This window comes from Silurus meridionalis, chromosome 1 (assembly GCF_014805685.1).
Source record: "Silurus meridionalis isolate SWU-2019-XX chromosome 1, ASM1480568v1, whole genome shotgun sequence".
NCBI classification, from domain to species: Eukaryota; Metazoa; Chordata; class Actinopteri; order Siluriformes; family Siluridae; genus Silurus; species Silurus meridionalis.
In genome coordinates, this window is record NC_060884.1 from 17153702 (window position 1) to 17274127 (window position 120426).

General features: G+C 37.2%; 2 protein-coding genes across 9 annotated transcripts; both read right to left on the reverse strand.

Moving 5' to 3' along the window:
• Window positions 1–1746: 1746 nt before the first annotated feature.
• On the reverse strand, window positions 1747–65021 carry rap1gapb (RAP1 GTPase activating protein b). Of its 8 annotated transcripts, none has more exons than XM_046845198.1 (24): window positions 64708–65021; window positions 32543–32578; window positions 20285–20381; window positions 15546–15593; window positions 14765–14803; window positions 14484–14672; window positions 14135–14238; window positions 13237–13315; window positions 13101–13154; window positions 12890–12973; window positions 12707–12807; window positions 12415–12544; window positions 11078–11233; window positions 10013–10084; window positions 9779–9865; window positions 9415–9558; window positions 9106–9237; window positions 5094–5203; window positions 4898–5017; window positions 3934–4075; window positions 3605–3710; window positions 3177–3235; window positions 3037–3076; window positions 1747–1848 (listed from the first exon to the last, which is right to left on the reverse strand). In XM_046845198.1, the coding sequence occupies exons 4-23, from the start codon at window positions 15582–15584 to the stop codon at window positions 3068–3070; spliced, it is 1956 nt and encodes a 651-aa protein (XP_046701154.1). In that variant the 5' UTR covers window positions 15585–15593; window positions 20285–20381; window positions 32543–32578; window positions 64708–65021; the 3' UTR covers window positions 1747–1848; window positions 3037–3067. The 8 variants fall into 8 exon arrangements, with proteins under 8 accessions (XP_046701154.1, XP_046701121.1, XP_046701113.1 ...); XM_046845165.1 differs by lacking the exon at window positions 64708–65021 and adding an exon at window positions 37938–38139 and having other exon boundaries at window positions 4898–5014; XM_046845157.1 differs by lacking the exon at window positions 64708–65021 and adding an exon at window positions 37938–38138.
• A 17613-nt stretch (window positions 65022–82634) lies between these two features.
• Window positions 82635–96936, reverse strand: slc2a1b (solute carrier family 2 member 1b). Its single transcript, XM_046844625.1, has 10 exons — window positions 96605–96936; window positions 89158–89256; window positions 86680–86840; window positions 86324–86564; window positions 85915–86077; window positions 85315–85502; window positions 84867–84971; window positions 84631–84732; window positions 83977–84180; window positions 82635–83770 (listed from the first exon to the last, which is right to left on the reverse strand). Exons 1-10 carry the CDS (start codon window positions 96617–96619, stop codon window positions 83573–83575), a joined length of 1476 nt encoding a protein of 491 aa, XP_046700581.1. The 5' UTR covers window positions 96620–96936; the 3' UTR covers window positions 82635–83572.
• Window positions 96937–120426: the final 23490 nt, after the last annotated feature.

Consider the following 120426-nt stretch of genomic DNA (forward strand, 5'->3'; position numbering starts at 1 on the left):
GTTCACTTTAAAAGATTCAACAAAATGCAGAGAAAATTGCGGCACTCGCGCGAGCGAATTCATTTCAAAACACATTAGTGCTGTTCAGTAATGCACAAAAATCTAAAACAATGATGGTACTTACATTTAATTAAAATGTTTTTATACTGTACAAACCATAAATTACATTATTTGACAGAGAAAAGATAAATACAGATAAATAAAAAAAACATGATTTTTATAAATAAAAAAACAAAACAAAAACAAATATCACAGCAGCAATCATTAAAATTGAATTATACCTCAGTTACAGAAGTAATAGCTGAGAATGTATTTTCATAAAGGAATATTTATGCACTATTCAACCTCATCCTTATTTACTGCATATGAAATGTGCAATAATCACATACAATGATATCAATTTCCCTGATTAAGGAAAAACACAATCAAACCATAAAAAACGTATAATGGACATCTAAAGGAAGTTTAGAAGAGACAGTCAGTAAATGTTGCTTTTGTCTATGGGTTCATCATAGTTTTCAATGATATAGTTTTATTGTATTTAAATTGTTATTGACTGCCCAATTATACTTTATTTCAGGTAAAATGTTTTGATTTTCCTCGGTACAGGGACGTGTTTAAGGCAATGAATCCATGTGTTATAGAGATTAGGTTAAAGCATGAAAGAGGACTTTGTTAACTATGATTGTATGTAATCTTTTTTCCTTTCCTTATGATCCAACATCATATAATTACTCAATCACACCAGTATCTACATTCCAAAGCTTACTCTGGCCTTCTTTACGACGTGTCAGGATTTCAAACAGAGCAGATAAAGCTATAGAAGGCAACTTGAGAACGTCTCACAGTAGACAGCACAGTGAATAATTTCAACCTCAAGTGCTCTGAAGAAATAAGAAGAAGAGTCACATGTGTGTAACAGCACACTACATCCATTACAATCTAAAAGTCTGAACTTGTTCCCAATGCAAATACAAATACTGCAAAAAATCAAAGTTGTGAAGTCTCGTGCATAAAAAAACACCTATACCTTAAAAATAAATTAAACGAATACCAATGTTATATAATTATTATAAACAATTGCTCACCTGACAAGAGAGAAAATGGTTCGTATATTCCAGCACACTGCAGTTCACTTAACAATAAACAACGTTTATAGATATTCACAGAATCACTTAACTGACCAAAATAATACAAAATATACTGCTAAAAAAACGAAAAGCCTACACATAATCTGTTGCACTGCTGTACTGTAGGTGTTCATTCATGGATGTTTTGCAGCACAAAGAAAGTATGTTTAACGCTGCACTGCACTTTTCTTTAGGTTGTAGTTTTCCCAGACAGATGTGTCCCGGTGAGTGACAAGCTCATGAATTCTGCCTGCATTTATAATCACGAATAAATAAATAAATAAATACAACTATACACACACACACACATACACAAATAAGTAGACATAATAAGGGCCACCAGGAACATGTGCTGTGCGTGATGCCACACAGAGGTTACAGAATGAGTGGGAAAAAAACAAGAAGTGACAGACAGAAAAGGTGTGAAATTTCTGGTTAAAGCCATAACACCCTTTGCTGGTATTGCAGGCAGCAATTTAGCTAGATGAAATGCACTCCTTAACAAGCCTCAAACTGTTTCTATTGACCCCTGTGTAACAGATAGCCTTCATGACCTGCTGATGTCCAAAGGCATGCTGAGACGCCTTTGTTCAGTTTTATGTTTAAAAAAAAAAATAAAATGGTACAAGGGACAGTATTCTTAGTTACAGGCTGTTTGATTGACAGCTGTCCTGCACTGGGTCTCCAGAGGGGCCACTTTACTCTGCTTATGGGAGTTCTGTAAATGAAACCCAACACACAAAAAAAAAAAAAAGCTGTTATATCTCAAAATATTTTTCAAGACATCCAAGTGCAAAATATAATTGCAGTTTGTTTCTATAGCAGTAAGAACAGGAATTATGCATCTAAGACAGACAGAAGTGAAAGTTTACAACATCCTAAAATAATCCAATAAAAATGAGATATTTATGGTACTTTGTCCATTACTTATTGAAATTTTTTATAATATTTTAATTGGCAAAAGCTTATGGTCCTTTGCCTTCAGTAACTCTATTAGCCCCTTGTGCTTTAATAACTACAACTACATGTTTCTAGTAACTGTTGATCTGTTTTGCACACTGGCATTGAGGAGTTATAACCCATTCCTCAGTTCAGAACAGCTCCAACTGTGCAATGCAAATGAACTACTTGCTTCAGGTCATTCCTCAACATTTATTTAGATTAAGTTCAGGACTTCGAATTAGATACACAGAAACATTCATTTGAACCATTCTTTTGACCCACTTTCTCTTGAGATTATATTCACAGACAGATGCCTGGACATTTTCCTTGAAATTCACTGATATCATTCAGAATTCTTTGTTTCATCAATTATGGCAAGCCATTCTGGCCCACATGCAGCAACATAAGCCCAAACGATGACACCACCACCATGTTTCACAGATAAGGAATACGGTTCCATTTCAGGAATTCGAGCTGCGTCGCAACGCTTTGGGAACGCTTTCGCGTACCACTCTGAATCACTATCAGTCTATTTTGGTGTGATCAAGCCACAAAACATTGTAATCATTGTTGCATGAGATCTTAAGCAAACTGCTGATGGGCAGCAATGGCTTTCTCCTTGAAATCCTGTAATGCACATTGATGCATTGTTGTGCATGAAATGAATTGACGTAAAGGGGCAGTGAATATAAATGTGTATAGTGGGTGTTGGCAGTTCAACTATTCAAGTTCAACTATTGTCCAGTGAGGTAATCCTAAGACTGGCTCAGTGCAAAGTGATGTCCCAACACAGTAATGAGATAGGCCGCAGTGGTGGGAGCACGGGGCTCATTTTCCAGAGTAAAGTATATACATTTTTTTTGTGAAAATCTGAATTTTCTTTTTTTTTTATGGGTTCAAGCGCCACTGTTAATACCAGCATTTTCAGGAGCTTTCTTTAAACAGTAAGAGATAAAATTCAAACCTGCTGATGGGCATTCATCTGTGGAGAAAGTCTAGCAGTTCTGCACACACAGACACACAGGCAAATACCACTATCACAATCTGTGGTTTATGCTGCAAAAAGAATCAATCAATGAGGAAATGATTGTTAAAATGTCTCACTGAAGCAGAGTGTCTCTCTGTTCTGGGCCGAATGGGGTCAGACAGCTGTCGAGAGACGACTGTGAAGTCAAACACAAAAGCTTCTTAGGAAAAAAGCTGCAGGACTGGTAGGACTTCAACATATTTCAGGACATCAGTTTTACATAGAGCATTTTCTAATAATTGCTGTTTAGTAATTGAACTATTTGAACTATTCACCATCTGCTGACATTAAAGTCAATACAATCCCAAACAACCCTTTAGTGAAAGATTTGTATGAATTGTATTGATTTTTATGACAAGAAAACCCATTCCCAATGCAAGTGTTAACCCTTGGAGAGAAGCAGATGGTATATAAGAATAAAAAGGCTGAACTGAAAGCAAAATAATGTAAAAATCCCCTAAAAGCTTCTATCAAAAACCTCCTACATTTATAATAGATTACTGACCTGGTTGGCTGCGTTGGCTAGTACTGCTAATACTTTCATCAAACCAGCTACTGCTGTATGTAAATGAGTCCCGTTTGTGTGGTGTACCAGCAGAAGACAGACTTTCCTGAAGCACACGCATAAAAAAGAAAACATAAAGGTTGAAATTAGCTGGTCATTTATTTTCAAAGCTTTCACACTGCACATTCACTTGAGAATAAATGACCTTGATTTCTATTACAGTTCATTGTTCCTGTAAGTAATAAAACTTAGCTCATAAGGATTATATGGGTAATTGAGCATGCTGTCTGCATCATGCTGGAATGTGGTAGACAGAAAAATTGAGCTACCAGCCCTGTGTCATAGTCTTCTGTAGCTTCATTTTCCTGGTCATTCTCTTCCACCACACTTGTGAAGCTGCTGGCATTGGATGAGGACCGAGATAGATCGTGAGACTCTGGAATGGAGGGGGCTCTACAGCACAGGGCCAAACTAGGAAGAAAACACATTCACATAGTTACTAACTACAGTCGTACACTTGATTTTATCTACATGTATTATACTGCTGGCACACTGGATATCAGGAAAGAATAGTACTTATTATACATGTGCAATATTTAAATCAACTGTAGCTGCAGAAATATATGGGTATGTTATCTTTTCGCACAGTCTGTTACATTTGCCACTGTATTTAACTGTGTAATGGTTGCCACTGCAGCCTCTTTTATTGTTCCTTTTTTATTAATCATCCTATATCTTTATTAATTTATAATGATAAATATTTATTTATACTTTTTAAAACTCCATTTAATCTAATCTTATCTTATCGTACAGTTTTTTACTGTGTTGTACTTTATGTGGTCCTGTGTAGGGCCGTGCAGTCTCCAAGCCACTTGACTCGGAGAAAGTATACCGAGCTGTTACAGAAAGTCAGCAGCAAACACTGAAAACACTGTATTGGCAACCACACCAATAGCAGGAAATTTTGAAACCACAATTACCCACATTGCATGACATCTCCTTGCTACTTCACAAAAATAAAGATGCTTGCAAGAATAGCTGGTGTGAAATCAGAAACATTTCAAGGGACTACATGAAATGTTTTGATGATGGCCTGCCCCCTAGTGGTCAAAGCTAGTAATCTTCCAGAATCAAAAAGACACACAAATACAATTCACAGTGAATATACATGTACGTGTGGTCAGCCACACAGCAAAGTACAATGCTTCTGGGAAAACAAACCACCATTTATTATAAGATGTTCTAGTATTATAGACATACAATTTCATTCATCATTCTCACACACTTACTCACCTGGTCCTGGTGGTAGGCATCTCAGGTGAACTGTGATTGGAAGAGTTGTCAGTATTAGGCTCATGCAAGGCATGGCCACTATCGGGTATCTTTTGCGTGCAGGGAGACACCTCCCTACTGCTGCAATATAAATGAACATTTCTGCACTGTCACATACAACAAAAAAACAAACGTGGCTTTTCTCTACTGTTTTTACCTTTTCTCCTGGACTTCTTGAATATTCTCAATACCGATCGCACTGCTCCGCCTGGAACTAAATGGACCTGATTTCTTTCGGGTCGGGCTTTTCCCAGGGATGATCAGAGACTATGGAGAAAAAAAACCCAGGAGCGTGTCAGATACAGCGCATCTGGAAATTATTCACAGCACTTCACTGATTCCACATTGTTTTATATGCATTTAATTCATTCTTTTCCTTTAAATTCTAGCAGCAATACCACAGTATGACAACATGAAAGAAGTTTGTTTATAATCTTTACAAATTTATTTTAATTTAAAGATTGAGACATCCTGCAAAGACGAATGGGAGAAACTTCCACAGAAATAGGTGTGCCAAGCTTGTAGCATCATACTTAAAAAGATTGAGTTTGTAATTGGTGCCAAAGGTGCTTCAATAAAGTATTGAGCAAAAGCTGTGAATACACGTGAATTAAAATTTTCTTGTCGAAATCTAAGATTTCGAACAAACGTATTTTTCATTGCCATTATGGGGTATTGTTTGTAGAATTTTAAGGAAAATTATGAATTGAATCCAATTTTGGAATAAGGCTGTAACATAGCAAAATGTGAAAAAAAAGTGCAGCGCTGTGAATACATTCCGGATGCACTGTAAAACTGTTTTTGCAAACTTTTTTTTATAGGTTTTTCATATTGATTTGTGTTATATAACCACATTTTTGTGGCAAATATGACTATAGTTTAGCTCAGGGGTCACCAACCTTTTTGACACCAAGAGCTACTTCTTGGGTACCGACTAATGTGAAGGGCTACCAGTTTGATACACACTTCTAAAATAACAAATTTGCTCAATTTACCTTTAATTATATGTTATTATTAATAATTAATGATATTCATCTACACCAGGGGAGTCAAACTCAACTGCACAGGGGGACAAAACAAAACACACTTTAGTTCGTGGGCCGAACATGATAAACATTTATTGAACACACTAAAACAATGTTTTTTTAACATAAATATGAATAAAAACAGACAAGAATATTATTACAGAATAAATAAACTTAAACTTTAAATAACTTAAAATATTTTCTTCTCCTGTCAAACACCAGACGTCTCACAGCTTCATCATGCAGCTCTTTAGAAACTCAGTAAATAACCGGCTGATGGGACTCTGATTTCTCCTCTGTTTTCACACCAGCTTCACTTTGTGATTTTGCTCTGGTGAAAAACGTCTGCTGAAATGTCAGATTCTTCTTTAACTCTTCTACTTTCTGTATCTTCTGCTGTGCATTCAGGTTTTTCAGCTTCTCCTGATGTTTTGTCTCGTAGTTCCGTCTTAGATTCAATTCCTTAATTACAACCACATTCGCTCCACAAATAAGACACACGTGTTTACCAGCAGTGTCAGTAAACATAGACTCAGAATCCCATCGGTTTTGAAAGGCTCTGTTTTTAGAATCCACTTTTCTTTTCGCCACTGTGAGGCGCTGTTTCACAATAACTGTTCAATAGGGTTAAATACATCAACAGAAGCTCGACTTGATTGACGCTGGAATGTTCCCAGGTAGTCTAGCGTTCGGTAAGGCAGCTGAAACACTGCATTATGGGATCTGTGGTTTGTGTTATCAGCGTTTTATATAACCGGGCCATTAATAACAATAATAATAGATCTATAAAAAATCATCTCGCGGGCCGGATTTGACACTGAGTTTGACACCCCTGATCTATGTGAAGACACTGATCATGTTAATGATTTGTCACAATAATTATTAACACTGATTTAACAAGGTAGGAAACAGATATTTTTAGAAAAGGCTCGCGGGCGACTCATGTGGTCCTTGCGGGCGACGTTGGTGACCCCTGGTTTAGCTGATATTCTATTAAAAGTATCTAAACCAGGGGTGGGCATATATATATACAGTGGAACCCGGTTATCTCGCCCTCGGTTACCTCGGCAACCCTATTAAGTCGACGTTTTTGAAGTGGAACCGCCAAATTCTCGCTTTTTCTAAGCATTTTTTACCGGTTATGTCGACTTTTTTATGTCGCCGAACCCTAATATCTCGAGCACAAGAGGGGAAAAATTTGCCATTTAACGTCGGTTATCTCGGTGCAGCCGCAGAAGAACTCACGAAAGTGGCGGAAAAATCAAGGCTTACAGCTGCTACAGGTGTTGTATTGTATACTGGTGAATCTCTGCTGTTAGTTAGTGCACATATGCCTTTTGTTGTTATGTTATGCGATGAACGGGAGGCGAAAGTAGAAGCGCGGCGCTAAACAGCACACGGGAGAACGTGGGATGAGCAGCAAAAGCATAGAATGAACACCGGCAGGATCGGGGGGGAATCCGCGATGCGCTTTGGGAAGAAAAGCGCAGCCGCTGAGAGAGTGCCGGTGGGAAGACACGTACCGGGATACGCATGCGCGATAAGAACGACCGCCGTGAACCAACATATACCAACAATAACGGACAGTGAGAGTGTGGAAGTTTAAATAGGAGCTGGTGATGATGCTAAACGAGCACCATATGTGCGCGATTGAAGCCGGGAGCTTCAGAGAAAGCGGCCGAGAAAGCACCTGCCACGCCGAAGGGGGCGTGGCAGGTGGATTCCTGACAGATAAACATGTACTGTATGTATTTTTTATAACATGCCTTCATCAAACAAATAGCGGTAACGCTGTTGTGTAAAAAAACCCTCCAAAACACGTGCATGCACATTCTCATTTATTAACGCACATCATGTACATAAAGAAATTTCAAGCACGTTAATATATTGCCGCCATTTTGATTTTCGTTTATCTCGATCATCAGTTATCTCGATGCTTTTTGGCGACCCCCTAGGACATCGACATAACCAGGTTCCACTGTATATATATATATATATATATATATATATATATATATATATACACACACACACACACACACACACATATATATGTGTGTGTCTGTGTGTGTGTGTGTGTGTGTGTGTGTGTTACATTAGAGATTTGGCAAATTCAGATTCATCAAGTGGCAAAAGATCAATTTGTTCAATTTGTTCAATTTGCCAGTGCATCAATAAACACAGCAGAAAACCTTAAGTTCAGTTTCAGTAGGAACAGTGTTGTTGAACTCCTTATTTTGCCAGTTCATCAAAGTCTGGGGTAAGTTTTGTTGTGGCAATTCTTAGGTAGATCCGAGGTGTTTGTTAGAAACTGTCGCAGTTTTTAAAGAATATCAGATTACCGGTAAGCTCTCTTAAGAGAAGAAGAGAGTATTGCACACGAAAAACGTCAATGGAGCTGAAGTGCGACATCTTTTGGGGAAACATGGGCATTACAGGGGAAAGGTAAATTGAGCAAGGTTTACCTGTACCTATTTTCATAGAATTTGGTCACGTTCGGCGGGCCTGGATTAATAAACCCAACGGGCCGTGTGTGGCCCGCGGGCCGTTGTTTGCCCATGTCTGATCTAAACTCTAGCTGGATTTTCCCGATACAGCTTTTCTGTCAGCTTGCCAAATAAGTTATCTGTTGTTGCCAAGGTATTTACTGCAACATATTAATGTGCTGAGCTCCATCTGCTACACTGTTCAACACACTGCCTGGATCAGTTTCGTTCCGTTGAGACTGCTGTTGAGTTTTGACATTTCTTTGCATTTAATATTTCACCAATTAGATGTGGGACTCTACATGGTACTCCTTATTAAATTTTTGCATGGTGCCAGAATTCTTCGGATTCTTTATAAATCTCAAGGCATTTTTTAAAACCCCACCGTTTAAAACTATAAAGATTTTGTTGCTGATTGAGTAGAACATTTTATGCATAATTATACTGTAAATCAGAATACATTATTTTCCTATCAATGATTGAAACTGCTCAATTAAGAGTCAAGGTCAACATCCAAAACTGCAAGTCACAGAAGGCAGAGAGACTGGCACTGGCACTCTGCTAACTGGTACTTTTCTAGAGCATCGCTGCCTTTTCAGGAAAAAAAAAGTCTTGTTTTAATATCTCAATGCATGTCAGTTTTCTAAATAATACTCACAATTCCAGGTGTTTTGGGGATATCTGGGGTATTATGAGTAAAGCTGCCACTGTGGCTGGTAGAGACAGTGTGGGACTTCTTGTTGCTCAGACCCATAGCATCCATAGATTGACTCCGATTGCGAATTACTTTCTACACACAAAAATACACACTGTGAGAATGAGTGATAAAGTGAGACAGAATGTGCTGGGTGTTGAGGGGTATAAGGTGGCTACATAGGTATTGGTAAGTAGCAGGTTGAAAGCAAGTGAACAAAACCTCCTGGGTTTCCTCTTCTGACACTTTCAAAACACACTTAGATAGACATACCTTAAAGGACTCAAAGAAACCTCCACCTCCACCACCTCCTCCATTCTCCAGTTTCTCATCTTCTCCTCCCATTCCCATCATGCATTGGCTGTTCACGTTTAACTCCTCATACAATGTCTCCAGCAGTGCAGAGCGTGTTCTCTCCTGCACACAAACACAGTACAGGCTACAGGCTACTCACACAAAGTAACTCACATCGAGAGCTGGGTTAAAGGAATATGTTTAAAATGTTTTCAACTTACATAAAAACAAATGCTGCAAATACCACTTTACTGTTTCATCGGAAGGAACATGCATGTGTGAAAGCGAGGTTAGAAAGCGTGAATTCTAGTGCAGTAGAGTGAGTTTTCACACACTTGCTCACCTCTAACTTAGCAAATTTCTCGGCTTTATAGCAGGAATACTCAGCATTGATGAGTTTTGTCAGAAGGAACTCGTGGAACTCTGGACTCTAGTCAGGAAACAGTATGTAAAGTTTCATATACAGATCAGCATATGCTGGTTGCAAGAATGACTAAAATATATAAATAACCACATAACCTCTTACTAAAACAATAAATAAACCAGGGGGAATTGATGGGTTTGAAATGTGTCTCACTTTTTTGAAAATGGCTGGGTCTGGGAGAGAAGGCCCAAAGAAGGGCACATCATCTCTCGAAGTCACTGATACCTGCAATAAAAGACAGTAATATTGTACTATGCAGTATTATGCAGTGTGTGTGTGTATGTGTGTGTGTGTGTGTGTGTGTTTGTGTGTGTGTGTGTGTGTGTGTGTGTGTGTATATATATATATATATATATATATATATATATATATATATATATATATATATATATATATATATATATATATATATATATATATATATATATATATATATATATATATATATATATATATATATATATATATATATATATATACTGTAATCTATACTCAACATAAAGCATAAAGACAAATTCTTGTCAGGACACCAAACGGAACCTTTGCTATTTTTCCATATGGACGGTTTTAATTGCAGGATACACACACATAAGTATGCATAAGTACAGTAGTATATTAGGGCTTTATAAGGACAGAAGCATTGGGACACTATTTCAGCCATATGTGGTTCTTCCACAAACTGTTACCACACACACCTGTATAGGACTTCAATAGGAGACCCAAACCTGTTTCAGAATGACAATGCCACTGTTCACCAACTAAGCTTATGTGAAAGAATGAGCTAAAATAGATTAGCACATACAAATAATCTTATATTCAGGTGTAATACAGGTAGTCCCCGATTTACAATGGAGATGCAGTCCAATGACCAACCCAATCGTAACTTGAAAATATCTTAAGTCAAGACATACTGTAAATTACAGTACATGATTTAGCAAAACAGAGCAATATATGTATAATGTATACATTTTACAGTATATATGTTTGTGCCAGCGAGTGCGTGTATTAGCGGCAGTTCATGAGCGGATGGCGATGCCGTATGCGCTCTCCATTAGTGTCCAGTGACACCACCAAAAACACAAAAAAAAGCTTTCTAACAACGAGACAAGTGAACTCGAGAGTAAGCCATCTCACATGAAAAAATTTACATTATACAGAATATTAACATTATATAGATTCTTCTTTCAGGTCCACAAAACAACCAGACAGATTTGTCACCTTGTAAATGACGTTGTCTGTGCAGGCATTCTCCACTTGCACCACCACATAAGCATGCAGGAAATTGGATGCAATCATATCTGGCACAAATGGTGTGTTTTCCTCTTGAAACACAATAGCCACAATGTCATTTCCTATATGCCTCTTCCTCTGCAGCTGAAAGCAAAAAAACATTGCATCTTTTAGATTTTTTCTTATCATATTCTTAAATTGATAAAGTAAACCAGTGGACCACACCATGAACAATGAAATGAATTATTAAAATCTTTTACAGTCTAAATACTAATATGAGATGGCTGAAGTTAGTTGACTGTATATATGAAAAAAGGCAAAGCAGGAAATAAGCTCCTATGTATGTGAGCAAGTAACACTGAAAATATTAATTCAGTTAAACAATTACATAAAGACATTCACTAAAATAACATTTTAGCACCTACTACGCATTTGACAGGTTGTTTTAGCCAAAGCGTAAATATTTTTCAACACTTTAGTCTGCATGCTAGAGTTACACTTATATCAATACACCAGCAGACATTTCTTGGCATAACCATGTGATAGCAAGGCCATGGTTGAACACTGCTTTGTGAATGGAAGGCAAATCTGGAGGAAAAGACTGGTAAGGATCACACACCTGTGCATAGTTTTACCAGCAAGTGATCTCTGTTGCAGTGAGCAGCAGAGAGGATAAAAAGCAGAGAAACACACACTGAGCTGTGTGTGTGTGTGTGTGTGTGTGTGTGTGTGTGTGTGTGTGTGTGTGTGTGTGTGTGTGTGGATGGGTGTGTGTGTGTGTGTTTGTGCATTAAAACCGAATGCTGAAAAGCAAAAGTAAATTACTGTGTGCTACAGTAGGTGTTTCCTGCAGATGCTGTACAGCTAATCCACTGTATGTTTGCTTCTAGAGCTGTTCTGGAAGTGTGTTTGCTATGTGGCTGTAGAAGCTTAATATTACCTGTGTCAAAACACTAGGGGGTGTTTACTCTCTGATTACTCAGAGAGAAGGTGCAAAAACAGATGGCTTGCAATGGCCTGTTGTTCTGCACTGTGTGATGTGGTGTCCTAATTAACCAAACATATGGGTATATGTGGTGACAGAACAACGCCCAGCTCTATAGACAGGTCAAAATAAGCCTGAAATCGTCACGAAGGAGCCACAGGAAGTAGTTTGTTCTTAATGTTTTTAGTGGATACACAAGATTTTAAGTCTTGTTTTACATATGGCCTTAAGGCTAAATATTTTATTGACAGGAGCAAGACAAAGTATAGTGTTTAAAAACATAGTGTGAACAAAGCAACGCAGTACAGTTTCACAGATGGCCCAATAAGACTTTCCTTACCTGCTGTGAGTCTCCTTCAGTGAAGGGTAGTTTGGTGGACACATGGAACATAATCTCCTTGTTGTGGAAATTGTGATACACTGACTCAGTTCCAGTCTGACCATGTGTAACATCAAGACCACCACGAAACCTGGCATATGGACATATTCAGAATGGCGAAAATGCATATTTTCACAGTAAATTGTCACACTGCATTCAAACCGATTTCTTAAAAACAGGGTCAGAAATTGCCATTAAATAAGATATAATTACATGACAGTAGACACACAACATTTAAATTGAAAACAATTACCCTTTAAAGTCATGTAGCTCAATCTTCTCCCCCAAAAACTCCAGGAACTCAATAAAGGCTGGACTCTCCTCGTTGTTCCCAAAGAGCTCCTCTTCTGAGGTCTGTAGGGGACACAAACTTTTTAGAAACAAAGCTTTTCTGTATTCTCTTAAAACCAGGAAAGAAATAGCTGTTGCTTATAACCTGGCCAAACTTCTGATAGATGACTCCAAATTTGAAGTTGTTGCTTATAACATGCTCATCAAAGGTTACGATTAGTCTGGAAGCCTGTGTGAACACACACACACACACACACACACACACACACACACACACACACACACACATACACATATTGTCTGTGTGTGTGTCACAAGACGTGATGTGAAAGAGAAGATTTGTAGCAGAGACTGACCTTTGGGTAAAGGACTGGATAAAATCTGTCCACGTTCACTTCTTCACAAACAAGCTAAAAGAAATGAAAACTGTCAGTGCAAATGATCAAACACGATTTCTTATACTTCACAAAGTGACAGATGTGTTTCTCTTACCTTTGCCATTTGAATCACATTGGGGAACTCAGTCAGACAGGAAATGGGTATCACATCATGGTAGGTTTTAAACTTTGACCTAAAAGATATCAAACACTTGTTTAATTTCCTTATTACTCTTTCGATTCACAAAATTAGGAAGGATTTTAATACTTAAAATCCACATGGTTGGGGAAATTACAGCATTATTTGAGGCAGCATGACTCATATAGTAATCATTGGCCCTGCCAAATTACTTTTATGGAGGTAAAAATTATCAGAAAATGTAATGATTATTTAAGTAAGAGAAGGTAAAAGATAAAAAGCTGTAGAAATACCAAGAGAAAAAAAGAGAGGTGGTTATAAATTGGCAGTTTGGTGGCTAAGCAGCATGTGCTGTTGCCAGTGTATCCACTGTGCTGCTGCATTCACTGTGACTGAATGGAGATACATTTCATTTGAATTTCATTTCGAAATATTCTAAGATATCCTCTATGTTTCTCTTTCCTTTATGATCTCCTGTCAGTAGATATTTGTCACTGGCCAATTTTCTGTGAAGTGTGATATACTGTGGTTGATAATGTTATTTTCTATAATTTAAATTATACCAAACACATTTAGAATAACGGCAAAAGCAGGCTTGTTAAACAGAGGAATTAGAGAAACTGTTAATCTTTTTGATATAAAAGTACAGTACAAAGGAGAGCACCTGAAAGGAAAGAAGAGGTGGATGAGTCACAGAGTGACAACAAGCTTTGTGTAGCACAGACAATGCAAGAATTGAAGGAGTAGAAGGAAACCCGAGAACAGAGAGAGAATAAAGAATGAGAATGGCAAGAGATGAGATTGTGTGTGTGTGTGTGTGTGTGTGTGTGTGTGTGTGTGTGTGTGTGTGTGTGTGCACGCAAGTGAGTGTTACCTAAGCAGTAAGCGAAGGTGCTCTTGGTCCCCAATCACGTCATACTTCACTGAGAAGACAAGGTGGCCCAGCACTGAGTCCACAGAGTAATAATTAAAATGTTCCTGTAGGGAATTGAAGGTGCACATGTTCACTCACACATACTGTATAAAGTCTATATTTTTGCTGTCTCTTGCTGTTTCCACTGCGTTATACAAAGTAGCAGGTAAATTAAAAAATTTTTTTATGTATATTTGTTTAGCTGATTATTTGGACCTCTGAAATGAAACATGCTAAAATAAATTGAAAACTTTTGTTTTCTTTTTTAACTGGACAAAAAACCGACATAATTTCTTTTCTTAACACTCACCTTGCTCAAAAAATGTTTCCTGTAGATTTTGGCTATGCTATTGCTCTCCAGTTTCATCTGGGAGGCTGGACATGGAGGTGGCTCCACTTGCGCTGGGATGGTACTGAGATCGTGATTGGTCCCCTCAATCCAGTAACCACCAAACTGTGGCAACAGAATCAGAGGAAACGGGGCTTTACGTCCCAGCACCTGTGAATCATTATGAAATAAATGTGTATTGATGAGCTCCACGAAAAATAATATTATGACGTCTATGTATCACATTATTTTATTTTATTTACCTCATGAACACTTGGATAAGGAATATAATCCTCTTCTGTCTGTAAAATAAACACAAAAGAGATAACATAGTTCCATAATTCCATAATTCCTAATCCATGGGCATTAATGTTGAATTCTTCACTCTTCTAGCACAGCTTTTTACTGAATTTTAAAATCTAGTTGTGGCGATTTGGCATTGAATCAAAAGAGCACAAGCAGTCAGGCACTGGTGTCAGATAACCAGGCCTGGGGCAAAGTCGTCATTCCAATTTATCCCAAAGGTATTCAGTGGAGTTGGGAATAGGGCTCTTTGCAAGCTCCACAAGTTCTTCCACTCCAAACTTCTCTGTATGGAGTTCACTTTGTGCTCAGGGGGAATGTCATGCTGGAGCATGTTTCGGTCTCTTAGTTCCAATAAAGGGAAATTGTAATGCTATAGCACTCAAAGACAATTTATATGATTTTATGCTTACAACTTTGTGTAAACAGTTTCAGGGAAACCCATATATGGGTGTTAAAACCAGTTGGCAAGTTTGTGGACAACTGACTAACACATCCATATGTGGGCCTTCCTTAAACCATTGTCACAAAAGTCTCCAGTCCTCTCCAGTCCTCTACGCCCAACACCGTTCCCTGATCGAACCAATGTTTTTTTTTTTTTGTGGTAAAATCCCAGTTGAAATTCTTCTAGAAGATTGAAGGTTATATATACAATTATAACAACAAAGCGGTTGTAAATGTGTGTAAAGTTTAGGCGTCCACAAACATTTGGCCACATACTGGCTTCATAACCAATCTTACCTTAAGAGGAGGTGGAAGTGTGCATCGCTGCTCATCCATTCTGCTGTTCTGTAAAGCAGAAAATAAGCTGCAATTATACAGAGCCTTTTTTTATTTTAACCCACTCTCAACAAAACTGAGCTGTCAGCTTATTCGCAAAGCAGCCAGAAAATACATACATTTCATCTCATCTTTTTAGAATTTATATTACACAGGCAAGAAGCAGGAGCAAAAGCTGTATAATGTACAGAGACTGTACAGTGAGCAGACTAAAAAAATACATAGAAAGATTGAGAAAGTTACAAGAGAAAAGAAACAGAGTGTCTTAAGAAGAGTGTCACCAGCAAGGCAACAGCCACAAGGTAAGGTGTAAGAAGTGACAAAAGAGCATGTTCAGTCTATTTCTCGAGAGACTGGATGCAAACTCTGTTTACCTGCAACTGCTCAATCATTGCAAATAAATCAGAATTCTAGAAACCAATCAAGAAGAGAGAGAGAGAGAGAGAGAGAGAGAGAGAGAGAGAGAGAGAGATGTGATAAGATAAATGTTTTCCTTTTCAGAAACAATTTAATTTCTCCTGTAGGCAATCGCTCCTTACACTGACACTGGGTGAGCAGTATGAAATAAAAGCATGCACATAGATACAGATCTTCAACTGCTAGTGCATATTTATTTTTTCATTAATAAAAAAACAGGGACTATCAGTGATATTTTCTGTGTATCTTTCCAAACATAATGGATTCCTAAATTATAGCCTGTATGTTTTCATAAAAGCAATCATAACACTAGCTTCTAAAACAGCTAATAATCCAATAATCAGAGAAAGGACAATACCTAATAGAATTGTGATGGGCTTTAATAAGTACAGTAATTGAATTGTAAGGGCAGCTTTTAATTTCACTATTCGTACTCGTAATAATTAATGGGATGACGGAGCAGATCACCTCACCTAATTCACAGCTTATTGCCACAGCGTGATTACCTTTTAAAGCCTTAATACCTGATAATAATTCACAACCGTTTTCATTGTCTTGTGCCAGTATGCTTTTGCAATCTACACAAGATGTACGGCATGCTAGATCTGGGATTGTAACAGACTTGCAGTATTTATGGTTTCGCATGACAGCTAAAAAGTAAAAGTTTGGGGTAAAACCTGCTTTCAAATATGGGCTTCCCATTATAAGCATAGAAAGTTATTGAGGTAGATAGTAGTTTATAGGATTATAAATTAATTGGTTAAAAAATGGGGTGTTACTATAAATATAACAAAAAAACCCACACTTCAATTGAATCTTTAATGATGGTGGTAATGATTTTGCCAGGCATGTATAAAAATGTATACTGGTATATATGGTCAGTGTGTAAATGCAGAAGTGAACATACATTTAGTTTATCCCGATAAGAAAAAGTACCTAATTGCTATTGTCTGCAGTGACAAATTGTGAAACTGTAAATCCAACATGCTTCTCCTTGTGGTCTGCTGATTCAGCTAAAAGCACTAATTCATAAAGTTTCCAAAAATGTTTTTAAAAATAAGTTATAAGGTTGCATAACATGAACAAGAAGAGAATTACATAACCCCAGGATATGTCCATAATCTTATTACACAATGTACTCATGCAAGTGATTCACTAGTAGTTCTAAATGTCATTTTTCCACAAGCATAAAAAAACCTAATTGAAACTGAATCATCAAAGGTTGCTTTTTTTTCCCACCAATTTTTTAAAAGTTATACAAGCACCTGATAAATTGCACCCCAAGCTTTATGTGAGTTAGATGTTTATACAGTATTGTCATTATACAGTTTATACAGTATCGTCATTTCATATGCATCCTTTGAATAAAAAGAAGCGTACACGAGAGAAATGTACTCACATCACTGTGTCGCCTACGCTGACCTCCTGCCCTAACAGCTGGCTTCATGTAAATGAAAGATCTTCTGGCCATGATGAATTCAGGCCGAAGGAACCCTAAAGAATGAATCTACTGCCTGGTGCCCCTGTGTTGTGTTATGAGAATCAACAGCTACTGAGTGGACTGACAGCAATCACTTCCTCAAACTACAGATACTTCCCTAAACCTAGATTTGTTACAAAACATACAATGGTCACTCATACTAACAAAATGTAAGATTCATGGTATTTAAAGAATATGCACCAGAGCAATTCAGTTGTATAACACTGCAGAAATAAGCTTTTAATTATTATTATTTTTTTTTTACTTATTGGCCTTGAATTCTCCTGGGGTCAGCTTCTATAAGATAATGGAGGTGCTGTGCTGGAAGGCTGTATCATGCCACTGTTACCCGCTTAGAAAATATAAAATGCTTGTTAACTGTTGAATTCTTATCAATGCTGAATTGATTTTCAGACTATGTTGTAGAATGTGGCCCTAAAAGGCCTAGTTATTGTTTCCTAATTAAGCACCTAATTCATAGGTGTGAACAGGTTTAATACACATAGTTTTTTCTAATCTTACAGACAACTGATTTGAAAGCGCAACATTTATTTCTAAGTGTATGTAAAATACTGCAATTTACCCATACGAATACATTCTCTCCTTCTCATTAACAGAGAAGAAAGATTTTTGCTCACAAGGCTTAGGGTGACCTGAGGTTACAGCAAAGCACGAGAATATAAAAAGCATAGCAATAAATATGGGAAAAAATTTTGCAGACATGCCAAACATGAGATTTTCACAAAGCAATTAATGTTGTGATGCATTTCATTCCAGCTGTTAGAAAGTTGCATACTTTAAATTCGCTGTGACAGCTTCTGCTTCAATTTGATTTAGAAATGAGAATTGATTTTGATAAAATTTCACACCAAGCAAATGCTCAACTGTATTCATTAAAATGGTCCATGCAGATTGTGTCTATAATTTAGTAATAATTTGCATAGAAATTGCCCAAGCCTTATATAATGTGACATTTTTCATACAATTCCACAATTTGGAGAGCCTACATGCCAACTTCAATTCCACTCCTGTCATCATCTTGAACACCACTTTGCAGTAGAGTACTATAAGTGAAGCTTTTTGCTTCAGTTCACTGAAAAAAAAAACTGATTCACAAAAAAGCATCTCAGAACTGAGAACTCTCAATTTTTTTATAATACTTTTCTGACAGCTGTAAATGTGTCCTCGCACGTCCTCAGAGTACCCAGCAGGGGACTTTGAGCTGTTGTTAATGGATCTATAGGGTGGGAAGGCACTGATGGAGGGATAAAGGAGTTATAGGAAGTTAATGGCAGTGGTGGATGAAGTACACAAAACATGTACTTCAGTAAAAGTAGAGATACAGCAGGTAAAAAATTGCTCCAGTAAAAGTGGTCCCTTGAAACTATCAATTGAGAAAAGTTCAAAAAGTATGTGCCTCTAAATGAACTTCAGAAATAAAGTATGATGAGTTATTATGCCTATAATGTCTTATTATCATTTTTATCACAAGACTTTTGCCTAATCAACTCAGTTTATGTAAAAAGACCCTGTTACTCTCAGCACTCCGATGTATTAATAGAATGACATTATTGAGTTAAACACTGATTGATATCTAATATTATCATGAGACCAAAACCTTTTTTTCAACACACAAATAAGGCCACGGTGCTGTAACAAGTTAGAGTCGGGAGTTTCTTTTATCATTTATTCTTCTTAAAATGTTCTGCTTGATGTTGAGCCGACACTATGCTCTATGTTGGTGTTAAGTAGATACCACCAAGCGGAAATGGTGGTTTTAGCTTGAATGAAGCCCTGGGTGAACCAGGCCATGACCCAACGTCTTCCCCAATTATTAGTTTCAGCTTTGAAAAGCTCCTCTTTGCTTCAGCTACTGTCACTGGATGAGTAAGATATTCTCAGCGCAGTTCAGAAATTTGGAGACATTTCTGAGAGCTCCATTTTATGTAGAAAAATTCACCCTAAATACATTTATTGCACAAGTAAATACATATGTAATTGTGTTTAATTTATTAAACTCTTAGAACCAAAAACCATAAAACTCATAACGAGAGGAGTGATAGAGCTGCATACACCCCCCTACTTCTTTCCTCTTTTTTCTGAATGGGCCTCCTGAGGGTTTAGACCTTTTTTTTGTCATCCATAATTTTAATTCGGGTTCAGCTCTCCTTACTGATTCCCCACCCCTCCTTTCTGAGTGTATGAGTGAGTGAACTTCTCCGGGTGGAGGGTGCCGACCAGGTTCATTGACCGTGACATGATATAATAATTAACGCGACCATGCAAATGGGCGCTAATAACAAAACAAAACAATTATTGAATGAGTTTTCTTTTCTGTGGATGCCCCGTGCCACCTCTGAGAAGATGCCCATGTCGCCTTTGCCTAAATCCACCACTGACAAAACACATCGAAGAAGACTAAATCTTAAAGCTGCAAACTCAAAATCTTACTTCACAGGAAAATGCAATCTTTCTGTCACTTTTGTTCTTTCATATTCATATGAACTAATTTGATAGACACAACTGTACAAAGTATTCAGAGTACAACGTTTTTTTGCATTTAATTTAATGATAAATCACGCCCCAGTCTAGCTGTCCTTAGGTCTACCACAAAACTAAACCTAAATGTGAAATCTTGCTAAGACTAGTCCATGCCTCTAAGGTAACTCTCCTTTTAGCAAAGAAACAAGGATAAAGTGAAGAAATGTTGAAAATGAAAAAAATGTTGAACAGAATTAAAGAAAGAAGGAGGAGGCTCAGCTAATGACTGAAAACAAAAAAAAGAAAAGAAAATGTGTCTTACCTTCAGAAGTGCAGAAAGAGGGGAGAGGTGTAACGAGTGGGTCAAGTGAGAAGACTCTAATGTGTGAGATTTTTGAGAGATTCTGCCATCATTTTTCCTGTGAAAGTGAAAACACACAACTCTTAAACAAAAAAGCCATCATTTCTAGTCTATATATAACATTACACAGCATAATCTTTAATATGATACACATGAGTATATTTGATATTATTTACAGAAAGCTATAATAAGCAGATGAATAGAGGAATAAGCCCTTCATTTATCCTCATTGTCAACTGTATAGTTCATAGTGTCAAAAAGCTCTATTATTAGCTGAAATTTGAATCCAGTGGCTTAACCCAAATGCAATATTTCATACAGCACTATAACCTAGTAACTAGCAACTGTCACTTGTTGTACACAGTGCACTAGACTGGCCTAGAAGGTACCAATTAATCACTTCATAAGATAATCGCTTTAGTCACCTGCATGGCCACAAAATGAAAAATGATTCATTGTGACTAGCAAACGTGATTCAATTTTACAAGCACACAAATACACACACACACAAATTGTAAATACACACAACCAAATAACTGGGAATAAACATGAAAGGCAGTGAGGCATAAATATTTGGTGCGTCATACGTATTTGCATTTGACAAATGATTTTGCACGACTCAGTAGGACCCCATTAAACACATTCTGGCTGCAAATAAATCACTGTCAGTGTTAGGATTACATCAGAACAGAAGAGACAGAAGTGCACTAATGATCTGATGAATACTGATAGTATTTAGTGATGTTGCTACCTGATTATTTGTAGACTAAAAACCGAACCGTCTGCCTGTGTGTGCAATTTAATACTGAAAACAATTTGCAACATTCACTGTATACCAATGGAATATTGTTGTAACACTACATAGATTAAGTGTCTCAACACTCAGGCAATGAATTCAAGCCAGCAGCACAAAAACATTTTCAATCCAGTAGCACATATTAAACTTGCAAGTCTAATTTTTGATCCAGTGTGGTTGAGTCTGTGCTCAGTGTAGCCTCAGATTCCTATTCTTGGCTGGCAGGAGTGAAATCTAATATGGTATTTCTCTGCTGTAGCTTATCGACCTCAAGGTTTGATACGTTGTGCATTCTAAGTTGCTTTTCTTCTCACCACTGTTTAAAGTGCTTATTTGAGTTAGTACATACTTCCTGTAAACTCAAACCAATCTGGTCATTCAATATGTTTTAGCCAGGAGAGCAGTCACTCACAGAAAGACCTGTTCTTTTTCTATATGTGCATGATTTTATGAACTGTGCTGGTGCCACATGATTGGCCGAGTGAAAAGCTGCATAGCTGAGCAAGTGTGCAGGTGATCCTAAGTGACTACTGAGTGTATGTTACTTGGATGACATGGTTGTCCTGTGTTTCTATATCTGGAATAAAAAAAATTAAGTAGTCAAGGCTCAGAATAACAAGAAAAATAAGGTCTATTTGGATTTTGCCCAAATAGTGTGAAAAAAAGATCAAACTTGGAATCTGAAAGACTCTGAATGGTCTGCCCAGAATATCCTGAGCCTAAATCCCACACATAAAAATGTTTTCATCTTTTAAACTTTAAAGTTGCAATCGCTATGACAGCTGAGGTTCTAGTGCAGCATGTCTGAATACAAGTGGAACAGGAGGATGAAAAGATGCAGAAGCGGAGGCGTTTATGGGTGTCTATAAGTATGTGGCATTAGAATTTGAATTTTTTTGTTCAGCCAAAATTTCATCATGTATTTTTGTGCTTTTCGTTCCAAATCAGTTCAGAAGCATATTTAATAAATATGCTACAATCAACACAGGACTGTCTCTGTATTTTCTCAGCCTAGATACAATTTTATTGCCGATACTGTCAACACATAATGCTGACAAATCATTTGCAAATACACAAAGCAATTTAACCCTTCACAAAATACAGTCTATGCAAAGTAGTGCTACTCTGAGGACTTCAGTCAGCAGCACCTGCGCATATAAATGATTGTAATCGTGTTTGAAAGAATTAGCAATGAGATTTGTGTGATGTAAGTGTGTGTACCTGAGCTGCACATCATAAAATGTGTCATGATAAAACAGAAATAAGATCATTCTTATGTGCATATTGCAACATACTGCAGATACACGCAGATCTGTATTAACCCTTTAAACTCTCAAAATAGATTCACACTTCTCACTCTCATAAACACATACTGTACATTTCCTCATGAATTTAACTGCACATCAGTCACTACACAACTGCACAATAACTAAGGCTTAATACGAAGCCAAAGGTGTTGCAGAGTAACACAAAAAATATAGAAAAATATAAAAAAGTATCCCCCTTTCTCTAATATACAGTATCTCACAAAAGTGAGTACACACCTCACATTTCAGAAACGATTTTAGTATTTCTTCGCAAGGGACAAAACTATAGAAATGAAACTTGGATATATTTAAGAGTAGTCAGTGTGCAGCTTGTAAAGCAGTTCAGAATTACTTTCCTCTGAAAATAACTCAACATACAACCTTTAGTGTCAAAATATCAATATGTACAATAAGTAAAAAGACAAAACAAAAGTGAGTACACCATAAGTGAACATGTCAAAACTGTGTCCAAAGTGTCAGTATTTTGTGTGAGCACAATTGTTATCTAACACTGCTTCAATCCTCCTGAGCATGGAATTCAAGAGCTGCACAGGTTGTTGCTGGGATCCTCTTCCACTTAATGACAGCATGGAGCTGCTGGATGTTAGATACATGGTGCTTTTCCACCTTCCACTTGAGGATGACCCACAGGTCAATAGGGTTCAGCTCTGAAGACATACTTGGCCATTTCATCACCTTTAGCTTCCTCAGCAAGGCAGTTGTCATCTTAGCTGTGTGTTTGGGGTCGTTATTATGTTGGAAAACTGCCTTTCTGCGCAGTTCCTGAAGAGAAGGCATAATGATCTGCTTCAGAATGTCACAGTACATGTTGGAATCTATGTTTTCCCTCAATGAACCGCAGCTCCACAGTACCAGCAGCACTCATGTAGCCCGAGACCATGATGGTACCACCACCATGCTTGACTGTAAGCAAGACACAGTTTTGTTGATACTTCTCACCAGGTCGTCACCACACATGCTGGACACCATTTGTGCCAAACAAGTTTATCTTAGTCTAATCAGACCACAGGACATGGTTCCAGTAATTCATGCTCTTAGACAGGTTGTCTTCAGCAAACTGTTGCAGGCTTTCTTGTGAGCCAGCTTTCTTTCCTTCTGGGATGATGGCCATGCAAACCAACTTGTTGCAGTGTTTAGCATATGTTCTGAGTACTGACAAGCAGACAATGCTGGCAGCAATCATGATGCGTCTGTTTTTTTTAATCCAGCTCCTGCACCTGATGCATAGCACGAGGTCTTAACGTATTTGATCGACCCTTGCGAGGCCTGTTCCTAGTGGAAACCATCTTGGAAAACCTCTGTATGACCTTGGCTACTGTACTGCAACTCAGTTTCAGGGTGTGACCAATCTTCCTATAGCTTAGGCCCATCTTTGTAAAGAGCAACAGTTCTAATGCTTAAATCCCCAGAGAGTTCTTTGCCATGTTGAACATCCAATGGTCAGTATGAGAGAATATGTATGTTATTATTTTCAAAGGACAGTAAATCTGTACTGCTATACAAACTGACTACACATTGACTACTCTGTACAATCTGAATTGTTTTCCTTTATTTTTTAAAAGATATTTTTCATTTCCTGTATCACCATTAGCCCTGACTGAGAGCCCACTGCTCAGAACATCACTCTGTGTGTGTGTGTGTGTGTGTGTGTGTGTGTGTGTGTGTGTGTGTGTGTGTGTGTGTGTGTGTGTGTGTGTGTGTGTGTGTGTGTGTGTGTGTGTGTGTAATTCAAGCCACAGACCTTTTAAAATGGGACTACAATTTGACTACTTCACACTCTTCTAATGTATCCTCTATTCACTAATCTACTTTAACATTGCTGTAGAATGTAAAAATCCGAAAGACTCTGAACCACCTTAGGAAGGGCTTCCCGGAACAAATATCCCACAACCTACAAACTGTCTGGGCTTTAAGTCCCGAACTTAGAAACAAAACAAATTTAAACTTAAATATAAAATCAAGAGAAAAAAAAACCTACTTGAAATTAGAGACAGTACAATACAAGTTTATTATTATTCAGTATACATCTGTATTTTTTAAACTAAGTTTTATAATGATATTATGAATGAATAAATAAATAAATAAATAAATAAATAAATAAATAAATAAATAAATAAAACAATGACTCATCTAAAACTGTAGCTTTTTTCTTTCAGTCAAACTATTACACTTACATGCAAAAAATATAGTACATTTAATTAAGTACAAAGTATAAATGTATTAAAATCAGCACAACGCTGCAATCATGTCTCTTTGTATGTAGATGTTTTCAGCTTAACATTTTTTTTCAAATCTGTTTCAATTCCAAACAATCCCATTTGACACAAGATTTTTTTTTTCACTCAAAATAATTTTTCTTGTTTCTACCGATGCCAATTCTGAGCAATACACTGGATTTAATATAAGAATGCAAACTTAATTACGTTAAATACACCAGAATGCCCCAAGGCACTTTAACTGTCCAAAGTTACTGCACTCCACTGCATCTCCATGAAAAAAGTCGATACACTATGCTGACACATTGCCAGACCTGCTTGCCTGATTTCCTTCTCCGTTCTCTGGTCTTACCACAGGTTGATTTTGAGCAGGACAACTTGTGGCAGGTTGAACCTCTTGGTTGTAATCGCGTTCCTTCTTCTGGACCCCAACATTATCCAAACTTGATACAGGCAGAGACAAACAACTGAATTAACTATTTTATATAAATTTTTGAAACAGACTTCAGTTTCTGCTTCTTAAGTGAGACTCTCCAAAGACTGGTACCTGATTTATTGTTTGTTCGCTTATTATGGTAGATGAGAGTGACAGAGAGGCCAAACCTGTTTCTAGTATTGTCGCTTATTGGTCATAAGTTCACTCCAGAAAGGTGGGTCTAGAGCCGGTGTCAGGTGGACGAACACTACCCTACCCTGAGGGCTAAAGGAATAGACAAAAGAGAGAGTGGACAGAAAAAAGAGGGACTGAGCTGCCAACATTTCTAACAGGCAAAAAGAAAAAACAACTACCACAAAATCCCTCGGGACTATCTAGTCAGGACAGCTCCCTGATAACTGCATAAATGAGAAAAACATATTGAAGAAACTTTTGAATTTTAAACAAACAGCGTTAATGTATAGGTGGAATGTATAAACTCACTGCAGTCCAGTCAGTGTCAGAAATTATGCTGCATGTATTTTTACTATACAGTAAATATATTTATTGGTAATCAACTGGCACTTTTTCTGGCACTATTGCTTGTTGATTTAAACATCAGTCTTTGCACCAATATTAGTGATATGACATGAAAATGACCAAATCAGATAGAATAGAACAAATATAAATTGGCTAATAAAATAATGAATATGATACATACTGAAAAAAAATACATACTGAAAAAAAAAGAAAAAAAAAGAAAAAAAAATTACAATTTTAGAAATGAACCAAGAACAAAACAAAAACAACAATGCAAAACTCCTTTATAACCACTACTTTATAATAATTCGTTTTCTGGCATCTCACAAAACCAACAAAAACTTGAGTCAAAGTTCCTCTAGAAGAAGTCAGTATGCCATGAACTGAAAGTAATCACTACCAGAAACAAATCCTTGTCTTTCAAATCCTATGTTCTGTCCCCTTCTGTGAACTAGCTTTTCTGGTTAGGTGAATTTGTATTTGTATTTTAGTTGAGAAAGCAGGAGTTTCTGGTGTTTCATTTACAGCTCTAGCTAACCTAAACCCAATAAATGCTATGGCTGAATCTTAAATGTTGGCATCACTGGTAAGATCATTAACAAGTTTAAAATGAAAGAAATAATGTATTATTCATTTTTTAGACCTTACACCCCACTGCGTTAAGCAAAAATCGATATCTGTACATTCTGCAATGTTACAGCACAGTTAATGTCTTCTTTTTTAGACAGGCATAGCACACTTGGTTATGTGAATCATTTAACATTATGTAATCTGGTCGAATTATATAACCCAGGCCTCATTTCCCACAGTCAGGTTATTTATGAAACACATTTTAACATTAGATCTAATAAGCCACAAACAGAGTCCATGCCGGTAATAAGTCTGAAGACTTCTCATTAACCTTAGCTCTTATGTAAAAGCCCAAAATGGCTTTGGTTCTAAAAACAAATATTACTCAGTAAAATTTTACAGAAAAAACCTGATGTTCTATTCGATGGTAATGGCCTTATACAGTTCACTGCAGCAAAAGTAAATGAGCAAATAGTGGCACACGAGGTCTCAGGAGTATTTAATTCTGCACATTTTCTGAGCAATGGTTTGTTTTTAAGGCCATTACAAGCTTAATATTTTGTGATTTTGTGCCTGGACGTGTTTTTGCACAGTGACTAGTTCATATAAGGAGACAAGCTGAGCAGATATAATGCTTAAACTTATAATTAAAGGTGCAACTAATGAACGGTAGTTTTTTTTTCATAATAACTCCAATAGTTAGGCCTAGCTGCAATATCTTATCTGTTCATTTTACACACACACACACACACACACACACACACACACACACACACACACACAAATTATATAAACTGCACCTCCAGTGTTTGCCTCTTTCCACTATTTCAGCAGCAATTGAACAAGTTAATGATGGTTAAGAACAGTAAGGGAAGGGCAATACTAAATGCTTCATTACTTGTAAAATTGCTGCTATTTATCCTCCTGTGTTTAACTTGTTATTTTGTTTGTCTTTCTAAAAGTATACAGTATCTACATTATGTTATTTAAGTTGGTAAAAAACAGTGGTGGTGTTGCAGTCACATACTGATCTACGCTTCATTTTGAATGGAGTCCCTTCATTATTTATTACCACGAATACAAGAATACAAGTGAATACTTTTTGTTACAGGTACAATTTTAGTTGTGTTTCTTTTAAACTTTACTGTGTACATTTAAGATGTGACAATCTGTTTGTCACTTAAAGCAAAGTTCTGGACAGCCAAAAAAAAAAAGAAGTTATGATGAGATTGAAGTTCGAGACAGAGTCTGAAGGGACAACAAACCCTCAGCCAATCAGGCCAACCGAGTGGCACCAACAGCTAAACAGGCAGGCAACATCCATGATGGAGAAAAATTAGGAAGTAACACCTGTGGTTAGGCCAAGATGTGCCCTGGTGGGTGCCCAGGTGGGTAGAGGAACATTCTCAGCAGGATACAGAGCCTGAGTCCCTCAGTGGGGCACAGAGAAAGAGCGACACCCTTTAGTATTAATGTGAGGCAATTACATAATATAAACTTGTTGGATGGTGGCACACACAGGAAGTAATTTTAGTATTAGCCTTTTAACTAATCATGTGTGGTATGAATAATGTGTTGCATATTTTTGCTGATTTACAACACCAGAGTACTGGATTGGAGCCAATTTTTTTGTTTTTATTGTGGTTGTCAAAATAACATAGTACTGAAACAGTCAACCACTCTATCCCCTCTAACCACCAAACAACCCCCCCACCCTCACATACCTGCATTCAAAGCTAATGAGGTTGTACACTAAAAAAATCCACTTTATTAAGTATACAGATATAGCAACATTTAAACTGTGCTCTATTTCCTGTAGAGATCTCTAAATAAACAAATAAAATGTTTCAGTTGCCACTTGCATACACATACACACACACACACACACACACACACACACACACACACACACACACACACACACAGGTGACAGTTTTAAAGGATGCTGCGACATGAATAATTGTTATTACATGATAATTATGAAAAACCACAGCGGTTCTTTTAAGGTCTGTCGTAATCAACACGAATGCAGTAATCGCTTAACTACACCATGAATATACAATTCCAGTGGCCAAACTCAAACCATAATCAAACTTCGAGGTCATTCTAATAAATCTAAAAAAGAGGAACATTTGTTCATTTTTCAAACGCACTGAACCACTGAATCGTCTTGCAGTTGCACACATTATTATGCATAATCTTTACAAGGCTCATTAACAAGAGCAGTTCAGGTACATCAGTAATCGTGGCGATGTGTATAGTGATCCATATAGACAAAGAGCACTTGAAGAAAAAAAAAACCTGATAGCCATTGCCTTAAATTGAAGCAGTACTAACATCAATTATCCTGAGCCTTGTCATATAGAGCTATGAACAAAAAGTGTGGGAATGTGCAAGAACACATATTTTAGATTTAGATTTAGTTTTTAGATTAGATTTTTTTTTGAGTGATTACATCTGTAGACTGTTTGTGCATGTTTTGTATGTAAGGCACATCATACAGTCACAGATGTGAGATAGCTGAAGGTGTAAAAAAAAAACTTTATTTGCTCATTCAAGTGGTAGTTCAGACTTGCAGTTTGCTTGGGCTGAGATTCATCTGTAGGCTTACACTATGAAACACTGCTGTTCGTCTGTGCTCTGTTACAGAACAAACATACAAGAGCAGAAACACTGTTGGTATTTTTTACTGTGATTTAAGGCTTATCGATGACTAAACTCACAATGGCATAAATTTAATCACATCATGAGGAACATCGTATCACCCCATCACTATCTCCACCCACAAATTCTCATTGATCTGGCATTCAAAAAAATGCTGTATCATAGACACTCTCCTACTCTTCTTCTGGGGACTTGAGGGTTGTAACCAAACTCGAAAAACACCACAACAGGAGATATTATTTACATTTACATTTACACTTATGGTATTTGGGAGAACAGAAATTAGAAAGCACATTTTTAAATTCAATTTAAAAACCTCTGGAAAAGACACGTCTTTAGATGTCATTTGAAGACTGCTAGTGACTCAGCTGTTCGGACATTAAGTGGAAGTTTATTCCACCAGCTTGGTGCCAGAACAGAAAAGAGTCTGAAGTCTCTATGTACCCTGAGAGGTGGGTAAAGGTGGCTAAGGATCGGAGGGAGCATGGAGCAGTGCAGGGTGAGATAAGTGCTGAGTGGTAGGGGTGTGCTTGTCCGTCTTTTGGATTTGTAGGCCAGCATCATGTTTTTAAATCTAAAGCAGGCAGCTACAGGAAGCCAGGAGGGAGCATAGAAGTGGGGTTATGTGGGGGAACCTAGGGAGGTTGAAAACAAGTGCAGCTGCATTCTGGATCAGAAATACCATGATAATAAATGCACAAGTGAAAAATGAATGAATTAAATGAATATAATAAAAACAACTTGATTTAGTAAATCATTCATTATTTCACTTGATTATTCACTTTAGCACAATCGTTCCTACTCTATAAACAAGTGTCTCACTGACAGGGTTTCTGCTCCCACTACTTATACAGATAGACAAGTATTTTTGTGCATTTTTGTGCATTTTTAGTGCTCATGTGCAACAAACAAAGAAAAGTAATAGACCTAATTTTAACAAAGCAGAGCTTTGTCCTAGACCAACTAAAGACATCTAATCAGCGAGCCCACGGCTGAGGTAATCAAGCTCAGGTCTGTGATTCAGAGGCAAGAAGAGGGAAATTAAAGTTTCAACAGAATGGCAGGCTGATGAGTAAGACTGATCTGAATAGGGATTAATCATAAGAACATTGTGTTCTATAAGCTATACAGTTGTGATACTAGAAGGAGGTTTTTAAAGTGTTACAATCACGTTTCATTTATTTGTGTCATATGTTTCCTGGGGTGTTGGAGTCATACACAGAGAGTGAGATAATGTCACAGTTCTGTTTTCTGCTACACAGGCTCAGCTTTTCACTGTGATACATTTCATAACATTAGGAATAGAAAGTGCTTTCTTAACAAAGTTTACTTAAGTCAAAACAAAAAAAAAACAACAACCATATAAACACACTATCTTACAGTCTATGTAAAGACCTTCCACAGACATAATGATAAAGTACAATTTAATACTATTCCTGCACCTAAATATAACACTAACCATAATCCCAGTTACAAGAAGGTGTAGTTTGTGTACTTTAACAGGAAAAGAAAAAACATCCTGTGAGTTAGGTTGTGCATTTGGAAACTCCTTGTTGATCAAAGAGATCAGAGTAGAAACGCCAGACTGCTTTGACAGGTCTACAATAACAGAAAACCAATTCAGAATGCACACTTTAAACCTTGAAGTGGATGAACTGCAACAACAGAACACTATATCAGATGTTACTCATGTCAGCCAACGACAGAAATCTGAGGTTACAGTGGTAAACAGACTAAAGCTGGACAGCTTAAAGTTAAAACATTTTCTGGTCATCTGACACCAGCAAGACACAAAGTTCCCGAGATAACAATTTCCACCACATTTTTTATGTGAACTTCAACTGTTAACTTTATGGAGGGAGCTGCTGCCACATAAATGCCTATATGGATTATTGCATGAATGTTCCTATAAAAAAGTGGTCTGTTATTATATTTAGCATAGTGTATGAGCATAGGGTATAAAAGTATAGCATACTTTACAAACTGCACATTTCCCTCCCTAAATAATATTGTAATGAGTAAAACTTTTAATTAGTCTGGGATATTCTGTCACCCAAAGGAAAACACAGGCTTCAAAAGAGAAAGATTGTCATTATGCTTCAAATTGATGCTAATCTCAGCACATAGATAAACAGCTCTTTGTCTCTTAATGTGTGCGTGTGTGTGTGTGTGTGTGTGTGTGTGTGTGTGTGTGTATATGAGTGTTACAGCCTGTTAGAAATAAAGAAAGAGGGGAAAATGAGTTGTCTCTTAGGTATTTGCTGACATTTGCATGTGCTACCAGGCTTATCTGTAGAGATACACACTACAACAATTCCATTTATCCAGATAGTTTTAATTCATTTACCACAGTTTTACAATTAATCCAGAGGATCACTTACAGTTACATAAATATTTTTTAGCATCCTTAAAAATAATTAAATAATTCTGCGTTCATGCTCCATGTGCAGGCTGGCACACCAGATCCTTGTTTGGGCCCAGGGGAACTCCTCTCATTGAGAGCACGAGGAGGTTGTATGCCGCAAGGTGGCGTCTGTTTTGCTCATGGTGTGAGCACCACTAGCTGGATCCAGTCCACTATTTCTGATTCCGTGCTGGATTTCCTCCAGGGACAGATTGCCAAGGGGTTGGCTCTGTCCACCCTGAAAGTACAACCTAGAGTGCCTTCTAATCTCTAGCCGAGGCATCTTGAAGGCACTTTTCCATCAAGACCGCATTCTTGTTGGCCATCTGCTCTATCAAGAGAGTAGGGGAATTGCAGGCCCTTTCTGTGGCCCCCTCTTTCCTGGAGGTTACCCCAGGTATGGCTAGTGCCTTTCTGTATCCCCATGCAGGTTACATCCCCAAGGTTCCCTCTGTCATCCCACCACCCGTAAGATTACAGGCATTCTATCCTCCTCCGTTCCAGGCCCCAGACCAGGAAAAAATGAACCGGCTCTGTCCGTAGCGCACACACGACACCTTCATCAAGAGGATGAGTCCTTGGATTGTTGATGCCATCACATCATCACATATGGAGACCTCTGGTCTCCCCGCTCGTTTCAGGGTCAGAGCTCACTCCACCCATAGTGTGACTGCCTCAAAAGCTTGGTCCTCTAGAGTTCCGATCCAAGACGTATGTAATGCTGTGGGTTGGTCCACCCTAAATATGCATATTATACTTGGTGGTGACATCACCCCGCCGCTCGGCCAGCGTCTAATTTGTGACTGATTACACACATTATTTCAAAGTGTGAACACTCGGGCGCGTTTCCAAAGCGGTTCGATGCAGCGTCTCGTTTCCTCAGGGAACTAAGGTTATATACGTAACTTAGAGATGTTCTCAAATTAAAGAGTGAAACAACTCATAATCGATACCAATATACCAAAAGGTAACACTTAATATGATCAAACTGTACAGACAGCACAACTACTCCACATAATTTTACTGTTTCTACACAAATAAGTGTAAAAAATAAAGGTTGTTCAATGCAGTATTGAATTCATAGAGATTGTTTAGTTTTTAGTTTAAGGAAACAAAAAAAATAAATAAATAAAAAAACACATTATCCATACTTAATCAGCATTGTTTCCAAAAATCATATTTCATTTCCCAAATCTTATTATGACCAACTGATAATAAATTACATCATACTGTATACAATCGTAGAAAAATTATGGTTTTTGAAACATTGAATAATTGTTTCTTACCATAAACCTCTAGACCTGGAAAAAGTTTTGTCCACTCTGCAAAGACAATAAATACAATGATTTACTAACAATAATAATAGTGCGTTACAAAGAACAAATAATTTGCCCCCATCTTTTTCTACTTCTTCTTTTGGCTGGTACCATTAGGGGTCCCCACTACCGACCATTCGTCTTCATACCACTCTGTCCTCTACATCTTGCAGTTCAACCTCCACCTTCAAACCAGTCTGTCATTCCTACTGCACAATTCACTAATGTCACACTGTCCTTATACATGTCCTGCACCACCCTCACATACTTATCTGACACAAATATTGCATCTGTGGTCCTCTTACTCAGCACTGCTGCTCACAGATGGTCACCTCTTCTCTCAGCCTGGCTTCCGCTACTCTTTCCCATAACTTCATGGTGTGACTGATCAACTTAATGTCTGTACTTCTCCTGCACTGGAAGCTCCTGACGCCAAGTCAAATTCTTTGTGTGTGTTAGCATACTTGGTAATAAAGCTATTTCTAAATCTGATTCTGATTAATTCCCTCTCTTAAAGGTTGGTACCAGCACACTCCTTCTCCATTCCTCAGGCATCCTCTCACCTTCCAGAATCTTGCTGATCAATCTGGTTAAAAACTCCAATGGGATATTATCTGGACCAATAGACTTTCCACTCTTCATCCTCTTAATCACTCCTATCCACTTCCTGCTTCACCATCTCCACACCATCCACCCTTCTCTTTCTCTCATTTTCCTTGTTCATCAGCTGCTCAAAATACTCCCTCCATCTTCTGAACACACTCTCCTCACTAGTCAATGCATTTCCATGCAGCACATCCTTCCCAGCTCGGTCCTATGCCTCGCCAATCGGTACAAATCCTTCTTTAGTGTCCAACTTCTCATAAGCGCCTCATATGCCTTTTCCTTAGCTGTTGCCACATCCCTCTTTACCTCTGCTAAATCTCTCCAGACTTTTTCCTTTTCCTTCATCTCACCACCCAATTGTGAAGCATAAGCACTGATGACATTTATCATCATCCCTTTAACTTCCAGCTTCACGTTCATCACCCTATCAGAAACTCTCTTCACCTCCACTACACTGTTACTCTTACTGTACTCTTCCCTCAGAATCACCCCTACACCATTTCTCTTTCCATCCATTAAACCCACCTCCAGTGTTCCTGGCCTTACTCCCTTTCCACTTGGTCTCCTTAACACACAACATATCTAGCTTTCTCCTCTCCATCATATCAGCTACCTCTCTCCCTTTAACCGTCATAGTACCAACATTTAAAGTACTAACCCTAACCTCCACTCCCCTACACTTCTCCTTTCCCTGTCGTATCTGTAGATGTCTTTCTCCTCTCCTACTCCTCCTTCGGCCAACAGTGGCCCAATTTCCACCGGTACCCTGTTGGCTAACAATACCTATGGCGGTCGTTGGTAACCCGGGCCTGGACCAATCCGAATTTCTGATTCGTGATCCGCATATTTGATTTGGCACATGTTTTACGCTGGATGCCCTTCCTAATGCAAACCTCCCCATTTATCCAGGCTTGGGACCGTCGCTAAGAGTGCACTGGCTTGTTCAGCCCTAATGGCTGGGTTGATTTGCCGCCTTCTGCTAACGGTTAAACAACACAGTGCCAACAAACTCATTACCTCCAGGCATATAATAGCTAAACCTAAAATGTAGGCAAGTTTTTAAAGCTAGCTTGGTGTGTTATGATGAGAGAGCACTGAAGGTCATCCTTATTGTGTATATTTAACTGAAAAACTTTGATATTACATTTATATTTATTACAATGTGCAAAGTCATGCCTGAGAAGTTTAATATTTAATCCAGTTAGTGTTTACTCACTAAAGTACATTCTCTACTTAAATCAGCCATGAAATATTTATTCAGGCCAAGAATAATGGGAATAAACGAATCATGAAAAAAAGTGCTTCAGCTGTTCCAAGGATTTTATAAGTGGACAATTAGACCGTAAAGCTCTGTTGTAATATTCATTTTACCCAAAATCTTCTTTAAATAATCTTAGAATAATGTTTGAAAGCTTTTGATTACACCTTATACATCCAATATTTACTTAATAACACCTATGGGCAATTAAGAGTAACTAATCTACCCACTGATATGCTTTTAGGAGTTGGGAGAAAACACCATCTAAAAATACTGGGAAAAAATGCAAAAATACTTCCTAGCAGTTACTTCAGCTTCTGATTTCACTGGGAATGGTTGTGCTGTGAGGCAGTAATACGGTAGGCAATAGCCACACTGTGTGTCCTTAATACAAAACAGTGGAAACAAAATGTCCTTGTATGTCCTTGAGGTCATGTGTTGAGGGGGAGCCTTGTATGTAGAGCATTAAGATTTCCCTTCTATGGTTTTAAGAGTTTTAAACCTGGACATGACAATTAGTATTATTAAAGTAGTAAATAGTATTATTAATAAGGTTTACTAAACAGGTTATATACAGTAAATCTGTAAACCTGCACTTGAGGTGTAGCTCTCCATCACTAAGGTCTGCGATACTTTTTAATTGTTAGATCCATAAATGATCATTTGAATCTCGTGCTAGGCACAGAAATCATTAGTGCTGAGAAATCTTTTTTCTTTTTATCATTGCATTATATTTCAGCCCAGCTCAGTGACCATTATGCTAATCCTGACTTCTGTAGCCTAAAGGTCTGAGCCCCTCAGAAACAGAAATGTATTAATCAAAACATTGTGTTCACATAGATCTTGCTGAGATGGGATAAAAATAGCCACTGTTGAGTCAACAGCACAGATAAAAGTCCAACAATAGACGAAAACAAAAATGTTTAATGGGTTAATACGTTATTAGCAAAACTATCTAGCCAAACCTAGCATTGTTATTCAGCTCTCATGTAATGGTCTTTGGAAAGAAGTTAACTTTGTTTGTTGTGACAAAAAATTTAAATATATAACACTGTATTTCTAGGTATGAAAACATCAGCTGCTTGTGGCTGTATGAAAAGGTCAAACCTTCATATATAGAAAGTCACTGCAAATGTGATACGTTTATAAAAATCTAAACGGGTCGATCATCACTGTGTATCTACTATACGGTGAGAGTTCGCAGAAAAAAACTAATATTTTATGATGATAACTCTCTCTCTCTCTCACATATTCTAGGCCACTAACAGTATGTGTTTAGCATGACTAATGCAAAGGTAAAAGCGATCCTGTATGGAAAAAATAGCTTTCTGTGTGAAACTGAATAAAAAGCCAAAAACAGCTATTAATGCAAAACCACTTATGGATTTTAATTAGAGTATAATGCATGGTGCAGTATTAAAAATAAATAAATAATAATTAAAAAAACCCATTAAAAAAGCTGTTAGCTGTTAATGGCAATTTCCTCCGTTTCATGAAGAGGAAGCTAATTTGTCTCTGCCAGGCTTTCAAGCCTAAATCATTAACTTCATTAGAAAGAAACAAATGAACAAGCAGGAGTTAAACATTTTTAAAATCCTGCAAAATTTTACAGTATCTCACAAAAGTGAGTACACCCCTTACATTTCAGCAACAATTTATTATATGTTCTCAAGAGAAAAAACTATAGAAATGAAAATTGGATATATTTTAGAGTAGTCAATGTGCAGCTTGTATAGCAGTACAGATTAACTGTCCTCTGAAAATAACTCAACATACAGCATTTATTGTCTAAAGAACTAGCAACAAAAGTGAGTACACCCTAAGTGAACATGTCAAAACTGTGTCTAAAGTGTCAGTATTTTGTGTGAGCACAATTGGTATCTAACACTGCCTTAATCCTTCTGAGCATGGAATTCAAGAGTTGCACAGGTTGTTGCTGGGATCCTCGTCCACTCCTCCAAAATAACATCACGTTGCTGGATGTTAGATGTTAGTGCTTCTCCACATTCCGCTTGAGGATGCCCCACAGGTCAAAAGGGTTCAGGTCTGAAGACATATTTAGCCACTCCATCACCTTCACCTTCTGCTTCCTCAGTAAGGTAGTTGTCATATTGGTGTTTTTTTGTGTGGAAATCATTATTCATTTAACCGCTGTTCCGCCCAGTTACTGAAGGGGTGACATCATGTTCTGCTTCAGAATGTTATTTTTTAGAGGACAGTAATTCTGTACTGCTCTACAAGCTGCACAGTGACTACTCTAAAATATATCCAAGTTTCATTTCTATAGTACTGTCCCTTGAGGACGAATACTACATTGGTTGCTGAAATGTGAAGGGTGTACTCACTTTAGTGGTATACTGTATATATTTAAGGCCAATTATGAATTTGTGTGATGTCGCTGAAGTTAAAATCCAAATACAGATATTTGGAACACTGAACATCAGATTTACAGCATTTGGCAGACACCCATATCCAGAGTGACTTACAATTTTAATCATACACCTGAGCAGCTACAGTGTTAAGGGTTTTGTTTAGGGTCCCACTAGTGACAGCTAGGTGTGGCTGGAATTTGAACTCATGACATTCAGATCTGAAGTCCAATGCCATAACCACTTAGCTACCACCTTACCAGATAGACACAGAGGCACTACATTAAACACATATAGATCACACACACACACACACACACACACACACACACACACACACACACACACACACGGATCCTAGAGGCATGGCATCTATTCCCAAACAATTTTGTTTCTATTGCTAATAGATTTGATTAGAATATGATTGAATTACCTGTTATACACAGTGTTTAATTATAAGAAAATTTAGAGTTTAAAACACCTATAATGCCTGAGAAGGTAAACAAGTAGTGGCTGCTACAGTGCAAGTTTCTCATGTGGTTAAGTTTGTGACTAATGGCCCCTATTTACTCAAAGTGCTGCTGACTGGTTGTGTTTGTAACCTGATGATGAAGCACATGACAAAATCGTGACTGGAGGTCTGCAGTTTAAGTATATGGGCAAGTCAATGAACAATATATAACTCCATAAAATAAAAATAAGGCAGCAGAAGATAGCAGTGATAAGTGAAAGCCAGCTGAAGAAACTTTCCTCTGGGATGATTATCAGATTTTTATAAAAGACAGCCCTGGATACAGTGTTCCGTTCACTGTGCAAAGCCCATTTTTCTTTTCTCTTCCCCAAGTGATAGGACCTTTTTGAGAATATATTAGTGCTTGGTTGAGGAGAGCAGACACTCATTAATGGCATGCCTGCAGACATTAAGCGGACGTGCTGTCTTTTTTGACCTCGGTAACAGACTGTGCCAGCAGTAATTTAGTTTGAACTCATAAGAAAAAGGTTTAATTACACTGAAAAACATGCACAGCTTCAGAGCAGTCCAACAATATATGGAAATCTTATTTAAAATGTGCTATTACAAAATGCTTAAACACACACACAGACACACACATACTCAGGAATTCACTCTTACCCTCCATAAGCCCCAAAAGTGAAGCTCCTCTTCCTAAAAGACATAGTCTGCAATAAACAAGGATACAAACCAGCAAAGCTGCAATCACTACACTTATTCTCCTTCTCTCTCACTTTTTCTTTCTCTCTGCGTGACTGTCTGAAACAGTATGTTTATGTCCTGCACCTGCGTCTCTGTGTTCGTCCTTCACTGCCCTCCCTCTCTTCCTCTAGGTCTTTACCTCTCCAATGTTGTGTGGGAGTGGTATGTGCTCAGTCACACTGGTGTCTGTGGTTATGAGCAGGTGTTTATAGAACAACTCACTATCTTCTAGATCAGTGAATCCAAATATAAAAATTCAAACTTCTTGTACCTCACAGGAAGAGAGAATACTGAATGTAAAAACAAGCACAGACTCACAATGGAAGAACATCACCAGGGGTTTGAAAAAGCAAAAAGTTTCAACTGGACAACAATAGCCTGATCGAACCACTTTAACCACAGGTTTTTCTTTCTCTAATGATAAACTAATGGTCAGTCAGTCTCGTGAACTTACCAGCTAATGGTCATATGATGAATGATGGATCACACATAAGGCACTGGAGCTTTATCAGAGTGCACATAAATATTTACATGGACAACAATTCTATCAAAGTATATAATTTTTCATTTCTAGTTGGTGTGACCTCGCTGTGCCCTCGTAACAACAACATGTCCATCTTCCCTTATTGACATAGATGTTAATTTCATCAGAGCTGAATCTTGCTCAGATCAGGTCATCCCAAATCAGATCACTGTGCCCTTTCCACCCTGAAGGTGACTGCACGCTTGCTCTGTATTTTTTTTCTTCTAAGTTTTAAACCACCCGCATTGCCTGCATCCCTCATGTATAAATAGCCCATGTTAATATATATCAACATATCCCCATAAACAAAGTAACTCTGTAGAAGTAGCGTATAAAGGTGAATAATATACACAAACACAGGGTTAGGAAGAAACAGAAGACGAGGAAAAAAACACAAACTCTTTTCTGTTATAAGTTTCACTCCTTGGCCATTGCATTCATGTTAGAATTGCAAATGCTCGTCTTTACAATTAAATAAATATACTACATTTATTTACTTTAATTAACCATATATTAGTATTAGAGCTGGTTTGAAACTATTTTTTAACATTTCTTCTAGAGAAAACTAGAGATGAATAGTGCTGTTTTATCAACAGAACTGTTTCACTAATCTGATTGGATGAGCAATGTTCTAAGAGTGTTTATATTTATAACTGCACTGGGACTGAATCACTTCACTCGTCTAATTTTTATGTTAAATTTTGGTGTCACCAACAGTGACACCAATAATAAAGTTCAGTTAGTGGCATCATCAATGGAAGTTTTTTGTTAATGTAACTTTGGAGTTAAAATATAAAAGCTTGATTAAGTCAAAAAAGAAAAAACTGAGGCTGATTTCACCAGAAGCACCTTAAACACTAAGGTGCCATTTAATGTGCACCCAATGAGTATCAGGCAAGCCATTGGTACCATCATTAAGGATGACTTCTTTATGCTCTATTACTCATAACAGTAATGTAAAGTAGTAATGAGTATTTTAATCATTATTTTATTATTATTTATTAAAAATGATTCAATTACTACTACTACAATATAGATAAAAATTTTATAGTACCGTATTTTTCGGACTATAAGCCGCTACTTTTTTCTCACGCTTTAAACCCCACGGCTTAAACAATGAAGCAGCTAATTTATGGATTTTTCCTGGGTTTTTCCAGGTTTTACAAGCTTCAAGCCAAAAAACTGAGCCCCATAACATAAGACCAATGAAATTGCCGAACGGGTTCAGGAGAACCAATAAAACTCTTTATATTAAATCAGATGCGCTCCCACTGAATTGGGCCGCACCACATAATAAATATAGATGAGGTTCCTCTGATGTTTGACCTGCCGCTCACTCGGACTGTCTACAGGAAATGCGAATCATTCGTCACGCTGAAAACAACCGGGTATGAAAAAACACACTTCACCTGTGTTCTGAGCTGCACGGCATCGGGAGAAAAGCTTCACAGATGGTGATTTTTAAATGCACGACGATGCCAAAAGATTAACTCCCGAGAGAAATTGTTGTGAAAGAAAGGAGGAAGACAGTGACCAATGACTTTCTTGGTAGGCTACTGTTTAGATACAAGTGGTGTAACAGTCACTGTCTTTCGTTAAAGCCTGTGTAAAGTTCATTAGTTTCAATTTAGGCACATTTATGTTCAAAATAAAAATCTTTGAAAAATTCAATGGGTGCGGCTTATATTTGGGTGCGCATAATAGTCCGGAAATTACGGTGATATTGCAGTCAACTATTGGATTGTAACCACAGGGGATTATTGCTCTCATAATACAGAAAGTGTAGATCAGTGGTTAAGGCATTGGACTTTGGATCAAAAGGTCACAGGTTCAAATCTGACCACCACCATGCTGCCACTACTGGGTCGTTGAGCAAAGCCCTTAATCCTTCCCTGTTATAAGTCACTATGGATAAGGGTGTCTGCTAAAAATGTAAATAATTAATAGTTATTTTATTCAAGTATTTTTTACACTGACTGTACTTTACCTCTTAAACATTCCTTACTCTCCTAGTAGTCTCGTTCAGATTATTAAAATACTTTATAGTCATTACTGAAAACTAGTATTCTCATGCCAGGCAGATTATAAAATGAAAATACACTTCAGGCACACCTTTCAAAATCTTGCTACTGAACCTTGGCAGGAAAAAGAGTGCAAATGAATGGTCTTCCCTAGAAAACACTCTCCAATTTCCCCAGTCTATGCATATTTAACATCTGTTTATTGTTTTTAAGTGGATGTTTAGCTGAATTTTTTTTGCCTTTGATTGATAATGTTTGGTTTTACTGCATTTGTTTTGTCTGTTATTCACAAATGCTATATGCATATACATACATAAGGTTTCTTATTTGGCACCTTACCATCCATCCCAGATAAACTCCATTGTGTCACTTGCCATCCCTAATTTAGACTCTGCTTTCATGAGGCGTTAAGGCCAAGCAATTCAAAACTATGTTTGTTTCTCATTTTGCGTTCACCTTGCCACCAGGTCAGACTGTCTGGTCTCGGCTACAGCTGACCACTGTTGTGTTATTTAATAATGCATGAACAGTTGTGATCGTTGGTTTGCAAACATGCATTACTATTGCCTAATGGCATGATAGTCCAATAGTCTAGGACTGTGGAACACTAAAGCAAATCCTAAAGCCACTTACTTATCATGCACCCAAATGCTCAGAGTTAAATTATAACCACTGTCCTAGAGCAGTGACTCTCTAGGACACACAAAGTCAATTTCATAACACATGAATTAGTAAAGTGCAGGTTCAGTCTGTGATATTCAACCTTTCTCTGCTGGGATAGACACTGTCTAGACGGTGAAGTTCTATAATCTCATTTAAATGCCACAGCAATATTGGGTACATTTCATCATACTACATCAAAGCTACACTGCCTCCACAATGTTGATTGCAATCTATCTTTGGCCCACTGTCCATTATTTTATATTCATATTCTAGGTTTTTTGCATACATAATGGTTTTATGTTGAACAGTTTAAGTCACTGCAAGAACAGATCTTTCTTTACTTGGGTGATTAAGTTTTGTTTTGTGCTGTGTGTCTTTCATTATGATTTGCTCTAAAGCGTGTTTTAGGGCACGTCCCTTTTCCACTCTTCTGGTCAACATAGTCATTTCTTTCCTTCTCTGTACATGTAGGAAATTAAAAAAACACATTAGATAATTTGTTTATTTCTATTACTCTCATTTAAATAAAACAAATACAAACCATTTTTAATTCACATGACCCCACATGCAATTCTTCACCTTATTCTTCATGATAAAGGTGTGCAGGACTAAGATCCCTAGTAAACAAACATCATGTTTACAACAGGAAATACCATAATACCATCAAAATAACCAAATGTTCACATTTTGAATTTTGTTCTTTTCAAGAAAAAACATTGATGGAGGTTTATTGAAGTTTAATGAAAATGGGCTGATTTCACTTTTTTGACTGCCAGCTTTTGCCAACAATAAAGTAAAAACCTCCTACTACTGATGAACCCCATTCACTGCAAACACATATACTTTACATCTTTTTCAATCCTTACACATACTAATCATCTAATTTGGGGGTTTGCTGGTACTGTAGTAGCAAGTGAAAAGCTGTGATTGAATTGTCCTTAGGGATTTATAATGCAACAAAAAAAGATCTTAAAAAGGATTATAAAACTGATAATTGTACAGTATAAGATCCTGTTAATTTAAGTATGGTCTAATTATTAAAAAAAACAACTCTCAGTTGCTTAAAGTGTAACCAGATGAAAAAAATAAAAGATGGAACCAGATGAGAAAACCATGTGCTTGAGATGAGAAATTAGATGAGAAAATATAAAAAGCAAAGAGAAAGAGCAATAATTCTGAAACATTTATATTGGGCAGGTGTTTTACACAGTGACATATTCCACACAGTAGCCGGACACTGCACACTGCTCTCTACTGGAGACACACACACACTGCATTGTGTGAGTGGTGTGTAATTGACCTTCAGCACCCTGGACAGTGAAAGACGAGACGATGTCACATCCACACCTCCCCACTGTGTCTCTAATGCACTTGTGTCAAACACAAGGTCTGCGAGCCAAATCCGGCCTGCAGATTCATTTCATGTGGCTCACACACACTAATATTTAAATAGCTCACAGTATACAGTACATTTTTACACATTTGACTAAGCAGAAAATTACACCTATTATAGAGCCTCTCACCTCAAGTTCTATGCATTTATAGTATAACTCTCTGGCTAGTAGCCAAACAGAAAAGAATGCTTAATCAAAAACTTAGTTTTCCTGTAGAAATATTCTATTCTAATTTCTGACCTTGCAGATTAATCAGTAAAAAATGAATAAGTATATTAGTATATTGTATGTAATAACTGTATTACATACACTATATGTAAATACTTTTGCATAAAAGCCTCTTGACTTGACTATATTGCATTTGTGAGGTTAGACACTGATGTTGGACGAGAAGGCCTGGATCGCTGTACCCACTCTAATTCAGCCCAAAGGTGTTCTATCAGGTTGAGGCCTGGACTCTGTGTAGGCCAGTCAAGTTCTTCCACACAAAACTCACTCATCCATGTCTTTATGGACCCTGCTTTGTGCACTTTTGCGCTGTCATGTTGAAACATCCCCAAACTGTTCCCACAAAGTTGGCAGCATCAAATTGTCTGAAATATCTTGGTATTCTGAAACATTAAGAGTTCCTTTCACTGGAACTAAGGGGCCGAACCCAATTCCTGAAAAGCAACCCCACATCATAATCCACCCTCCACCAAACTTTACACTTGGCACAATGCAGTCAGACAAGTACCGTTCTTCTGGCAACCACCAAACCCAGACTCGTCTATTGGATTGCCGGACAGTGAACAAGTCTCTTCGCTGCTATAGAGTCCAGTGGCGTCACACCACTGCATCCGCCTTGCATTGCACTTGGTGAAGTATAGGCTTAGACGCAGCTTCTCGGCCATGGAAACTCATTCCTTGACGCTCTCTATGTACTGTTCTTGAGCTAATCTGAAGGCCACATGAAGTTTGGAGGTCTGTAGCTATTGACTCTGCAGAAAGTTGGCGACCTCTGTGCACTTTGTGTCTCAGCATTCGACCCACTCTGTGATTTTACTTGGTCTACCACTTCATGGCAGTGTTGTTGTCGTTCCCAATTGCTTCCACTTTGTTATAATACCACTAACAGTTGACTGTGTATTATTTGGTAGCAAGGAAATTTCATGACTGGGAGCTCCTAAGAGCGACCAAATCTTTCACAGATATTCGTCGAAGCAGTTTGCATGCCTAGGTGATTGTTTTTTTTTACCCTGTAACCATGGAAGTTATTGGAACACCTGAATGCAATGATTTGGATGGGTGAGTAAATACTTTGGCAAAATTGTGTGTGTGTGTTTGTGTGTGTGTGTATAGTGTGTCTAATTTTATCCCCACGTAATAGACAAGTATGCTACTAGTCACAGATGTCTCCTGATTGAAAATGTAAAGGATGTTAGAGGTGATGAATTGGTGTCAGTTGTGTAAGAGCTAGGTGGTATCTCTGCTGTCCATACGTTCAGCTCCATTACTCCTCTACAGTAGCTGTTCATGCCTGTAGTACTGTTTCATGGTCGACCGTTCAAGCTGACCAGTTTCTTTGTTTTGTGTGAGTGTGCGCCTACGCATGTGTGTGTCACACAGCCTGACCAATCTCTACTCCTACTGCGTTTGACCTCGAAATGAGAGAGAGCACAGTTGGCAATCCACAGCTACAAGACATCAGAGAAGTGTGTGTGTATGAGTGAGAGAGAGAGAGAGAGAGAGAGAGAGAGAGAGAGAGAGAGAGAGAGAGAGAGAGAGAGAGAGAGAGAGAAGACATAGAGGTAAGGAAGTAAAAAAGTGTTATCTTCATTTCTGTATGATCTGATTTTATGTGGGAAAACTGCAAGATAGAAGTGACTACCGAAAGACAAGATAATGCAATGGTGGTTGTAAACAAAAGGTCTAGGTAAAATTATGGTAAAATAGTTATTTATTTTTTCTTGAATAAAAAAAAAAAAAATTTAATAAAAAAACATTTGTCCAAACAGATGCTTTCATCTTGTATTTGAAGTGATTTAACAATTTTGCCCAGTCATGAAAACAGAGCGCATATGAAAGACAGAACTTGGATGCTGGCAGACAAATAAAACAAGTTCTTTTTCTCCTGCTGTTAAAACAGCATGAAAGTGAAAAAATCGGAACGTTTAATTTTCTAACCCATTAAAACATTTGGTTTTTGTTTCTTTTTAGCATAATGTTTTTCTTCACTTTCCAAATAAAAAAATCTAAATACAGACTGAATTCACTTTATCAGTAATGTATTTATCTGTACACCTACAAATCCATGTAATTATCCAATTAGCCCATCATGTGTCTGCAGATTTGAGACAGCAGCCTCAGGTACTGTGCACAAAAAAATGATCAGAATGAGGGGAAAAATGTGGTCTCACTGATTGTTGAACTAGACGACATCATTTAAATGAGAATAATAAATCATTCACAGCTCAGCTTGATATGATCAGCAACTAGAACGACCTCGAGGGTTTTGAATTTTGAAATGTGATGCAGATGGCTGGACATCTGTCTATGTCTGGCGGTACAGCATTCGTGCATGCAAGCAGATTTATTTAACTTTTTTTACCTTTCACCACAAGGTGAAAACGTCTTTACTAGTTGCACTGCATATGTTATGTCCATCATAATGTGAAACAGTGGATTACTTTGATAATGCCATTATCAATGATTCAGGTTTTGTAGAACTATTAGTCCACGGAGAAATTCAACCACAAGCCCTAATTTTATACAAAACAGAGCAACTATACCATCATCCCTTTGTAGGGATGTGTGGAGTGTGGAGTGGAGTGTGACTTCAGTATTAACTACTGTATATGAATGCAAAAAGCGTTTGTGCTCCACTTTGTTTCTCTGTTAAAAGTTTATTGCATCACTCATGTTAAAAGATGATCAAGAACATTATGAAAATGACTGGTTGTCATAGGAACAAAGCAGTATTTAAATTGAAGTTAGAGTTAAAATATCGGAGCGGAAGTGAATGACAAATGCATGGAGAACTAACTAATAATTATAGCTGTCTGAGGGTATAGCAGCACTTAAAAAGACATCTGGTAGACTTTGTGTGTGTGTAATATGGCATCATGTATTGTATCACCCTATTCAGCTACAATAACCAGTGAAGAACCATCAAGATAAGCAAGATGTTGTGTGTAAAACATTCTTAATCTAAACACATATCCCTTGAATTTCCCCAAAGTCTCTTCTGTCAAAAAAAATGCACTCTTTTAGTATTAAACACAGGGACGTGAAGAAGGCATTTTACATTGCAGGTGCAGCAAGTCTGTGCTGTGAGAAACATCACAGCAGAATGGCAGTCATGCTGTTTTTCTTTTCATAGCAAACAGGTGCTCATAACAATAATTATAGTACATTGTAGGTATACAAATAGGAGTAAAAATTATATTATATTATAATAATATACCATAACTATTATAATATAGATTTTGTCATGTTTATTTCTATTACCGTATTTTTTTTTACTATAAGCCGCTACTTTTTTCCTACGTTTTGAACCCCGCAGCTTAAACAACAAAGCGGCTAATTTATGAATTTTCCTGGGTTTTTCCCGGTTTCACAAACTTCAAGCCAAAAAAACTGAACCCCATAACATTAGACCAATGAAATTTCCGAACGGAAACGAATAAACGCACCTCAACTTGTGTTCTGAGCTGCACGGCATCGGGAGAAAAAACCTTTTTTAACGCTCAACGATGCCAAAGGAAAAACTCCCGAGAGAAATAGTTGTGAAAGGAAGGAGGAAGACAGTGAACAATGACTTTCTTGGTCGGCTACTGTTTAGATACAAGCCGTTGTAACGTGTTGATTCTGGGTGAAGGGAGAGCTCACTAACTCCAGTTGCAACAGAAATCATATAAGCACAGACAGGTTTCCAAAACTTGTGCTTTTTTATTTTTCTTGGCAACAGCGTTAAGGGTTAGTCAAAGAAACTTAGAAATGAGCATCAGAAAATAATAATCCTCGTCTTAAACACACGCAGTAATACTGGAAAAATGCAGTGGCAGACTATTCCCAAAATACCGCTATGCTCCTAAAGGAAGTGCAACATATTTCACCGGTTACACCATGTGTAATGTGTCTTTCGTTAAAGCCTGTGTAAAGTACATTAGTGTAGACACTAATGCAGCTTATAGGTGCGGCTTATTTGTGTTAAAAATAAAAATATTTGTAAAATTCAGTGGGTGCGGCTTATATATGGGTGCGCTTTATAGTCCGGAAATTACAGTATATTGATATCATATATTTGTATTATTTAATTCTAGATGATGCCACAGCTGTCCAGGAGCCCTTTTAATTGAAAAGGTGTCTAATATCCACCCAATCATCTGACTCTCAGCAAAATGTGGTATAACAGCTATTTCCAAAAACTTAACAGGACAAAATAGTTTTTTTCTTTAGGTTACTCAGGTAAAGGTTCACATTTTCTGTTCCTATTGACATGCAGTATAGTTAGTTATCTACTAAACTCAAGAATAAATCAATAGAGTTTTAGGTTAACAAAACTGGACCACAGGCAACAGTGATAAGTGTTTGTATGGTTTTTCACCCTGCACATAATCACTGAATGTATAAATAAAGGCAAACAGAACTCCTGATTTCTGTCCCTGGAATGGAAATTGTTTGATTAACTGAAATCAGTCATCTGAGCCTGATCAGATTCAAATGGATGCAAATGGAATCTGTAAGACTAAATGCGACACTGACATTGTTTCAGTAAAAGTCTCTGTGCACACATACCGAATACTAATGCACCGAAACCGACAGCCCTTAAATTGGCAAAAAACAATTCAGGCTTGTGATGCAAGAGTGTCATAGCAGAAGATCATCATAAGATGGTAAATTACAATCTTATGGGAAATTGTACCACTGTTATAATTTTTTTGTGATACGTATGATGACATAAGCATGAACATTACAACTTATAATTAACAAATGAAGCAAATCAAATTATTACATTAACAATTTTATTTATTAACTTACTAAAAGTCATACATATATATTTAAATATGCAATTAACCACATTATGTGCTTGTCTACTCACATGCACTCACATGCAACATTATGCAAAAGAAAAGCAGTCTTATTATAACGTATGGAGAAAGCTGCATCATCTTAGTTATCTATGCTAGTGGTGTTTCATGACTAAAATAGAGGGGAGTATTTTTTTTACTTTTAATGTAGTGGGAGCAAGTGGTCTGGTATAATGCTTGGGGGATAAAAGAGGTATGGTAGCATTTAATACAACTTCATTAAATGTATTGCCATACAGAGGCCAGAAACAAGTTACTTTAGGGTCGCACATTATATAGGTTATATAGTAGAACTGATGTTGTACACACTCCAGGATAAAACCATTTTCATTTTCCACCTTTGCTGTTTTAGCTCACCTTGACATCTCGATATCTGAGATGGCAAATCTCTTTCCTGAGCATCAGATTAGTATAAATATGCACTGCCACTGTAATCACATAGATATTAAACATTTACATTACTTCCTCTCTGCCCATTAAAGTCAAATTAGCATGTACAATTAATTGCAGAATACTGCACTGTAGCTTGTTAACTGCATTAGTCGATTGCTTTAAGACTGAAAAGCAACATTAGATCATACTGCCATATTGCGAGAGTAAGTAAGATGGGAAAATGCAATTATTGTGCAATATATAATTACTTTAACACATAAGAAATGTGTCCATATGCTATACAGTACACCGCCAGATGAACATCTAGAACTCTAAAACATTATGCTCTCTAATGCACACAAAGACAGAGTTTTATGAACAGAAGACAATGTTAAAGTTTTTGATATGCTCAAAACAGAAAAACAATAACGTAAATATACTGTATTAGCAAACCTTTTACCATTAGCAAACATTATACTATTTGATTATCCATCATCATGTTTAATTTTGAATTTTACACTGAATTTTATCTTTTGGCATCGTCGTACGTTTAAAAATCACCCGATGGAAGTTTTTTCTCCTGATGCCGTGCAGCTCAGAACAGAGATAAGGTGCGTTTTTTCGTTTCCGTTCGGAAATTTAATTGGTTAATGTTATGGGGTTCAGTTTTTTGGCTTGAAGTTTGTGAAACCGGGAAAAACCCAGGAAAAATTCATAAATTAGCCGCTTCGTTGTTTAAGCTGCGAGGTTCAAAATGTGGGAAAAAAGTATATATAGTTATAGTCCGAAAAATACGGTACTACATAATCTTCTAAGCTTTAATTACCGAACCACACTAGAATTAAAACATTTAAAAACAAGACACCTTAAGTTTGGATAGTAAATAAATAAAGAACATTTACCTCCTATGATAAAGTTTTCTTCTTACAGGGCACTTTATTAGGAACATCATTAGGAACATACAACTGCTTATTTGTGCTGTTATCTAATCAGCTATTCATGTGGCAGCAGTGCAATGCATAAAACCCTGCAGGTATGAGCCAGCACCTTCAGGTAATGTTGCAGGTGACAAGTTTGGTCTGTGTATTATTTTACTGCTGGCCTCCTGGGATTTTACACAGAATGGTGCAATAACGAAAATGACCAAGTGAGATGACCATGACCATGTGTTTCTTTTGACAGGAGAGACAAACTACTTTCTCTACAAGATTTTATTTCACATTAATGAACTCGACATTTTCTCAATTTACCTTGACAGAGGAGCTTTAAAACACCTACAATGCTGTTAATCATTCCAGATTTTGTCTGTTGCCATTTTTATTGGATAAAAGATGGCATTAAGTGTATTTTTGAGTAACAAATCATACTCCTATGCTAAAATTAACAAATCCTATATAAATGCATAAGGTTGCTAGGTCCAGAGTATTCACTTCTTAATCTAAAAAAAATAAATAAACAATGTAAAGTAACCTATCTGGTGAAATTGTATATGTATGAATTATTCAAACTACATATCAATCTCTTTCTGTCTATACAGCCATTCAGTCACACACACACACACACACACACACACACACACACACACACACACACACACACACACACACAAATATGTACAGTACATGAGATCGTAAAGGCCAGTCTTTGTCTGATCCAATGGGATTAATTAAAATCATGCCAGGGCTTGAGTGAGGCGCTGAGCAGCTCTCTAGTCTGGGAAAGAGGGAATAATATCTCCTGGTAATGTATTTGGGGGCTGTACAAACAGGCCTAATGAATGTTAAATTATGCATTCAGTAAAATGTTGTTCTACTAAAAATAAGGAACAGGAGGATAATAATAGTGTGATCATTCTGGACAACACTGCACTCAGCCAGTTTTAAGATTAGCTGAAATATTATGTCTATACATTGGATTGGAATATACAAAACCAGTTAAAAGTTTGGAAATACCTTCCTTTAGTCTGTATGGATCATTGCGCAGCTAATCCTCCTAAGATAAAAACAACAACTTTGTTTTGGAAATAAATATATACAGTACAGACCAAAAGTTTGGACACACCTTCTCATTCAAAGAGTTCACTTTATTTTCATGACTATGAAAATTGTAGAGTCACACTGAAGGCATCAAGGGCTATTTGACCAAGAAGGAGAGTGATGGGGTGCTGCGCCAGATGACCTGGCCTCCACAGTCACCGGACCTGAACCCAATCGAGATGGTTTAGGGGTGAGCTGGACCGCAGAGTGAAGGCAAAAGGGCCAACAAGTGCCAAGCATCTCTCGGGGAACACCTTCAAGACTGTTGGAAGACCATTTCAGGTGACTACCTCTTGAAGCTCATCAAGAGAATGCCAAGAGTGTGCAAAGCAGTAATCAAAGCAAAAGGTGGCTACTTTGAAGAACCTAGAATATGACATTTTTCAGTTGTTTCACACTTTTTTGTTATGTATATAATTCCTTATATAATTCCACGTGTTAATTCATAGTTTTGATGCCTTCAGTGTGAATCTACAATTTTCATAGTCATAAAAATAAAGAAAACTCTTTGAATGAGAAGGTGTGTCCAAACTTTTGGTCTGTACTGTATATAACCCTTACATTTAACTTAGCAACAAGAGAATTTTATATTTAATCTTTTTTAGTTTTACTTTTGTGTGGTAGTGTATATGAACTACATAAAACCTAAAGATGCAACTCGGCTTCATATGGCTCTATAATAAATATCCTACTCATATAAATATTCAAAGTAACTCCACAGGCCACTGGCTAAACTTTACAATGAAAATACTTGCATAAACATGCTTATACTGTATTATACAAAACAGCTCATGTTACAAATCAAATTATCTATGTGATTAATTGAACATTTTAAGGGTTTGTATTCACATGTCAAAAATATACTTATTGCTAAAGGTCATGTAAATTGTATTATATAAGAAACCTTTATTCGTCCCACAGTGGGGAAATTTCTTAATATTCTTAATACATTCTTAATATTTATATTATAAGCAGAAATTGTGTGTGTGTGTGTGTGTGTGTGTGTGTGTGTGTGTGTGTGTGTGTGTGTGTGTGTGTGTAGAGTGTCAGTACCCATGATCCTTATGTATGAATCCTTTAGGCTGCTCATTCATCCATTCACTCTGTACCAGACATGTGGCATTTGCAGTGACCAATGCAGTTTACAGCTATGCCAATAAAATATGTGAATAAAAGGCTTCTGTGGAAACAACACTGGCTGCACCGCACTGATACAGTGTGCTTTCTTTTCATACTGTATTCAAAAATGAATAAATAAATCAGGATTTAAAAATAAGGTGTAATTTTCCCTATTATTAACATGATGTTTTAATGTTTTTGCCATATAAATGTATTGAATGACAGCATTATTAATATTAAAAGATTGTTTGATGGTAGATTATTCTTTACATTCAGTATATTTGCTCATCACCCTATTTCTGGTTATGCAACTGCCAGCAAACACACAGCCTTTGTTCGAATCATTTTTAGACACGACTGTAAAAGAGCACTGCACAAGAATTGATTTTAGCCTTGTTTTAGTTTTACACACAACCAGAGTGCACATACAGTATGTACAGCAGTTTGCTCTGAAGACAGTACCTTTATATTGCTACACTATGTACATACCGTAAATCCTGGATAGTTTGAATATACTAAACAATAGTCTATGTTTTGACATTCTTTTTTTAAGTTCACATGAGCCTAATAATCTACTGGCTCCAAACAATGGTTCTTTCTGCTTATATTAACTTATGCAATATTTATTAAGCAAGCTTTTTTATGGCAGTTAGTTTCCCACTCCAAAACATTAAGAGGTTGTCAGGTAACTTATAAGGATAAATAGCATAATACATGAAATGAAACGCAATTTCACCTCATCAGTATTTTGTATCACAAAATCCAAGGCAATGATATTCTGCCTCAAGACTAAACGGTATTCAGAGCCAAAGGTGAGATTTTTACATCATGATAAAAAAAATTGACATAAGATGAAAGAGGAAAAATAGAGGGAGGGAGGATGGATGAAGAGATATGGGATATATTATTTAGATATTTACACTGTACCAGTCGACAGTAAAATGCCAAAAAGCTGTAGGAGTCCAGTGAAACAATTTTATTTATCTTCTTGACATTTCACTTTATCTGCAGGGGAAATACTCTGTCTAGACTTTGTATTTGTGTGTGCGGAGAGATTGGAATTGATTGCTGAATTTAAATACTCAGTACACTGGTAAATGTATTCAGCAATATATTCAAATTAATAAATAAAAGTAGCATCAAATTAAACTAACTAAAAAGAAAAATTATTCAGTACATACTCAAAATCTACTCCAAATTCATTATTCCATGCAAATAGACCAAATTTAAGTCAACATACATTTATATAAAAAAATGCAAACATGATGTGTTGTCAGGGATCCACCAGCCACACCTCCACCTATCACTCCAAGCAGCTCTCCCACTTACTAATCAGCTACACCTGGCCCTCATCAGTTGGCACGCTACTAAACCTTGTTCCTCCACCAGCTCATTGTCCGTTCTACAGCTTAGGCTAAGGAACACTGTCGGACTATCCAATCACTCTGTTTAGTTTATCTTTGTTTACAGGGCTCTGTGTATTTTGTGTAGCCATAGTTTTCACCAGGGTTAGTTAACCTGGAGTTTCGTTGCGGTTTTGCCGTTTTCTGCCTTGCTCTTTATTTTCTAAATAGAAAACCTTTGTGGATTTCACTTCAGTTTTCCGGCACGTTCTTTCGCCTGACATGTGTACATGATCATATACTCATTAGTTTTCATTTGTAATAATGCACTTAACTAGTGAAGTAGCTCAACATTCAAACATTCTGTTAGCATCCACTTTTCAGCATAGCCAGCTCGGTTTCCTGGCAACAAAAACATGAATCTGTGCAGCACACCAAAGCTTTTATTTGTCCAGTAAGCTAGCTAATGAATTTAGTATTTATCGACCCTTGGTGTATGTCTGTACATCTCTATGTATGCAGTAAGGTAAAGTTTTTGCGTTAACAGCACTGAAAGTCTTTGTGCAGTCAGATGTAATAGTTTACATCACAGAGACATCCAAAGACACTCAGCACAATTTCTTTACACGCGTGCATGTCTGCTTCTTGTCAATCATTCTGAAAGAAAGAAAAAAAGAAAGAAAGAAAGCCGCACGCACATGAAAAGGACTGAGGCCTGAGAAGGAATAAAAACTGAAATTAGTCCTTTTCAGTACCCTTGTCCTTTCTAATTATTATTATCTTATTAAATGACATATAGTCTTTTAAATTTTCAGGTAAAATATAATCTAATTAAAAATATATAGAGAAAATAACAATAAGGAACTTTTGTATAAGAAACAGCAGATGTAGTATTAGGGATGATGGTAGTAATAAAAAAAAAAAAAACCATTCTGGACATTTTAAAGCGAAAGGGCAAAGTCTTCCACAAACATGAATCATGGCCCATAAGACATGTGTGTAAGGTTGTTTGGTCTGTGTTTGTGTAAGTGCACTGCAATTTGCCTTGGTACATACACACTCACATAAAGGCAAGGCGAGAGGAAGAGAGAAAGAGAGATTAAAAAATAGACAGATTTGTCTGATTTATGTAACAGTCATATTTAGCTCGCCGTCATACTTTAAGAGACACAAACTTAGAATATTCGCCATGTAGCCTTTCTTACTCAATAGATAAAAACTACAAAAGATTAATGTTATTAGCGCTGACAAATTACAAATTACAAATTACACAAAAATTACAAAAATATTTGCTTTCAGCAGGTCAATGTTAATTATAAGTACTGTGGTCTACACAATGACCTGATTACATTAATACATGCTATACAATCTGCCCATTGACTACTCTGAGTTATATTTAAGTTTCATTTCTATAGAATTGTCCCTTGAGAATATATAATAAATAGCTGCTGAAATGTGAGGGGTGTACATTCTTTTGTGAGATTCCGTACATTTGACTATTTTTTAAGCAGGTATGAATTGCAGCAATAACATTTGAGTGCAGACTAAAAACACCACTCTGGGACCATATGACAAATATCGAATTAGATTATAAAAAAGAGGATCATCCGTAATCGTGAACTGCATGTTCGATTTGGCACGTTTTTACGCTGGATGCCCTTCCTAACACAACCCTCCCCATTTATCCGGGCTACAAATAAAAATGATCTTGAAAACTCACCCCACTATCATGCCTGCAACATTTTGTATAACATTTGTATAGCTTGCAGAGAGCATTTTCAGTTACTAAGATGTCACCACTAGACCTGTATTGACCAACAACAAATGTTTTGATGACAAAAAGTAAGATCAATAACTAACTAATCAGAACCACTGGGGTGTAAAAAATCAGCAGCCCAGGCACCCTGATCACATGTGGATAGTTGCATGTATGCAGGTTACTTGCTGTAGGTTACTTGCTTTTTAACCATGGACAAATCCATTAAGGGACACTCTAGTCATCAGTAGGCAATACTATCACTAGGCGCTGAAATTAGCATGCATAACTCTCTTCTCATAGTGTGCTGAAAAAATTAATACTTTTATAATAATAATAATAATAATTTTATGTGAGATTCAGTACCATGATGCCAAAGACTTCAAAGCACAATGTTATCCCAAATAAACCAGCATAGAATAAGAACTGTTTGTACAGAGACCAATGGAAACTTGAAATTGTAAGGATAAAGAATTTTTATTTGCTTATTACACTTTAGGGTTAAATTACATTAGCCTACTTAATTAGGCTTCTGGGAAAATGCAAAATGTGGAGCAAACTGGAACTTTTATTTGCTCATTGGGTTGCCAAACATATTTGTTATGTCTTAATCCTTAGACCACAATTACTGCATTGTGTTTTGTAGGAGATTTTAGGTTATTTAGCGCTTTGAGAATGAAATGTACTAATTACAGTAATTTTATCATCCTATCAACAGTTCATTAATTTACTTGTTAGCTATATTAACTGTTGAATTATTACATATACATACAGTGTGTAAGTGTAACTATTTATTATTCACTACAAAGCCAAAAGTATGTGCAGACCCCTTCTAATGATTGAGTACAGGTGTTTCAGCAAGACCTATTGCTAGCAGGTGCATGAAAATAGAGTTTGACCGATACAGGTTTTTTTCTGGCCGATGCTAATGCTGATATTTGGAAACCAAGGCAGCCGATGGCTTTTATATGATGCCGATTTTCTTTTTTTCTCCCGTTCATCTCATAAAATCTAACAGTTAATTAATAACATGTGATAAAGAAATTGCTTACATTAAACATTTATTGATCAACAAAAGGTTGATCTGACAAGAATGTCAGTTTTATTTTTTTCGCATTGTTGGCAACTTCTGTATGTCGAATCAGAGGTGGAGAAAGAGAACTCCGATTGGCTGTTTAAGCGAATGAGCACACGTGAAAAACGTTTGTTGTCATTCTTGCTTTTGTATTTGTAACTTAGCAGACATTATTGAAAAAAAGCTGCACGAATCCTTTAGTAACGATCGCAGCAGGTGTAAACACTGCTTGCTTTATATATTCAAAGTTTTAGTTCTTCCGGTTTTCCTGTTTGAAAGCCGAATACACTCTACTGCCACCTGCTGGTATTGGAGATTTATGCTCCCTTACGCAATCGCAGAGTGTCGGATGCTCCTGCCTAATAATTGCCTAATTTGCAACGTCATTCACATAGCCATAAATAATCATTAGCGGTGGAATGGTTCATTCTGAAGTGCTAAGTGACTTTAGCATTATCCTAGGATGCCACAAGTCAATTCATGAAATTTCTGCCCTGGTCAACCGTTAGCGCTATTATTGTTAAAGTCTAAAGATCACCACGCACACTCAGCGCTGGGGCCATCAAATGTGAATGTAGGTTTGACAGATTCTAGGAGAACAATACTTAACAAAATATAACAATACGTAATACCAGCAGTAAAGTTTGGTGGGATAACAGTCTGAGACTTTTAAGGTGCATCATACATTTTTACTTTTGTTTTTAAAGCTTATTGCAACCAAAAGAGGCATTTTTGTAAATTTTGTAATAAATAAATATTAAAATAGGTTTAGGGGAAAAAATCATCTCATATGCTACAGACAGCTCATCCTGCATTATTTGCTTAAATTTGTTTTGGATTTGGTCCAATTGAGAGTGCAACAGCCACACACTTTCTCTTTCTGTCTTTTATGCACACCCACACACACTGACCATAACTGCAAATAAGGTTTTATTACAGGAAATAGGGATGAGAGTGGTTCAGACTTGACCTCATGCCCAGCCAGAATGCACTAAAGTGCTTTTATTTATCATAGTAATTTTGTTCAACCTCATCTTTCCCTCTTTTATCTGCCCTTCATTTATATGTGCATTTCTATGAAGCGAAAATGATTCCCTATGGACATGTTCATAGGAGAAGTGAAAGGGATTATCATATTATCAAAAGCTCTCCAACATGCATCACTTCCGCACCATAAGTACACATTGTACATAAGACTAGCGGCTTAAGGTAAGCATGAATGCCCAGTTCCTGCGATAATGTTAAACACATGAGCTTTTATCTGATGCATCTGGTGACAGAGCATTTCCACCGAACACAAGCTGTGAGAAAGGTGAGGGGAATTAAATCAGTATTACACTGTGAAGATTAGAGGTCGACCGATACGGGTTTCTCTCTGTCCGCTGCCATATTTAGAAATCAGGGCAGCCGATGGCTGATATATGATGCCAATTTTCTCCACCCCCCCTTCATCGCATAAAATCTAATAGTTTATAAGCAAAACACGATACAGAAAATTTAATTAAAAAATGCTTAAATTAAACATTTATTAACAACACAAATTTCCCCAATCAGTTCACTTGTTACCAGGTTTTGGTCCATCTGTAGCCTAAACTACAGCAGGTTAAAGCCTCACTAACAATACGGTTCCAAAAGGTTACTCTTCTCGCGCCAAATGTTATTCTCATTCTCTCTCCAAAAGTCTTATTTAACCAATGATTTATATATCAGATTGAAAACGAATGACAAACACTTAAAGCTCGGGACACACCAAGCTGATGGTCGGCCATCTGGGAATGTCGTGGGGTTTTTGAGTGTCAGTCAGCTTTAGTTTTTTTTGCACTGTTGGCTCGAGTTGGATGGCCTCAGATGTTTTTTGACCGATTCTGCATGTTGAGCAATGGCAGAGTTCATTGGCCAGAAAAAGAACTCTGATTAGCTATTTAGCTTAGCAAATGAGCACAAGAGAAAAAAATTTAACACACTCTTTGTCATTCTTGCACCTGTCTTTGCAACTTAACAGACATGATTGCAAAAAGCTACAGGAATCCGTTAGTAATGTTCGCAGCAGGTGTAAACACTGTTTGCTTTATATATTTACAGTTTTAGCTTTTCCCTGTTTGTATGAGAAATACAGACTACTGCTAGCTGCTGACATGGGAAAGTTATGTTTCTCACACAAGTGCAGAACGTACATGCACGGTTCAGTCGACCTCTAGTGAAGATGGGATATTTCTCTTAGTAACCACTTTTTTTAAGGCAATGTTCTGGGAAATGTAGTAGTATCTGTGTGAGAACAAGGAGATACCGAAATGAAAAAGAAATGAAATGCAAGTTAAGATGCAGATAAGGCAGAGGCAAGTGAAAAGAAAGAGCATTTTAATTTCAAGTAGAATATCTGTCTGTGACTGCTACAGTCAAGCCTGGAGGGGAAAAGAGAGAGACAAAGAAACAAATATAAAGATCAGAGAAAATGACAAACGTTAAAGCTGCAAAAGAGATTGTGTATAAAAGAGATGAATAGGCACACAGAGGAGGTCATGACTCTCCCCGTGTGACTGCTCGAATTCCTTCTGCCATCACTGCAGCTTTAAACCACTACACAATTCACTACAGTGTTAGAGCACTCATCCCACACATCTCCAGTGAGAACTACAGAGATTTAAGATTGAACCCCTTACTTACCACCACCTGCACACAAATTTGATGTCACATTACTTTTTATAGCAACAAAAAAATAATAACATTGGCAAGTACATATGCAAAAAAAAAACAAATACAGATACTTTTATATTTGAAGGGACTACAACAGCAGATAGTTATGTTGAGTGTCAATATTATCACTAAAGAACAAAAAGACAATGGTCACCAGTGAGCAGAAGCATCAAATCTGGTTTGTTATTGTGTGGAAAGACTTTGCCAGACAAAATCTAGTTTTAATCTGCATCATGCTGCAAGGATCAGAATTTTGCACAAGCAACATGGAGCCATCTAATGTTTTAGGAAATCTGCAGGCTGATGGTGGCAGTGTCTCAATATGGGGAATATTTTCCTTGCACAGATGTGATATCATAATGAACAGATGGCAAAACATATCTTACCATTACTAGCCTAGTTTATTTATTTATTGCTACAGCTAATTTATACTTGGATGAATACAACAGGCAAGACCACACCACAAGACTATGGGCTTTGTAAGAAAAAGCTCTAAACCTCTAGGGGTGCGCCAGTAATAATGGTCAGCAGGGAAACACAATGCTCTGTGTGTAGTTAAATGGACTAAACAAAGCATTATAATTTCCCTTGATTATTTTTTGTATTTGAATTATAAAGGAATCGTTTCAGCCCTAATTCATAGTGATAATTTCTTCACTGTCATTTTAAAGTGTCAGTGCATATTGACAAAAGTATTACATTAGTAAATCAAAGATTTTGTGATATGAATGATAACTAACAAAAAAAGAAATATGAATATAAAATGATAACAAAGGCACATATTTGCACTAGAGTATTTGCCAGGGTTCAGTAGTCAATGAACGGTTTCTTATGGCTCCAGAGAGCATGCAGTCTGCAAAGTGCACTTAGATTTAATTTCAGTCTCACAGTAAAACTAGAAAAGCCCTGCTGTAAAGTAAACATATTCAGATTAAACCTGATATTGATACTGTTACTACCACCTCGAATTCGAGGTCTTAACCAGCTGAAAATCCACAGCTGAAAGCGGAACAACCTTAACCATCAGTAGTTTTACAGCATTCAATATATAGATAATCATACATGAAAATAACTAATACTCTCTAATACTTATGTTTTGTGAATTCATTTCTGTACTTTTATATTCTTATGGAATGGGATTTATCAGCATGCTAAGTCATTTCTCCTGCACAGTCCCTGACTCTCGGCTCAATCGAGCATCTTGAGAATGTCATTAAAAGTGCTTGTCACAACAAAAATGGAGCTATGACATTTTACAGTTTAGTCATTTCCAGATTGTACAACATTGTGTAGCATTGTGAAGAATCCACATAGATGTAAATTCATTTTAAAGGTCAAATTGATTGGAGGGAATCCTATGAATGCATTCTGAAATGTCAATAGCTTTAGCATTTTTTTTTTGTTATTGGAATGTACATAACATACATATAATGCAAACACACGTACAAAGAACTTCAAGAAACATTTGAATTTAAGCTTTTACAAAAAAAAGGCATAAAGAATATGTATAAATGTGTAGAAAGGTTCAAATTAATCACCCGAACGCATACATTTATCAATCTTTTAATTATGTTTTGTCTAAATAGCTTTTTTTACAACACAAAACTGAAAATATTTCTGCCAGACTGTTTCGGATAAATAGCTTGCTAAATAAAGTCCAGTGGCATTATGCCACTCTCTAAAATACATGTCTTTATGAAAACAGGCTTACTACATCTGCATCAATATAAATTTGTGTGTGTGTGTGTGTGTGTGTGTGTGTGTGTGTGTGTGTGTGTGTGTGTGTGTGTGTGTGTTTAATTAAACACTATTCAGAGCATTCATTACAACTAAAAGATTTCTTTTCAACTTTGGAAGGCTTGGCTTTGAATCCCCTTCTGGTCTATTAAATTTTCACTAGGGTGGAAAAGGGTGGTATGGAGACAAATGGTCCGGTGTGGTGCCCCCTAACAGGAGCAGCTGCCAGAAGACAAAGAAGAAGAAGAGGAAGAAGAAGAAGAAGAAGAAGAAGAAGAAGAAGAAGAAGAGGAGGAGGAAGAGGAAGAAACCCATTCCTAAACAATGTGGTAAAAAAAAAACCTAATAATATATAAATAATATTTTTTTTAAATAATAATAATAAAAAGACAGCTAATATAACTAATACAACTAATCTAAAACTATTCAAAAGTGTAAGTCTAATGACAATTATACATAATATTTGCAGATCCTAATTCGAACAGTAGCTCATCAAAATCTGAAGCATGTATATTTTTCTTGTCTATTTCAGAAAATCAACTTCAAAGACACATATTTCCTCTCCTTTTCTTAGCATGAAAAGTCCTTCAGTCAGAGAGAATGTGCTGATTGTGTTTAGCATCATATCTGCAGAGGACAGAAGACCTCTAAATTGCCCTGTCTTAAGTAATTCTATTGCATTGATATTGAAACAGGCAATTGCACCACAAAAGCGGAAAAGGGGAGATTGATTTTCACTAGAATGCCCCAGGATTTATTAAAGCTCATTCAGGGGTGATATCAGGTTGACACAAAGATGTATTCTTTCTGATGTTGCTTGAAGAGGATTTTTGTGTTACAAAGCCGGAGAAGACCCTTTTGTTCTCTTCCCCCCTCCCCCCACAGATGGTGTAATTCTGCAATTTTTTGGCCTTGATTGCCTTTGCTGGAAAAAAACACATAGTGTGAAGCAAACAAAGATGTTAAAGTGAGCCCTTGTGTACAAATATTACAGCATCTTTTTGCTGTTAAATTTTAAAACCTCATTTGTAAATTTACATTAGAGAGAACTGGCAAAACAGAGCAACTTGATGCATTGTGAATATAAACACATGGAAGAAATTTGTATGTCTGAAAATAGACAAGGGTAGCATTTAATTTGAAATTAAGTGATTACTGTTCATTGTGTACAATAAATTAACATTAACACTATACCCTAGTGAAACTTACATAGTTGATACACACAATAATTTTATGGCACAATAAGTATGTTCTAACATCACAGGTGCTCATTGGGGTCATTGGGGGTACTGTATATTGATGCTTAATAGAAGAGAAACAATTCTCAGAATTGTTCCCATATCACACTTAGACAGATTCAATTGTTTGTATTCAGTTGTCTGGTGTTGTAAGGGTGTGCACACTACACGATCACTTGCATGCAAGGTGCACACATTACTAAATCTTTTACCTAAAAGATTCCTGCCAAAGCATGTCTCATCCCCAAATCCCTAAATCCTGCTATCTCATGAAAGTTAGTGCAAGAGCTGTCTTTCCTCTGACTGTCACTACTTTTTATGAAAACAAGAAAAAAGAGAAAGCCAAGGAATGATTGGGGAGATGCAGACAGTGCACAGTGAAAAGGAACCCAGCTATTTTTATACTGTGCCTGCCAGGAATCACGTCATGTTTATTTTTGTTATTTCTTACAACCGATGGATTATGACATGACAAATAGAAGCAATGTCAATGCACTTACATTTTGTCCTCACACACAAAAAATTATAAACTGGATTCAATGAATCTGCTGAGCTTGAGAGCAGATTAATCTGATTTCATTTCAGGCTCTCTGTGGCTGTTTCATAGTGGCCATATTGGGGTTCATAGTCTATCGTAAGTCAAAAATCAAACATGCCTGAGGTTCATCGCTTTCTCGCAGACAAAATGAACAGTACACAACTGGCCACAGCAGGAGCATGCAATGAGTAGGTGGTGAAATGGGGGAGCATTCGCTGGGAGCCAAAATAAACCAGTTGAATGTAACTGAGTTAAAATGTGTAGTGTGCACCAGGCTTAAAAGTTACAGGTTTCTCTTCAGGTCATAAATATAAAAGCTCACCAGCTTAAATGATATGCTAAAAAAATATGTTATAAAAATTATTCAGGGTGGATTTTTCCTTTAAATAGCTTTTACATTTAATAATATTATTGTTTTGCTTCAACAAAAAAAATTTAGCTTTAGAATCTAATGGTCCATCCTTTCTAATGGTCTTCACTCTTTAGTCCATTAACTCATCCATGCTCTATTATTCTATGGCTTTACATGCACAGCTCAGCAATTACACTTAACCCACAGCCTTGTCTAGAAGCTAAACTGAGCGGTCGACAGTGTTTCCTCTGCAGCTGGAAAAAAACCCACTCAACTGCCAATTACACTGGCGAGGTCACAGAGAGAGCAAACAATCAGCACTACCTCTAATATCCCAAGCCCTCAGTGACACCTCAACATTTACCCATCTCTTTTCATAGAGCAACTATAGATTAAAGCCAGCCACAGAATCAGAAATAGTCAGAAATAGACTGACATCTGAGAATGCAAGGCAGTGTGTAGCAAAAGCAGTTAAATTCAGGAAGAAAAATAATAAGTAAATGTAGCAAGCTATTTTCTTATCTTGCTCAATGTATCACCCTTCCTGGTTTCCTTCTTTAATGAAGCAGTCCTGCATAAACACAATCTGGGCTGCTCTCTCCATGTGCAGCAAAAAATTCAGTCACCTCTGGCTATAGACACAGTACACGTGCAATTAAGCAGACATTCGAACCCTGTTAGTGCAGTTTCTGTCAAGATGTACACAGAGAATAAGAAAGATTCACCTGGCAAGTCTCCAACAGATGCAGTGCAGGTACTGAGAATGGGCGAAAGGAAGTAAACAACAGCTGTGTTTGTGTGCGTTAGTGGAAGATTTGGCAGGAAAAAATATAGTCAACTTGTATGATAGCAGGTGGAACCATTTTACTATCATCTTAATGCTTTCTGTCTGCCTGTTTAAAAGCATAAACATTAGACATATGCAAAAGTGTTACGAGCAACTTCTTAACGAACTTTGAAATTAACGTAATCTTTCGTGGCATCTATGATCTTTTATTTTTGTTTCTGTTTAATAATTTCCTGCAATACCCACAATGCCATTCTACTACCTGCTAATAGTTGAGCCAGTAGTAATTGTGCTGCATTTGCACAGCCGAATTTCATAATTAGTGTTACGTTTTTAACACTAACTTTAAAGTTTGTTGTCTTGAGAAGGAAAATTCACAACAGTCATCACAACCTGAACAAGCTGGGATATGCGAAGAAAAGAATTTCACTGTGCTATAATGTGTTTATATATTCTAGTCTTACCCAAATAACTGTATTGTTATGAATGCAAAGATGCAGCGTCAAGTTCCCACACACTTTCTTCATCTCTAAACGACAGATACAGTGGCACTGTAGCCATTTAGTCTGTCCAGCTTTCATCTAGTTAACTGCACATCCTGCTCAAACAGATCAGCTTTCAAAGCTTCAACCTTCATGGTGATACCTCCTTCAGTTGTCAAGGTAACAGTAAAATATAAGATTTATGCCTTAGGTCTTATGTTTGATAGTATAACATTTTTTGTATTTGCAAAAGCAATATACACCGACCAGTCATAACTTTATAGCCACTGATCAGGCATAACATAATGTACTAAAGGGGGACCAGCCTTTGGCTGCCAAAACAGTCCTGACCCATCAAGCATAAACAGCATCCACTTCTTCAGCAATTTGAGCTACAGAAGCTCACAGCTTTCAATCCCCACGTGCCATCACAATTTGGCCGCGTCAAACTCGCTTAAATCCTTACTCTTGCCCATTTTTCTTCCTTCTAAAACATCAACATGAAGACAAAATGTTCACTTGCTGCCTAATATATCCCACCCACTAGCAGGTGTCATGATGAAGAGATACTCACTGTAATTCACATCACCAGTCATCATGGTATAATGTCATAATGTTATGCCTGATCGGTGTAGTGTGTGTATCAGCGTGACTGATCAAAAAATAATAAAATACAGCAAAAGCCAACAAAACAGCACAAGAATCACTACATGCATAATGTACATTTCGCTATAAACACATTTAATGCCTTTTACTGTACACTTTCCCTCAAACAAGCCGCCCAAAGTACAACACTAACAGTATTGAAAAATGATATGAGAATCCAAATTAAACACGAAGCACTTGTAAGTGTCTTTTCATGAAACTATTTAGAATAAACCCGATATCCAGAGCAGATCACAGACTTAATAGCTGCTCAAAAGCTTACATTGCTGAATGATGGCATTGCATACTAAGCTAGTTTGTTCATTACTAAAACATGAAAGTAAGAAAGCTCATGAGCTGTCTCGAAGCATTCTCAAGCATAATAAATAAAACAAGGCTCATGGCTTGAGTGAAAAGAAAGAAATACTTATACAAGCCAAGCACACTTCCAGACAAACCTGTCAGCAATCTCCACATAACTCCACTGATCCTGTCCTGACTGTTACTGAGAGCCTTCCTCATTGTCCTTTCAACACTGACCACAGGACTATACTCTTACACAAAAGGCTGTACTGTTTGTGTCTTTTTTAAACCAAGGAATGTAAATATAGTATACATTTCAAAGCTTTAAACCAGCTGGATCCAATTGGGTTAAGATGTAGCTTAAATCTTAAAGCATTTTCTGAAGGTACATTAGAAGATATTCACATTTCCAAGTGAAAGGCATATAAAAGATAAACGGCACCACCACACCAGACAATAAAAGGTACACTTTGGTGCTTTTTTCCCTAAATGTATCTACTATACTGTACGAAAAGGTGGAAGAAAAAAGTATTTCTTACCTCAGTGTGTGAAAACGCTTAGCGGGGATTGTGTGGAAGAGATAGAGACAGTAAAACAGAGAACCGGACAGGTGCTCTTCTCTTCCAGACCTTTTTCCTATCGGTTTTCCATAAACGTTTTCGAGATAATTATGTCCAAAACAAAGTGTTATATAAGCGAAAGACGACTGGGATAAAAGCGAATAATGTTGCCTCGCCGTGCAGAAGACTGTGAGTGTGCTGAGCACCGGGATGTGCTTATTGTACTCGGAGCGTGGCTCAGCCTCCTCTCCCCGCTCCAATAGGCGCAGTCCAGTCACGCGCTTCCCGCGCACAGGGCCAGTTACGCTCACGCGCCGCGCCAAAAGCTGCTGGTGATTATACTGTCAGAGCAGATCACAGCCTGAAGCAGCACACACTCCAGTCTTCTACAGTATATCACAGCCTGAAGCAGCACACACTCCAGTCTTCTACAGTACATCACAGCCTGAAGCAGCACACACTTCAGTCTTCTACAGAATATCACAACCTGAAGCAGCACACACTCCAGTCTTCTACAGTACATCACAGCCTGAAGCAGCACACACTCCAGTCTTCTACAGTATATCAGAATCTGAAGCAGGAAACACTCCACTCTTCTACAGTACATTGGAATCTAAAGCAGCACACACTCCAGGCTTCTACAGTACATCAGACTGTGAAGCAGCACACACTCCAGTCTTCTACAGTACATTGAAATCTGAAGCAGCACACACTCCAGGCTTCTACAGTACATCAGAACCTGAAGCAGCACACACTCCAAGCTTCTATGTACATCACATCACAGTTTCATTCATTCACATGATTCATTCATTCACTCATTTAACCAATATTAATTCGTTCATACATATATTGATTCTTTCAACTAGTTTTTCGCCTATCTATCTAATCATTTGCCTATGTATTTATTCATTTATTCATTTTTTAGTTCATTCATTTATTTCTCTGTTTGTTCCTTTATTCATTTACCCAACCAATCAAACAACCAATTAATTTAAACAAATTTATTACCAATTATACTTAATAAATGCAAATGGCTTAAAAACATGCTATTCATTTGGAATGTTCCAAAATGCCTCTACTTAAAACCATACATAACTTTGGTTTGAAGGCCTTTAAAACATCAGGAATAATATAAGCTGAATTTAACTATTAGGGTGTTATATTTTCTAAAGTGGTTCATACTGTAAATTATCTTGTGTATATGTCAATTGCAATGCATTAGTTATATCCAGTGATGACAAATTGCAGTTTAAATGGTATTATTCAAATAATGGAATTAACACATATCACTCGTGATATCTGAAAATGGTAATGTTTATAAGTATCCATTTTTAGCGCTATAACTACTTATTAGATCCTATACACATTTTTTATGGCTTTCTGGTTGCTGCTGTTGTTGTTTCATTAATATTTGATCCTGCCTTCGAGAGAGGCCTGTATTGAGCAGCATAATCAATCTCTGTGGTTGTGTGAGAATATCTGTTTTCTCTCTGGAACGCTGTCACTTCCTGGGCTACCCACAGTCTAAGAGCAGTCTGTTTGTGTCACCTATCACTGGATGATCAGTATTATGTGCAAAATAATTTTTGTCTGTAGCTAATTAGCTGAAAAATACACTCACATTGGTTGATAGTGGCTTCCCATTTTGAAACCATGGAGCCATCTCTTCTGTTTTGTGCATGATTACTTAATGTGTTTATGTTTGTTCCAACTAGTTCTTTCTTTTACGTCTTCCCACACACCAGATCCCACCATCTTATTAACTGATAATAACAATTTAATAAACTGACATGACTAGTGAAAAAGTATATTTTTGCTGTGATACTGCACCTTGCAGAGTACACATTTGATACTGCCATGTGACAGAATGCATAATGTTCTGCTGATTAAATGGCCAAGGCTGTGATTAATCTGAGCAAAGATAACTAGAAGGACATGCAAATGTCTAGGATTTTGTGTTGTGTCAGATTTCAGATTTAAAATCTTTGATTGATTCTAAAGATTCTTTGTCACAGGTTCCAGAAAGTGTTCAAACCAAATGTCAAAATATAGAGAGAGAGAGAGAGAGAGAGAGAGAGAGAGAGAGAGAGAGAGAGAGAGAGAGAGAGAGAGAGAGACAGAAATATTTTTAATACTGGGCTTTGCATGTAATAGGTAATAGAATGATCTTTCAACATTTGTGCCTGTACTAATGTAACCTTAGAAGTGAAGATGTGACCTTGGTTAGAATAACCTGTTCAATTTGGTGAAATCCTGCTTTCTCAAACATGAAAAGTTGAAATACTGGTCATAAACCACACCTGGTTATGCTTTATATGTGTGATATGTAGTATGTCTCTACTGTACATACAGAACAGTTGTTCAAAAGAGGTTATTGGTATTTCAGAAGAATTTTAAGAAGATGGAGTTGTGAATGATAATTGAATGTCTGATATATTTGTTGGGGCCCAACCTGTCCCAATGGATGAGCCACCACTGGACATTTTACACACACACCAGGACAACAAAGCATTACCGAGAAATAATACTCAGACATATAGTTTATTAATAATTCCTTTAATTAGTCTTTTTATGTGTAGTATGGTTATGTTTTACATAAAGATTTTAAGTGGGACTTAGGAATTAATAGTAGGACAACAGTGGGTGGCTTTTGTAATTTCAGTATTCAACAATCTGCTGTTATTTGTAAGTGGTCCTCATATAGCAGATCAAGTGCTGTGCTGGGTAGGATGTTGAAACACTGCATATTAACTGACCCAAATAAATTAAAAGATGATGTGATTGAGTTACTTGAGTAAAGGTTTACACTGAATTATACACACACACCTGGTGACATGAATTAATAAATTAAAAGTTAATTATTGTGCCTTATTGGTTGTCATAGATTGCTTGTTGACAGAGTGCTGGGTTCACCAATTTTGTTCGCTGACATACACATAGAATTTGTAACGCACAAGTAACTGAAAGTTAGCCTGCATCCTGCCACACCTTAAATGTGTCATGGACCAGAATGCATTGCAAGAGCATACTGTAAAAGCCACTCAGGTTTTAAATTGAGCTAATCAAGCCAGTGAAAAGGCTCTGGTGGAATTAATGGCCCCAAAACTTTAGCTCAGGTACAAGAGAGTGGTGCTTAAAAACTCATCATGGTCTGATTTTCCAAAAGCCCTTATTGCAGGAAGACAGAGAAAGAATAAGTGTGAAGGAGAGAGACAGATAAAGAGGGAAAGAGAAAAGAAGTGCACACCAACAGAATGATGATGCCAAAATGAGTCACATATTTTCTGAGCTGAAGCCACTCATAGAACATTGTGTCCTACAAACAAGAATATGTATTTATAGAACCTACAGTCTAATGACACATTGGAAATTATGCAGAAATTGGTTGTTCAGATCTACAGTAGGTAATTTGACAGAAGTCCACTTGAAGTCCACTTTGCCTGGGAAAAGTTCATGTCAGTTCAAGCTACGTAATGCAAAGAACTATATGTACACTTCCAAAGTCAAATTTTGTTGCCCTATGCACATATATTTTTTAATTTGTAAATCTTCCCATGAGCATAGTGAGCTTCACTAGGAATTATCCTTCTTCTGACTATCTGACCGACCACAGTAAATAGACTAAAAGTGCCTTGGCCATGGAGGTGGCTTTCTCTAAAGGAAAATTACCACATCTGAAAAATACTCCATCAATCAGACCTTTATGGCAGAGGGACACACAGAAAGGCCGATGGTAATTAAAGATCTCTGAGTGTATGAAGAGAGCCAGCTAATGCTTATTAACTAGCTACAATGATAGGGTGGTCGCTTCTCCATGGCAGAGATTGGTAGAGTGGTCACAGTTGTGAGAAGGATGAATGCAGCCATATACAGAGTGGTATAATTTAGAAAACATTTTCTAGAGTACACACATTTCCAGACTGAGGCAAAGTTTCACCTTTCAGCATGTCAATAATCAAAAACAGGGAAATGCTGACTTTGAACATCATAGAATCCCTATGCAGACACCGGAAGTTCCCTTTCGGGAACTAAAGCTGCGTCAAAAAAGATATGGGAACTCTTTTGCATTACCACACTCTGATGTCCCGACCTGAAAGCTATAAGGACACATGCGGTGAGACGGTGCTAGCTTCTGTTTGTTCAGGAAGCGCTGTGTGTGTCTGTTCTTAGGAAAAAGGTTAGGTGCGGTATAAAATAAAATTTTTTATAAGAATGGACAGCAAGCAATCTTTCCAGCTGTGCATCCGGCCTCCTTGCCACAGTTTGTGTGTCGCTTGCTTGGGAGCAGAGCATGCTCAGTCAGCTCTCAAGGGAGCCGGCTGCTCTCATTGCTGCTGCATACCCATGCGGACGCTTCGCTTCCATATGGCACTGTTCGAGGAGGGCCCCCTTGCTCTTCGAGACTGATGTCATCGGGCTAGTTCCAGCGCTCTCTCCAAAGGTTCGGAAGCACGCCTTTTGGAGGTTCCTTCCCCCTGTGCAAAGAGTGCTGCACTCCACCTCTCTTCCTCCAAGGAAGAGACATCAGCAATCCCGTGCAGGATATGTCCCCACAGCCAGTCCATTTTAAGGAACTGTTGGAGGTAGTGACTTGTGCTGTAGCCAAGCTGGACAGTCGATATGCAGAAACAACGTCCCCTAAGTAAGCTGGATGAGCATTTCACTACCTCCATGTCAGGGTTTGCCTTTTTTTCCAGACCTGCAAACTGAGGTGACCAGGTCTTGGAATAATCCTTAAGGTCCCGGTCCTGTCCACCAAGCCTCTGAGGACTACCTCGGCTTTGGTGAGCAAGGCTTATATGGCGGCAGGTCAGGTCACCGCCTGCCTGCACACCATGGCTGTGTTACATGCTTATCAGGCTGATCTGCTGCGAGAGCTCGATGAGGGAATGCCTACAGGCAGTGACAGGGTTACAACAGACCTGGCTTTCAGGGCCACAAAAAAGAGACTGCTAGAGCCATTGGCCGGTCTATGTCTGCCCTGGTCTCTACACAGATACATCTTTGGCACACACTTTCAGATTTGTCTGACAGGGATAAAGCTTTTCTGCTGGACGTCCCTGTGCTGCCGACTCTCCTGTTGTGATGTTGTGAATACGGTCGTTGAGCAATTCCAGGAGGCCTAGAAACAGGCAGTGGTATTCCAGCAGTTCCTCCCTCAACACTCTCATGGGGCTGCTCGGTGTGTGGGACCCTGGGAGGCACTCCAGGCTGAGGCCCGAGGGACTCACAGATCTGAGGACCGTTATCCTTAATATGAGGGCTTCGGCCAAGAGATCCTGAGTTTGGCTTGTTAACCCTGCCACACGTAATGCTTCAGGGCACAGCCACCTCCAGCCTATCAGGTAGTTCCTAAAGCTGAGCCAGGGCATCCTGGATCTAGGCACACCATAGGTCAGTCTTGAGAGATTGATTTCCTTAAAAGATTATCTGGCAGCCTGGAACGCCTGCCAGGCGTGTCTCAGTGGGTCATATAGATCTGCTGGATGCCCCTGTGCTGCCGATTGGCCTGTTCGGCGATGTCGTGAATACGGTCATCTAGGAATTCCAGGAGGCCTAGAAACAGTAGCAGTGAGCACTGTAGAGAAAGGCTAAATGATTAATTTCGGGTCTCGTCCATCCCAGTTCAAAAGGGTGTGTCCCACTCTGGTGGGGCCCAAGCAGTCTCTGGTTATGGAACAAGAAGTAGAAACTCATGAGTGGTCATGAGTGGCCAAGGTCTATGAAAGGGGCTCATCTTTTGTGGCACGTCAACTGCCTGGAGATATTGGCCATGCTTCTAGCATTTAAAGCATTTCCTCTCAGACCAAAGGGACCATAATGTGCTGGGGACAAAACATTGGTGGTCTCCTACATCAACCACTAGGGGGGTCTGCCCTCTCGTCTCCTTTACAAGCTGCTACAATCATCGTGTGGGCCCAAGGGAAGCTGATGTCACTGAGAGCACTATACATCATACATCCCGAGGCAGTTGAATCAAGGAGCAGACACCCTTTCCGAGGCCCAGGGAATGGAGGGTCCATCTGAAAGTGGTGAAGCTAATATGGATAAGATTTTACAGAGCACAAGTGGACCGTCTGGTTCTTCCTTACTCACCCAGCCCCTCCCATGGTACGGCCAAAGCTCCGCATGTATGCTTTTCCCCATGTACCACTGCTCCGGGGAGTTCTGGAGAAAATTTGCCGGGATGGAATCCGTCTCCTACTGGTAGCCCTATGCTGGCCAGGCCGGCCATGGTTCGCTGACCTGGTAAACCTTCTCGAACACCCTTTCTGGGAGATTCCTCCCATGAGGGACCTTTTCTCGCAGGCAGGGGGTGCTTTGTTTTACCCCTGTGGAGGCTATGGTCCCTGAAGGGGCACAACACTTAGCCACTGGTCTCTCGGCTGAGGTTGTAAAGACTATTCTCTAATCCAAAGCTACCTCCACGAGGGGATTGTATGCTGCAAAGTGGTGCCTGTGCACTACATGGTGCATATGTCACCACTTAGACCCAGATAACTGCCTGGTTGGCCCAGTGCTGGGGCTTATCATGCTCCGCTTGTTGAGCAGTCGCTTTGGAAAAAAACATTTCCTTTGCACCCCTAAGGTGTGACCCATAGTGCCTGTATGAAACCTGGCCATTGTTCTAGAGGCCTTGATTAAGCCTCTATTCAAGCCCCAGTCTGAAGTGCCCTTGAGATTTTTGAGAGTCAAGACTGCTTTTCTACTGGCCATCTTCTGCAGGGTTGGGGACCTTCACGCCCTTTTCGTGAGCCCCTCCTTACTAGAGTTTACCCCAGGCATGGCTAGTGCCTTCCTCTACCCCAGGTTGGGGTATGTTTCCAAGATGCCCTTGATCATTCCGCAACCAGTTGTGCTCCAGGGATTCTATCCTCCTCTTTGAAGACCCCCGACCAGGAGAAGCTTAATGGGTGTGCCACTGGGCACTGGAGCACTGGACACATATTTCCACAAACGTGTTTAAAGCCAATGGACACCAGACAGGTATAACTTTTTAGCCACCAATCAGGCATAACATTATGACCACCTGCCTAATATTGTGTTGGTCCCCCTTTTGCTGTCAAAACAGTTCTGACCCATCGCGCATTAACAGCATTAACTTCTTTAGTAATGTGAGATACAGTAATTTGTCAGTTGGATCGGACCATATTGGCTAGCCTATGCTCCCCACGTGCATCAATAAATCTTGGCTACACATGACCCTGTCGTTGGTTCACCACTGTTCCCTCCTTGAACCACTTTTGATAAATACTTAGCACTGCAGACCAGGAAACACACCACAACAGCTGCAGTTTTAGAGATAATCAATGCTATTTACTTCACCGGTCATAATGTTATAATGCTTTTTTGCTTTTTGTTAAAATTAGTGAAATTACATTATACTGTATATATAAAATGTAATTTCGCTAATTTTTTCACTACTTACTTACTATGTAAGTGACAACAAACCACAGATAAATATAAATAAATAAACATAAAAAAAAAAAAATCAGCTTTGCATTTGGTTGTATCTCACCACCTCACTGCTGGTTTATTTTATGCAATTTTTTTTACTACAATATATTTACTTTTCAGCAAATAGAGCATATACTGTAAATGTATACACTACTGAAATGTTATTATGTATATGTATACTAGTTATGAGAAACAACAGTGAATTTAAGGCTCTACACACACACACACACACACACACACACACACACACAAACACACACACTGGAATAATACTGGCATGCTGAAACTTGACACATTCATACACATGCATGAATGCACATACATGCTGAATGCAATTGCGTGTGCATGTACACACATGAAACTAATCTTTAAGGCCTCCATTTCACTGGAGAGTAGAGTTTCAGGCTTTTACTAGTGGACTCTCACAATCAATTGAGTTTTGTTTAATTGACTCAAGAGCAGCACTCACTCTTTACAGGCTGTAGAGAAAATTTAATTCTGTGTTTTATTCTGATTACTTACACATCTCATTCTATAATTAGTGTATAATCAAAAAGATTTGTAAATCTGGGCTTATTGTTGTAGTAGATAAGTACCAAAATTTTCTTTCTTTGTGAAAGTACAATCTTTATAGCTTGGTGTTTCATTTAAAATTCAATGTACAGATGTAATACTGTTCAGTACGGCCCCCCATATGTGTGTGTACATGTGTGTGTGTTTTTGTGCACGCTTTAACAGATGGACAGTTGAATCAGAGAATCAGACACATACGTTGTGATCGCACCTAAGTTACCATGGCAATGCTTGGACCCTGATATATCACAGTCAGGGCTATTACATTACTGCTCAAGTTTCAGAACATGAAGACTTTTCATTTATCTCCAGTTACCTCTTTATTCTGGTCAGGCCACAGTAACTCTTACATCGGAACACTGACCATGAAGCAAAAACACATTATTGGAGTGCACCATGCACACACACACACACACACATACACACACACACACACACACACACACACACACACACACACACACACACACAAACAAACACACATTTATGCCTAGAGGCAGTTTAGCTTATCCATGTTTTTTGGTGACAGAAGGAAATGGGAGAACCGAGAGGAAATCCACTTGGGCACAGGGAGAACATGTGAACACACTTCACCATTGTGCCACCATAACATGATGTGTTACACAAAAATGGCTTTTTCGCAAACATGATGATATAAATATGATATAGATAAAGCTGGAGGAAATAAAACACCGTAATTCCTGAACTAAATTCTACCTCAGAGAGAGACCAAGAATGGATCGCTCCCTCTCTTGTTCTCACTATTTCAGTCACAATTTTACCCTTCTTGTTTCCTTTCTCCAAATCTTTTTCTTTTAACCCTTGAACCATTATTGTATGTGCTGGTGCTGCTATAAACCTGGACCTATTGTTAATTCCTTGGCTTTCTCCCTCTTATCCTATGATGCGTGTAAGTTCTCTACATTACGTTTATTTGTTTGCTGAGCATTTGGCATGTGGTGTCTTCGAGGAAATCATCTGGATAATTAGTACAGCAGGAATCTTAAAATCCATTTTTGTTTCACCCAGAACCAGTGGTACGTTTGACAAAGGATTGCTGAAGCACAATGAAGCAAACTTAGGTGAAGAAAAACTCAAGACTTTGGCTTTTCAGGATGCCGATCTGTTCACTTCTTTGGATTTATAAAGACAACTGATATATATATATATATATATATATATATATATATATATATATATATATATATATATATATATATATATATATATATATTGATGATTATAAATCAAACCTAATCTGGAAATTTATTTCTGAAATGGCAGATAAGTCATCACAGATACTTGGCCAAAAGAATTAGTTCAAATACAATTGATGAGCAAGACCATTTTGACATTAGAAGAAAGCATGTTTTTTAATCTCAGATATACTATTAAAATAATAACATATGTTTTTATATTTATATAAAATTCTCCTTTGGAAGATGTGTGATCTTGATTATGTCCTGCATCTCAAGGTTCTGCTTTGTGGGTGTCACCCACAGATTCATTATAATACAGAAAATACAATATATCACTCTGCTACAGTATATCACTCTGCTACCCTATACATAGCTCAAAACTCTCTATGAAGGCAGATCATCATCTGAGACACCTGCCTCCCCCCAGGCTTACACCTACCCCCACACATACATACATACAAACTAATACATCAGGCTTTCCAGTAAATACACACATTTTAAGTGACAGTCACATATTGTGGAAGAAAAGCTGATTTCCTCTGCATGTATTATAGACTCTTTGTCATTTCCGCTTCACTAAAGCATGAATAAGCAGCCTGGTGGTACAGCTACAGCTACAATGCTGCAGGTTCAATTCCGATCTGGCATTACTTGGGAAATTGACTATCTGTAGTTTCATACATGGCATTAGGTGCTAAGTCCACCCTAAGTGTGTGTGTGTGTGTGTGTGTGTGTGTGTGTGTGTGTGTGTGTGTGTGTGTGTGTGTGTGCATGGTTCCTTATTATGGCCTGTTGTCCCATTCTGACTGCCAGAGATTCTTCTTCGGATTCTTCAGATCCACCCTGACAAAAATGAAGTGAAGGAAAATATTTACATAAAATTATATACTAATGTTTTCCAAATTAAAATCATTTAAAACATGAAGACAATGAATGCAATACATTGTTGAGAACATGTTTTTATTTAAGGATACTTATTTTTCTCCTTCTATAAATGATGAAAATCACTCACAAATGAAAAATGCAGAACAATCCTGATTCTCATTATCCTGAATAAATAATTAGAGCATCCATTTCTTTTGCCCACTAAATTGGAATATTTCAACTCAAAAATAGATCACATTCGGATCTATTCTTCGGTGCATTTCTAAGCTGCCCTCCATTATTTCCGGAAAGAGATCGGGAGGCTTTAAATATCTCTTCCAGACAGCATCAGAGCTGGTGGGGCATTTTATTTCTCATTCTGTCTCTCTAACAAAGTAGGGACAAGGTGTTTTTGATAGTGAACCTTTTTTAGTAATTGCTGAACACAAATTAATACGAACAATTACCAACTGTCCACCTCCTGCAAACACCTGTTATGCAAGAAACAAAATATAAGAGAGTACACAACTTATACTAGATGTTATTTTTTGCTGTTGTGTAATTATCTTTATGTGTGGTCTTCTTAATCTTTTTCTATTCACAATGTTTTGCTACATTACAAACTCCCCTTTAAAGGAGGAACATCACATGGGTATTGATTAGAATTTTTTATTGCTAAAAAATTAATGGGTTAATACTGTATTCCAGACACGGGTAATCTGGGAGATGTACATGGTGCTAGTGAGGGTAATGAGCTGCTGCATTCCCTAACGCTTGACTGAGCTAATTTTTAGTTACCTCGGATAAAGATCAATATTCAGATTACCACCTCGGACTGACAGATGCTCGAGGTTGTGGTTTACTTTCCATACACACACACACACACACACACACACACACACACACACACACACACACACATACACACACACATAAATGTATATATATATATATATGCATCATTGAGTAGTCACTCTTCTCGACCTGATGGGCTTACCACCTCCCTATCCACGTCTTAAGTTAAGGTCTACCTGTATGTATATAGTCTACAAATGTATAAGTCTAAAAATGCATAAAATGAAAAAGACAAATTAAGCTCTATGCAATAACATGTTGGCTGGTTTCAGAATGGTATGGCAGCTTATAAACAAGGTCATGGACTGGTGAAAACACAGTGGTGCAGTACCATAGTTGATAATAATGGCGAGTTCCAACATGCTAATTAACCGAGTCATTAATTTCGCAATCGAAAGGTCATTTAGTGCAGATGACAAGAGTGTATAGTGCAGCAAGTGCGAAAGTGTATGAAATATGTCTGATGCAAACTTTTCAGAGCTGGATCAGAGAAAGATATATCCAGCAGAGTGATAAATGGTTGTGTTATGCCTGTTGGATGGCAGGAGTGCAAACACAGGATGGGAGGGGTAAGTTGGGTCTTACCAGATGTTAGCGGCTCTATTCAAACGCGAGCATGAGTAGTAAATCTTTTCCAGGGATGGAGGCTGGAGCCCAGTGATTTCCTCAGAGCTGTTCACAAGATTTGAAATAAAATTAAGAATACCTGCAGCCAATCTTCAGAGGACAGCTGTGCTGACTTGACTGAATCAGTTAATGGTTTTGGAATTATGTATCTCTGCTTGACTAGACTGTGGCTCATACTAATGAAACAAACATAACATTTCACTCCCTCGTATTACAAGCTACACTTTTTGGCAGGTTATTAAGTACAACACCCCTACACCTAGAGATGTATGACATGTGAAGTGTTGGTCTTAAATCTGGTCTTGAGTGTTTTCTTTAGCACTGAAATGAACTTGTAAATTAAGTTATTGCCATGTATTCTTGAATTTGGTCATTGCTTCCACAAAATAGAAATTTGGTGTCTGTTAGAAATAATGTTTGTGTTTTTTTAATGCACAAACTTGGGCAAGAAGTAGTAATCCCCCGCTTTATCACGATTCATATCCCGGGGCCTTGGATTATTGCAGAATTGCATTTGCCACATAACTAATTTGTTTAGCTAATTTTGCCGGTCTCTCACGGATAGCATAATAGACTTTTAGGGAATTGTTTTAAGTTTTATGTTTAAATAATAACATTTATAAAAAAAATAATTATCAATTGTAAAATTAAGTAAAATGTTAATACAGTACAGTACTGTATATTCAAAATAGCATTTTTGGGGTGGCGTCTGTTTATCGTTTTTCGTTTATCACAGGGGGTTTTGGAACGTACTTCCTTCTTCAAAAAATAACACAGCAAAAAAAAAAACAGCCTAATCATTGCAATATCATAAAAATGCATGAATGAAGGATAGTTGAAGTAAAGGTATGGAATGAAATGGGTTTTACTTTGGCACTTTTATTTAGACTTGATATTGATTTGGCCTCAAACTCAACCTTGAAAGACTCAGTTTCGCCTCAGTTTTGGAACTCAAATCTATGGTTTTGAATACAACCTTACCTCAAACTTTATGAAATGTCCATACTTCTCTTCAGCTTTTTTTGCTATCTCCCTTATACACTGTAAAGACAAAAGTTTGTGGATTTGTAGATTTTGGAGTAGGTTGTGGAAATCAGTGCTCAGTCATCCATAAGGGCATTAGTAAAGTTAAGTATTGATGTAGAGTGAGAAGGCTTGAGATGCAATCAGCATTTCAATTCATCTAAAAGATGTTTAGTAGGGTTGAGGTCACAGCTCTATAGCAGATGAAATATTTTAGTTCAACTCATGTAAAGCATATCTTCATGGAACTAGCTTTGTGCACAGATCCATTGTCATGTCGGAACAACTTTGTCTGCCGCCAACAGTTTGCTGAAGAACCATAGACCAATCAGGCATAACATTATGACCATTTGCTTAACTTCTTTAGTAATGTGAGCCACTGGAGCTCGTCTGTTGGATCGAACCACACGTACCAGCCTTGCATCAATGAGCCTTAGCCAACCATGACCCTGTTGCTGGTTCACCACTATTCTTACCTTAAACCACTTTTGACAGATAATAACCAGTGCAGACCGGGTAACACCCCACAAGAGCTGCAGTTTTGTAGATAAAAAACTTTCTTTTGGCTTCTCCCATTAGGGGTCGCCACAGCAGACCATCCTCTTGTTTGATTTGGCACATGTTTTTACGCTCGATGTCCTTCCTAACGCAACCCTCCCCATTTATCCGGGCTTGGGACCGGCACTAAGGCTTGTGCAACCCTAATGGCTGGGGTTGGTTCCCTGACCTGGGTTTGAACCCGGGCCCGGTATACCACCATTTGTAGATGCCCTTGTCAAACTCGCTCAAATCCTTACACTTGCCCCTTTTTAGTGCCTCTTACACATTAACTTTGAGTGCTTTGAATGATGCTGGAGAAGTATAGAGAAGGTCAGAAGGAGTTGCATTGTGTGTTTGTGGATTTAGAGAAAGCATTGAAAGAGGAATTGTGGTATTGTATGAGAAAGTAAGGTGTGTCAGAGAAGTATGTGAGGGTGGTGCAGGACATGTATGAGGACAGAGTGACAGCAGTGAAGTGTGCAGTAGGAACAACAGACTGGTTCAAGGTGGAGATTGGGATGAGCCTTTTCTTGTTTGCAGTGGTGATGGACAGGTTGACGGATGAGGTCAGACAGGAGTCTCAGTGGACTATGATGTTTGTGGATGATATTGTGATTTGTGGTGGGAGTAGGGAGCAGGTTGAGAAGAGCCTGGAGAGGTGGAGGTACGTGCTGGAGAGAAGGGAAATGAAAGTCAGTAGGAGTAAGACAGAGTACATGTGTGTGAATGAGAGGGAGGGCAGTGGAGTGGTGCGGTTGCAGGGAGAAGAGGTGGAGAAGGTGGAGGAGTTCAGGTACCTGGGGTCAACAGTATGAAATGATGAAGATTATGTTAGAGAAGTGAAGAAAAGAGTGCAGGCAGGGTGAAGTGGGTGGAGAAGAGTGGCAGGAGTGATTTGTGATAGAAGGGTATCTGTAAGAGTGAAAGGAAAGTTTATAGGACTGTGGTGAGACCTGTGATGTTGTATGGTTTAGAGACAGTGGCATTGAGTAAAAGACAGAAGGTGGAGCTGGAGGTAGCAGAGCTGAAGATGTTGAGGTTTTCGTTAGGAGTGATGAGGATGGACAGGATTAGAAATTATTTTATTAGAGGGACAGCGCATGTAGGACGTTTTATGGACAAAGTGAGAGAGGCGCGATTGAGATGGTTTGGACATGTGCAGAAAAGGGACATGTGGTATATCGGTAGGAGAATGCGGAGGATGGAGCCACCAGGAAGGAGGAAAAGAGGAAGACCAAGAAGAAGGTTTATGGATGTGGTTATGGATGTGGTTACAGAGTAGTATGGAGACAGATGATCTGCTGTGGCTCCCCCAATGGGAGCAGACGAAATAATAAGAAGAAGACACGTCAACTTTGAGGACACAATGTTCAATTGCTGCCTTATATATCTTACCTACTGACAGGTGCCATGATAAAGAGATAATCAGTGTTATTTACTTCACCGGTCATAATTTTATAATGTGATAATGTTATGCCTGGCTGGTGTATTTGGCTGGAAAAGTCAAGTGTTCCAATACCTTTGCCCATATAGTGAATGTATCTCAATTTAAAGGTAGCCTGTAGCCTCTCTGTGGCTCTGTTCAAAATTTTCAGGCCGCTTCTGCACTTTCTACCAATAAAAAGGGACTATTCGTTAACAGGTGCATCACAGTGACATTTACATGTCAGTGTGTGCTGCTAGTTTGAATCACTGTTGATTTACCAGAAAAATAAACTGTGGTGTTGTAGCTTTTTATTACTTATAAATGTAAAAAAATATATATGTTCAGTATTGTCAACCCACGTACCAATAACATGTACCTACCTGATTAGTTTGTCACACAACCTAAACTCTACATGCTCCTGTGCTGGGAAAAATCTACCCCGTATATAACACCAGGCCAGTGGAGGTCCTTTACAGTTAAATGTGGTGACACTGGCAAAGTTGTACCTTACAAAATGTTCAATGAGTTGTTGTATAATGGATTGGTCTACTGTATACCTACATGAACGTTAAGCCCAGTATACACTACATTATCACCTTCGAAAAGCCCAAAAGAGCATATGTTTGAAAGCTCTGAAGAGATAATCGAAGTAAAACTGCCCCCAAGTGGATGGAGTGAAAAACTGCAGGCAGAAGAACTGCAGGCGTGCTCAGTGTGTTCAAGTTTGAAGTTTGAAGTTTTATTTGCCATATGTACAGATGTCAATGACAGTTTGTACAATGATAGCGAGGCTTTAGGCAAACTACAGCAATATTAAATATTACATCAAACAGAATGAAGTTAAAAATAAAGTTATAATTATTTGCAAGTGTGTGCAGAGATGTCTGTATATATAATGCATGGGCGTAAATTTCATTTAACAGTAGGGGTGGACAATAAATATTAAATTTCTCATGAGCAATTTTTGAAGGGGACACAAATAATACAGTCAAATTGTACTTATAAAGATATGGTTTAGGTGCACTGAAAAATGATCTTATGTTATCTAGTCTATGACACTGCAAGGCAAGTTTATTTATACTGTAGCACATTTGAATTACAATGGTAAATACATAAAGAAAGTAAAACTATCTTAAAAAAATAATAACAACAATAAAAACAAGGAATTAAAAAAAGGTTTACAATTTTATTTAAAATTAATTAAGACACCTAAGAACAGAATAGAAATTGATTATAGAAAAAAATACAGTGTGGTCAGTTCGGAAGCAGCACAGTGATCATTTAGTAAATGCACAGATAAACAATATGCTAATTGTGTGTTAATGTTAAATTAACATTATACCAAGTCGTCCCAAATAAAACACTGCATGTGAAACGGCTTTGGTGTGTTAGTGTCAGTGCACTATGCTACAAGCTATTGTACACAAGCTAACGTTCACTAGATAAGTCATATTTTAATCACTAATATAGCAGATTCATGGAAAATTACATCGGTAATCAGCATTTTTGCCGCAACTCATTTATGATTGAGTCTCCATCAACTACATTAAAGAGAATCTCTTTATTTATAGTGAATAAAATCCCCTAGTTAATGGAGTTGAACATTTATTAAGCCGAAGACACACACCGGACTCGTGTGTGTAGAGCAGGTGAGATGACCTAGGAACACAGGCAGTGGGTCAAACCACTGTGAGGAAGGGGAGGGGGGGAACTGTTTCTAAATGCATTTTTTGCGTTTGTTACACAATTACTTACGTATACATACATATATTTTTTACAATAGAGAGTGCGATATTTTTAAAAAAAAATTTTGGGGGGGACAATCCTCGGATGGGGGGGACATGTCCCCTCCGTCCCCCCGGGATTCACGCCCATGATTAAATGAATTATGTTTGGCTATAGAACAGGGGTCCCAAAACTAGAGCGCTATATTATATTTATTTATAATTTATATAATAGTATATATCAATAATTATATTCATATTTATTTCCTTTTGCTTATTTTCATGGTTCCTTTCTAAGTTCAGTAGTATTTTACATGGAGTGTTATGTTTGTTTTTCATCCAGCATCTATTATAAAAAGTACGATCAGACCTAGCTATTCGTATCGGTAAAATCCACTATCAGTCGATATCTAGTTATTAGCATAGCCTACTTATTTGTTATATTTGTCACCCACCAACCATATGCATAAGTAAATGTTTTGATTTCAGTAGCAATCAATATGAAAAAATTGCCTTATGATAGTAATAATGCTATTTTAATAAGAGATAGGCTATATATCTCTTAAAAGGTCATTTGTCTGTACAGTACATAGCAAAATAAATGTATTGAAGCATCAAACACAGTTTATAAAGAAAGTGAGAGATTAACTGCAGGACTGCAAGATTTTTTTTTAACATTTTATTGATATTGAACAAAATGCTCACATCAGAAAACTAAATAAATAAGTCAAACTAATAAATACACTATTTACCAGGAAAAACTATACATTTACAGTTTTTACAGTACTACAGCATTAAAATGAGTGAAAAACAAAAGCTGTAAAAAAAAAAAAAAAAAAAGACAAACTACAGGTTTTAAAATACAGAAAGTTTTTTTTCTATGTACATCAGTTTTTATGAATATTGGCCACTTATTGCGTTAAGGCTCACCCTGTGTTCAATTTGATACTGAATTCAATGGTTCTTTCAGATACAAAGATGTTGCAAAACATCATAATAGACAAAGTACATGTTTGGGGCAAACCGGATCTTCTGCTGTAATACAGTGCTTTACATGTGCAACAGGACACACCTATACATACACACCCACACATACACTTTCTGGAATGCTGGTATTGATTAGCCCTCAAAGTTAACCCTACACCCTGACCAACCCATGTGTTGTTCAAACTGGCTGTGCAAGGTTTGATATTCCGAATGCCTAGAATCATGACAAAATAGTGTGCAAAACGTCAGTATTTCAGTCTGCCTTCATCAAAGCACTTTTCACTTTCTAACAAACACAATTATTGGTGTGAATAAGATCAAACGAGACGTGAGGGATGAAGAGAGCTTCGGGAAAACCTTCAACTCATCTACAATCAAGAGTAAAATTTACACCATGTACCATGCATTATAAACCTGTCTGCATGCTTATTTTCGTTTCAGACATCATGGTGATTTACTGGCAAGTATAGGTGTTGTATGTGTCTATTTGCCTGTACTGCTCTAATATTCAAAATGACGATATAACCTTATACTTTCTAAATGTTTCTCAGTCATTCACACTGCATGTTGTGATGTAGCTACCAGTGACACTGCCCCCACTATTACAATTCACCTGCGCAGTCTCCTGTATGAATGATATACAGTCATGTGGAATTTTAATTAATTAAAAAAAAAAGACATGTAATCTGTGATTAGGATCATTTTTAGTCATTTAGAAATATTTTCAATGTCAGTGCAACTTTTGTTTCTGAAGTTAGCAAATCAAAGAACACATACAAATGTAAATACATTCATAGTTTTAAAACACATCAGACTTTTGTATATAACCGTTTCTCTAATTAAGGAGATGTGGTGCATCCGAAGCCAAAAACAGACATGCACACACACAGACACACCCACACAGATAAATATAAGGGCCAGGTGATTTTAGGGGTAGGAGGAAACTCGACAATAGAGACAGTAAACAGAGCTCAGGATAATTCTCCTGGACCTTCTTAAAATCATGCTTACAGACAATATGTAAAATCATTTGTAAAATAAATAGGATCTCTGTTTGATATTACACAAATGACTGGGAAAGGAAGTCTATAAAAGGAGAAACCATGAGGACCTCAGTACACAACAACTGATTCAAAGTATCCCTCTATATGTTCCTGCCCCTAGCTAATACAACATTCACTCAACAGCTTCACATCGCTTTGGTTAAAAAAGGCCCGATCCTAAAGCTAGTTCTGTGGAATTCGGTATGTCGATCAAAGCCGCATTTTTTTAGGCCATAAAGGTATGCTGGTGGACAACAGGAATGATTGATATAAAAATAATTTTGTCTGAGACAAGGTAACAGATACAAAGGTTAAAAAAGTTAAATGTTTTCTCATGTACATATATAAAACAATTTTGAAAATCTCTAAATACAGCATTCCCACCTCTCGCCACATATGTACATATGCTCAAAAAAAAGGAAGAACAGTCTGGTTTTCGCAGAGAGAGAAATGGATTTTCCAGCCAGCATGTTCCTCTCTCAGTAGTTGTGTGAAGGAGTGTGAGGAAATAAAATGAGGTGGGGTTTAAAGCTCGGAATCTGCACCCAGGCTGTTCATCTCCTCAGGTGATGCTTTCTCTATGCCTGGAGCAGTATGTTGGAAACCAGCGGAGATCTCATCAAATGTTCGGCCTTTTGTCTCCGGGACTTTGAAGTAGGTGAAGACGAAGAATATGAGCAACAGGACAGTAAAGATGATAAAAACGTATGCACCACAAAGGTTCTGTGAGAAAGAAAGAAAGAAAGAAAGAGAGAGAGAGAGAGAGAGAGAGAGAGAGAGAGAGAGAGAGAGAGAGAGAGAGAGAGAGAGATTAGGCAAAATAACCACAAACTCTAGATCAATCAAAAATATAGTCTAAATATTGTTTATAATTAAAATATATATATCGAAAAAACCATTAAATAATAAACAGAACGCTGATGTCTTACCGCCACATACTGAAAGCACATTCCCACTATGAAGTTGGCTGTCCAGTTGCAGAAACCAGCTACGGCAAAAGCAGAAGGTCGGGGGCCTTGACTGAACAGCTCAGCTACGATGAACCAAGGGATAGGGCCTGGTCCAATTTCAAAGAATGCCACAAAGGCAAAAATAGCAATGATGCTCATGTATGACATCCACGGGACCTGGACCTGTGAGATCGACATATACACATGAGAACAGCATAAATATACAACTGCCTGTAAACACTGCCTGCCTGTTCAGGATTTACTATAAGTGAATAGAAATAAAAATGGCATTAAAGAGCAAAGAGCAGTCTGGGAAACCCATCAGATGTCATAATATGTCAAAAAAAAACTGCATTTGATATATTCTTTAAAAAAAGATTCTTTATCAAGTTGCTGGATAAGCTACATGCCATAGTGAAACAGACATAAGACTAATCAATTCTGTTTGTAGTCAGAGGCAAGCTCTCAAAGTGTCTGTTATGTTTGAACAGAATGTAATTTTCTGCTTTTACACTTTTGGGGGTAAACCAGATTAAAAAATGCTAGACGTTTATTTCAGGTTTTGATACATTCAACAGAGAAGCATAATTCGGTTCTTGTAGTTTTGTTCAATACAGACGAAAATGTGTGTACCTGCAATGCCTGGGCAATAGTCATCAGAACTGCAGACACAGCCATACCCATCAGCCCTGTTAGGTGCAGCGACCTGCGGCCAGCTCTCTCCACTAGAAACAGCTGCAGGGCAGAAACGACAGCATAAAGACCTCATTAATCCACGACCTACGGCACCACACTGAACAACAGTGTTTGGATGTAAATTTTTATTTGTTTGCCATAACACATGGCCGTTGTGTTCACACATGACTCACCGACACCACAGTGAAAGCCGTGTTGACGACTCCCGCTCCGATAGTGGCGTACACAGGCTGCTTCACACCAGCTGTCTCAAAGATGCTCGTGGAAAAGTAGAAGACCTGCACAAATAAACACTATATATCAGCATGTGCATCATTTACAAAAAACACTACTAAACAAAGTTCAATGTTTGCTGCTGTTTGTATTTAACTGTTTTCTGGTACAATTAGAGATACCGTGCAACCCTGGGGCAGTAATCACTATTGTTTTGTGTTTACTTTCACCCACTATATTGTACTCCACAGAGCAGCACTTTGTACACATTATGCAATATGTTGGCTTTGGTAGGCTACATATCAGCTAAGCAGTGTTTATAAACTAATATAGCATATATGAAGGGTATTATATCAGATCGGTGTGTATTGTGTTTGTGTGTGTGTGTGTGTGTGTGTGTGCGCTTACAGCGTTGATGCCAGACAGTTGCTGTGACAGCTGCAGTACGACGGCGATGACCAAAGGTTGGCGGTAAAGTGGCGAAGTCAGCAGCTCTAGGATGTTCACCTTCTTCTCCCTCATCATTTGCCTGCTCTCCTCCTTCATCTCCTGCATGTCTGCGCTCACATCCGTCGTTCCACGCAGCTTTTTCAACGCTACATGTAAAACACAAATATATGAATGACATGTCAAAATAAAATGGAGTTGATTTTTGCATCAAAAGCTTTAAAAACTAAAACAATGTCTTGCCTGATTTTAAAACCTTAAGCATATAATCTTTTCCTTTTAAATCTTAAATGCCCTTGCTGTATTTGTTTTCCTCTCTTGAGTGAGTAACCATTGATTAAAGGATCAAATTCTGCTTTTAAAAAACATTTTATGGTATACGTAGGTTTGTGTACAAAAAAAAACTGTGTATATTTGATAGTAACATTCTGATTAGATTAAATATGTATTAAAAACATTGTTGAAAAGTTAGTATTGATATTTGGTGACAACTGAGTGTGTGTGTGTGTGTGTGTGTGTGTGTGTGTGTGTGTGTGTGTGTGTGTGTGTGTGTGTGCTGACCTGATTTGGCTTTGTTCTCTTCATTGCGGATGATGAGGAGATAGCGAGGACTCTCGGGGCAGAAGGGTAACATGACACACTGCAGCAATGCTGGGATGAAGGTAAAGCTCAGCAGGAAGGGCCACAGTTCAGCGTTGCCCAAAATCATATCCAGGCCAAACACCTGCAACAGCAAAAACAAAACAGTTCTTGTTTAGTCATATGCTTTAAACAATTAGAGTTAAGTCATACATTATCTTTTTTTTTATTCTGCTTACTGTATTTTCCAAGTAGGAAAGAAAAGAATTCTAACATGGTTTAAGGTGGATTTGGACTGATGAACATTGTGATGTTCATGTAATATGTCCAGGGTCATGATCATGGATAGGTATAATAGACCTTCTGGGATTATTGTTCGGTGAAAGCGTACCTGCGCTATAAGGATGCCTATAACAATGCCCAGCTGATGCAGAGTTCCCATGGCTCCTCGGAGGGACGTGGGCGACACTTCACCCACATACATGGGTACAAACCCAGTGGAAAGGCCAGAGTAAAGCCCGACCACAAAGCGGCCAATGATCAGCATCTCCCACGAGGCTGCCATTTTCGAGAAGCCCATCAGTGCTGCTGAGACGAAGGCTAGCACGTTGACAAAGAGCATTGAGTTTCTCCTGTAGAAATGCAGAAAACAAAAGGAAAAAGAAGATGGAAATGAAAGTTCTGTTCATGACTTCTATAAAAAAATAATGTTATTAGGTCATGGTATATAAAGCTGGATTTATTTACCTTCCAAAGCGGTTGACAAAAAGACCAACAGAGAACGAGCCAAAGATCCCACCCACAGAGAAGATGGCCACTGAGATAGACCACAGGGATGTTAGGGCGGATTCAGGTATGGGCTCACTATATCGGTCAAACCATGTCTCATTGTAGAAGCTCTGGATAATCTACAAAACAAGAAGAAAACATTCAAATAAACCTAAAAAAAAACATCTCTGGGATTTATCAAGACCATTGGAATTACTCTTCATTTGACTGTGTCAAGTTTCAACAAATATGCAATTCTAGAACTATAAAGTGTTTTATCCTGTTTCATCCTGCAGAGGGCGTTGAGCAATCTACCCAGTGTTTAGGTGTCAGAGGCTGTTTGTTGATGTTTGTTGCCGTGTGACTGGTTCGGGAAACTGTCAGACGAGAACCCAGGTTTCTGTCTTTTCAATGGAACACTTATGCAGGCAGACAACAAGGCCAATACAGAGGACAAGAAGATTTACATAAAAAATGCAAGCTTATTCCAGTGCTTTCTCTCTTTATTTAGCTAGTTTTGCTTTCCTTTGAAATTGGTAAAGAATTTACAAAAAGGGGAGTGGAGCACTGAGTATTTGCGTGCCTTGTATAAGGAAACCAAAAGGAGGTGTTACAGAAACTGTTCTATGCCGTAGTGTTGAGAGCTTGGCAGGGCAATTATTTAAGGAGATCGGGTTTCTCCGGTGAGACTCGGTGAGCAGAAGATGATCCCGTTTATGTCATCGGCAAAATATACTGTATACCTAACATCATGTGCTATGAACACCCCCCATATAAACAGTAACATATTACAGTATGATTATACAATATGAGTGAAGTGTTTGAGTGTGCAATGTACCATGAGGCAGTTAATAGTTTGTACAGGTATATACAGTAATTATTTTTTCCATTTCACAAACTCAGTAGTGGTGTGTTTTTCCCCTTAAATGCTTGTAATTTCTATTAAATATTTACTGAAACTAAAACACAATAAAAATATTTTGGCTGTCGAATTTCCTTGAGTATGGTATGTACTCATTCTAGCAGCTGGAAAGGTGTTGAATGTTATCGTTTGCACAACTGTAAATGCATGTTTGCCTTATTGCATGAGTGTATCTGTTGAAATAAGAGCTCTTTAGACAAAGAGCCATTAAAATTTTATCAGTCTTATCGGAATCAGTGTGTACTCAGGAGCTGTACAGGCTTTTTATGACTAGCTTACACTTACTGCTGTTCTCATACCTGGTGAAGGAGAAGCCACAAGCATACCTGAATGTAGTACGAGTATTGTTTAAAAAATGAGAACCCCGCAAAACGTCTTCCTGTGTGCTAAATATCTCTGTCCATTTTCTCTAAACTATTTAACACGAATCAGTGCTTCCCTTTTAGATGCTTTAAGTCTAAATCCTTGTGTGTGTGTGTGTGTGTGTGTGTGTGTCTGTGTGAGAGAGAGTTTGTGTGTTTGGTGCTTTACACTAGTTCCAGTATATTACTGCCAGCATGGCCTTATATGCACTTTAATGAGCTTCTTGTATCCTTGGTTAGACTGCCCACATCTCTCTCTGCTTTTCCCAAAATGCCTAACACCCTCCATAGGCTACAATAATACCACAGTTAGCAGCTGGAGTTACACTGTGTTGTAGACCTCAAAATAGGTAACAGTGTAATGGACGTTTATTCCACACAAACTGTGATCTTTTTGGTAAATGGCAAAATCTTTCAGTAAAGACTCACACACATCTGGAACTCATCAATCATGTCCCAGGAAAAAAAAACTGGCTCATACTGTTATAAGGAACTACTCTGGGCCCCTAGCTCTATTGTCAACCATTTAGTCCATGGTCCATGTTCTCCCCACAGCACTCCGGATTGTTGTATTAATACAAATCTAAAGTAAAATCAATGAGGAACCAAAGCAAACAGAAATTCTATAATCCTCTCTTCAAACTAAACATTTACTGCCATTATATTCATATAGATATACAATTTTATATATATACAAAAATGTATTCTTTATTATAAAATAAAGGAACAAAGCGATAGCTGAATTTAACAGTGGCAAAATACAGAACATTTTTATTGGTAAGACCACTGTCATTAAAAAGGTAAAAAGTGCATTAAAAAAAAATAGGGTTCTTGTAAATACATAGACTAGGATTTCCATACTGAACCATATTTGCTCATAAAGACACGCCCTAGTGACTCAAGCATTACCTTAATCGTATTGATTTGCAGAATCAATAAAACTATGTTTGCTGGATTTGCAGAAGGTTGACAGGCACATAATAAACCTTCTGTGACATCTGGAACATACAGTCCTGACAGCCTGGAGCCAACACACATATCAGCTCCGAGAAGCTAGCTACCCTACATAAACGTCCTAGTAGAGAGTGTAAAGCTAAATGCTAAAATTAGCTGGCTCTGTCGGGGGGCTGCATAATCAAATCAAATCTGCGCATGTGTGTGTGCAAAACTCACCTTCTGAGGTGCGTTGATGACTCCTGTGTTATAACCAAACTGAAGAGAGCCAATCACAGCTGTTAAAACAGACAGCAATAGCTGGAAGGTCATTTTTTTCTGCAGGAGAAAAAAAAGACAAATTAATGAGTGGCAAAAGCAAACAAACAAAAATGACTTACAGATAACACCTTGAATCATTTGTTGCAAAAACAGACCTTTTCGGGCATGCATCAGAATATTTGGAATCTGACACCGGCCTTATCTCTAATATCTCTCTCTCTCTCTCTCTCTCTATCGCTCTCTCTCACAAAAGGGCCTCTATAATCCTTATGTAAGAGGTAAACTTGTCTAGAAGGAATGTCTTCTGCATAACAAGGACAATTTAAAGTGCCAATGCACAACATTTACACTTGTATACTTACTAAGAAACAAATTATTCCACCCAATAATACATCCCTCCATTAAATCCCTAAAATAATAAATCCCTTAAAAAGTTTTTAACTCTTTTCTCAAAAATACCATGTTAAGCTTTTATAATGAAAATACTGGAAAATACTGGTGTACTTTGATCATTATCTAACTCTACTAATACTAAAAATATGCTCAGCTGCCTTTCCTCATTCTGCAGCTATAACAAATACCATATCAGGCCAGTATGCTCTTGTCTGGAACAGCCAGTGCTTGAATAAAAGGTCTGTGATGGAAATACTGTTCAACATCTTATTTCAAAAGTCTCTCTCTCTCTCTCTCTCTCTCTCTCTCTCTCTCTCTCTCTCTCTCTCTAGGTGTTTGCCAGGTGACAGTGGTTGTTCTTTAATCTATTTGTTAGGCACTTTGTGTGTGTGTGTGTGTGTGTGTGTGTGTGTGTGTGTGTGTGTGTATATATATATACCAATCAGTGCAGGTGCTTGTAGAGTTGTCATTAACTTAAGTGCTGCTGATTTTATATCTTTGTCTGAACTAAATGAATGTATGTCTCGATATCCTGAACAATGCTCTGTTCCACGTGAGTAATACTACACTGTAACCTTGTTAGGGTGGCAAGGCAGACATTCATTCACTAGATGATCTATAAACAAAAAGTTATTATGTGATAGACATGAAGAGGTCAGTTTACTGGAAATGTTGAGTCAATCAAATAAAAAGGAAAGTAATAATGACAGCATTTAAGGGAACTGGAAGATTTTCCAAACTGAACAAAAACTGAAGAAATAAGTCAAGAATTACAATAGGATCTTGGCAACATTTAAACAATGCATTTACATACGCTCAAGTAATCTGATAGTGGAACAATTCTGGGTCTATGTGGGTCAATCAAGAATCAGATTTCTTCGTAAACACGGTACATACAGTAGACACCTTTACAGCTGATTTGCAACTTGCCAGTAAACCAGCCAAACAAGAAGGACGTGACATTGGTGACAAATAACAATGAACATCATATTGTCCTTCATTGAGCTATTTTGGTTTGAACCCAAACAGTATGACAAGCTTTTTTTTTCCAGCTAGTCTGAGACACAGAAGACATTTTCTTCCAACCAAATTTCACAGATTAAACGTATTCCAAATACTGGGCTGAGATTGGTCAGTTAGATTTTCCAGAGTTCCTGAAATCTGATACTGACTTTAAAATCTACTGTAAGATATTGTACTACATTGTGAAAATCATGCACCCAGCAGCCTGGGCCTATGACTGTGCTGTCACTGTGTGAATAAGTTTTACATTCGGCAGTACATCCATGACAGCTAGTAATAAACAGCTGTTAAATCCTTAAATGGGTCTTAGACGCCAATGTGATCTCTTAAAGTAGCAACTTCACCCACACTCACTTAGGAAAAAAGTTAGTCAGGAGGAAAAGTATTGGAGGAGGTGCTTCGAATGGTATTTGCCTTCGGCATGGCAAATGTTGTGTGCTGTGGGTGTTATCAGGGATAATGTACACAGAGCACTGCTCGGGACATATTCCTCACTATTTAAGTTTTAGGGGAAAAAGGTAAGCATTGGTTTATAGCAGTCATGCATCTTACTTTACACACTTTGCACCCACCCACTAAAACAAACTCCAGAACACAGAACAGAAAATGACGCAGAACCCTCTCTGCTGGCTTGCTCCCAAAAACATGGAAAAGCTGTAGGAGGTCAGGGAGGCCATATTAATGCTGTTTAACCATCTCAAGCACAGGATGTTACTTTGCAAACACACACACACACACACACACAGTCCATATATTGTTGTGTGGAAGAAGTCTTAAAGGAACCTTGTTTCTTTTAAAAAAAAATTTCATCATACTTATAATTACATCCCCAACTTTAATGTTTAAATCTCAAAATGTTCATATAATGATAATAATTGTATAATATCTACTTGAGTAAAAGTAAATCAAGTTAATGTAGTTAACTATTGAAGTAGCTGTTACTGGTTAAACAGGAAGTGTATGAAGGTAATTGAATATTGAAGCATCTAAATTAAATGGATGAATTAAGTTGCATTTGTTCAGACGAATGTAAATCTTCTAAGTGAAAGCCTCTCGTCCTTATTTATGAGTGCCGATACATGAGTGCTAACAGATGCCTAGTGAGTGTTAGAACGAATCTGCCACTGCGAGTTATCACGAGCATGTGATTCGGTGACACGTTCGTCCACAGCTCTGGTTATAATACATTCATTTTTATTTCACTGTTCATAACCAAAGGCTGGCTATACTGTGTAGTGTTCAAAGCATAAAAGTCATAAACGTGGTAGCTGTGCCAACTTTCATACTTCAACTGTATCCTTCCTGTTCTTACAACAATGCTACTAGCAGAAGACAATTCACTGGGTGTGTCTCTTTAAGAGAGATTGGGCTTTGGAGAATTCTAAATATGGAGTTTAGCGCCTGGGTTGCGAAAGACATGAGTGTTTATGTATAAAATTCTTCAGGTCACACTGGATTGTTAATTCTATGCTACTAGAGGAGGAACTTGGAACAACTACTAGGAAATGAAAAACCCCAAAAAACACACAGACGTACAAGGACGCAATCAGGAAAGACATGTACGCATGAGGGCTTGGTTCATTGAGAAGTCATTTAAGGCTTGTTTGGTTTGCAGTTTCTTTGTATATAATGTACCTAGATGACTAAATAAGTTGCCATAAACTATATTAGTTTGTCTTTTTTTAAATAGACCAACAACCACCTGGAAATACGAGGGCAAGTCAACAACTCGCAAATAAAACCAAGTAGTGTGTGAAAGGAATCTAATTTCCTTTCTCCTGATATAATCTCTGGATGTAATCTGCTAGCATGTGCATCGTCTCAGACCTAAATGGTTCCTGTCAACAACCGAGGCAAATTGAGCACGCAGCAAAGTAAACACGGGAAGTAAATAGTGGACAGGCAGCAGCGGTTCGCCAACGTAACGAATGCCTGCTGAGAGGGACAGAAGCACGAATCTTTATTTTAAATTGTGCATGTTCATGCTTACATCAGTTCTCAAATCTTCTCCTCTCCCAAAATGTCATAAATGGTTTTCAGTTTATCCGATTAACAGTATACATGCAATGATTAATCTGATAATCGCGTTAAAGTACAGGTGTTTTGTCCGATATGTTAAACCCTGACGATCCGTAAATCCAATGGTACAATATTTGTTTCGGCCAAAGTAATCCGATTATCAGGGAGAACGTAAACACGCCCAATGGTGAATCAGACTATGTAAGGATTGTTCCTCATACCATGTCCTTTCCAGTGAAGTGTTGTTCCTGCAAACTCATGGCCAGCAGCTGAACCACTAATTATATTTTGTGAACTGGAATGATGTTTCAAAGTGGACTGTTTACATTCCTGAAAAACTTACCAGGAAGCCTACATTTCTGATGTAAAATCATCAGGTGATAAGCATTTTCCACAGGAACACAGCTGTCTTGTGAAAAGTTGTCACAGAGAGAATGACAGATATACACATATAAGGAATAACTACACTATATCCTTGTTGTTGTTTTACTGAAAGAGTTTTGTTGTGGCAGTAAATTAAAACCAGCATGCAAATACGTTCACTGCCTTGGTTATGGCCATGTGTGCTTTGCTTTGAGTCTAAGTGATGTCACGCTTTGTTTTCAAAAACGAATATGTAGTTTTTAATGTAAAATGATCTCTGACCGTTCGTATAATCCTGTCTTTTTAATCGGAGTGAAGTGTGTGTTAAGTTGCGTCAGGCACTCAAGCTTCCTATCCTGATAACAAGCCACCGTTCAAACACTTAACCTTTCTTCCCTCATAACAACCCGACTCGACATGTCAGCCGCTCTGCCACATCAGCAGTAATAAAGGTCTTCAGGTTTAACAGGCCGTGCACATTGGTGAATAAACATGGGTTGCATTATCATAAGCCTGTCTGTCATTCTTATTACACTTTTGCTCTATTTGTTGTGTTTACTTCCAGCGTGTCATGTGATGTAGGTGGCCCGAAAAGCTTTGACGTGAGCTCACAGAAGTATGTAGTATTAAAAAGATTAGAGATGGTGGAATGTAAAGCAGGTCTTTACAAGGTGGGTTGGAATTCAAAAGAATTCTAAAAAAAGCATACAAAAGAAACACGTCAAAGTGTGTAATTATTAGTGCTATTTAAGATTGCATTGTGCATACATACAAGGACTAAAGGTAGTTATTAAGATGTATGTATGCTCACTAATATTCATAATAATGAGTAAAAACAATAATACAAACATAATAAAGAAAGTGCTGTTTGAATGATTGCGTGTAAAAAAGCACCCTTTTCCAACTATGACTCAGTTGGATTGTAAGTCATATAGAAAGTGGACACCTACATCATTCTAAACCTACAGTCTGAGCAAGCTACAGTCTGTGATAGTACTAAAGTTAAGCCCTAAAAAGCAGATTCTGTTGATAAAAATAGACTCTTAGTGATTTACGCTTTTCATTAGAAATGTAGATAATAATCTAAAACATTGTGACTGTTTGCATCACAATCCAAATATTAATGAATAAATAAATGGATATGCATACAGGACACTGCTGTGTGAGCCATGCGGATGGTAAAATGGCCTGGTGCTGAGTATCATGTTTGCCCTTTTCTTACTCTGTGGCTCTGTGTCAGAGTGACACCACAGTCGGCACGTCCGCCATCTCACCACACCTCCCTACCAACATAGGAAACACCGGCATCCATTTTCCACCAACACAGTGCCAGTGCTAGTTAAAGAAGTCTTTCTCCAGACTGAGAGAATTAAATAACTTTGCAACAGTCACCAGTTCTTTCTGGTTCACAATACCTACATCATGACTACACAAACATACTTTCAGTGTTTCCACTGAAATGTATTGATACGATGCCAAACTATTTTGATTATATCATAAGCTTTCTGTAAAAAGCATATCTGAATGATAGGAATGATGATGTGAAAAAGAAAATAAACCGAGATTTAAGCGACTGAAAGTGCATAAGTAATAACATCCTTGCATGAAATTACATAAGACAGAAAAGCACCTATTTAAGTTTTATGCATTTAGAACATAATTTTTGTTGCTTGTCAAAGAGCATATGTAAATGTTGGTTTGACAGAAACAGAGGGGTTCCACAAATGTAGCCTTTGACACACACTGTGAGGATTAAAAGCTTGATAACAGGCAACAATGTGTTCTATTCAGGTTAATAAAGAGATTTAGGATCAGAAAGTAGACAGAAACAGTGTATGTGTTCTCTGCAGTCAACAGTAAATCATGTGCAGTCATGTAATATTGCGCAACATTATTAGTCTCTACACACAGGCCCCTTCCCCCTTCTTTACATGAGCTCCTATGGGATCAGAGCGCAGCTCAATATAAACAGCCAAAACACGAGGATCTTACTAGTATGTGTGGAAATGGGGGATCTCAAGAGGATCTCAGCCAAACACTTATGATAAGAGACCGGCTCTGTGAACCTAGTTTTGTGGTCGAGGTTTACTCTCGTCTGAAACTGGACAGCTGTGTTTCTCTTCTCCCTAAGGGAGACCTCAGCCGTTTCCCAGCACGTCCACAAACAAGGCCTTTTGTCAAAATCTAAATTCAATATATCTTCAACGACAACTGAGGGGAAGGACAGCCTCATTGTCCAAATGTCCTTGACTAAGCATCAATGACCTGGCTTTACGTAAATTCAAAAATTGACTTTTTTTTTTTATTTTACTAAAAGCATTTCTTAGAATATTATATCTTAGCAATAAACAATAATTGTAAGGAAGTAGTAAACGTGATTACTGGAAAGGAAGTGAGCAAGAGCTTGGTGGCTAGCGCTTTCAGCTGAGCAGCGCCACATCAAACCATCAGCTAGTCACGTACGAGCTTCACAATATATGGTAATCAAGGCTCGCTCTTCACTATTCACTCTTTGGGAGGTCAGGGCAGTCCTGTTTATTCAGCCTGGTTATTATTTGGAAATACAAAAGGTTTAAGCAGCTGAGTCGAGGGAAAAGAAACGTGAAGATCGAGTTTCCTAGAATTTCAGATTACTTAGACTGTGACATTACAACATCGTCTGTTCCGAGTATGGATCTGTGGTTAGTTATAACCCATCATTAAACAGCACAATTAAGTGGTTTCCTAATGGAGACAATATGGTATGTATTGAGTCTTTCAGAAGAATTTAAATCACACAAGACGAGCTTCTCATGTCAAAAGACTTTAGACTGTGTATAGATTTCTAGGGGTTCTCTTTGTACAGTTCTAGAAATTTCTGGAAATCAAATCAACACTGATCGACAGATCCTGTGATCTGGTTGATGTGATCTTGTGCCGGCGAGTCGCTCCAGAACACAACCCAAAGTGTAACAAAGTCTTGAAGTTGATCTGTTGCTGAGACAAAAGTTTAATTCGTAAAACTCATTTTAATGACAAGCTATAAAAAGACGGCGTGGGGGATGCCTGAGCGGTGACGTCACTGACGGGTGAACCTATAATACGTGAGTAGAGAGTGTGTGATGAATCGAGGAGACTGTGTGAGTACGTGCTGAAGCACACACACCTCCAAACCACAGCAAACCTCGCCACTGGTTACCGTGACAACGCGCTGCGGCAAGCGCACGCGCTACACCACGTTCGAGACCGGCGCGTCTACCGCAGAGGGTAGAACAGATCAGCGACACTACTTTTAATGGCGCTTCTGTTATCAATGTTTTTATAACGTGTAAGCCATAAAAAGTTTTTTAACACTCCTTTTTACACATTACAGCCTACATTTAGCCTACATATATCCTTACAGCAGACTCCCATCACCGGCACTGGACATACCATGCTAGTAAAAAAAACCTACCCCGTCTATTAGACTTCATTTATTTTCTGGCTTTTTGTGCCATGTTTTTTATTCGCTTCATTAAAGAAATATATTACTTTAAATACACATGTCACCACTTTTAGGGTAATACCTATATAATTAACAGTTAATAAAGTAGGTTAGCTGTGTAGCTTCTCAGTTAGCCTTCCTTACCTTTTCCTCTTCCATTGTTGCTTGTCAAAACTTGTTCAGTCGTCTGAAGGTGGGACTTTTTCTCCTTGGTCCTTTATTGTTTATTAAAATAAATAATTACAACTAAATATAAATGAAGCTAAAAAAAAAAGTGCCTGCTGTCAATATTCTGACTATAAATCAAATACCTATTTTTTGTGTGCTAGCTGGATTCCCGGTGTATAGGAAAATCCTCAAAATGTATCCTGTAATAATTCTAATACGCTTTTTTTCCTGTTTTTCCTGCTTTTTTCCGGTTTCGCTCGAGTCTCCGCTGAAGAATGTCTCTGCTCGAGTCGTGCTGTTCTTCAGCTACATGTAGCTACGCTTTACTGACGCAATCCCAGGCCACGCCCCTTTGAGGTGTGACGCAGGCGAAGGGGAGTTTGATCATCCTATTGGTTCATATAGAATGACGTAGACAACCACGCGGATATAGTGAGACGGAGTAAAATCTTGCAAGCGTTTAATAAACCCTGATGTATTTCAAGGTTTGAAAGAGGGCGCTATAGATACCGCATCTAGGAAATCTAGGAAACTCCTTAATTTTGCCACATTCAGAGGTTTCAGGACAGATTGTATTTTGATCCACATTTTCAAATAGGAAGCACAAAAGGCGCCCAAGCAGTGTGTGATGGACTGGAAGTGATGATTTCACCCTTTTTCTTTTATCTCTGAGGAGAGTATTGTTTCAATTTGTGACGGAAAATGATGTACTACAAAGGCTATGACATCATAAAAGTAATAATGCTTACATTGGTATATAATAATGGTATTGGTATATTGGTATATAGTATATAGTGGCTGTAGTGCTTCCAGAAGTCCTTAAAAAAGGTAAATTAACCCTAAATGAGAGTATGAATGTGTGCATGGTGCTTGTGATCTAGGGAGTATTCTTACCTCACTTACATTTCCTTTGACATCCACTGATCCCCTGACAAGGATAAAGCATTATTGAAAGTGATTCATATATTCAGTTCAGGGGAATTTTTCCAGGACATGACAATGCCAAGACATGACAATTGAGCACTATCAGCACCGTGTAATTGCACAGTTCAGAGTTTCAGAGTTTGTACCCTCAGGAAGTGACACATATAGTATACACCACATCTGGTAAAAGTGCATGTAGACTTACTTTCTGTTGCATCATCCATTGAGATTTTATGGCACAAATCAGAGGGAGAGTTTGACTATCATATAGACTGATTTCTCTGTTGACAATATACAAACGTAATAATTTCCCAACACTGCACGTTTTAAAGTGGATTTTGTTACTACATTGAAAGGAAGCCCAGAAATTCTCAAGAAGCACCTGTTTCTTGCTGTTTTTCTAAAACACACACAAATCTCCCGTTTGTATTAGAAGATACAGAAGAGAAAAGAATAGAGAGATCAGAAAATCAGCCAATTTCTGCACAGGCAAAAAGAAACAAAGGAAAAGGCAGTGCATTATTACAGTGATCAAAAAAATGACAAGACTGGGAAAAGCCTGCAAGATACGTAAAACTGCATTTATTTTCCTATTATTCAATCTCTTTGAAAGCCTTCAAAATAAACAAAAACAGACATTTTCTGAAACAATACATGATGGGTGTTCTAAAGGTGGGTTGCATTGTATCAAACCAAAAACTGCTTGCCATTGCCAAGATGTTGACTTTTGCCCTAGAGGAAGGTCTGAATGGAAAACAACAAAATGATTTTTCAATTGAATTTGATCAAACCTTTCGTGCTAATTTAGGATCTGCCCAAATGTCCTTGTTTATAAAATAGTGAAAAAACTGCATATTATTCTGATTAAAGATTAGAGCTCAAAGCAGTTGAGACAATGTAAATGAGTATATATTCTAATTGTAATAAGACTGTGTGAACAGTATGCTTAAAATATAACAAGCATAATGTTAAAAAGAATATGTTAGTTTCAATACATTTCTTTTACTCTGGATATGAAATTACACCTCAACATGAATAATATATATATATAGGTTTTAGGTTTCACTGGACTATATTTCTGCATGTAGTTAGTCCCTTTAACCCATTTACTCTCCTTTTGTTGCATTAATGCTGAGCTTAGCGGCCATTACTGTCCCTCATGCACCACAAGTCAAGCAAATCTCTTCTTTCCTACCTCATGCTAATTAGACTATAAACTGTATTACTTTTGTTTTGTTTTTTCCTCTTTTCTTCTTCTTCTTATTTATTATTATTATTTACAAATCACTCTCTTAGATTTTTATTCACACTAATTAAAATTACCACTATCTTTACCTTTCAGTCCCCCACATTCATAAATTGACCAAGAAATACAATTTATTCTAATTTATAAGGAAAAATATAATAAATGTTGTATCCAGTTTGTGAAGGAGCTTGTTAATTAATGAATAAAACACAGTAGGGTATTTGTTATATAGAAAAGAATTATGTCAACAAGTGGGTATCAGTTACTTTATAGCAGCTGTAAACAGTCATTATTTCACCAGCTGCTGTTTTCTCTTTGTTCTGAACTAAAAAATTGCTGTTTACTAAGGAATGAAAAAATCGTATCTAAAGGTTTTCTGTGTTGAAAAAGTTTAAGTCATGGTTTTACCGCTGACAGTAACAAAATATTGTTACTGGTGACTCCTTCCCAACATGCTGAATAAACATCTGCACACAATAAATTCACCAAGACAACAATGGCAAGTTTGTTTAAACATTACCTTATAGGAACAGACACTTTGAAACAAACTATGCTGTCACATCTAGTTGTTAGTTACAGAAAATGAAATAATCTTTTAACAAATCAGCTTTTATATAGCATTGTGGTATAATATTATTAAGATAATATTGTGGTTGGTCATATTTTCTTCACATTCTATGGTAGTTGTTAATGGCTCATATGAAAGCATTAAGAATTTGTTCATTTTATTGCATATTTCTAATTGTATTGTTACAGTCTTGGACAGTTTTTCTATCAAAAAGCTTTAGCTGTGCTATCCGTTTTATTTTTGTACCGATGTTACTGTGTCGAAAGGTGTAAACCCTTTTCTGTTTTCAAAAAGAAAAAATAACACTGTCCCGACTAATCATATAACTTTGTGCTCACAGTGATACAATTATAAAATAACAGCAAACAACAGCATATTGCAAGAATGTTTAGAGTTAAGCATCACACCCAGGAGCCTACCACTGTGAAATATTGGTCTTCAAAGGAGCTAAATTAAAATGAAGGTAGAAAATGCAAATACTTTGTCCTTATGCAGTTTGCAGTGTTAATTGCACCTTCAGATTTTCAGGAGGTATAAACCAACATTTTAGCATGCAAATTTTACAGTCATTTTTAAGCAACATGTAAATCCTGCAAAAATATCGAAAATAAATCGATTATACATAAAACATTACATTTGCTCTTTTAGTTCATGTGGGATATGACAGAAGGGGCTTGCTCAAGATCCAATTAAAGGTAATATTGTGGTGCAGGGTTTTGAGCAAATGATTGAGATATCTGTGACTTAATGCCTTAACCACAAAGCCACCAAAGCCTGTGTTTGAAGTTTAGAAGTTGCAGTGTTGTCGTGTAGTTGTCGTAACTTATTGGATAAGATATTGAGTCACAGGTCAGACAGTTGTGTGTTCAAATCGCAATGCCAAGACATTGTGGTTGGGCATGACCCTTTAGCTCAGTTGTATTTTGCAAGTGTATTGGGTTATGTGTCAATTTCAGTGGTGGATGAAATGCACCAATCTTGCACTTTAGTAAAAGAACAAATCCACCGTGAAGGTTATTATAACAGCAAATAGGACTAAATGTGGAATGGGCTGTTCAAAAAGCACATACAAATCTTATGGTCAGGTGTTCACAGGCTTATTTCCATATGGTGTACCTGTACTGTATACATCCTTAGATTACAGAAAAATATTTATATAGAATAATAGAATAATAATTTGTGTGTAAAGTATGTGGCACATATGGCAAAATGGGATTAACACCATTGTCTAAAAATGTGATAAAGGTCAAGATGCAGACAGGATGTCCCAATTACAAATAGTCGTAATGAGTCGTAAAACTCTGTATGCTTCTGACTTAGGATCAACTTTAGCCTTGAACTTTAGCCTTTAGTATATTTTCCTGATTTATTTGACTGTAACTTTCTCATTTGCTTGATTAATTTCTTGCTATACCATCTGTCTCAAATTCTTCTTCAAATACTCTTTCTTTCTTTCTTTCTTTCTTTCTTTCTTTCTTTCTTTCTTTCTTTCTTTCTTTCTTTCTTTCTTTCTTTTTTCTTTCTTTCTTTCCTTCTTTTTTTTTTATTCACATTATTAAAGCATATTCCAAATCAAGGCAATGATGTGTTTACTTAATTGTCTGCAGCCATTTGTTATATTAAGAATTCCTTGTGATAGAGTAAAAAAGAAGTATTTACACAACTATTGCAATCCCTGAAATTTAGTTAATTTGAATCAGACATCTTTCCTAATAGTAAGAAGCTTCTCTTCATTTCTTCTGGGACCGAAGTAACAACACAGTTGTACTTTATATGCTTTAAAGGTGAGTCCTGATCTTCCTGCATTAATTACAGTTTGAGGTTTGGCGGTCATTGCAAACTCAGCACACTATAGTAAATACATTATGAGCTATCTCATTCAGCTCAGGCAGATAGTGTGGTGTTAATTTCCCAAATAGCATGCATTCAGAAATTTGGGCTATATCAATAACATACATTAAACATGCTTCCCTATACTTTAGAGATAGAGATAGGTTAGATAAGACAATAATGAATGAGGACAATCCACACTATACCTGACACGGCATTGGTCATTGTTTCAAGCACCTTAATTCTATGTGGTCAAGGACATACATTCTGATCCATCCATTGTAGCTGTCCCTAGAGCTGTGAGTCCAGACTTGAAAGCATCCTAAAATAATTGGCTCCCAAGACCACGCTGCCCTTTTCAATCCCGCAATACTACTGTGCTATTTAACCAAATAATGCTTAGTCATCAAAATGACATGTTACTACCACGACAAAATAGGCCAAGGCCTCACTGCAGGAATGGTACGACATTTAAAAAAAAACATTTCAGCCCACATGCCAGCTTTGTAATGCCACCCAATGTCCTATGTGCCAGCTCAACCCAACCCTGCAGTGGCAACTGATGAATCATCGGCATCTAACCAATGAAAAGTGAGACAAGTACCACACCTACTTTAGCCGTGCCAGCACAGTACTGCACACTCACCATTATGTTTCTCATTTCTACACTGACACAACCACAGTACAACTATGTACTTGCCCTTGACTGGATTCTATTGTATATGATATTTAGAAGTCATCCAGCAAAATTGTTTGTACACTTACATCAGCATTGTTGCAATGTTAAAGTACAACATTTACTGCATTCAGAACTGAACAGTTGTGCAGGTCTTTCAAGGGTGTTTTGGCATCTTGATAGTACATGGGATCCAACCAAACCAAAAATACAGCTATTTGGAAAGCATGTTAGCATGAGTGTCATGCTGGACAAAGCTATTAGAAGAGAGTGAAAGGGGAATGCCTTAAGGCAGAATCTATGCCACAGTTTTTTCTAAAGGATTATATGGCAGAATATGGAGGCATTTGACTATGAATGAACTGAGCTAGAATGATCTGATCCATTATTTTCTTCTTCACCATATAAGAAAAATTATTTTATGATTTTGCAATCACAGCTCTCTTTGTTGCTATTCTCTCTCATCAGTCTGTACATTGAATTTTTTTTTTTATCAATCTAAATAAGATTGACACACGGTTAGTTCATGTAAATTAACAATTATAATTATTTAAAAGAAGTAATGGACATTCGGTTGCCATTGTTGCCACTGGGCTTGTTCCTTGGAAAGTTTTCAAAAGAAATCTTATAGGCACTAAATTAAATCTAAACTAAATCTAACTTCATAACTTCTTTATTTCTGTAAAGCTGCTTTGAGATAATTTCCCTTGTTAAAAACGCTACAAATAAAGCTAAATTGAACTGAATTGAATTAAATCGACTTGAATTGATTTGAATTGAATTTAAATGTTTTGATTTTATTATTTGTTCGAGAAACAAAAAAGATTACAACAGATTTTTATAAGAAAATATGATTTGGCTTAAAATAAACTTTATGGTGCCACAGATAAGCCCCAGAATCTACTTTTCTTATTGCTGGGGTCACTGTGGGGCAAGACTAAACTTATAATTCTGCTGCGTTTATTTACGCTTATTGTTTCTGGTTGAATGAGTGATTTAGATTCGAGCTGCTAATAGGAATGTGGCAATGATGTGTTATATAAAAAGATTAACCAGATTGGATTCAAAGCCCCTACACAGCTTATTAACAGAGCAGTAATTGTGTAGCTGTTTGACAGTTTTAATGATTAAGTGTTGCAGGTGCACATAAGATATTTAACAAGGATCAGAAACACTTGACCGTGAATAGGAAAAATTAAAGGGAGTTTAAAAAGATATTCAGGGGTTTGCAGAAATAAAACAAAGGTTTGTTATATCTACTGCTGGTAAGATTAATGATTTTTTTTGTCTCACTGGCAGGGCTGAGAAAAATTTTAAATAATTCTTATAAAAGATATACATATGACATTAAAAGCAGGACAGACATAGGAGTTAAGCTTTTTGGCTATCCAGGCAAATAGACATTAAATAAAATTCAATTAGATGCATTAATTAATGTTTAAAATACTTGTTTGAAGTAATTGGTTAAGTTATTCTACTCCAAGCTTACTTTCGTGTATATGTACCAAACGTCACAAGGCTTTGCTATGAGGATTTTGGCACTTCCCTGAAAGAAAAAATTAAACTGAAAGAAACTTAATAATAATGGCATAATACTATTCCATGTACACAAGAACAGTCATTAGAGTGCATGCGGGCTACAGTGGCTTAATGACAACTCATTGTTCTTATTTACCCAGATACCCACTGAGATAAGGCTTGTTTAATAATCACTGTTTAGAACCTATTAAAAACAGACTGTTAACTTTATTAGGAACACCAGAAACACAATTTAATATGAATATATCAACTCACCCAATCAGGTCATAGCAGTGCAGTGCACAAAAATGTGCAGGTACTAGTCAAGTGCAGTTATTCTTATTGTTCACGAGCCAACATGAAAAAGGGAAAATATGATTGCAGCAATGTTGACCCTGGCATGGATGTTGCTCTTAATATTTTTGAAATTTACTGGGATTTTCACACACAAAATCTATTGAGTGGCAGTTGATGAGGAAATACCAAGTTAATGAAAGAGAGAAGAGCACAATGGCCATACTAGTACCAGTTAAAAGGAAAGTTATACTGACTTAAACCGCTGAGGAGGAAGTTCACACATCTGATAAAACTGCTCTGCTCATGATGCATGACCTCCCTCAAAGGAAACACTGATTACTGGAATCCCACTATTTTAATAGCATTGCAAATAGAAGCAAAATATGGTTTCATTTTAAGTCACAACATTTCCATAAATGGCTGAATATACACAAGGATGCTTGCAACATAGCACTTTTAATGTTCATACAAAGTATAACGTATAGTCTGCATTAGATCATAGCTTTCTGTTATGTGAGTGTGGTGATTATTAATATTGCTATTATTATAAAGTATATTTTATTATAACCTGTATTAAAATTAAAGGGCACTAATTCTACCCCGTTCTTAATATTTGCACTATCAATGCCCTGTGCTGGAATAATTTTAGGACAGTCAGACACAGGAAGTGTGACACTCGGGATTGTGAATCAGACACACCTGAAGGTTTTATGATATTACACATTTTAAATACCACACCTTCATGTGCTGAACTTTGTCCCTGAATATTTACCACACACATGCAAACACCTATTTTGTGTGACACAATATATAAACAACCAATCACAGATATTACATCAGGTAGCTGGAGGCAACATTATTATACATCACTGTTCTTTACCAGACGGTGTTGTAATCAAACAATGACACAAGATTTCCACAACAAACACGTGCCTTTTGTCTATAACTCAATTACCTTTCACAACTCAGCATTAATAGATAAGCAATTCATTTAGCAAGATACGATTATCCAGCCTTACTAAGCAACGGTTCACTATTCAGAGGTTGGCAGCCATTCTGTTCATGCCAATCTACACACGCACACACACACACACACACACACACACACACACACACACACACACACACGGTGGCAAAAAGTTTTAAGGACACCTGACTTTGCCAGCCACTTGTGGAAAGCTGCTACTTATGACCCATGTTACAACTGGTCTGTCGGTCCCAATCGTGGTCGTAAGTCGACGACTACCTGTATATATATATATATAAGAAGCATAGAAACAGTGTTTCTGAGGTGTTAATGCACACAGAGAAACTTTAAACATTAGTTTATATTATGTACATTATGACCATCAAACAATTAAATGCAAAAGCATATGTACAAGAAAGAGCATATATAACACAGCAACACAAATTAGTTATAAATATTTACAACACAGTGTGGTTGAAAGCTTGATAATAATTGGTTAGATGGTGCACATTAATTTTGTATAAAAGCACGGCTTAGACAGTGGATCAGGCTGTAACATGAGCGGCAGATTAATATTAACGTGCTTCTTACCGTTTCTACAGTAACAACACATTGACAGGGACATGTACACACCATAGAATGTCAAGACAAACAATAAACAGATTTTTTTTAAAAACTAAATTAACATGTTTACTCGTATATGTTTTAGAAAACATTTATTTTGGAGTCTCAGGTTGGAAAGGTTTTGCCATGGTCATAGTGTTTTGCAAAGTTTCTAAGCAAAGAAAAGTCTTTAGGAGAGAGAATCTTATTAAAAGAGAGAGAGAGAGAGAGAGAGAGAGAGAGAGAGAGAGAGAGAGAAAACAAGATATAAACTGTTAAAATTTGTTGTTCATTAATAAATACAACATTGTAAGTGTTGGTATAAGCAGAGTAACACACTCCAGACTGTTCTGTCATACGAAATAATATTATTAAAGTGGTGGTATCCCCACCCCTTAACGCTCCCATTTTTATTTCACAGAAATCTATTTGATGTTATTGGTTTTTTCCCTTCTCTGAGAGTACGTGCTGTCTGGTGAGCACGTACATGACTTCTGGGATGAATTTACATGGTGAGTAATGAATTACTATGAGTTCACTTCCTAAACCCTACAGACAAAGAAATATGTAATAACGTCACATGCGGATTTATTTTTGTTGCTTTTCCAAAGAAGAAATCCTTCATGCCACCCATTTTCCCATCTGCCACTAGTTCCACTCTGCTGTGGATTTCTGAATTATTAAAGATCTAATCTAAAGAAAGCTAATAATAAATGCATCTTCCACACTATACTTTCATACCCACAGTGCCTCAAGGTGAAATTCATATTTATTTCAATTAGATAGCCTTTTCAGGAAAACCAGTAATTCCAGCGACTGTCTCAGATGGCTCTCCAGTTTAATCTTCTTTTTTATTAAAAGGGAAATTGGGAGTCTGAGAGAATGGACAAGTTTTATTCTATCTGGTTAATGTTCCACTGTACTTTCCCATGCTCCTTGGCCCTGCGTTATTGCCAGTGTGTTTTGTTTTTTGTTTTATTGGGAAACATCACAAGCTATTTTTCTTCCCTTCTCAGAACTTAAAGTGTCTGATATAAATGCCTTTATAAAACATTTGTTGCTGACCTATGTTAAGCTTTAGTGCCAACTTCATGGAGGACACAATCTTGAGGGTTACCATAGCCTCCTGGAGTATAAAAAAAGAACAAACATTTGAATGCACCTATTGTGTAAGTGTAAGCAATTATATATATTGTGCTGTGACTTTAAAAATTGCCTCCCTGTTACAACTGTAACTAAGGCTACAGCATGTGGATCTACAGTATAGAACACTAGGATGCAAATACTGTGCTTTGGCATTTTTCCAGCTACTAATATCAATTATCCCAAGCCTACATGGTATACATCTTAGTCTGCTCACACTGAGAAATCTCCTACAATTACAACGATTGAAGGAACTGCTAACTGGTAAACTGCATTGAGTATAATCTTTTGATCCATATAGGGCTATTTTTGTAATACATATGTACAATTATGCAATGACATAAGAGAGTCCAAATCTCAAAACAGAAACTCAAAACACTTTCTAGCAAAAACAGCTATTCTTGCTGGCACCACTTTTTAGTGTCCTCCATCACCCTTACTCCTCAGCAGCTATTATATGCAATTAGTCAGCTTATGCACAAGTATAAATTCCGCCTGTCAGCTAGCATTAGGAATGGCTGGTGTGTTTTCAAAGCAATAGACGTTTAGTAGGATTTTAGGCCAGTGAGGGCAACAGCAGTGAGTGCCTAGTCACATACATCACAGCTCATCTGAACACACCTCGCATGCACTTTTTAAAGAAACATTTACACTTTAGTTAGCAGTTCCTAGTTTTTTCTTTCTAACGGAATCCATGGACAGGACCAAATAATAGAAATTATCCACATTATGAGATGTATTATATAACATGTATAAACATAACGACTGATGCAACTAAAGAGCAGAAATACTGTAAGAATTGATATTAAGTGACAGTTCAAAGTTGAGGAAAATAGAATTGATGAATGCAGCTTGAGAACTGATATTCAAACTCCACTCTTTGTCTAGTTGTACATATGCTTCTATCTAGCTAATAAAAGCTGAAAAATAAAATCTGCAGGCACTTCATTTCTTTACAAGGATAGTTTAGATTGCACATAATTCTGCTAAGTAACTAAGGATAATTTATAAGACACTCCAAAGTAGAGAGAGTATGAAAGTTTGCTGTGCTGTGGTTTGCAGATCTGGTGTATTCTTTGCTTTGGCACTACTAAAGCCGGCATTCGCCTCTGTGAATGTGCACTCCCTCACGTAGAGACTGAGTCATCACATGAATTACCGGGAAACTGTTAGTTCGGGGGAAGTGACACCTTCTGTGTGATGTAAGTGCATCGCTTTAGAAGGCGTGGCTTGTCTAAGAGACTTTTTTAGATGTAAAAAAGAAAAGAGATTTTAATCGGAATATGAAAGGCCTTCTTCCTTCCCCCACCCACACAAAAACATACGCACACACACGCACACACAATATCTTTGTAGCTTGAGGAAATATTAAAACAAATCCAGTAACAGCATCACCAGTCTGAAACATTAAGGTCTCTTGATGGTCTGTGTAACAATTATAAAAAGAGAAAAAGAGGAAAAAAATTTGGCATTTTGTGGTTTCTCTTTACCCACGGCTGAGTTTCTGAGGACAGGGCGTGCGTGCCGATGCTCACATCTCTCTCTCTCTCTCTCTCTCTCTCTCTCTCTCTCTCTCTCTCTCTCTCTCTTTCTCCTTCTGTCTGTCCTCATTCATTATTTAATCTCTGTGAACGTAGGCCAAAGAAGTCTTTTAAAAAAAGACAAAGTAATGAAGCGATCTCTTAAACAGGTCTCTTTAATTAACAAATAAATGTACAGTTTAATGTTACAAAGTAAACAAACAATTAGTATTTAATGGACAAATAAAAATAAAGTAACTAATACTAGATACAAAAGTATATAGTGGAGTAAAAAGTACATACATTGAATCACACTTGTAGATGAATATAGAGTACAGTGCCAATTCAGCAGAGATGATTAAGGATGCCAGCAAAGGGCTCAAGGCCTGCACCTTGGCGACGCCAGGAATTGATCCCCCGACCTACTGATCGTTAAACCATCAGCGTAACCACTGAGCTACCAATCCCCCTTTGCAAGCAGTCAAACTATTAGACTACCAATTCCAGTATGACTTGAGTAAAATGTAGAGTATGTGATTTAAATAGTACTTGAGTATTTACTAATATTAAAAGTAAGCCAAGCAAGTCTTTGAAAAAAGACAAAGAAAAAAGCAATCTTTTAAACAGGTCTCTTTAATGAACAAACAGATGTACAAATTAATGTCACAGAGTAGACAAACCCTTAGATTTCAAAAGAGAAATAGGAATTTTACATTTGAGTTAATGGGGCTTCAACCCCTGACCTTGTGGGGACCTACTGATAAGTAAACCAATGCCTTAACCACTGAGCTACCACTGCCAAATTAGGCAAACAGTCAATGGACCTAATGAACCAACATGACTTCTTTTCCATTCCTCAACACCATTTAATTCTGTCTGGACTGTGGCTAATTGGAATCAATTTGATCACAACCTGTGCTGTAAAGACTTCCTGACAATCCTACTTGTGTAAAACTATTAAAAACTTACTGCAAAACTTACTCCATTACAAGTTATAAGTCACCAGTTCAGGTATGACTTGAATAAAATGTAGAGTATGTGATTTGAACAGTACTTGAGTATTTAACTCATATTAAACGTAGGCCAAACAAGTCTTTGACAAGCTATTAGATTTCAAAAGAGAGATAAAATTTTACCTTGGTGTTGCCAGGGCTTGAGCCCCTAACCTTGTGGGGACCTGCTGACCAGTAAATCAACAAATTAACCACTAAGTTCCTGTTAAGCACTAATTTCCTGTTTCTGCAAACATTCAATAGGCCTAATGAACCAACATGGCTTCTTTTCCATACTTCAACACCATGTAACTCATATTAAACAAAGGCCAAACAAGTCTTTAAAAAAAGACAAAAAAAAATAAAGCAATCTTTTAAACAGGTCTCTTTAATTAACAAATAGATGTACAGTTTAATGTCACAAAGTACACAAACTATTAGATTTCAAAAATAGAAATATAAATTTGCTTTGTTGATGCAAGGGCTTGAACCTCCAAACTTGTGGGGACCGGCTGAGCAGTAAACTAACCACTTACCCACTGAGCTACCATTTCCCACTGGCGCAAGCAGTCAATAGTCCTAATGAACCAACATGGCTTCTTTTCTATACTTCAACACCATGTAACTCTCATTAAACGTAGGTGAAACAAATCTTAAAAAAACAAAGAAATAAAGCAATCTTTTAAACAGGTCTTTTTAATTAACAAATAGATGTACAGGTTAATGTCACAAAGTAGACAAACTATTAGATTTCAAAAGATAAATAAAAAGTTTTCCTTGGCAATGTTGGGGCTTGAACCCACAACCTTTTGGGGACCTGCGAAACGGTAAAACAACACCTTATCCACTGAGCTACTACTTATGACTTGGACAATGAGTCAATAAGCCTAATGAACCAACATGGCTTCTTTTCCATACTTCAACACCATGTAACATAATAAAAGTAGGCCAAACATGTCTTTCAAAAAAGACAAAGAAATAAGGCAATCTTTTAAACAGTTCTCTTTAATTAACAAATAGATGTACAGTTTAATATCACAAAGTAGACAATTAGATTGCAAAAGAGAAATAAAAACTTTACCTTGGTGATGCCAGGGCTTGAACTCCCAAACTTGTCTGGACCTGCGGAGCAGTAAACCAACAACTAAACCATTGAGCTACCCCTTCTCACGTGTAAAAGCAGTCAATAGGCCTAATGAACCAACATGGCTTCTTTTCCATCCTTCAACACTATGTAACTCATATTCAACGTAGGCCAAAGAAGTCATAAAGACATAGAAATAAAGCAATTTTTAAAACAGGTCTCTTTCATTAACAAATAGATGTACAGTTTAATATCACAGAGTAGACAAACTATTAGATTTCCAAAAGAGAAATACAAAATTGAACTTACTTTCTTTTAAACAGGTCTCTTCAATTTCCCATTAAATGGACAAAAAAAAAAATAAAGTAACAATGGTTAGATATAAAAGTATAGTGGAGAAGAAAGTAGAAATATTGAGAAAAAAGAGCTGTCTACTTAAGCCCAGATATTAAAAAGGTAGTGTGACTACTGGCCACATACTATGAGCACTATGAGCACTATCCCACAGGATAATGCATCTGCCCAAATGTTCACCTCAGAAGAACTCTAAGCATTTGCAAGCATCCTACAATCCAACCTTTTTATTTTTTTTGAATACCTATATTTCAAACAGATTAGTATGTAGATACACCATATCAGAAGTTTAAAAGCACATTTTACACCAGAAGCACACAAATTAAAAATATTAATTAGGAATGTATACATGGACAAACATGTGATGTACTCCAGGCATGTGGACAGTGACAGTATATGACTGAAAAAGCCTGTTTTACCCTCCTTTGTTGGTATCTGTTGTGCGATAGGAAAGAACGAGGTTATGAATAAGAATCGGCAATGACTAAATTAGAAGGAAAATATAAAGAAAAACACCAAAAATAAAAACAGGTAATAAAAGCTGCTTAATATCCAGAAATCTCAATTTTATGTCTGTCCTGTCTTAATCTCTCTAATTGTATGCCCTTTTTCACAAACCCTGCCTTTGTGTCTCCATTAAATACGTGCAGACTAGCTCTCTTCCTTTCCAGCATCTACTAACACAGTAATGTTTTTTTTCCTATCATGCAGTCTGTGGATTTTTACCTGTGGATATCTACCTAGCTATAAAAGTGTGCTACATTACCCTAATTCTGTTGTACTGTCATCAGGCATAAGAGAGACTTAAGAGGAACAGTTCTTGCTAAAAGAATTACAGAAGAACGCTTCAAGGTTGCAGAAAACATTCAGAACAGATGATTAAAATGATATGCAGGTCATCTTTGTTCAGTGTGTGAAAGCTGCTTTTGCACAGAGGACCTTGGCAGAGTGCTGCTTTCAGGCTCTTTTGATTCTGTGAGACTTGACTGCAAGTGAACCTGAGCACAAACAGCCTTTGTGCCTGTAAAACCTAATGGAGGACTGAATAGTTTGTTGCTTAGTACATTTTGAATAGAGTGAATTCTCTAGACATTTTATTCTCACACACATGCAAACACATTCTGTTTACAGCAATCAGTTCTTGTAAAAAAAAAAAAAAAAAAGATAGAAAAAAAAAAAGAGAGACAGGCAATTCAACAAAGACTGGCATCAGAACAACGAATGCTGCTAGTGTAAAACCATCAGGAACACACAATACAACAAAAAAAAACCCATGGTGTTCAGGTTCTTTTTACTACTTCAAAATCACCCATCAACTGCTAGGAGCTCTTCACTAGCAAGATTCCAGTGGACAAGAGAAGGCTGGTAAATAAGGACAGTTTGAAATCTCAGACTGTGGATAGGTTAGTCCTGTGCATATTTGTCCCAGGGAAGAAACCCTTGCCTGTCCCCTTGCCTGTCACCAGAGAGAATATATTTTAAAAATGGTTCTTGCTTCAGCCTGTCTATTTGACTCTGAGTTATGATGATGATAGTGCTTATTCTGATGTTATTATTTATTCACTCCATGGATGCCTACTATACAAGCAAGATAAAACTGTGGTCATCGTTCACACACACACTTTTCTGTATCAGCCCACAATAAAAAAAGATTTGTGTAACCATATGAGACATTTAATAATATGAGAGATGCACTTAAGCATGATGAGATTTTTAACAGTAGCTTTTATTAGCTTTGAATTGATGGGCCATCCCTGGGTGTCCCATGGCCAAGGAGGTGAACTTGTAACTTATAGTCCTTGTAATTCCAGGGCACTGACAGCAGCTTCCTGAGTCTCTCAGTCAAGGTCTCTAAGGATAGGACTAATCCAGCAGGTGGGTGGTATGATATGTCTGGTATGAGAGTAAAAGACACAAGACAAAGTTTTCTTTGTACTAGGTCAATAGAAGATAATGTTAAAACAAGTAAAGACCTGATCTGTTGAGGAGTTTGTCATTGGGCCCTCCAGATGTTCTCCAAGTTGTGATAGTGCCAACGTTTCTGGTGGAGATTCTATGAGCAATTGAATATGAAAGAAAAAAAATCAACAGGTCATCCCCTTCAACTGATAAAAAGGTGTGAAATGTAAGATAATCAACCAAACCAACCACAAAGGGTAGAGCTGTAACATCACAGCTGGAACATGAAATAACCAAAAACACCCAGGCAACTTTTAATATAAGTAAATTACTTTCTTTGTGCAGAATGATGCTCAAGATCCTAGAAATTACAAAAATAAACAACAACAAAAAACCCCCTGAAGAACTAATGGCACTGGTCCAAAGATCCATCCATTCTTCCACCTTTTACCATTGGAACCTGAAGGATATCAAGAGCCTCTCTTTGGGAAAAAAAAATAATAATTTCTTTATTACAATATCATAATAAACATATTTTAAAAACAATTAGACAATTTTATTTTAGCTTGTATCACCTCAAGAATAAATCAGAAACTGTTTGTTTTTGGAGGTTTATTGTTTTTGTTTTTAGGCACATGAGAGGCGTCACATGTGACAGTATTTTTTTTACAGGAATTTAAATAGTTGTGTTTAAGGTGTGTAAAAAAATGTGGGTTTGCACGTCATGCTTTCAAATTTTTCCGACACGAGTGTAAAGCCAGGTTTAGGCACATAGAAACATGTTTATTTGCTATTAGTACCCATGGATGGCCAAGAAAAAGAGCACCCTTCCACTTTTTAAAATTATACTGTTTTTTTTTTTATGAATTTTACATTTATGGCATTTGGTAGATGTGGAACATCTCACAAATATCTCAGTTATAGAGCTGAGCAGTTGAGTGCTGAGGGCCTTGTTTGGGAGCTCAGCTTGGAGGTGTTGGGATTTGTACTCATAACCTTCCAAACATGAGTGAATGGATTATACAGAGAACATTGCCAAAATGTAAAGCTGTTACAACTGGTTGAAAGGTCTTGAACTCAAGTCGAGTCCCCAGACATTTCTGTACTGTTTCAGACTGGTACTAAATTTTGGGCAATGAACACACTTATAAAAAAACAAACAAATGCACAACCATTGTATAAAGCACAGCTTGATCATGGGTGCAGTAGATGAATGATCACAATTAGTTGAAGTAAAGGCTTTAAATAATTTTTTTATGGATTTAGTCGAATTATTCTATTTTTTGGACTGAAACCTGATTTGTCCTTGAGCCCATTAAGCCTAAACTGGTTAGTCAATGTCTTGACAGGGGCAGTCTTGAGTACAGCCCTATTTCCTGTTGTTTGTTGTAATGCTTTGACAAAAGAGAAAGTTATATTATGAGAAAGACAGTGCAAGCAGTGTATACGTGCTATTTGGTTAAAAAGCTTTACAAACTTTATAAAGCTTTCAAAGAATTCCCAGTGGTCCACACTACATCCCATAGTACTGTCCAGTCTGTCTAGCTCCACACCCATGAGAATGGCTCAGACACAGGAAAGCCCAGTACACAGCTTACGTCCAAAGACAAAGGTTTGTTTGATGCTTGCCATGCCTATTCATACATCAAGAAAACGGTCCAGCCATGTTAGACCAAATATCCTGACTGAGCAAATACAACATCATTCATGCATCTAACTAAATAAACCTGAAACAATGCACAGGGGTCCTGGGCATTCCTACTCAAATAAACAATCTCAATCCAGTCACAGAGCATCCCACATTCATTCATTCAATGTGCAAAGGCAACAAAGTATTTGGGCTATTCTGTATATTTAGAAGATATGTTAGCCATCTCTTTTGTTTTCAGAAATGCTCATTTATTTGACTTCTTTATTGTATAAATATACACAGCACAGATTTTACCAACGTCCTCAAATAGTTAGCATTGCTCAATGAGAAATGACCAGGCAAATATGACCAGGCATATAGCTGCTATTACCTATATCAGTTAACATCAAGTGCAAAAGTAAAATTCACTATTGCTTATTATTATATTATAACAGCTAGTTATGGCATAAGCTTTTTGTTTTGTTTGTTTGATTTAATTATTTGTATAAGTTTTTAAAATGTAGAAATTATCACAAGGTCATCAGGCAGGCACCTGAAATTGAAATATTGGGTATTTTATAAATAAACTTTGCTGTGCATTCACAATTCAGAAAAAAACATTTCTCAGGAACAGGACTGACTCATGCACATTATTAGAACTGAAAGCAAACAAAAGCTTGTTTTTTGTTTTGTTTTTGTTTTTGTATAAAATCTGCAATTAGGTGTGTTTCATTAAAATAAGGAAAATAAAGTTTAAAAATTTCTATGTTAGCAAAATAAAAGTTTGATTGATTAACAATCACCACTTTTTTGCATGTTTAAACAAACAGAGGAAGAATCTAAACTACTACAATTTCTCGATTTTTCAAATTTTATCTGCAATATCAAACTCCAATACAAAACATTCTGTCAATATGCATATATATATATGGCATTATATATACAATCATCTAAATCCATTCTCTCTACACAAAAATCACGTGGTTGCATTTAAAATATATGAGAAGTTAATTTGACTTCCTGGTGAGTATTATTTAATCTGATGTCTCATGTCAAACATATACATGAGGTACCCAAAAATTATAGTCATACTGGATGTAAAAAACATTAGTAATACATGTGCAATGTGTGCTAGATATGATATAACTTTTTTAGGCATTCAAAGAGCATTCCTTGTTAAAATACTCCCAAACACTGTGTGAATGCTGTCAGTCTTGTTTCAAATAAGAAAGCATTGTGGTGTTTAAACTAGACTTTAGACTCCAGTTCCCTGGAGTTTTGCCACACGCTTTTCCTTTTACCCCTGAGATCTAACACTAGCACTTGGCACTTGAGTCTTGAGTTGAGTTGCTCATAACGATTTTGATTTGTTTGTCCAGCTGTGTTATTCTTTCACATCAAAAAAACTTTGTAGATTGGAGATCTTTGGAAACATCATATGGTTATAACCTTTCTTGTTTCCTACCCAAGAATTGCACATATTAAGAGATAAAGACACTTCCTGTCATGCATATGAGTGACATTTGAAGATCTTAATAAAGCTGTAAGAGAAGTATGGTTTTTTTAAATAATAATTTTTAAATGATTATAAAATAATATGATATGATATGCAAGCATTCTTGTGTGAGAAAGATTCATTTATTTTTCAATTACCCTCTTAGATTTAATTATAATTATTTCCAAAATAGTATTTGAAGTTTAGTTTTTGGCAAACTATTAAAACAAACTTAAATAGACACCATACACACCCTCATATTATGTCATAAGTCATTTCAGTTTATCCTGCGTTAACCTCACACCTTTCTGTGTCCTAGGAATAGTATTTGACACATAGATCTCTGCCAGGCCTCAGTGGCATGGCAGAGCAAGATTAGACCTGCTCCAGGCAGACAGTGCCACACGAAATCCAGACTAGAAAGATCAGGGACAGTGCCTGGCTTCAAACAGACATATTGTATGTCATACTGTATAACTATCATTTTGCCATGGTGGATTCATAAGACCTGTGTTTGATAGTTGCTAACTCCCTAGAGAGAGAAAAGTTTCAGTAAGTTAAGTAAATCTGTGCATAAACTGCATCAATAACCAGAACTGGTTAAATGTTGATTTGCATATACTAAAGTTCAATATGTCAAACATGCAGCAGCAGACAGGAATTAGAGAAAGAGGAACAGGAAACAAAATGAGGAATGAAAAAAAGAAGAAGTAGCAAAAAATATTTAAATAAAAACATTAAAGATTTAAAAAACAAAGAAAAACAAAAACAAAACAAATCTTTGAGATGAAAGAGACAAATATTGAAAACAGGAAAGGAGACACACGAAGTTTGAACTTTCAACCTTAAAAACACATGACATATTGAAAGACCTCTGAAGACTGTTGTGAAGATAGTGAAGGGCACTAATGCAAAAACAAAATAGAAATATGTGTTAGACTTGTACATACACTATATGAGCACTAGTTTATGAACACTGCTTTTTGAACAGCCCATTCCATATTTAGTCCAATTTGTTGTTACAATAACATCTACTTTTGTCCATAAAGAGTATTTTGGGAGATATATTTTAACATTGGTTGCTAAAATTCTTTGATCAAATTGAGCCTTGTAATGTCCTTAGTAATTATCGCTTCATTAATTGCACATTTTTACTTAGTGGATTAAAATATCTTCTAAATTGTTTATTTATAGACAAAACTCATGACACAGTGGAGATATGTTAATGTGGGAACATCTGAAATGACTAGCTGCCTAGATGAAGGAAAATGTGTTTCTTTGGCAAAAGAAAAAGTTTACAGATGTGGGAAAACTTTTCAGCAGAACATATTTAATAGATACCTTTAATCAATAACTAATTATACACAAAATACCATATTAAACTGGATAAAAAGGTGTGAAAGAAGAGTAAATAGTAAAATTGTAAATAGTTATGCAAGTTATTATGTAATCTGTAGTGCTGTTATTTTGATGCAGCTTTGATCTATTTATTGTAGTCTGACAACAGTGGAGTCATGATACAGCATATTCAACATGACAGGCCTTCCAATTTTATGTATTCATGCATAAAATATGAACCTCAGGAAACCTGAGCATAATATATAAGCTACACTCTCAATTTGTCTAAACAGAATAACAGAGAATAAGATATATTGCCTGTAAAAAGAAATACTGCCAATGAAAAATATTTGGACAACAAAAGCTTAAAAATAAAATGTACAAAAATTATATTTATGAAAAATAAAGCATAAATGCTGCTTTCTTTTTGTCCTTGCTTTAAATCTGTAATCAGAAAAATTCTAAAATCAAAATTTTATTTATTGAAATAAAATTGTCTTGAGACTTTATGACCTGCTAATCCATTTTGGAGATGCACTGTGGACATTTGACATTTTCAGGTATACAGTATGTAGTTCTTTCCCAAAATGTTACCACAAAGTTGAAGGCACAGAATTGTATAGGATGTCTTTAATAATGTTTTATTTCTCTTCACTTGAACAGGAAGGCCCCAACATGTTCCAGCATGACAATGGAATGCTGACTGCACATCGTCCTACATCATCTCAGTGAATTCATGCAACACAGACATAAAAAATATAAATAGAAAGCTTGATATGTCTTCTTTTAAATAAATTTATTAACAATTAATATAAATATTCTCTGATTATGTAATCCGTATAGAAGTTAGAAGAGGTACAGTTTCTCTGGGATCACCTCATTAACTGTCCGTGTGGAAACATAGAAAAGGTCACATCTGGTGTCCTGATGATTTATGTAATTAAAAACACCATAATTTTTTTAAAGCATTTACAAAAGTATTTTGTCTTAATGCTCTATGTTGTGTTTGGTTTCACTGATAATAATCCATGTTTGTCCATACCTATGCTGATAAGAGTATAAAAACATTTAAGAGTATTAATTTAAGGTGCATTCAGTACAGACAAAAATGTGCGATTAAGCTGTAAAAATAATTGTAAGTTAACCCTTGACAATCATACGATTAATTGCAATGAAATATTTTAGTCGATTGACAACCCTAATATTAATATGGTGTAATGTGATGTACAGTTACCAGCATAACACTAAATTAGGTAATAGTAATGGCTACTTTTTACTTGTACATGTTAGAAACCCAACTTTTTTACTTTAACTTGAGTAAAAAAGGATAGTCAGTACTTCAAATTTTACCAGAGTATTTTAAAGCATGAGTATCTGTATGATGTGTGTGTACTTTTGCCACCTCTATCAATCAATCAATGTGCTCTCCAGGCACTTGTGCAGTGCCATTTTTATGTCGTCCCACTTTCCTGACTGGTTCTTGAGACATGAGATCATGTCCTACAGGTATGTTTTTGGGAGATAAGCAAAAGTATCCTCCAAAGTGTTATTCTATTCCGGAAATCTATCACACTTAAAAGTCCACTATTTTGGGCAAATAATTAGTACTTGCTATCAGTACAGGCTAGCTTGTAGATTAACAGCTTTACAAAATATTGAAGAAAACACTATATGAATCTATAAATAGACCCAGGCAGGTCTTGAAGCCTTACACTTTTTGACCTTTAAAAATGTAGATGCCCTCTTGACTAGTGTGTTATACAGGAAGTCGTAAGTAGAGTAGGCTATATGTACAGTACTGCGAAATGGTGCCGGAAGCTGGTACGCACTGTTGTACGCCGCGGCTAGCGATTGTGGTCGTAAGTTGCCTGTAACTGCACCTTACTTCTTACTCACCACTGTTTTATAAATACGCAGGTCAACTTGGTTTCCATTTGATTCATTGCACTTGGGCGACCTCTGTAGTACAGAACTAGTGTTGTTGGCTGCCAGGGACAGTTTCCGTCTGTTTTAAATTTCACTACAGAGTTGACTTCATGTACACTTTCAGAAAAACAAGGTTTCGGATAAAATAAATAAATATTTTTAGTGAGCTTCTGCAACTTTTGTTAAGAAAAGAACTTGAGAAATAGAAAATATATAGAATGTTTTACTACTCACTAATAACCTCTGCCTTGTGGATGTTTTGTGGAAATAAAAAAAAGATTTTTGTTGGTTTTCTTCACAGCTTTCAGTATGTTTTTTAACTGCTGTTGTTCTCTTTAACTGACCTTATTGATTTCTGATTATTGGTCAATTTTATGTGGTTTCTTTCGTTTTATGGACATCAAATGGACAACAATAAATAATTATACTATCTATGCCCAATACTTGTGCAATGACTCTCATTGATTTTTCCTCTCTTTTTAGATTCAAAATGGCTTTTCCCCTATTGACTGCTCTTCTGTCCATTTGTTAGTCCATGCAAACTTTACAGGTGAAATACAGGAGTTCAAACCAGTAGAAAACAGAACACACCTGAGCAATAAGAAACATCAGTTACATGTTCCAATATTTTGTATCACATAAAAAATAGGTATGTTCAAAAATAATGTCTTATATCCGATCAAATCCAAACATCTTCCATGTATAATTAAATATAATATAATTACCTCCACGCTTCTGGAAAGATGTTCAATTTTATGTTTGGAGTATGGTTGTGGAGGGTTGTGCTCATTCAGGTACTGATGTAGTATAAGGAGGACTGGGGTGCAGTCAGTGTTCCAGTTCATCCAAGGTGTTCCATAGGGTAGAGGTCAGAGCTCAGTAGCAGGCAATACAAACCATGAATTGTAAAAAAAAAAAAAATTTTTTTTAAAATGTAATACTGTATTATCATTCTACAACAGTTTTAGGTCTCCTAGTTTATGTAAAATTAAATGTAAACATTTTAATGACTTTGTGGTAACAGTTTGGACCCACATAAGACTGGAAAGATTAATAGGACAAGGCTGTGTATAACTTAAGTTCTTAATTGTTACATTCACCCCACTAAGCCAGAAATACTCCTGTCCCATCTACAGGGTATAGTCGTATTTCCTTTCCTTTTCTTTTATTATATTATCTGTAACCGAGGTATAAAATGTATAATTAAAATGTATACATTTTAATTATATTACTGTAAATTACCTAATAAACATAAACCAATAATAATCAATAAGAGAACAATCTTATAAATGTACTCATAAACTCTCACTAGATCAGTTATTCAGCCACATAAATATAGATATAACAAATATGTACAAAAGGGCATGTGGTGTGATGGGTTTAATTAAAATGAACAGGCTCTGAACACTATTAGATTTCTTTCTTGATCTAACAATGAAATCTTGAACAATGATTGATAAAAAATTAACAATGCACATGTCAGCTAAAAGACGAAGGTTAAAACAGCACTGTTTTACAGGTAATAACGGGATTAAATTGACACTGAAGAAGAGTGGCCTATATGTGTTTTTGCTAAGTAATGCTGTTCTCTCCAATCCCCCCTCCACACACACACACACACACACACACACACACACATGACCTCTTGCACTGATCAAATATAATCTTTTTGAACACATTTGCTTTAGTGAGAAACAAGCAAACAACTTCTCTACATGTACACAAGCTGAATAGGATATCTATTCTCAACTCCTTTGGTCTTTGGCAACAACATGAGCTTGCATAAAA

Bases quoted from the DNA above. Each gene is read 5' to 3' on its own strand.
- slc2a1b (XM_046844625.1), bottom strand. The intron at 86,078-86,323 runs GTACGCTTTCAC...TTGCTGTTGCAG, and splicing joins TAGGCATCCTTATAGCGCAG to GTGTTTGGCCTGGATATGAT. The intron at 84,733-84,866 runs GTGAGTCATGTG...TCTGCCCTGCAG, and splicing joins CGGCTTTCACTGTGGTGTCG to CTGTTTCTAGTGGAGAGAGC.
- rap1gapb (XM_046845157.1), bottom strand. From the start codon at position 37,981: ATGTCTTTTAGGAAGAGGAGCTTCACTTTTGGGGCTTATGGAGG. The intron at 32,579-37,937 runs GTAAGAGTGAAT...TTGTCTTTGCAG, and splicing joins ACTTTTGGGGCTTATGGAGG to AGTGGACAAAACTTTTTCCA. The intron at 5,204-9,105 runs GTGAGTATTATT...TTTTCTCCATAG, and splicing joins TCCCCAAAACACCTGGAATT to TCTCTGATCATCCCTGGGAA.